Source organism: Leptinotarsa decemlineata, unplaced genomic scaffold (assembly GCF_025532065.1).
Source record: "Leptinotarsa decemlineata unplaced genomic scaffold, Ldec_3_MD MMD2_tig00026314_RagTag_RagTag, whole genome shotgun sequence".
Lineage (NCBI taxonomy): Eukaryota > Metazoa > Arthropoda > Insecta > Coleoptera > Chrysomelidae > Leptinotarsa > Leptinotarsa decemlineata.
In genome coordinates this window covers 10,284,180-10,409,432 of record NW_027412684.1, presented here as the reverse complement: position 1 = coordinate 10,409,432, position 125,253 = coordinate 10,284,180, and the positions used below count along the sequence as shown (strand labels likewise).

Genomic DNA, 125,253 nt, shown 5'->3' with positions numbered 1-125,253 from the left:
TCATTATATGATCGTTGCATAATATACTATTACTCACTACTCAAGTATGTCAATATCCTATAATGCTTATTATAGGATAAGAAGCATTATATGATAATAAGCATTATAGGATATTGACGTTTCTTAAAGTGATGTAGACCTGTTTGATGAATTTCAGTCATAACAGTTTGTTAAAGTTGTATAAATAAAAACCAAGTCGGTTATTATTCTTATTTGTTCTAGAAGCTATATTTTGTAGTGAGATCGGCTAATGGCAAGTGTTGCATAAGTCTTCGTTATTTTGAAGTGCAAAAACCTTACAAATCTGTTCTGAAGTCTTTCTAATCGTAATTTATCTGTATTATAATGTGGGCTCCATATGACACAACCGAAATTAAGTTTCTGTAAACAAATGCATAGTGAATAGATTGGATTGCTGCGTCGTTGTTGAAGTCTTTGCATATTCTGCAGAAGAATCCCAAGGTCTTGCTGCAGGAATTTATTAAATAATCCAGATGGGGATTGAAATTTGTTTGTGTATCAAAATAGACTCCAAGATTTTCAATTCGGTCTATCCTTCAGGTCAGATCAAGGGTTAAATTAGGGAATTTGCTTTCAGAGACTTCTTTCTTAGAACTGTTTGTAGATGCATCAGTGTGCTGTATAATATTTTGTGGTAAAAATAGTACATACTGAGTTTTGACTGTGTTTATCAGTAATCAATTTTTATTATTCCAGAGTTGGAATTGCAATACACATTCCCTGGGCGTTTCCACAGACAATTTTAAGTTATCCTCAGCTATCAGTTGATTTGTCATCCGCACGTTTGTCTGCAGAAGAACACTTGTAAATTATTAATATAATTCATGAAAATGAAGAATGAAGAACCTGAAATCGATGAAATGAACAGCTAATGAAATATTTTTTCGATGAAGGGTAGGTTAATAATTATCATAATTACATTAAACCATAATGCCTTTTATTTCTGACCGGGATATTATGACCTTATATCGTCATAGTTACGCTATCAATAAAGAGGGTCATAACTCCCTTGGGACATTATAGATTTTATAATTCCCTCTACCTTTCACAAGTGAAAATAAATAGAAATGAAAACTGAACCATATTTTATTTATTCACGTCATTACAAATAATAAATGTATAATTTTGAAAATGTTCCCTGAAAATTACTTCCGCTGGAAACAATTTCTTCTTTTGTATGGCTGGAGCTGATATCTTTAGGAGATAAAACAGCAGACTTTTTCGGCTTATAACTCTTACTCTTCCGTTTCAAAAAAGCCTGTAGTTCATTGAACTTGGTGATATCTCGTTTCTCATGTATAGTCACCATCGATTTTAGCATTGACCAATTAGTCCATAAAGAATTCGGACTATACGTTTCTGACTGAAACGAATAAACACAATTACTACCAAATCTACCGGAAAACATAGAAAATTCCTTACCAGTTCTTGAAAATATGCCAGAAATACAGTTTCAGTGACATCTTTTGGCATAACATTTTTCCGTGTCAGCCAGTCCAGATATATCTTGTATTCTTTTTGGTATACGGCTTCACTTTTCGATGGAATTAATGATTCTCTTGCTTGTTCAGCTTTTTTCAAAATATCCTCCATTATATTTGGGGTAGAAAACACGTTTTCACCGCAAACACAGCTTGATAACAAAGTTCTGTTTATAAACAAGTAACATAGCAACAACCTAGCAACAAGAAAACTCTACTATAATCAACGGTACCTGATTCAAATATACCGGGAAGGTAATGAATTGGTACATTTTTCCGTTTCAAAAATGAACAAAATTTTATTGAAATCGGTCAGAAATAAAATTATCTATGTACCACGGGAATTAATGAGCCTTAATAACCTCAGGCAATTGCTGTCCCTCGGGCCAGAGGCCCTCGGGACGCAAACTTTGCCATCGGTAATTAAGGCCCTCCTAATTCCCTTGATACATAAATAACTATTACACCATACAATTCAAATTAATATTAATCAATCAATCAATCAAAATATGCTTTATTACCCAAGATCTGAACATCTTATTGGCAAAGTCTAGTAAAGTAAAACATGTATATCGGACATTAAACATAAACTATAAAATAATGATTAGAAACGAGAGCAGAGTATAAGGACCGAACAATAATAAGCCCAGCTGGACATATACAAATATATAATAGATATATATATATATATATATATATATATATATATATATATATATATATATATATATATATATATATACACACAAAGCTACATGCCAATTACTCGATAGAGCCTCGGTAGAATTCGTCCACATTTTATATTCGCCTTAAATTAATAGGAAGTTTATTAAATAACTTCTTGCTATTGAAAATAATAGAATTTTGTATAAGGGCTACAGTAGGTGTTGGAAGGGAAATGAAGTAAGACTGACGTGTTCTATAAGTTGAGGTGGTATTGAATTTATTTTTATTATTTTTGTGGAGTTATCGCAAAATTAAAACCATCACTAGACAAAATAAATTCAAGCGGCTTCTTACACCACGTGATGGAGAGAGGTTGCAATTGCGTAAGTTTTGTTATGCGTGGTAAATCACTTTAAAAGTTGAGGTTGCATTTTTTGTTTTGTGTTGTATTCAAGTAGATAGAAAGCAATTTTGAAATTGAAATCAGTAGTTCTGAAACTTTTGTTGACAACAAGCTGATATATGATATGCCATAAAGGACTATAGGCATATATTCCCTACTATCCGTCCGCTACTAAAGATTAATATTTTTAATAAATACTCAAAGAATCGACCAATTTTATTGTTCTTCAACTAAAACACATTAAAAGAATCAGATATTTCAGCACGATATGTAGAAAGATTGCACTGCATTCAAAAAATTACTCATACGCAACTTCTTCAAGTGGCTCTTCTTCCGATAAAGTATTTCTAGAATTACTGTGCCGATTTTGTTCCATTGGATATTCTGAAACGGAAAATAATCAGGTTTATTACGATGAGAGAACCATGAAAGAATAGAATACTATACATATATCATTTTGTTTATAAAGAGACATTCTCTAAAATAACAAAAAGATATTCAACACTGGGTTTACATCAGAGGTACTTTCATACACTAATTGGACAGATTCATCTACCAAATAACATAGATGTCATGATTAAAAGGGTACGGTTAGGTAACATTTTTCCCTAGAAAACGATAAACCTTTGATACAGGGTTCGCTGAAGAATATGAGGATTGGAATTCAATGAGAATTAGAAAAAGAACGAATATTTGATATAATCATGCATTATACTTTAATTCCAAAATAGTAGGTACTAAATTCTCAGAAATGACTGACGTTTTAGCCTTAATCTATCTCTTGCAGTGGCGTACAGAAATTATACTGAATAGATGCGGAAAAATTATGATAAAATATATAGAATCACAACCTCGACAACAATGTTTTCGTTTAAATGCATTAATATTTCTGAGAATCTAGTGCCTACTATTATGGAATTATACTATACCTGAACTGAAATATTTTTCAAACGATTGATTGTAAGAATAGCTGTGCGGTTACAATTATTGGTTGTTTGGAAAGTTTTGTTCGTCTACTTCGAACTTTAATATCTCAGTGAATACGTATTCAATTCAATCGAAGTAAGCGCTATTTGCATTTTTGCTAACCTAACGAAAGTCGATTAATTCCGTCAGCATGAAAATTGTCTGCTCGTGATTCGATTAAGTTGACGAAAGCCGTTTTTGCTTGGTTCTGATTGGCGAAGGTACTACCGGTTGAAAGTTATCGAAGTGGTTGAAAAGATGGTAGTCAGTTGACGAGAGGTCTGGGAAGTATGGTGTGTGAAGCGTTAAACAGTGCATTCGTTATGACTGGTTAATTTTTTCGGGCTGTTTTGGCAGCACTTTGGTTCAATTTGAATTCTTAGAAAAAAATTGTCCGAAAATCGCACGACGACATTATATAGTAATGGACTGAAAAGAGGCAAAAAATTGAAATCTGGAAAAAAAAACGAATAGCAGAATTCTCTATCGATTGGTATACATCACGACACAGTAGAATAAATATTTCTTGAGATATGAAGCTTCAAAAATACATGAAATTATAACGGACAACATTTCTGAAACAACCTAAGCACTCGAGGCTCTTGTTTTGTGAATCCCCTTGGATTAATTCAGGATTTTCATCAGGCAAATCAAATTAATGGTTATCATATTAAACATATTAATATACTGATATCAAAGACAATATACATTAAATCTATTGGAATTCTTGTAGGAAATAATAAAATTCCATCAATGAATGGTTCTTTTTCCTTTGGGATTGTTTTTTTCAATTTCACCTTATTTTCTTTTCCTTGTTTCGCCTTCTCTAATTTTTGATTGATTATTTGTTTCATTTTTTTCTCTAATCTTATATTTCAGTCTTTGGAGCGGTTGAAGTGGCAAGGATCTATGTCTTCATTCACATTTATATTACATTTATATTACATACACAAATTACACACGTACAAACATATATGTAAATCTTCATCCAGATACACAACTGACTTTCAACCAACCATATATATTTTTCATAGTAACTTCACTAGTGTTAGATAGTTGAAGTTGATGAATTGTTTTATACCAGTTTAATATTTGTTAGATGAGAGGTTTTCTTTCAGATTGCGATTTAGTGTATTGTAAAATTCAGGCCAGAAATAGAAAATTGTTCGTTGTTTATGAATGTTTTTGAAAATGGGAATTACTACATTTAAATTTTCGATAGATATAGTATTTTTTATCATTTCGCTATAGTAAAGATGTTTATTATTATACATTCATATAAGACAGTGATAAATATAAATACATCTTATGTTATACAACTTGGTTTATTTATAGAGCTGTTCTGTTGAGAAGATTTTTTTTCCTAAGAATTATTCTGATTATAATATGTTCCATTCTCACTTGAACTCATTTATTTTGTATCACACTGTATGTATTAATATTGACACGAGTATTTTCGAGTATCGGGCGTGCGTGTGGTACCATGAAACGAGGGACTTACCGCCTCTCTGACCAGTGTCTAAAAATCTGCCGGCACATGTATACAGCGTGACTCACGGTCGATGGTAGGTTAAACGTTTCTGGAAAACGCAAAGCATGATTTTTCTGAAAATTTCACCTCTTACAATTCCTTACCTGTTCTATCGATCTAAAATATTTTCAGCATTGCGGCGTTGCCACTTCTATCAAAAAGTCCTAGCAATTATATTTTTTGAATGAAACACCCCGTATATTAATACATTTTTGGAATCGCTCGAGTATTTTAATACTTTTTTGTTGATACTGCCCTATACCTATCTCTATCTGTTTTCAAGATAAAAAATAAATTGTGCTAAATATGGTCCGAAACATAGCCTTAATTGAAATTAAGTACATCAGTACTCTTAATTCATGAAAAATTGATATTTTGGTGATAGTTTGAACAAACTCGAAATATTCAAATAACACCAAGAAATCGACTCCATATCATACAGAGCGTGCTGAAATTACTATTATTTCCATTGTGCATAAACGTAGTCAAAAGTTCATTTTTTCAAATGAAACCCCCTGTATATTACTCGGTGAATTGAAAGATGGTGAAAAATGCTTCAAGATGATATACATGTCTCTATGCCTAAATCGTCAAGTTTTCTTAATAAAGCCGTTCTTGTGGAAAAATAGTTATTCACGTTTTACCTACAAGTGTTGAAAGTGGCATTTTATTTTGTGAGTGGGGATTATTGCAAAACGAGCGTCAGCAAGTGGAGCAAAATAAAATTACTTTTAACAAATGTATTTGTATAACGTTACTGCTGATAATAAAAAAAATTATAGGGTCCATGGGATTTGAACACACAATCTTTGGATTACAAGGCATATGTTACAACTACATACGCCAACTCACGTTATTTTAAGGAGGATTATTGGTTAGTCATGAAGGAATTTCTACAGTTGGACTGAATACTACTTCGTCATCGTCAGTAACTTCACAGGGATTTAATATTACCAATAGCACGAACTGCATGTGTGAACTTTTTTAAATGATTTTTTGGTAGGTGTTCTGATTGAAGTATTTCTATCAAAGAGATTTTCAATAATAGTTGTACAAAAAATAATTTTTAAACAATTTGATTTCTAGGTAGCCGTGGAAATAACAAGCTTATGACAGTTTGGTGACTTTTATAAGTAATTGATAAATGGTTATTGACGGTGTTTCAAAAAATCGCCAAAAATGAATGCAAATATTGATTATTCAAACGAAGTTCTTATGAAATTATTTATTATACACGGACAGTGTGATCAAACCATTGCCAGAACTTGAAGAAAATTCAACCAAATGTATCCTGAATTAACACCAATGAACGAGAGGAAGTTTGAAAGATTACAAAATGATTTCCTTAACTATGGCTCCATGTTAAAAGCGTCTTCAACATTACCAAAACCTGTTACTTCAAATGAGGACAATACTGTTAAAGTTTTGGCATATTTTTATGCATATCCAGAAGCTTCCATTCGCAGTGCAGAAAAAGATTTAGGTGTATCACATGCTTCAGTACAACGAATTTTGAAAAATCACGAAATGCATCCGTATAAATTTACCAAAGTTCAAGCTCTAAAAGCAGAAGACTTCGAACATAGAATGCATTTTTGTGAATCCCTTTTGATTCATACACAGGAAGATTGGGAATTTTTGTCAAAAATAATTTGGAGCGACGAATCAAAATTTACGAGGGATGGTATTTTCAATAGAAGGAATAAACATTTTTGGGCTGATCATAATCCTCATGTCACAAAAGAAATGGGTTTTCAAAAAAAAATTGACTTTGAATGTTTTCTGTATTCTGAAGAACAATAAAATTAGCTTTTTTATTTATGAAGACACACTGAATGCAGAGAGATATCTCCAAATAGTGAGGACGACTGTGACCGATTTTCTTGAAAATGTGTTTCAACTGGACGAAGCGCCAGCTCATTACACCCAGGAAGTTTCCAGGAAACTTGACGAACTATTCGACGATCGTTGGTTTAGGCGTTTAGGGCCGTGGGATTGGCCACCGAGATCACCCGATCTCACGCCACTTGACTTTTTTATGGAGTGTTTTAAAAGAAAGGATATACACTACTCCAGTGCCTACCAAAGAAGAATTGCGACGGCGAATAGTGCGGAGTATTGAAGATCTAGATCCCCAGGAAATTGAAAAAGCAACCACAAGTCGCGTACAAAAAACATTTTGAAGTGTTTAGAATGTAATGGACAACATTTTCAGCATTTATTGTGAATATGTGATATTTTGTTTACAATTTTGTTATTTTGAATCATCCTATTCTGTTATTGTCTTTACTTTCACATGTTTTAGCCCACAAAATTTTACTTTTTACCCCGAAATGACTGATTTTTGGTACAGTTGTTCCCTGGAAACTTTGAGCCATAGTTAAGGAAATTATTTTGTAACCTTACAAACTTCCTCTCTTTCATTGGTGTTAATTCAGGATACATTTGGTTGAATTTTTTACACGTTCTGACAATGATTTGATCACTTTGTTCATGTGTATAATAAATAATTGCATAAGACCTTCGTTTGAATAATCGATATTTGCATTCATTTTGGAAGACGAAACACCGTCGATAACTCTTTGTAAATCACTCATAAAAGTAACCGAACTGCTATAAGCTTGGTAATTCCACTGCTACCTAAATCCAACTTCTAAAAAAAAATAATGTTTCTAAAAGAAGCGACTTTATTGAGAAAACTTGACAATAGGTATAGGGACATGATATATCATCTTGAAGCATTTTCACTATCTTTCAATTCACCGAGTAATATACAGGGGGTTTCATTTGAAAAAATGAACTTTTGACTACTTTTATGCACAATGGAAATAATAGTGATTTTAGCACGCCCTGTATGATATGGAGTCGATTTCTTGGTGTTATTTGAATATTTCGAGTTTGTCCAAACTATCACCAAAATATCAACTTTTCATGAATTGAGAGTACTGATGTACTTAATTTCAATTAAGGCTATGTTTTGGACCATATTTAGCACAATTAATTTTTATCTCGAAAACAGATAGAGATAGGTATAGGACATTATCAACAGAAAAGTATTAAAATACCAGAGCGATTCCAAAAATGTATTAATATACGGGGTGTTCCATTTAAAAAAATAAAGTTGCTAGGACTTTTTGATGGAAGTGGCAACGCCGCAATGCTGAAAATATTTTACATCGATAGAACAGGTGAGGAAATGTGAGAGATGAAATTTTCAGAAAAATCATGTTTTGCGTTTTTCAGAAACGTCTAACCTACCATCGACCGTGAGTCACGCTGTATAGCTCAACTCACTAAGGTATGTCATGGAAGTACAATACTGTGATATTATTTCTAATATACATATAAAGTCTCAGTAAACTCATTATATACAGTCTGTTAATATTCAAAAACACCATAGTATAGAAACTCTTGTTTCTTCCAACGATAAATCGAAAAAACACAATACCATCAGAAGAATTCACGAAAAATAATATAAAGCAAGCTATGCACTGTAGCAATGATCCATTTTTGTTAAACATACAGTGTGGTAATTTAAAAACTTGCATTGTTGCTATTTGTCACAAAAAATAAGGTTGTCAAAAATATCTCAAAACCGTTTCTAGCATAGGAAGGAGGAAATTATATGGCATCAGAAAGAACTCACCCCCATCAATTCCTTAGGCCTCACCTACCCCAACTAAAAAAAATGTGAATATCAAACCCCTACTTGTGACATATCGTTGAATAGCCTGTGAAAAATGCTACACAATGTTATGAATATTAAATAAATTTAATAAGAATTTGTTGGACTACAAATTTGTGGAAAACGTCAATCACGTAAATTTCCAAAGTGTGTTTCGTTGTTTTTTAAATAATAGTATTTTATTTTTTCAAATTCTGCACGAATTGGGCTAATGTTGTTCTGATAACAGCGCAACATGCTTGAGTAATTCTGTTGGTCCAAACTGAATTGGCTGGAACCTCAATCGCTTCAAAAGAAATAACCAGGAAAGGAATTTCTGGCAAAAACATAACAATCTGCACTGATAACAGACAAGCCCTATTAGCCTTGAACAGACAACGTATTACCTCAGGGCTAGTTCTAGAGTGCCACCAAGATTTAGCCAAAGCCTCGGTAGATAATAACATTATCCTGAGGGAGATTGAAGGGCACAACAGGAGTAAAGATGATCGCATTGCCAACTCTCTAGCCTAGGAACCGGTTGGACTAAGAATTTTAGGACCCAGTGGCACCAGCGGCTTGATGACTTCGACAATTGCGGAACCAGCCAAAAGTCACACCCATGCTTAATCCCTTAAGATATGGGATGAAATCAAAGGATGCAATCTTGCCAGGATCACCCTGGGCAACCCTAGGAAGCTGGCGCCGAAGAAATATCTGGCGATGACCAGCAAAAATCTACGGTTAGTAGGATTTCTGACTGGCCACCTTCAACTGAGGAAACACCTTCCCAATATGGGGCTAGTGGATACACCTCTATGCAGGATATGTGAATAGGAAGATGAAACTATCAAGCATGTCATATGCGAATGTCCGGAGTTATCGTCGATAAGAGAGTGTATGTTCGGCGAGTATTGGTCTTCACCTGACGATATAAAGGGACCTGTCCACCTTCCTGGAAAGGACAGGATGGACGATGACCTTGGGGGAATATGCAATGGGTCACATGTGGCCTGAGTGTTGTGGGCCTACACTCACCCTCCCTACTCTACAGATGCTTGAGTAATTCTTTCTCGTAAATTCCCATGTGACGTGTTATATAATATTCACGTTGTTTCACTGTTTGGTCAGTTCTCAGCTAGCCACTCGTGCTTTGCGAAGTCAGAAAGAAATTTCAAAAATCGACGGCCTTCAAAACCGTCATTTTATTTCCCTATTCCTATCCTAGAAACGGATTCTACTACAAACCATCTACTGCAATCCAAATCGGTGATCCTTCATTTCTCTGCAGGGTACGACCCAATCTTGGTCCAAACCACACCCCGTTGTTGGTGTCACTCCTTTTTTCAGTAACGTCGACTTCATCACTTTTTGTTCTCAAGAAAAGATCGGTCTTTGTAATAGCCGGTTTCAGATTCATTTGCTCTGAAAAACAAGTGAAATGGAATATTATTTACGCCATTATGTGAGTCACCGGTTCAAAATCAAAATGTTGGCTTATTGAGAGAGTGAGTACAAAATATTGATTTCAGAGAACAGCATAAAATCATATTGATGAACCAATATAATATGAAAAGAGGAGGCCGTATGTTGCTGTCGATTTAATTGTGCCAAAGAATTATGTTTATGATTATGACAAAGACAAATGCATGTTTATGTTTTATAATGGTTTTGGATAGCTTCTCATGTTTTACAAGTTTTTATTCAACTTGTAATGTTCATATGTATGTTAGTTCGGGTCAAAAAGTGCATCTAAATTTCAAAGCAGTTATTCTCAATCGATTGACCTGGAATTTTGCATTCACGTTTCGATGATAATACAATTTTAGCTGAGTGATATCTTCTACATTCAATAAGGTGGACTGTCCAAGATAGCAGACTAGTTCTGCTGAAAAAATATGTGAAATACGATATTGTGGACAAAAGAAAAAAAATTCAAGATATATCAATAGTTGAAAAATTTCTTACTATTTATTTTCAAAGAAAACACGGAAAAGATCAATGGTTATGAACTGGTAAATGGTCACAATTTAGTGATCATAGTTTGTTAACTGGTCATATTTAGACTTGTGACTCTTCTAAAGATTGATGGTCATATTCGAAGTAGCTGGCTTCATTATTATCTTTACAATTGCAAAAATTTTAAATTTACGAGATCTTCAAAATTCCATTTTCACATGATTAAACAATAAATTTTGCACGGACTGTTTATTAGTCATATTAGGAAACGCTAGTTGAAGTTCCAGAAATTCACATTCGTTTTTGCTACCTCTTGAACATTTACTAAAATGTAAACAGGTGAGGATTTTTCCAGCAAAAGATTTACAAACACAAGACGAGATAGATTGTATGATAGACTGTATGTATTCAACCCAGAGCGGTCAGGAGTATTGATTTTGCTATTTGTTTGCTCACCAAGAGTATTCAACAAGAACCCAAGAATTCGGAACATACCTCTTGTTGTCCTAACGAGTATCTAGTGGACTTCAAAGACTCCAGGAAATCGGAGCTAGAAACTCCGCAGAACGTTGTCCAATAGTTTTTGGTATATTCATATGATTTCTTTCTGTTCTAGTATCATAATTGAGTTCGATAAGTTTCAGTTGTATTTCATTATTTAAGATGCAACTCAATATATTTTGCCTACAAATCAAACAACTAACGAAAATTCAGAGGACTGTATTTGGGAAAGTAAACAATTTCCGTTCTCAAAACCTGAAAAATTATTGCTAGAAATTTCATTCTTTTTACGTTTTAATTCTAGCAATTTTCACCACAAATTACATAACAGGATTTAACTCGTGGAGTTTGGCAGATGAAATCATCACGAATAACGTCTTGAAATAGTTTCCATTTGAAGACTAGGGTAATGAGAATGAAATAAAAAAATACTTCGCCAAATTCTCAGCTTTAGGGCTGGAATTTGGTATAAATGTATTAATCAGTGCTCTCCACTCAGACAACAATGTACAGAAAATTTTTTTTTACGAAATATTGCTCAATATTCGATTTTTCGAAACTGATGAAAAAACTAATATATTGGTTAAATGCTAATACAATAGATGGATTGAAATATCTTAGATATTTACGAGTAAAATTATCCATTCATCTCCAGCCGTAAAACGAGTTCTATCTTTCATCATCTTGCTTTTTCCATATTCTAAAACACTGCTCAATATCCTTTCCCTGTTGAGAAACGCGTCTTAACTGAATTTTATAATGTGAAAACTCATATGATTACAATCATATATATCTTCTCCATCAATTCAATAATCAGTCCGTTTTACAAATTATACTACATTAAATTTATTTATTAGTGGAGCTTTTGTAAGGTTCAAAATATGAAATTTGCATTTCCATTTGTACAGCTTTTTCCAATATATCAATTGATTTTAATTGTGTATACACAGAAATGCTTTTTCAGTCCAATTTCTCTCACTACTCGTTTTCTCCAAGTTGACAGTGAGATCTCATCTTGTACAAAAAATTAATTTTTCAACCAATCAATATTTGTTTCCGTTTTTTGACATGGCCTACTTGTATTGGAATTCTCAATTGGTAAGTAAAGTAGAACATTGAAATCAAACAAAAATTTCCATAAAAAAAGGTTAAAATACATACACTATATGAAAACAGTTTTCAATTAAAAAGTTGTTCAAGTTATGTTTGAATGAAGACAAATGATTTATATATTTCAATTCTTCTGGGAGATTGTTAAATATTTTGAGGCCAAAATGATTAGGAGCAGATGAATAAATTGTTTCACTAAATTTTTACTTGAAAATGTTGCATTTTTCTTGTTCCATAACCACGAATATCCAAATTGCGAGTAAAAGTGTTCTTTTCGAAAATGAAAAGACATGTAAGCATCAAAATACGAAACGTTTTGAAAATAACTCTACACGATTAGAAACTCTAGCGGTACATCTCAAAATTCATGTTTGTGCAATGAAAATATCTTCTGCGCCTGATGCATTGCCCCATCACTTCTTTCACTTCTAGAACAGATCGTAAATAGATAAAAAGAAATTTCAAATAATTCAATTTGGAAGATAATTGCTGGCAATGGAATTTCCAAGAGAGATGTTCACCCAGAGATACTCCCAAAAACCTAACCTCTGCATGTGTATTCTGCATAGTAATTTCACCAATTTTAACTTCAATATCATCAATGTTTCTTTGGCGACAGTGAAATTTCATGAATTTTTTGAATGTTGAAAAATAGGTTCCTGCTATTGAAAAAAGATGAAACTTCATGAACTGTTTCAATGCATTTCGTTCGTTAGTATTCATTATCCGTAGAGTACCTACAGGAACAATAAAAAGTCGTCTGCATACACAGTATTATCAGCAGTACCAATGATCGCATGCATTACATTATAGGGAATTAGGGTATTTTCATGTCAATAAATCATTGAAAATGTGAATACATGTTAAAATTTCAAAAACTCAATTGAATTATTTGCTTTTTGACAAATATAAATTGATTTTCAAGGAAAGGGAAGTTGCCCACAAGGTGATCAAATGAACAAATACGTCACTATTATACCTGATTGAATATTCCTAGGAAGAATGCTACTACCATATCGTTTTCCAATTTCTAGTAGTCTGACCTCTCTTCTGTTGCTTAGTCCAAAAGAACCTGGAATGTATACATAGTTTGCAATGGATAAAATACTGTCGTATATAAAACAATCCTCCAGTATATGGACCTAATTAAAGTAGTATATTAAATGATTCCCTAGTATATTGATCTGATCAGAGTTTTGAATAAAATTTTTGATATCTTTTTTCAATGAGTATCATCTGATTTGTGAATTGATGTTTTTTTAAGAACAGAACACAAGCACTACAGAAAATCCTGCGGCCGGTGAAGATGTGCATCCGCAGCCTATGTCCTAGAATCCAAATGGAATGACGACAAGTGTGCTGTCGTCAGCAAAGCAATATATTGGATTCTTGTTTTTTTCCAATAAGTCGTTGATATACAATAAAAAAGGGGTTGGAGACAATATGGATCCCTGGAGAACACCAGCGTTGATGAGAGATATCCATCGACGGCCACTTGCAGGGAACGTTCTTTTAGGAAGCTGGAGAGCCATACACAAAAATGATCCGACCAGCCATAGTATTATAATAATAATAATAATTTATTTATTTCCTCAGATTAATTTGCACATCAGCATTGTGATAATGCAAATGAAAAAGCGAAAAACGTCAGTGAATTCAGGTAGACAAAATGTATATACATATGAAATAACTAGAATAATTAAATATCTCTGGATGTGTATAGGACATCCACGTCACAAACAATTACTAAAAATAATATGAAGTATAAATATAAAATATATTAGTTCCTAATTCTACGTTTGTATGAATAAAAAAGGTGTATATTAAATAAACCGTACACCTCACATGAAAATAATGTTACGATTAAAACTCCTCGACGGTGTAGCAGTTTTTTGACAATAAGAGTTGCCTAACTTTTCTCTTGAAAATATGGACATTTCCTGAAACTTCAATGTCGTCGGGAAGTTTGTTATACAGTTTGCATCCCTGATAGTCGAAGCTTTTTTGGTAGAGACCAGTTCGATGTAGGCTGGGTAGAAGTAAGTGGCCATTTCGTGTCAAATGGGTATGTGAGGGTCTGTTGTTAGCCAATTTATTTTTATTACAGTATACATATGTACATGCCTCAAGTATGCATATTCCTGCAACTGTTAATATATTCCAATTCTGAAATGTTCCCACAGGACTCCCAAAATCCTAACTTAGCAATGATCCTTACTGCATACTTCTGTATCATGAACACTCAATCCACAGAGGAGTTTGTGCCCCAGTTCAGTATCCCATACCTAAGGTGAGAATTGAAATTCGCATAATAAAGCTTAAGTAGAATCTCTTGACTGAGTGGAGAGATACCTGAGAGAATAACAAGAATTTCTGAGCTTTTTACACAAATTATCTACTTGTGACATCCATTGCAAGCTGGTATCAAAGGTAACTCCTAACAATTTAGTTGTTGTTGTGGGGTCCAATTGTAATTCGGTATTCTGGTATAGACTCACCTCATGGTGTTGTCGTCATACCGTGAATTGCAGCATACTAGTTTTTGTTTTATTTATTATCAAGTTGTTTCTTTCATAGCAAGTGATGACTCTACTTAAAGTGCATTCAGCTATATTTATAACAGTGTTTAGGTCATCTTCAATAACCAGTATATTCGTGTCATCAGCGTAACATATACAGTGAGTGGCAGAATTTCCATTTAGATACACTAATAGATCGTTTGCAAATTCTAAATACAGAAAAGGTCCCAAAATGGATCCCTGAGGCACATCAGCAATGTGTTTTTCAGAACTTATATTCTATATTATATTCTATTGGAGTTTATTTCGTTTATTCAGTTTGAAACCGTTACATTATGTATAGTTATGTTTGATGTTTTGTAAATTTTTGATAATATATATAAGTTAGCTGTGACGTTGTTAAAAAAAAAGATAAGAATTTGACAAACAAAAAATTTGGGTTTTAATTTGGTTCTTCGAGACTGGATATTTCCAATAAAACCTAATTTACAGGTGAAGTCAAAACATATGGTCCTTCGTTGCCTATGAAGAACCACAAATTGGTAATACAAAGGCAAAATTATGTTTGAATTGAGAACAAGTAAAATCGACTGGGATGATGACATTTCCAATAACTTGTACATGAAATGAACAGAATGGATTGACGATCTAAAAAATTTTCATCACTTCAAACTTCCACAACAATTTTGCATGAATTTTTAAGCTGAAAGCAGATGGATAAATGGTCCTGACTTTCTATGGAAAGATTTTGAATATTGGCCGAAAAAAGATGTTTGCAGAAAAGACTGTTCAATCAAGCAATGTTACGATCAAGCAGAATTAGAAATGAGGAAAAATGTTGTTTACGTACAGACTGTGCTCAGTGAAATGCAAACTCCACAAGTTGAACTTTTTTCAAAATGGCAAAAATTACTACGTTCAACCCCATGGATGTTCAGATTCGTAAATAATTGCAGAAAAAACAGAAAAGGTGGGGAACTTGATGTACTGGAATTGGACGGAGCAAAAATTCAACTATGGAAAAAGGTACAGTTTTAATCATACCCTGAAGAAATAATAATTCTCAAAAAAAAGGGAAAATTGACGCCGTCAAATAAATTGTACACATTTGATTGTTCATTTGATGAAACCGTAGGACTGATAAAATGTTATGGAAGATTTTTTTTAATTACATTTATTTAATGTCGCATCAACCTCGAGGGTTATTAGCGACAATTCAAATTTCATAGTACATTGATTTCTTACAATAAATTTTCATATACGGTGCAGCAGCTTTATACGTCTTAGAAAGGCAATTAGTTTTTCATAGTTACAATTTTGTCCTAACGCTGCTTCAATTGAAGGGGGGATGTCGTACTCGACTCTCTCGTTGGAGTAAGATGCGCACTCAGATAAAATATGTTTAACACTTATGGCACAGTCACAAACTTCACATGTAGGAGGGTTATTACCGTTGAGGATGTATTCATGAGTGAGGCGAGTATGCCCTAGTCGAATTATGGAAGAATTGATAAGGCATTTGTGAATGAAAACACCAAAAGGCCTGTCATATCGAATGCCAAACATGAAATCACAAAATTAATCATCAAATACCACCATGAACTCGTGAACCATCATGGTCAAGAAACAGTTGTCAATAATCTACTTCAAGAATATTGCATTCCCAAAATTCGTTGAGCAGTTCGAAGCTGTTGGGCAAATTGCCAAATTTGCCGAAACAGAAGAAGTACTCCAAAAATACCTCTAATGGGACAATTGTCAATTTGTCGACTCGAATCCACTGTGAGGCCGTTTATCAAAACCGGAATGGACTATTTTGGACCAATTGAAATAACTGTTAAAAGATCACACGAGAAACGATATGGTGTAATATTTACTTGTATGGTTACAAGAACTGTCCACTTAGAAATAGCCCAAGATATGACCACTAATGGATTCATTCATGTATCAGACAATTTGGTTGCAGGAGAGGTTTCCCAGAAGAAACATTTAGCGATAATGAAACCAACTTCACAGGAGCGGAAGCGGAACTGGCAGAAAATCTTCAGAATATGGACCAAGAGGAAATAAAAAAATATTGCACACTGAAAAATGCTAAATGGACATTCAACTCACCGTTAGCACCGCATATGGGTGGCGCATGGGAACGTTTGATACAATCCATCAAAAAAAATTTGAAAGAAATAAGGGAAAGATATCCCCAAGAATATGTCTTGAGGACAGCCTTCGCAGAAATAGAGAACATTTTGAACTCCCGACCACTGACGCACGTATCAACTGATCCAAATGATTCTGATGTACTGACTCCAAACCATTTTTTGATTGGGCCATTATATGCGGCATTACCTTGTTCAAAGATTGAAGAAACAAATTCACATCTCCTAAGAAAATGAAAGGCAGCTCAGAAGATTGCCGATATATTATGGCAACGTTGGTCACGTGAGTATGTGCCATCACTATTTAAAAGAGGCAAATGACACAATGAACAGAATCCTCTCAAAATAGATGATATTGTTCTCATCTGTGAACCTAACTCACCTCGAAACTGTTGGCTCAAAGAAAAAATAGTACATGTTTATCTAGCAAAGGATGGAAAAATACGTGTTGCCGACGTTATGACAGCCAAAAAAATATTTTTCCGAAAACCAGTCTCCAGATTATGTGTGTTGTCAGTACACGACCAGAACGAAAACATTAGTAATTGTTGAGTACTAAAGGGGAGAATATATTTGGTTTATTTAGTTTAAAATCGTTACATTCTGTATAATTATATTTGATGTTTTATAAATTTTTGATAATATGTATAAGTTAGCTGTGACGTTGTTGAAAAAAATAGATAAGAATTTGAGAGACAAAAAATTTGGATTTTAATTTGGTTCTTCGAGATTGGATATTTCCAATAACACCTAATTTACAGGTAAAGTTAAAACACATAGCATCATAGTTTGGCCAACAAACCCTCGGCCACACACGGTCAAAGGCCTTAGAAATAACACGCGCAACAGCGCATCAGCATTGGCTGAAAAAGGCATATAGAATAAAAGGCCAGTTATTTTAAACAGATAACATCAACAGGTCAAATAATGGACAAAATCACAGTTGAAAAACTTAATTGTTAAAGTTACTGATTACATACAGTTTGTTATATATGATATCAAATCACACTATAATTATAGTTTTCAGACGAAGCGGTGGAAATCAATCTCAATTATCACTTGAATATGAGTCAAAGTGAGTTTTTTTATAATTTGAGTAAGCTTTTTTCTTTGAAGTCGTTCCACTAATAATTTTATATTGATTACCCATGAAATCACTCGTATACATATAAGTATGGTCAAAGTCTTGAAATTCAATGGATTTTTCCATTGTCAAAAATGATAGGTGTATTTTCGGTTGTTTCATCAATCATTCGCAGAAATACATTTGGGTAGAATAAAATTTTCAAGGTGTGTTGGTTTTTTAATCATGGATTACGATTAGATGGAGATTTAATGAAATGGAATTCTCAATTTTTTTATTTTACCGGATATTGAGACCAAGTATTGAGAAGTACAATATATCTGAAGTTCATAATATTAATTTCAATATTAATAATGATAATTGCTTTTATTATTATAATTATCATAGAAATAATAAAAATAATATTGATAATAATCGACATAACGCGGCCCTAAGAGTGCTATATTACCATCTGCGGCATTCTTGAAGTGCCGAATTTATTGGAACTATTCGTTCCTCACCCTCGGACTCATGCAAGCTAATAAGCCTGATGTAGTCCTTTTCGACCACCAGAGTAAGACGATGTTTGTCGTGGAGTTTTCAGCTCCTGGCGAGACGAAAATCGTCAGAAAAGAAGAGGAAAAACGGATAAAATATCGATATTTTCTCTTCGAACTCCGCAGACTCTATCCAGATCACTCTGTCAAGATGGTTGTTCTGATTATTGGAGTCCTTGGTGGAATGATGTCCTCTCTACTCTCGAATCTTAAAATCATACCGGGTTGCCGTACTAAGGCAGAAATCTTAGCCGCACAGATGCAGAAGGCTGTCATTATTGGCTCACTGCCTTGGCTTATGGCACATGATTCTCGGACCCAATGATCCATTACCCCACGGTGTGGGGAATGGTTATTGGTTGATAATGCGCGCCCTCCCGAATGTATCGGGGCTGCGGGGGATAGGGCCTGACCAGCGCAGACTACGGTGAAAAAAATATTCATTACTTTCAAATGTCTGGGAAAACATTACCGCTCGATGGGCTTGCAGCGTTTCTTCTACCAGAAGTCCAACAATTTTGTTGGACTTCTGTATCACTGACAACGATGAAAGAGATGGGAATTTACTATAGGGTGAAGTAATTAGATATCCTGAGTGTAGGAAATACACTTATCTCAGTGTCTCTCACTCTACGGCAGAGTAAGAGACATGCTATTAGGTAGGTAGGTCTAACATGAGTGGATATATTTGACACGCCACAGCAACCCATGAGTGTTTATTGTGGCTCGCATCTATTAAAACTCAGCTAAATAAGTCTGATGCATTTGTGATTAATTGTTTCATCTCAGAAGTCGTACTGACAAATATTTTAGAAGTGAGTCTGAAAATTGGAACAACCTTTGAAATTTGATAAAAGTGAGAGAATTAGGATGATAACAGAGAATCAGGATGATAACAATGTACAGAGTGGGCCAAATAGGACATTTTTGAAATGAATCTCCTGTTTTCAAACTAGATAGATGAAAACTGATAGCCATATCTGAGAGTCAAATTATATGACAAACTTAATGGTGAAAACCGCATATCGATATCTTTCACCGTTTCTGAGTTTAAAAAAAAAATATTTTTCCGTTAATCAGCTGTCGCCCCCATACGAACGACAACTCTCAGAAGTTGAGAAACTTGTGTGAGCTAAGGACTAACGAGGTCTTACCTTTTAACGTGTGATTCCTAAGACGGTTGCAGAATCATAGAATCATCCCAGCTTCAACCAGATGAATTCTCTCGAGAAAAATATCTGGTCGAGGCAGGAATCGAACCCACGGTCTTCCGATCGTGAGTCGGGTGCACTACCACCGTGGCCAATTCCACAGCATGTTTTTCGAAAATGCGCATTTTCGAAATAATAATAATAATGAAGAACAAACAATGAAATATATTTCTTATGAGGAGGTGTTCAAAATGTTCAGTATTTTGCCCTAAAATTTATAAATAGGTACCTTCGAGATGTGAGAGTGCTATTATGAATGAACGAGCCGATAATTCTACCCCTGAAAAACACCTGTCCACACACTAAATCCAAATCTTCCTTGACTCCTTTGCTCCACAATAGAATGGGTATTTTGTTGTGTCTAAGTTTAAGAATTGTAGCACTCACATGAGCTTCGTATGTCCAAATCCTCCTAACGTTAGTTGTTGGGATTATTTTCAACAGCTCCTAAAACGACTATTTTTCTAAACTCCTTATCTCTATTTGATTCATATAATTTTGGCCTTTTCTTTTTTTAAAATGACCACTATCACTTAGGTTGTATCGCAATTTTGCGAAAATATCTCTGAAAGGTAGTCTTTTCTCTGGATACCTCTCGTGATACAAATTGCTGCTTGCCCCCTTAAAGGGGGTACATAAATTTTGTGTAACAATTTTTTTCACAAGTACTAAAAAAGTTACAATACTGAAATTAACCTGACGTTTTGTACTACCAAAAAGACACTCAGCCAGAAATTCATTTGGTTTACCCCATGGTTGTAAGGGGTGGAAAACGCAACCCCTAAAATTTATTTCCAATGTAACTTTTTGTTTTATTATTTGTTTACCATTTAAAAATTTATTTCCGATAGCCTGTTTCATTCTAAACAAAAAATGTTTTTTTTGCCCAAAATAAACCAGTTCGCAGCAAAAAATTATTTTAGGAACAACTACAGAGATACATCGTCATGAATGCGAAAATACGAAACTAATCTATCTAGTAGGTCGCTATTAGCGATAGTGACAATTAAAATGGTATGACGCTGTCAGTTTGTGCATTTTTGAATTTGAATTAATACTAATTGTGTGTTGTTGTTCTGTTCTTAATTTGTTACTTTAATAATTCACTTGTTATTGAAATGGCATACACAAATGAGGAAATGGCTGATATGCATTACGTTTACTGTCTGTCGCAGGGGAATGGGTTAGAAGCTTCTAGAAGATATGCTGAAATGTATTCTCAACGGCAGCATCCTTCACAGCATCCGTCGACTTCATCAACGATTACGAGAATATGGTTCATTCGACAAAAAAACGCAGGATTGTGGTCGCCATCGAGAAGTACGAACACCATTGAAGAAGCAGTACTTAATTTGATTGAAGAACAACCTACTACCAGTACTAGAAAGATTGCTTTCCAGCTAAATGTTGATCATATGACGGTATTTCGAATTTAAAAGGAACAACTCTTATACCATTACCATCTGCAACGAGTACAGGCACTGTTACCGCGAGACTTTCCGAACTGTCTTGAATTTTGCAATTGGATGCTGAAAATGATTAGAAGAAATTGTGAATTTCTGAAGACGATAGAATTCACAGACGAATGTAGTTTTTCTCGGGACAAGATTATTGATTTTCATAATTACCACATATGGGCTGATGAAAACCCTCACGCTATTGTCGAAATTAACCATCAAGAACAGTTTTCTCTCAACGTGGGGCTCGGAGTTATTGGGGATGATTTAATTGGGCCTCATTTTCTACCTCCTCGATTAAATGATGAGGCATATGTTCAATTTTTAAAAGAAGTGCATCCAGTACTGCTGGAGAAAGTCAGAAGGAATATGTTTTTTATGCATGATGGGGTTTCCGCTCAATTCAGTCAAGTAGCACGTCAGCATTCAACTGAAAAATATGCAAATCAGTGGCTAGGTAAAGGAGGACCACAGAACTGGCCCGCTTGATCCCCGGATCTCAATCCTCTCGATTTCTCTATTTGTGGCCATTTACAGCATTTGGTTTATCGTACTCCTGTTCGCGATGTAGAGGACTTAGGAAACCGCATCATCGATGCGTGTAGAGTAATCAGAGATACTCCAGGAATATTTAAGCGAATACGTGGCTCAATGCGCCGACGTCTAGACGCATGCGTAATGTCTGAATGTCTGAACATTTACTATGATTTCTACATGTTGTGTGTTTTGTTATCAATAAATTAGTTTTGTTTATTATCCATTAATCGTTTAATGCAGGTACTAACTACAAAATAACAATAAATCCAGTACGCATTTATGACGATGTATCTCTGTAGTTGTTCGTAAAATAATTTTTTGCTGCGAACTGCTTCATTTTGGGCAAAAACCCCACAAGACATTTTTTGTTTAGAATGAAACAGGCTATCGGAAATAAATTTTCAAATGGTGAACAGATAATAAGACAAAAAGTTACATTGGAAATACATTTTAGGGGTTTCGTTTTCCACCACTTACAACCATGGAGTAAACCAAATAAATTACTGGCTAAGTGTCTTTTTGGTAGGACAAAACGTCAGGTTAATTTCAATATTGTAACTTTTTCAGTGCTTGTGAAAAAAATTGTTATACAAATTTATGTACCCCTTTAATGGACTGTGTCTTAATAAGGGATGCTCCAATGAAGTTTCTTTATATGGAAGATCCTATCTTTTTTTCGATGAGGAATCACTTCCTTAAATGTTTTACACTTATTCAGTTACACCCTGTAATTCATCATTTACCTGTACCTGCATAGTAACCTATACCTTGTATAGTAAATCTGCTAGGATTTTGGGTTTTACTGAATCCACAGTGCCCATAAGGTGGTAAATTTTGACAGATTTCATCAACAACTTCAAAATTCTCATCTTATATGGATTTTATATCGTTTCATATTCAAGGAATTTGCCGGATGTTTTCGAAATAAAAGAAATATTCGATAAAACATTTTCATTTTGAACTCAGGCATCATATCTATTAAACTGGGGAATAAAGTTTCTCTATCTGAAAGCAAAAATTTCAAATCACCAATTTTCCAACACATGTTCACCCTCAATTCAAACTTATGAATACAAATGCGATTATTTTAATAACTTAATATAATAGTCCTCTAATTGATATTATCCAGTATTTATTGCAATCGCATTTGTATAATTTTGGCACCTTTTTCACTAGTGACAAAAGTCAGGGAAGTTAATTGAAAAGCTGTATTTCACAGGTTTTCTTTGTTGACACGATTTTTTTCAATATAAAGAATATGTCTTTTCGTTATTTTTCTTTTATTTCGTCAATAAAACCAATCTGGGCTTGAAGGGAGTGCAAATGAAATCCGTTAAATGCGAGTTGAACACAATAACGGTACAACTCACCAAAAATTCCGGAGCACAATAAAATAACCGAAACGAACACCAAAGTCGAAATTTTGACACAACCCATTTGAACTTTCATTACACCCACGATATCATGAATACACAAAGTTGCGAAGAACACTGAGGGTTGGAAAAATACAACGCTTTTATACCCTTTTTTAAACAGTTCGCGTACTGAATTGATAATTGAGATATCAATTAAGACTGATGGGTGTCATTTTTCAAAATGTAGGCGAGAGCGTGGAAAGACTTACTTCATTGATTCTTTTAAATCAAATGTTTACTCAACCATATGAACGGATTTGAAATATAGTACGGTAAAACTAAGACGTATATATTGATTTTTGTGCTAAAATCGTGAAAAAAATTGACACCAATCGACTTGAAAATGTCTTCCCCTTGAAATCTCAAAAAAGTTACAGCTATATTCTTGCACATCACAGATTTTTATCAAGTATTGACCAATTTCAAGATCTCTTTTGTTCAACAAAAATTTGTTTGGCTGGCAATGCACCAAACTATAGTACTTTGAAATTTTAACAGTATCATTGATGTTCGATTTCCTCCTGGATATTGCGATTGGATATTGAGTTTTATCTATATTCAGAAACAATTTTTTTGCTCTAACATATGCCTTTCTATTCGAAAGATCTACCCTGCCAATAGTTTCAGTTGTTCATTTCTCCTTTCAATAATTTGTGTCATCTGCGTAAGAGGAAAACATCTGCCACATCCACAAATAATATGAAAAGTAGAGAATCCATATCCATAAAATAATCAAATTTGCTGATGAGTCGACAGCATTATAAACCATATATTGTCATCTTTTTTTTGATTTTGATGTCAAAATACAGGCACTACCGGAAAATTCTTAAGGAGCTGTCAGAGCGGTGCCTGTGCGAAAGTAGCGATTCACATTGGATTTGAATCGTTGGGAGGTTAAATCCATTTGGAAAAACGTTCTCAGGAAGTTTATTCCACATAAACGCAGTTGTCCAGCTGAAAGAATACTTAAACAGTGAAGTTCGAGGTGTACTCAGTTGAACCTCAAAAAGATGAGCAGCCACACTTCGTCGCGGATTTTTGATATGTACCGCTCTTGGTGGAATGTGCCAAGTCGCTTGAACACCTTCCGTGAAAGTATCTATAGAAGAGAGATGAATTTCCAACCTTCTACAGTTCTTCGAATTATTTTGTGTCATGGCTGCAAGATTGAGCGTAAGAGAGAAAATTGAAATTGTACGCCTTTCGGGAGATGACGTTAGAAGTGCAAGAGAGGTTTGTAGAGTATTTAATCAAAGACATCCAGATCGTCCTCGTATTAGCTGCGGTACGGTAAATAAAATAAATAGAATATTCAATGAAACTGGTGCAGTATCAAAAATGACGTTGAAAAGTTATCCTGTACAAAGACGAAACAGGAATGTCAGGAACGATCAAATCATTTCAGATTATTTCGGAAATTATCCTAATGCCAGTATAAGGAATTCCACTTTAGATTTGAATATTCCACGAGAAACTATTCGGATATGTCTCAAGGCGAAGAATATTAAACCTTTCAAGCCAAAATTTTTACACACACTTCAAGAAGGCGATGAAGCAAGACGGCTGGAATATTGGTGTGGGATATTGAACGAACGAATTATTGGTCCTTTCTTTTTTGAGGAAAACACAGAGTTTTGGGATGCTATTCACGAGCTGCCAATCAATGAACGATCAAATTAAATTGTCCAGTTAGATGAGTATTCAGTTCATTATGCCAGAGCTGTGAGGCAATGGCTTAACGAACATTTTCCAAACCGATGAATAGGCCGTGGTAGTCCATTTATAGAGTGGCCACCCAGATCTCCAGACCTCACAGTTTAGGACTTTTTTCTCTGGGGACTTCTCACACAAAAGGTTTACAAAAACCACTCAAGAGATAGAAATGAACTTTGTGCAAGAATTCGACAGGTATGTGCAGATAGAACTGAGGAACGTAATCAGAAACATTCGTAAGCGCTACGACACATGTATCGAAATACGTGGTGGATTAGTAGAGGCTACTAGAATATGAGTTATAATTAATTGCTGCACTGAATCGAAACATTTCAATAATTAGTTATTAGTTACGTTTATTAAAATTTTCTGCTTCATTGTTAGTTGAATTGTGTGAATGTAATTCCGTTATTTTCATTAAAAATATTTACGCTATTTGTTTTTTTTTCTCATCTGGCGGCACTTTATTGTTGAAATCATAAAAAAATGATATATTGTGACTGTTAGCTGTGTGAGTTTTCGAATTTTTGAGTTATCATAACTTTGTTAATAATGAATATTTTTTCACGAAATTTTGGTCACACCTGTTTAGAGGCACTCTGAATCCAGTGGCGTAGGGATTTTTTCAATAAAAAATCGCTAATAAAAAATCCCGATTTTCGACTAAGAAAAAATATCGTAGTATGCCCTGAAACTTCAATAGACATTTCAACTTACTAGTACGGAGAAACAGAGATGAATGTGTGTTAAATGACTTTTGCATTCATGAGTATAGATTTTTACAATTTTCTAGCAGAATTTTGTGATAATTTATCGAAAGCTTTGGGGGCTTCACACAATATTTTGAATATCTCTTTTTTTGCCACGTCACGAACAGTATTACATGAGTAGAAGTTCTTAGAGCCCTAAGAAGCTGATGATTCTATTTTGACTACGGATTCTACAATCTTTGATGAAATTTCACTGATTAGGATAATTCCATTCAAAAAACACCTTATTATGAGATTTTTATGAAACATTTGAAAATCTCATGAAGTGTTTTGAATACGTTATGGATTTTCATTATATCGGACGGTACGGTACGTTAAATCGATATGAAAATGAAGGACGTCTTCGAATTCATATACAAATTTGGAATTTATCAAAAGTGCGAATTTTATTGCCTGAAGAATGTTTGTATGAAGGTAATATTTTCTTCTGATAAGAGTGAGATTACTGCAAAACATCTTGGACTGAATAATTAAAACTTCCGTTTTCAGAACTTCATTCATTTTATAACAGATTCTATAAATAACAAAATTGAACTACTCTAGATTTAGAGTAGAATGAAAATTCCTGATGCTGCCTCTGATAATTGGAGATTACACTGGTCTGGAATAAACTGGTGCCACTGATATTTTGCCATCATCCTGATCAGTGTTATTCGAACCATCTTCAGAACCATCTATAAAAAAGAACAATATATCATTTTCCACCGAAACCTTCTGTCTGTCAATTGAAGTATCAACAGAGTTCAATATATAACTTTTGGAACATATGAGCTTCAAGCCTGCAGGATATGATAATCATAAAATCTCAAAATTATTCATTCAACTTCATTTTACACATGAACTGTTTGGAAAAACTAGCCTAGAACAGAGCGGCTTTCAGTTATGACAATTATGAAAATAATGAAATAAGTAACAATAAACTACTTAGACAGAACAGGCAAACTATGCCAAACCTATTTTTTCGGTTTGTTTGCCGTATTTTTAAGATTAGACCGTTTCGTCTAAGACCTGCGGTACACATTTTCAAAGGGGATGAGAAAACAGACAAAGTGTTCTCGTTCTCAACGCAGAGACAAGTATGTGGCATGAGGGTTTGCTGTCCAAATTTCGACGCTATCTGATCATTCGGATCACTCTTGGGTATGGCTATCCAGCTTCACTGGCAGCAGGAGGTTGTATATCTTAATGAGGATCTAAAAGTGATTTCAAATTGAGGTAAAAGTAACCAGGTTCAATTCAATGCCACAAAAACCCAGGCATCGGTTTTCTCCACGAAGATAAATGTCTCCGAACTAGATATAATGATGTCGAGACAGACAATTCCGTGTTCTGCTTCGATAAGTTTGTTGGGGATTGAACACAATCATGTCGCTGGAATTGCAAAGGCTGCTTCTCAAAGGCTTGAAACACTGTTCCGAACCAGAAAACTGTGCACACCTCAGCAACTTTTGGTGCTTTATTAAGCTCAGATCAGACCTTTTTTTCTAGTATTGTTCTCATGTATGGAGCTTCGCCCCCAAGCATAACCTGAAGCTGCTGGATTCCATCCAGAAAAGAGCCATCAGCCTGATTGAAGACGCGAACGTCACTTGCAACCTTGATAGTCTGAAACATGGAAGAAAGGTTGAAGATTTGTGCAAGATCAGTATATATCGGAAATACGCGACGGACTGTGGCTGCTCATCGTTTTGAGGTTCAACTCAGTATACCTCCAACTTCACTGTTTAAGAACCTTTCCGAATGGAGAATGAATGTGGAATGAACTTTCTGAAAACCTTTTTCCAAATGGATCTAATCTCCAGCGATTCAAATCCAATGTGAATCGCTACTTTGCACAGGCACCGCTCTTAGAGCGTCTCAAGGATTTTTCTGCAGTGCTTGTGTTTTGTATTTAAAAAAAGAAGTCTATGGTTTCATTCCATTGATGATGGTCTGGGACCGTTCTTATTGGTTGAAATAAATAACCTGATTCCAAAGCAATCAAGTACAGGCAGCTCGATTTTGATAATGTTCATTTCCTCTTCCTACTGAAATTGTTTCTGTTTTTCTGGATTTTCATCGTCTCCCCATATAGTCTTAGGTCTCTTCAAAAGCAATGACTTGGGTAACGTCTTGAAGTGCATGTACAGTTACTGCTGATTTGTTGGTATGCCCCAGGCTACAATTCCTCTTCTGTAAAAAAGAGCCCCATACTTACGCTTCTCTTCGTGGTTCCAATATAAACCAATCCATGGCTGCAAGGGATCCAGCAAACCAGTGATATTGCAAAAGGCCCTCTGGGTTCCTCAGCTGACCATAGACTCTCTCTGATGATGATGGTTGATGCGAATATCGATTTCACGTTGTGTTCCTCCAGATCTACCCCGATCCGGTCCGTGAGCTTTTCCAAGCTTACTTGGAGTTGCCTTAGCTCTCTCTTTCATGGGACGTATTGCCGGCATGAAATCAGCCTATTGCTTTGGATAAATTTTGTCAAATGATCGAGTTCCTCGAGATAACTTTCAAGTTCAGAAATTAATTTCGTTCTCATTACTAATGTTTCCATTATCCTTCTTGTGTTGTGGCTGGTGGTATTGAATTCTTATTCAGATACTTGGTTGTGTGCGTTGGTTTCCTGTATTATCTATGACCCACACCAAATGGGTTTCTCGTTTCATTGTTATAGTAAGACTTTTGGGTTGAAGAATGTCAGATATAAAATAAATTTCAACTCAAAGCAAGAGGAAATTACCGTTAGTGAAATCTGACCACCTGCACCTAATTGCTCTCGTATCAGGAAATAAAAGTAAACCAATAGGATGGACGCCATCCTATTGTCTTCTATCCTATTGGTTTACTTTTACTCATTGGAAATGTGTTCATTTCCATGTATGAGTGCGTACCTGATATAGGTATCACATTCAATTTGAATATTTTAAAACAACTAATACTTAGAAAATTATGTACTTCAGTTGCCGCTTCGAAACGCTAATACTTGTCACTTGACCGCTATGACGCCACGTGACACAAACACTGATAAACTGATAAGACAATATTTATCTAATTTTCGTAATTCGTAATTTTTTTATGGAAACTGAGTTCTGAGTTTTGTGAATGTTGGAAGATAGCATATATTCAAACAACATATCTTTGAATTAGTACTACGTTATTTTAAAATGGAAATTATTGAAAAATTAATTCTATTTTGTGAATTCAGAACGTTGATTCCATTATTTACCATCATTTTCTAGAATACAGGGACAATTTGGTGGTATAATTCCATGTTTCAGGATCGCTTCTAGGTTATTGGTTTGTATTACGTCATTTAATGATGAATCCAGTGAACGACCTACTCTGAGAAATTTTGTCATTCTCACAGGTTTCATTCCCGAAATCATTCCGTTGTTACGCAAATACTGCTGAAAATCGTCTTCTGTCAAATGCGCTCTTCCTATTCTGGGAAACACGGACATTTCCATTGTTCTTTCCAAACTATTGCCATCGAATCCTGGATTTTGTTGATTATCAGAATATACTAAGGATTTTCCCACTCTTGGAAATACACTCAGCCTTCTTGATTCTGGAACATTGAATACAATACATTAGATAACTGGGAGTAATGCCAATACAGGGTAGGTCAGTAAAAACAAAACAAGACCGATATCACGATTTCAGGAGGAATCTATTTTTTCATCTTTAATCTACAACTTTTGAATTGAAACACGCGTGTTTCGTTTCTAAGCAATATAGCTGTCGTTTTAGCTACACTGAAACACTGAAAAAATATACAATACAACATTCATGATTGAATTCAAAATATCGATATAAAACGTAGTAACTCGATTGATTCAAAAATTCTGTGGCAAAATAAACTCCGGTTTGATGCCACTGTGGGGGGGAACTGGTTAAAGAAAGAAACAAGCGATACTTAGTTTGAAACGTCATGAAATTGTCTATTCAGTATTTTCTACTTTTAGAAATTTAGGATTTTTTTCACTCTCAAGACTAATTTTTCACTTTGTAGCTAGCGAGATTTTCATCAAAAATCGCTTTATGTCAAATTGATAACATTTCCCCTCACTAAGACGCCGCGCTGTACATGGATCGACATAAGACTCGATACACGAATATCAAAGAAAAACGAGGCTTCCCCAGGCGGTCCGTTGCAAAGCCAAGCTCTGACATCGACCGCCAAACACAACATCCAGCCTTGCAGTAAATATTGAAGTGACTTATCTCGCTCGGCAGTCGACATCGAAGATTGTCTATGCAACTGACCGCCTGGGGAAGCATCGTTTGTCTTCAATATTCGTGGATTGAGCCTGTCTGTCGATTCCATAGATGGCATTATTGTCTCTTACTCAGTACATTGAGTCTAGCAATGCATTTTTGATTCAGCCTTGCACCATTGCTGATGGCTTGGTGGGTCGAAACAACAAGGTCTGGTATTGCATAACGTATGCTTCGTTTTTGGGTTCTGACTTCATTCAATTTCCTTACAGTGAAACTCTGAGAAAAAGTATTCTTCGGTTGCCATTTGATGTCAAAGTATCGGACCGCCTTATAGGGCTTCGTTTATCTTTGATATTGTTCAACAGAGTTTTTTGCCTTTATCATAGAAGGTATTTTCGTGAGAAGAGATGTAATCGTCTTAACTCACTCAGGCATGTGCTTCAATGACAGTCGAGTCACGGTTCAGCCTTGCAACCTTGCAACACGAATGTTTTCGGATGTCAGATGGTTTTAATTGAAAATAACTAAAGTTTTTGCTAAATTCCATTGAAAGTGGAAGTGATGAATAATTTCATTCCATTCATCTACATTCAGTATCTCACAGTATTTTGATCGAGGCTAGCTGCCCATATTTCAATCGCTCATAATAGTTATTTCACTTCCTGAACTGGTATCGCTAAATGAACTTCGTAAACGCTATATGCGCAAATATTACAGCACAGTTTTTATTGGTCGAGTATACTTCAACTGTTCGTTAGTATTCGAATGATACATCTCCTGATAGTGCGGCCACTCCGGTGGAGTGGCCTGCAAGACCACCCGATTTGAGTTTGTCAGATTTTGTTTCGAGTGCAACTTACGAAAGTCAATCAGTATTTTTGAAGTGCTTGTTAACGTTTTTTTTTTTTCATTTCATTCCATTTTTGAGTCAAAACCTTTTGGTCTTAAAAAATGAATTTTGTAGCCATAAAATAATATAACAATAATTTTGGTTGAGAGTTGAAGTGAAGTGATTTCATTCATTTCGATTCATTTGACATGTTTTTCTTAATATTCATTGCATCGAATTTAAACAGTAGAGAGCATTGAAAAGAGAAATAGATGACGTGTCATTCGAGATATCCCTTGACTGCTAATCTTATTTGAATTACACCAGTCAACATTATGTCAAAAAAGTACCGGGAATCGGTCAATAAAACGCAAAATATGTCTTGTTCTTCCAAATGTATTATATCGCATTCAAAATGTCCGCTTTCCAAAATTATACTTACTCTTGGGATTGCTTTAAGATAAGATAAGATGTATACAAATAAGATACAAATAAGATAAGTCACATATACACAAATACATTATTACCCAAGAATGAATATTATACTGTTTCGCCGTTTATTTGTGTTTCCCTGGATAAGACAGCTATATACTCGTCAGTAGAATAAACACAATTTGAAATCAATAGATATTTCAAATACTTTTTGAACAAGTATTGATTAAACTTTTTGACATGCGGAGGTAGAATATTGTATAAGTTGACATCAATAGAATTTCTGCTTGAGTTTTCAGTCTGAATATACTGGCCCTCAACAAACCACAGCCTCTAGTCTCATAATCATAGAAATCACAATTTCTGTTTGATGTTGATCCATTTTTATGAATATCTATCAAAAATTGATACAAATAAATAGAAAGTACTGTCATTATTTTCATCGAAAGTACTATTTCCCGGAGAATTAATTGTTCCATATGATATGTGAGAATGGAAAAAAGCATAGTAAGCTGACAATATCACCTGTTGAGAGATTATATCTTTCAATTTCCGAAGAAGAAATGTATATTTCAAGAGTTTAATGCTAAGTTGTTCAATGTGCTCTAACCAGTTCAAATTATCATCTAGATATATGCCTAAGAGTTTAACACAGTGTCCTTCAACCCAAGAGACGTTTGATGTAAAAATGATGTGTGGAGTTTTATTTTCGTTTAGCATTAGAATATTTCTTTTGAGCCATATGACAGCATTCTTTTGAATTTGATTTATATCGCGCACCAAATTACCCTCAATTTTTCCAGATGTCGTAAGAGTAGTATCATCGGCGAAAGCAAAACAATTATTAGGTAACGTGAAGAAAAAGAGATCATTTATATAGATTATGAATAAAAGAGGCCCCAGAACCGAGCCTTGGAGAACTCCACATGTAACTGGTTTTGAGTCGGACACATTGTTCGAGTGAATTGACACATATTGTTATCTGTTTGTCAGATATGAAGAAAAAAGAGACAGTGGGTTGTTTCAAAAGTTTTTTCAATTTTTATGAATCTACTTAAAACTGTTATATCTTAGTGAGAACTTATTAAATTTGATCGTGACAAGTGTCATTTGAATCAGTGCACTTTTGCCAACGTAACACAAGTCGAATAATTTTTTCAGCTTCAAGAGTGTGTGCTTGGGATTCGATGAAGTCAACGAAGGCCGTTTTTATCTGGTCCTGATTGGCGAAGATTCTAAAGGTGACAAAGTTAACGAAGTGTTTGAAAAGATGGTAGTCGGTTGGCGAGAGGTTTGGCGAAATTTCGGCGGCGCTTTGGCTCTATTTAAATTCGTAGAGAAAAATTGGTTAAATGATATAGTTATGAACTGTATATAATGTTATCCACTAGCCCTGAGGCTAGTGTCTTACAGCGAAACATCTACCACCATCTACCAGTGAGGATGCCACTGTTCCATGTAAGTGAAATTCTTACCTTTCATTTAGTATATTGTGTAGATATGCTGTGAATGATATCTGATTCAATTTCATAACGAATGTTTGGAATAAAAACTGAGTAAAGAAAAGTATTTTTTGTATAATTCAGTGTTCATATAAAAGTATTCGTTTCGAAATAATTTTTCTTTCGTGTAATTCAATGTTTATAAGAAAGTAACTGTTTTAGGAGGGCTTTTTCTCCCAGTTTGTGTCTGAAAGTCACTTCTTTGCATGATCTACACATCTATGTATAGATTTACTTGTTTTAAAATTGATTGCTTCTTTCCTGTCTTGGGAAGATCCCCACATTTTTCTGGTATCAAGATGGGGTAGTGGAAACCCAAAAACTTTTTTTCCCAACTAATAACTTGTAATAAACTCTTTCATAAATTTCCGTAAAACTGAGAGCAGATTTATCAAAAGTTGATAATTGGAACAGAAACAGTAACTATCGGATTCTCTGAAGTCATATGGTTTCATTGTTAGAAATTGCAGAATTTTTCCAAGAGATTATTGCTTTATAAATCTACATACGTTTCAAACACAAGTATTTTCAGTCGTTTCTAGGATACTCATAAGTTAAGTATTGAAAAATAAAGACAATTTCTCCATTGCAAAATAGATGTTACTTATCCTGAGAGGGGCATTAGTAAAGATAATAACAATAATAATATAAGTTTCATGGGACAATTCATATAAAGGTAAAAGGTATGATAGAATGAAGGTATAGTTGAATAAAGCACAATTCAGGAATTTAAATAAATAGTTATCAGTAATATCTAATATATGCACATCATATTGTTCAAATAATATTAGGTGCTCTTAAAATACAAAAAGTCTCCTTATAAAAAAGAATACAGTGTTTTTTTTCAATTCTTTTAATTTGAAACGTCGAATACTAGAAAATATCGAATCTCACAATCAAATTGAAATCAGAGGTGATAATATTGTCATCGCTTTCAATTCGAACAGAAATAATGCATCGCTGATTTTAATTCAGATAACTAAGATGGATTGAGAACTACTTCACTTGTCTAGATAAAATAAATCAACTTCAATGTGATAATGAAATCCATACATTTATCCTTCTAACGATATCAGTTAGGAAAATTTATATTTTTTCAGATTTCATTATAAGATTTATTACTTAGAGAGAACTCACCAATAAGACTGACAAACATGAAAAATAGTACAACGATTCTCATGAGACTTGAAACTTTAACATCCATTTTGAATCTTGCTAGAATACTGATGAACCACTGGGAAAGAATATTAGACGCGCGAGCTTTATAAGAAAATAGGGATTTTCATTAATCTGGATGAATGCGAAAATAAACCCAATGGTGTCTGGTTCATCACCTTCAAATCGATAGTTAGGCTCTTAATTAGAACACGTTGTTGGGGAAAAATGATTATAAAGATATTGTAGATTCTAATGTTCATCAATTTGGGTCTAATGAATTCTTTAGACTCTTATTTTTGGCGTATCTTCCGTATCAAGGATGAAATGTGTTATTGATGTCAAACAATATGTGGTGAAACAGCAAACGGTTTATGGCGTTTTTATTTAGGTAAGAAAAGTGATTAGTAAAGTCATCAATTTGTCGTGTAACTCATTTGTAGTTGACCCGATTTGGAAATTAAAAAAAAGTGCAATATTCAACAAAAACAATCGTTCAGAGAGCATATATATTAATCTTGCAAGCAGGCTCTACAATTACCTACCTTGGATAAATTCATATGATTAATATTATTATTTTTTTCACCGTAGTCTGCGCTGGTCAGGCCCTATCCCCTGAAGCCCCGATATATTCAGAAGGGCGCGCCAGCATTATCAACCAATGACCACTCCCCACACCGTGGGGTAAGTGATCATTGGGTCCGAGAATCATGTCCCCTGAGCAAGCGCAATGAGCCAGTAGCTGAAAACTCCACGACAAATATCGTTTTGCTCTGGTGGTCGAGAAGGACCACACCAGGCTTATTAGCTTGTATGAGCCTGAGGGCGGGGAATGAATAGTTCCAATAAACTCGGCACTTCTCGTTCCCCACAACGGATTCAATATCCCCCGGAGCGTAGAGCAACACCGGTGTCTCGTCAATACCGTAAAACTGCCGTAGATGGTAATATAGCACTCTTAGGGCCGCGTTATGTCGATGGATATGGAGATAACGGGACCGCATATGCTGGACATGCTGATAGCATGTGCATTAGGGTCTCGGGCGCCTCGCGGCAGGCCCTGCACCTTGTGCCAGGAATCTCTATACCTATCGCGCGACTGCGGTAGACTAAGGTGTTGAAGACACCATCCTGGCAAGCCATGATGAAACCCTCAGTTTCCGACTTCAGCCCACTCGACCTGAGAAAAGCGAACGTCAGGTGCTTTAATAAGCCAAGGTCTCCAATGTTATTGAAGAAGACCCCATGCATTAGCTTATCCTTGTGTTTCCGCAGAAGTAAGGTGATCTCTGCGGCTTTTATCTGAGCTTTTCGCTGAACAGGTTCCAACTCGGTGACAGAGTTGTGGTCAACCCGTTCAGTGTCGAAAACTATACCAAGTTCATCAGCTGCTTGGGAAGCTGACCTAAAGAGAAATGCTCCAATTCCTGCTCTCTCATCCGAACTCCTGACGACTTTACAGGCTGTACCATTCTGTCATGTAGACACTACAAACTCAAAAGTCCACGGCCTCCCTGTTGTCGGGGGAAGTACAACCGTGGAACGGACGATTTGGGATGCAAACTCCTATTGAGATGCATCATTTTTCGGGTCTTTACGTCGAGTTGATACAGCTCCTCCCGAGTCCACTTCACTACTCCAAACGAGTAGAGTAAGATTGGAACGGCAAGCATATTTGTTGCAGCAACTTTGTTCTTCCCCGACAGTTCCGATGACCAGATCTGTCGAAGTTTGTGCTGATACTTGCCGCGGAGCATTGCACATTGGTCTATCCCGAATTTCATCCCGATAGCATGCGTGTACTCTTCCACCACCCTCAAGGACTGATGGAGATCCTTCTCTCCAGAGGCATAAAGTTTGAGATCATCCATATAAAACAAATGAGTGCCTCCGGTTTCCGGGAGTGCCACAGTTATACCCTCGAGTGTTTCTGGGCGCAACGGATAATGGCAATAGTGAGCTGCAGAAGAGAAGGGGACTGAGGGAATCACCCTGAAATACACCCCTTCTAAAAGTGACCCACCCTGTTTGGACTCTTGCTTGACCAGATGTTATGGTAAAGCGAGTTTGCCAAAGTGTACTCGATTGTATCGAGTCCTGCGTTACACATCTATCGATGAGCAGGTTCTCTTTACATCCAGCGACTCCTCTCTTCGACCCTCTCTGCTCATATATCCGTTTGAACACTCGGTCAACTGCGGTGAGTATTCGTGTGTATAAGATGCTTGTGAACAACTTATAACAGGAATTTAGGCATGTTATCGGTCTGTAATTCTTAGGATTCGACAAATCTCCGCTTTTGGAGATAAGAACGGTCCGCACCTCGACAAACCAATCCGGAATCGGCTGCTCTCCGTCCAGCCATGAGTTGAAAACTCTGACCAGATGGCGGTGGGTGCTTGGTAGTTTTTTCCACCAATAAGTGTTCAGCCCATCTGGGCCTGGAGCAGCAAAGCTCTTGGAACCCACAAGGGCTCTTCGAACGTCATCCGGGGTTATCTGGTTGCGCAGTTCATTGAGCTCAGGCTGTCGAAGCTCTCTGTTGAAAGTTTCGAACTACGCTAGGGCTGGAGTGTCTAAGATGAGTGGCTGTGGGTGTTCATAGATATCCTTCCAGAAGGATTCCACCTGATCAGTGGTCAGCGGAGTATCCACAACACGTAGAGGCTCTTATTATTATTATTATTATTATTATTATCATTATTATTATAATTATATCCGGTTCGAAAACATTTAAATCTTTGGAGAAAACCGATGCTTAGGTTTTTGTGGCATTTGTGGCATGGGCAATGAATTCTAATAACAAAAATTTATTCATTAATTATAACAGGAAATGCGTTGTGTTCAGTTAGCAACATAAAAGTGAATTATATTAGGAATACATTTAATGACACTCATTATTTAAAAAATGGTTTGTCCAGACGGGAATAAAAACATAGTAAAATTTGGTTAGCGAAATGTGCGTCCAGTTCTAGTGTGAAAAAAGTGAAGAAAGGAACATCTTTCACATGACGCGACGTGTGAAAGCTGTTGAACGAACGAATGCTAGTGCCGGAATCACACGAGTGTGAAATAGGTTATTTGTATGAGTAGCACACTATACTTTTTCTTGGATCGAATTGAAAATATATTCATTCAACTTCAACTACATATTATACAACTTAATAGCTAGCTAATCATGAATACAAAAATTTGACAGTTCCACAATTAATAATATTGACTGTAGATGCAACATCTTTAATTTTCACTAACTTCTTCCACTAGCAGATGTGATTATGTAAGCAACCATAATTTTGTCTTGAAGCATCGTAATATTTGCCATATAAAATGTGTGGTGGTGTTCTGGAATGTATATCGGTCTACTCATCAAACGGTCTCGGGTTCTGATTCGGGAAATATCAAGAATTTTAATTTTTTTCAGTTAGATATATGAGTGCGAAAATGTCAGTGGGGAATAATATTTTATACAGTTTCGTGCATGTGTACGGAATTTACAACTTCCTAATTTGAAAAGTAGTGCTAAATATGACATTTTCTGTGTTGATCGTAAAAAAACATGTTAATGTCCAAATAAGCGAATATTACTTAATAATGATTGGAGAGTTATTAACATCAATGTGGCCTGAAGATCACGGACGCTTCTCATAATTTTATGAGGAATTTGATGTTTGATAATTATATTTAAATTATTTTTTATTAGCGACGAAATAATCGGAATAATGATGGAAAACATAATGCAAATAGATACCTATAATTGTAAACCCTGTTCAAAATAATCACGTCACCAAACAAATCATACATTTTCATTGTAATTCAAATAATTATGATAAAATGGTCGTTGTGAAGTTGATTCATTAGCTCTGTTACAAGTTGTTATTATTTTGATTATAACTTGATTTTTCTTATCTTAACATGGATTTTTTTTCAGTAATTCTCAGCTTAGATTATAATTGTCTTCATTCCATTAAATAATTAAAAATAATGGCAATTAGATTCGTAGCATATTCATACAACTCAATTTTATATAATTTTTTCGCCAACTACGCTGGTCGGCAAAACTAACTCACCACTTAAAGAAGTGAATTTCTTTCACAAATTTTTGTATATTAAACAGCCTATTCGACATATGAGGTGAGATGACCACATAAACTATGTTGTAAAACGGCTCAGATTAAAAAAAAAGTCTAAGAATTGAGAAATATTCAGGAATACAAAAATTTGATCACCATATACCAGTATTTAGCAGAATCTGTAATAAGATACTATATTGCTGCCTGGGGTGGTACATTTAACAATTCTCTCAATACCCTCCAAATATCTCAAAATATAATCTTGAAAATATTATTCAAAAAACCTAAACTATACTCTACCGAATGTCTGTATAAGGAAACACAGTTACCTACTGAAAACGAGAGAATCTTTTATCCACCAATGTTTTTTTTACTTGGGTGTACACAAACAAACTTACACTTCAATCAACAAACAAAGAAAAACAAACAAGATTCGTTATTAGTCACTACTAAAGTCATACACAGAGATGTATTTTCTATCACGTGCCAAATACATTCAATCTTCTGCCAGTTAACATAAGAAACAATTCCAATCTCTATACATTCAAAAAATCAATCAAAACATTCATTATTATTCAATACCGAACTTCTCGACTTATTCGGCTAAACATAGACGATGTTCAGCAAGCTCTTCATCATTCCCAATGTTCATCAATTCTGTAAATTAATTAATCGAAATGTATGTATATAGATATAGATATAAGACAGTTAATGACATGAATGAATCTATTTCTATTTCTATAATTGAATACATATATATATATATATATATATATATATATATATATATATATATATATATATATATATATATATATAAACTGTAAAAATGATGACCTATAAATAAAATCTTGTAACATGGTATATTGGAGTTCGGTATTTATTTTTTTCTGAAGCATTAGTTTGTTATTGTTGCTTTTTCGATAAATACGATAAAATTTGACTGACCCAGGCAGGTTGATATCTCTGTTCTGGGTCTGCGACTGAAAACATCTGCCCTAGAACCGGAAGGTGTTTTTGATCCATCTGTGAACCAACAACTATCTGCGCCTGAAGTTATTTGAGGTCAAAGGTGACAAAAATCAGTTTTCGCAATTATCTCGGTTTTCATAGCTCTAATGATGTTAACATTTTGTGTTGAATTGTAGAGCATTAAATTTGCGACAAATTCGGTTTCAAATTGTTTTTCATGTGGTTGGTCCTAAGATTCACGGTTGACATTACAGAGAGTACGACTGAGAGCTGCGGGTTCTACGCCCTCTATCTCAAAAACGATCAAATTTGATGCCCTACAAGTTTTATAATTAGGTAATGTTAACATCATTGGAGCTATGGAAACCGAGATAATCGCGAAAAACTGATTTTTGTGACTTTTGACCTTGAATAACTTCCGGCGTAGAACAGAGATTTATGAAACTTTCGAAACAACTTTAAAAACTGTATGAAGGCTATTTTCCGGGTTTTCTGGCCGTGGGCTGCAGATTTTCATGCATACCATTGGCATAAACCTGAAGACCACGGCTGTGAAAGGAAATATTCTTCGAATAACTTTTAGAACATCAAAATGAAAATGTATACGAGTTTACCGGACTAGTTAGTCAAAATAGAGGTGAAGATTTTTTTTCTTCTCATATTCTGCTACAAACTTTAATTTTTAGTGAGAGGTTTCATCGATTAAACGGTGAATCTCATCAAGACTCCCATCATTTTTGTTAAGGGATTGTGGAGGAGCATTAGCAAAACCTTTAACAAGAATTTTTAATTCATGTCTGATATCTGGAACATTTCCAGATATTTGGAAAATTAGCTAAAGTACGTCCTGTATACAAAAGTGGTGAAAAATCATATATAGAGAATTACATACCCATATCTATTTTATGTATGTTTTCTAAAATTTTTGAGATTATTTTATATAATCGCATATATGTTTCTGTTCAACGGCAACTATCTCAACATCAACATGGATTTGTTACTAAGCGTTCTACTGTTAAAAATCTAGTCATTATTACTCAATTTATTACCGAAGCATTAGATAACAATGGCCAAGTTGATGTTATATACACGGATTTCTCTAAAGCATTTGATAAAATTGATCATGGTATCTTGCTCAATAAACTGATGAGTTTCGGTTTTTCGAGTACTGCCTGTCAGCTGATGCAATCCTATCTGACATGTAGAAAACAATTCGTGTCCTATAACGGTTATAAATCTAGAACATATATAGCTTCTTCTGGTGTGCCTCAGGGCTCCAACCTAGATCCTCTTTTGTTTTTATTGTTTATTGATGAATTATGTGAAAGTTTAGCTTGTGAGCGGTTATGCTTCGCGGATGACTTGAAATTATTTTCTATAATTAAGGAAGTAAATGATTTTGTAAACCCCCAATCTCAGTTAGAGTTTCTTGTTGCGTGGTGTAACAATAATAAATTGAAACTGTAATGAAATCAAAGACCTAGGGGTAATATTCGATCATAAATTAACATTTGGTAGACATATTTCACAAAAAGTTTCAGAATCTCTCAGAGCTTATGGTTTCATTATTAGAAATTGCAGAAACTTTCATAATATTAAAGCCATGAAGCTGTTGTATTTCACCTACGTACGTTCGAAGATAGAATATGCAAGCATCGGCTGGAGTCCATTCTATGAGATTCATAACATAGCCATTGAAAGAGTTCAAAGAAAGTTTTGTAAATTTCTAATTTTCAGAATAGATGGTTCTTACCCTGAGAGAGGTATCAGTAATGACGTCATATAAACGTTTTTAGTTTAGAGCATCGCAGAAAGTGTGCTTCGCTCATATTTTTATTCAAGTTAGTGAATGAGAGAGTTGACTGTCCTAAAATTCTTGAACAAATTAACTTCAATGTACCACGGCCAGTTTCACGATCTCAATCCATTTCTAGACCTCTCAGAGCAAGAACTAACATTATGCTCAATTCCCCAATATATGTTATGTGCACAAATCTCAATAGCATTTGTGCCCATGGTGATTTATTCATCATTAACCTTCATAACATTATTACAGTTGCTAATGTGTACTGGAAGTAGGTAATTAGAATTAGTTTTCCTTTTTGGTTCATTTTATTTTTCTTTTATGGTTAAGTATTGTGAATAAAATTTCATATTGTCCTGTAAATGAGTAACTGTTGGACAATAAAGCTATCTCTACTCAACTCTCTACGAATCAGTAGAGAGTTGTCTTGAAAATCTTGAGAAGAGTATGGGATAAGATAATTTAGGAAACACTTGCTAATGAATAGCATTTTACAAGTGTTGCTCATGACGAATAATTTCAAGAACGAGGTTTTAACGATGAACGAGAATGTTTCCTGCTTACTCACAAAATTCAAACACCTGTTCATGCAACTGCAGTTTCGTAAGAATCTATCATCTTTCCCACCAACCGGTTTCCTGGAGTCTTTGGAGTCCACTATATACTCGTTAGGACAACAAGACGATTGTTCCGACTCCTTGGGGTTCTTATTGAATACTTTTCGTAAGCAAAAAAATAGCAGAATCAATACTTCTGACCGCTCTGGATTGAATTATTCCGTACAATCTATCTCGTCTTGTGTTTGTGAATCTTTTGCTGGAAAAATCATCACTTATTCACTTTGTAGTAAATGTTCAAGAGGTAGCAAAAACGTATGTGAATTACTGGAACTTCAACTAGCGTTTCCGATTATGACTAATAAAGCTTATTGTTAAATCATCTGAAAATGGAAATTTCAACAGGTGATGATCGACTGTATTGCCAAATATGCGCCAAACTAACTGACTGTTATATAAGAAAACAAGTATAGCTGAGGCACCAGTCAATCTAATGATAACACTGATGATCTTCAAACATGACTCAACCTCTGACGGAAGCACCAAACTCTTACGAAGGTTCGAAATAGATGGACACTTCAATCTAGCAGACCACTATTATAATCTTTATGAAGGCATTGTTCACAGTGGTTCTGGTCATTATTACGTATTGCCAAACATGCGCCAAAATAACTGACTGTTATAGGACAACAAGTATATCTGACGCACCAGTCAATCTAATGGTAAAACTGATAATCTTCAAACATGACTCAACCTCTGACGGAAGCACCAAACTCTTACGAAGGTTCTAAATACACGGACACTTCAATCTAGCAGACCACTATTATAATTTTTATGAAGTCATTGTTCACAGTGGTTCTGGCGTTGAATCTGGTCATTATTACGTCTTGGTCAAAGACGAAATGTTTAAGTTTGACGATAGTCAAGTGTTCTGGCAATGTATTGAATTTATTGGAGCTTCTGGAGACACCCTACATTTTGTTTTATGAATGAGAGGACATTGGCAGATCAAAATCTTCAGATGATGTGGTATTGCAGGTTTTTCCGGGTTTTCCTACAGCTGAAAAAGCAAATGCGCCACTGGAATCAGTGAAGTCGCCCCGGAACGCCAAATAATTTTTGTTGTTTTATAATTCAATGACTAGTATTGAAACTTTATTTTATTATAATAATAAAGATTTATTGAAAAGTTATAATGTTTCGTTAATTTTGCTCTCTAATGTATACCGTGGGGTGGCGAAAATTGTATTACACACTATTGCTATCTCGGTAATCGTTTAAGATACGATGTTGTTTAAATTGGACAAAAACGAAACAAATAGAATTTGATATTTTTTCGTCCTGCCTGTATGCGTACTTCTCGACTGGAAGCCATACTACTGCCGGTACTCAAAATTCAATTTACGATGAACAAAAACATTTCAATTTGTTGCACATTAATTTAATGAACCACTCTGTATGCGCTACTGACCTATGATCAGCATTCTTGAAACGAATTCCGCGGCGCCCCCTTGGCAGTGACAAATCAATCAAAATACTATAAAAATATTATAAGGCCATCAACAGAAATTATGAAGTTTTATTACCTGAAAGAATAAATAAACAAAACGAATGATCGAACTGAATAAACAAATTACAACATACTTAATCTCAAGTATGTCTACGCCACTGCCGGAATGATTTTCACACAATTTCAGTGAAAGTATATTAACAATGGTTGCACGTCTCCCATCAGTCTGAGCTGTTGACTTGGACCAAACAATCGCTATCACTGTGCTTAGAACCTCTGTCTGTTTCGAAGATAAATAGTGTGTGGCCGTGTTGAAAACATTTCGTGTTGTTCGCAAAGTAGTGGGAAATAAATATAGGTTAGGGTTGTTTTGATTCTTTGTTCAAATCTACCAACCATGGATCGGAATCGAGAGGGTAAAGTCGGGATGGTATGTGAAATGGTGAACTTGAATCAAAAGCCGCTGAAACATTTGAATAGAATTGCTAAAAAACCGCCAGTCGATATAGAGTTTCAAGATCTCTGTTATTCAGTAGCAGATTCAAAAGTCAAAGGGGGTAAGTGTGTAAACAATTTAGCGGGATTTATGCTCATGAAGTTTCTGTATGTAAAAAGTTGTTAAAACTACCGTGTTAGGAATCACACGTTAAAAGGTAAGACCTCGTTAGTCCTTAGCTCGCACAAGTTTCAACTTCTGAGGGTTGTCGTTCGTAGGGGTGCGACAGCTGGTTAACGGAAAAACAGATTTTTTTAAACTATAGGTATCTGACACTAAAAATCTAAAAATAAATTCAAAATTTGTTGTCATCAGTTTTCTCTGCAAGACATTTTTCTCTCAATTATAGTGAAAATTTATTATATTTTGTCACATAGGTATATCAGTTTCTCAAATTTCAATTTAAAAAAAATATTTTTTTAACGAATTTTCAAATCAATAAACAATTGAATTGCTATAAGGAAAAACTGAAACTTCTGGCATGAAAAATCCAAAACAAGCACTGTTCCCAAACGCCTGAAATGCAACACTATTCTCGACGCGCCTTCCACCAATCAATTATTCCGAAGACGAAGATAACTACTTCATATCCAGAAGAAGCCAACGTGAAACTCGCGTTGAGAAGAGTGTTGTAATTGTAATTCCACTTCAGAGTTTTTTACTTAAAATAATTGTTATTAATAAGCTATTGATTCGAATTTTCGATTTTATTTGTTCTTGCAGGGACTTCAGATCATATTATATCATATAAGACAATGGAAGTCCGAATAAATGAAATTCACCATGAAACATTGTTAACCACCTTCAAACAGAAAGTCATTTTCTGCATACTGGTAACCCATGAAACAATGATATACAGTGCGGTCCATATGTATGGAATCAATTCATTTTTAGCGTTATTATGTACTAGGTATGTGAAAAAACCTGAAACAGGTCGATTTTTATTCTTAAATTGACAATTTACAGTATGAATATATTATCCCCCTCCAGCACCCCTTCTGAATTATAAGCAACCCCTCGAAAAATTTTGATAGCGAAGGATGTCGTGTGGCACCTTGTTGGAAAGGGATTTCAGTCCTCTGTTCAGCAATATAAAGTGTTTTCAGTTTGGTGCAATCATAACTGAGGAAATTAATTTTTACAATTAAATTAAATGTTTAAAATGACCACCATTATTCACTTCTTGACAATAACCTGATCTATTAAACAGACCAACCCTGTAACACGCTCCTTACTAACCTTGAATCCTGGAAAAATCTTTGAAGATACTAAAATATTAAAGAGAAAGCCAAATAAACAATTGATATGAATCTAGTAGGCTGCTGTCATTTAGGTATTGAAAGTTACTAAAAGACGTCAGTATAATATTTGTGAGCGTATTAAATTTAATGATGGCTCATTTGTCCGAGACTCAAAGAATAGACATTTTAATTATGATTGGTTGTGGTAATAAAACAAGAACTCAAAAAGAGGTTTGTGAAATTTTTAATAATATATACCCTGGTCAATACGTGTCGCAGTCTACAGTTAACAAAATTGAAAAAAAGTTTCGTGAAACTGGACATGTAAAAAATATTGGAAAATCAGGTAGAAATGTTCAATTTACTGAGGAGAGAAGTTAGATGTACTTCTAGAGATTGAGGAAAATCCGCATAAGACAACTCGAGAACTTGCCGCCGACAATGATGTAAGTAAATCATCTATTTTGAGAGTTTTGCATAAAGAAAAATACCACCCTTACAAAGTTCAGTTGGTTCAGGAGTTAAATGAAGATGATTCTGATAGAAGGCAAGAATTCTGTGAATTGATGATGGACAGAATGAACGCAGATTTGCAGTTCATAAACAAATTAGTGTTTTTGAAGAAGCGACGTTTCATTTAAACGGAACAGTTAACAGACAGAACTGTAGATATTGGAGCAGAGAAAATCCTCACTGGATGTGTGCGACTCACACTCAATATCCTAAAAAGTTGACGTTTGGGCTGGTATCGTTAACAATAAAATTATTGGCCCTTATTTTTTTGAGAGCACTGTTAATGGTGAGGTTTATCTAGATTTTTTGATTAACTTTTTAGTGCCTATATTACAAATACATTTTCCTGATGGTAATCATCCAAATGAGATAGATCGAACTATTTACTACCAACAAGACGGAGCTCCACCGCATTTTGCACGTACAGTTATAAATTATTTAAAGGAGGTTTTTCCCAATAGGTGGATTGGAAGACGTGGAATGATCGAATGGCCGGCTAGATCCCCCGATTTGACTCCTCTCGATTACTTCTTATGGGGTTATTTAAAATCTGAAGTATATTTTGATAGACCAAACAATATTGCTGATTTAAAAGTTAGGATAACGGAAGAAGTTGAAAAAATAATCCCAGAGATCATACAGAATGTTGTGAGAGAATTCCAAAATCGCCTCGGTTATTGTCAAGAAGGTAATGGTGGTCATTTTGAACATTCAATTTAATTGTAAAGTACATTGAAAAATACATTCTAAATATTATGTGGCATTATTATCTTCATTCTACGTAAAGTTTTGTGATACCTAGAGACATTATAAAAATTTCACATCCTGAAAATCAATTTTCTTAGTTATGATTGCACCAAACTTAAAAAACTTTATATTGCTGAACAGAGGACTACAATCCCTTTCCAACAAGGTGCCACACCAAGATGCCGACCTTTTCAAGGTTTTTTTCACATAGTACATAATAACGCTAAAAATGAATTTATTCCATATATATGGACCGAACTGTATATATATTTCACGATAATGACAAGAAAGCTAAAATTGAAGCTGACGTAAAAACTCCATCGCATCTTATCTAAATCTTTCGAGTTTATGCAAAAAATACTCGTATTGTGTTTCGATGTGTTGAAACTGATCGTTTGTCAGATAAATGGATAAATTAAAATAGACAGAAATATCTCACTGGTGGTGAGATTATTGTTCGTGAAATGGAAAACTAGTAGCGAACACTAAATTTCCATCTGTATTTCAATAGAAGTCACATTTACCGTAAAATAGTTTAGGGGTTAAACACTATCTCTTTAATTAACTTGGCAAAATCTTGTCGGATTTATCAATGTAGGGCAATATTCAAAATGAGGTTGAATGATAGTCTTATACACAGTTATTCTGGAATTCAGAAATTTTGGGACACTCTAGAAAAGAAATACAATTTTTTCAAGTTTTATTTTTGATATATTCAAAGTGGCTACTAAATAATAAATGATTTATCCAACATAAATCCCAAATATTTAAATTCCTTTACAATTTCAATGTATAAGGTGTAGTAATTATCATTGCCTTACTTTTACTTACATTTAACTTTAATTCATTCATTTTCAAATATTTATCCATATTTTTCAGCACTTCATTTATTTTGATCACTGATCTATGGATATTCCCATCGCTTACTGAAATCAGAGTATCATCTGCGAATATATGAATAGATACATAGATGGATAGGTATACATTTTGATAGATATTTATTCTAAAAAAAAAAAATACATTTGGTAAATGTTTGAATAATGATACAACAGAAATATTTATGTAATTACATTAATATTGTAGATTATTTTTTAACTAAACAACATATACACACAAAGCATTAAGCTTGACTGCAGATACATTTGTTTTCTTTTCCTATTTTGCCTATTCTACTCCCACTGTTTTAAGATGTTTATCTTATTTTTCCTTTCAGATCCTGCGGGATATTATTATATACTTTCTGACCCACTTATAAGAAGTTACGTTGACCTATAGTTTTTTGGATTTTGGGTAGTACAATATTTTTATATGTTTTGAACCGCGTCTGGTAGGTGTGCATAATTTCATTTTGCATAAGGTTTTATGAAAGATGTTTCTTATATTGAGATATCGAAATTGTTTGAATAAATTTTCGAAAGAAAAGCGAATATTTTTTTGGTAAATTATTTTTATTATTTGTTTATGTGTTATCTCAAGAGATTTCAAGGTGTTTTCATATACTCCCCCCCAACGTACTATGCCGTAACATAATAGTGATTGGACAAAGGCGTAGTATATTTTTCTCATAGTCTGTCTGCAGGTGATTCTGGAAATTTGTCTAAACATCTACATCAAAGATCTTATTTTTTTTGTTAGGAGTTGGATGTGATAGTCTCATCTCAAATGACTGACTATCGTTATTCCTAGATAATTAGTGTGGTCAGTGATTTGAAGAGTCCATATATCTTTTCGAAAAGGAAGATTTATATGAATTGTTTGGTTTTCTGACAGCCCAGTTTTATAGTTTGAGAAGGGGACATATGTAGTTTTTTCCAAATTTATAGTTAGTAAATTTGTATCAAACCAATCTACCATGAATTGTAGATATCTGGTTTTTTTTGTTCCTCTTTTTCATGTATATGTATGTAGTCACATTCAACATATTTTTATTATATTTTCAACATATACATTAAAACAATAGAGGGCCCAAAATACTACCCTGAGGAACTCCATGATTTACTGTAATAGCTGACGACATTGAATCACAAATTTTGTTGTCTGTTTTCTATCTGTAAGGTATCCTCTAATCCAATTGACTACTTTACCCTCTATACCATATTCATTTACTGTTTGGTAGTTTGGTGTGCTAATACCTGTATCTGGATTAGGTAAATCAATAATATTCGTCCACCCTTTCTTACCTGCCGTCATGCTGTTTGCTATGCTTCAACTTCTTAGAATGGGATTCCATATTCGGTTAAGGTTCACAGCTTCTAGTTCTCTGTTGAAATTACCCGCGTGTTTGTAGATCTCTTATGCCTTCCGTATCCTGTGGTTTTTTTCACTGAGTGCGTGTTCTGCCACAGCCGACTTGTCCGTTCGGCCTAGCCTGCTGTATCTTTCATGCTCCTTCAGTCTTTCTCCCATGGAACTTTTGGTGGTTCCGATGTATACCTTCCAAGAAGTGCACGATATGCGATACGCCCTACTGCTGATAAAATGGGTCTCTCTTGTCTTCAGCCGACCTGGGACTTTGTTGAATCTTCTTAATAGGTTTGAAACTCGTTTTGATGTTGTGTGGAACTGTAGAACTGGAACTTCAAGTGACCTTGAGATCGAATGAATACAGTGTACCCGAGATCAACAAGGCCATGAGACTGAAGAGTTCCGCGGCTCAATACCGGAAAGAGGCTCAGATAGTTGCACGTGCATATCTATCATATATCTCTAGGGACAGAATTAAAAAACTTTTGGAGAAACACAACGTTAAAACAGTTTTAAAATCCACCAAGAAGATACAAGAAAGTCTCAGGAAGGCTAAAGATAAGAGAGACCCACTATCAGCAGCAGGGGTATACAGTGCTTTTCTTTAATGTCCCCCCATTTTATTTTTTGAGCGGGTCAACTCAACAAATTGAAATTTGGGATGATGAAATGAATCTGTTTTAAAAAAAATCTGTTTAAAATCTGTTTTTCCGTTAACCAGCTGTCGCACCCCTACGAACGACAACCCTCAGAAGTCGAAACTTGTGCGAGCCAAGGATTAACGAGGTCTTACCTTTTAACGTGTGATTCCTAACACGGGTTGTCGGTAGCAAGTGAAGATCGATCGTTCAGACTAGGGCTTGAACCACCGACCAGCACGGCAGTCAATTCGAGTGAGTGAACAAAGCACCCACACCGAACCGGTTGGCTACCGACTGACCCGAATGCATGAATACTTTGTTTTGAAGTGAAATTGACAGATGAAACATTCAAGATGGCGACTGGGCGGCATCTAAAAAAAATGAATGGAAGGGGGATCTTGCGACACATCTTTTTGAATCTCCTGACAAATACTTTACAACTCTAGAATATAATGTCAATATCTTCAACTACTACAATATGGCGGAACGTTAAATAATTGCCTGAATACATTGACATTCAACTACATAGTATGAGGTAATAAGCTTGAGGTCAGTTCATATGGTGCTCGAAATAGTTGCCTTGAACTTCTTGACATACCTGTCTGTTAAAAATCTGTTTTTCCGTTAATCAGCTGTCGTCCCCATACGAACGACAACTCTAAGAAGTTGAGAAACTTGTGCGAGCTAAGGACTAACGAGGTGTTACCTTTTAACCTGTGATTCCTAACACGGTGAACAGTCTATCCGATATTTCAGGCCGATCATTTTCGATCACAGTAACGTCAATATCTCTACAAATATTTATTAATTATTCTCTGCCGTATATCCAATACTGAAGGAGGTTCAGTTTCGTACACCTTTTGCTTCAAATAGCCCAATGAAAAAAGTCCAAAGGTGTCGAATCTGGCGAGAGGGCTGGCCATTCTGTAGGACCTCGACGGCCAATCCAACGACCGGGAAAAGTAGTATCCAAATAGTTTCTTACTTGTCTGGAATAATGTGGTGGTGCTCCATCTTGTTAGAATACAATATCCATATCGAATTCATTAGGATTCGCTTCGACGATTTCAGTGATGAGAGGGTCAACAGTAGTTTCCAGCATATTGAAATACAGTTCAACTGTTGAATTTTGATCGATAAATAGAGATCCTACAATATGATTCTCCAATATTCCTGTCCGAACGTTATTTTTTTCTGGATATTGGGTATGTGTTTCCCGGAAAACGTGAGGGTTGGTGTCACTCCAATAACGGCAATTTTTTCTGTCAACATTGCCGTTGAAAAAAATGTACATTCGTCACTAAAACAATTATTGTGGAGATAAGTAGGATGTCTTGCAATGGTTTCCGTCATGATTTCGTAGAATTCTGTTCTTCGATCAGGGTCATCTTCAGTTAATTGGTGTATCATTTTAATTTTGTATGGATGACACCTATTCCTCTTCAAAAGTCTCCACACAGTGGAAGGAGACACTTCACAAACATTCGCGAAGGAATAAGTAGACTGTTCAGGATTTACTACCATCTCACCAATTATTTGTACTTGCTGTTCTTCCGGAATTGGCGGATGACCTGGGCGGTTTGTGTTATGTACACTACCGGTAGTTGTGAATTTGGATACAAGTTTCCTCAAATATTTTCTACGGATAGGACGATTCGGAAAACGTTCATTGAAAATCCTTTCGGCCCCGTGAAAGGTACACGTCGCACCTTAAATAAAAATCTCTTCAATTTTTCTTCCAATGGACGAGAATTGACCATTATAGAGATTGTTGATGTGGTACCTTTCTACTAGTAACACCGAAAACAAAATGAGAATATTCTAACTGAACAATCATGTTCGTTGTCGTACTGATATTTTTTGTCATTTTTATAAACAAAAAATAACTTAACAAACCTTATCGGGTTGTTGGTATTGCTATATGGCAGATAAAAACGAATATGTCTGGAAATATCGATATTGATTTGTTTGTCTTCAGGAAACTATTAAAAGTTCCGCCATTTTGTAGTAGGTGAAAATATTGACTTCATACTCTAGGATTGTGAAGTATTCGTCAGAAGCCTCAAAATGATGTGTCGCAAGACCCTCCCCCCCTTTCCAGTCAACTTTTTTCCCAGATGGCGCCTAATCGCCATCTTGAAAGTTCCATCTGTCAATTCCACTTCAAAATGAAGTATTCATGCAATAATTTCGTTATCCCAAATTTCAATTTTTTGAGTTGACTCGTTCAAAAAATAAAAGGGGAGGGAACATTAAAGAAAGGCACTGATAAAAATGCTAGGACAGGCCAAATTTCATTATTGAATTGTCATCTATCATTTCCACTGTACTATCCACACTCTTATACTATTCAGTTATATATCAGAAAAAAATGTCTACCTTGAAAATATTTCCTACACGTGATGATAGATACTCATTGTACAAAAAACCTTAAAGAAATGATATTTTCTGGAGTTTAATAGGTATATATTTAATCAAACTCAATAAAAATACCCACGTGTAGCCTTGTAGTTTCTCTTGACTTTTGTTACCCATTCTGTTTCATAACAGAAATATATGTTATTATTATGGAGTTTATTTATTACTTTATCATTCATCAATAATTTCAATGATTAAAATTTCATTTCACTCATATCAGTTCATGTATGTCACATAATACATTTGAAATTATTAAGTTTTATCACGTGGGGTGAAAAATATGCTCAAGTTCAAGTCAGGACATAAAATAGCATTCTCAACACTATATTTAGAAAATGTTCTATTCCTCATTCATTAGATGAGAAGTGAGAATCCAAAAAGATATTGAACAGTCATTCAGCTACTTTTATCATATAAAATTCCAAGGGTGCCACTCACTCTTCTCAGGAGATTAAAGTGGAAATTTTTAAATTATATTCACTAAGTGTATCCCATGCAAAAAACTGAATTGCGTCGTATCTGAAACACTTTATCAATCAAATGATCAAGTAGTATTTTAGGAGGGTAGTTTGAAAAATTTTCCGACCCCAACATGAAGATAGCAGCTAGTGAATTTCGTTGTTCATCTGTTGGCAGTTACTCACCAAAGTTTCAGACATTTTGGACGCACAGTTGTTATGTAATAGTTGTTAGATGCCGCGTAAGACCAAAAACGTTTTCGAATGAACATTTCCAATGTTCTGTTGGCGCAGTTTAGGCCCAATAAATTCGAGTTTTGACGCCGAATAATTACTGTAGATGCAACTGGGATACACCATTATACGGCCGAAACAAGAATACAGTCCAAACAGTGGACTGCAAAGGGAGAACCGGCTCAAAAACTGTTTTTTAGCTGCGAAATTGATGGCGACTCTTTTTTGGAATAGTCATGGAGTTATTTCAATCGATCATCTTCAAAAAGGAAAAACCATTACAAGAGCATACTATGCATCATTATTTGACAAGCTGAAGGCAGAACTTGCCGAAATGCGGCCACATTTGCAGAAAAATAATTCTGTTTCACCAAGACAACTAACCTTGTCACACTTCAGCGGTGAATTGAGTTTTGAAATGCTTGAACATACGCCTTCCTCACCAGATCTAGTCCCAATCGACTTCTTTGTGTTCCCTCATCTGAAAATTGCGGTCGAAGTTTTTCGTCAAGTGAAAAGACAATCGACCGATATAGTCCATAACTCAAGGTGGAGTATAAAGATTTAAAAGGAAGTTTTCTCCACATGAAAAAGAAGAATATATTTAGTTATTTTATCGGAAAAACATACATGTTTCGATCAGAGCTGTGATAATCTTCAGTGTAACAAAAGCCAGAAAATAAGGAAAACAATGCAAAACGGATTATTTGATAATAAAAGTTATAAACTTACATGAACAAATTATAGATCAGTAAAGACGAATGGAATCAAAGGCATCGTCTTATTTAGAACTAAGTACATTTTTAAATTTTGGAGAGATGCCCCACAGTACAAAGAATAATAACATCGTCAAAACAAGTAGGTTGTGAACATCAATTTGTATTGACCCATAATTTGTTCATGTAAGTTTATAACTTTTATTGTCAAATAATCCGTTTTGCATTGTTCTCCTTATTTTCAGGCCTTCATTACACTGAAGATGATCACAGCTGTGATCGAAACATGTATGTTTTTCCGATTGAATGAGCCAAAATTAAATCCCCTATATTACTTTTGCTTTTCTCCGTATTTTGCTGATGTAGCAGCAGCTACTGCTTTAGAAGTTTTCTAAGGCACATTTTCGAACTCACTATGTCACCAAATAGCTATCAGTCGTTATTTCGCTGCTATGGTAATGCTCAACTGCATTTACCAAAACCTAACGAGGTCTTACCTTTTAACATGTGATTCCTACCACTGACAACAACGATGTGATTCGTCCCGGCCTAGTCCGGAAAGTACGTAGTTCCCGGACTACTTTATCAAAGAAAAAGCGTCCGGGGTTCTTCCCACGAGAATGCCGAAAATAATAATTCAGTATTCATCATATGCATTCATGACATATTGATTAGATACTATATATTCTTGATCAATAAATAATAGCTTGGATATATTAAAAAAAATCAGTATACTTTAACTGCCATTGTAAACAAAATTCATTATCATAAATTAACACCATATACTACCTATAGCAGAAATGATTAGTAGTTTGTTGTTATTTTTTTTATTAATTTACATTTGAAATTAAAATGAGATTCATCTTCATTGAATTCATAATTTAAAAATCACTTTAATGGGTACCGCCATATATTCTTTGAAAGGCATTTTTTGTGGAAGAGTCAATGTCTTTTGCTGTTTTTTTGATGATCATTTTTCACAATCTGACAAATTAATCAGTAGAGAATATGCCGAAGTAAATAAAAAGAAAACTTAATAGTTCACCTCGAGAAGATATTGCAAAACCACGAGGTTTTGATCCTGAAATTAAAAGCACATTTGATTTCTTTCACTGCTATCTATCCAACAGAATAGAGTTCGTACAGTTTAACAACGTATCTTTCTTAAAATTCACCGCTACTTCGGGAGTTCCGCAGGGCTCGATTTTGGGACCTCTCCTTTTCGTGTTATTTGTTAATGACATTTCTCGGTATACCGGGCATTCTCAATTTCTCCTATATGCCGATGATCTCAAGCTGTTTAGAAGAATTGAAAGCGAAAACGATTCTGATATGCTTCAAGATGATCTCAATAATCTATCTACTTACTTTTCAGTATCTGACCTATCTCTCAACGAAGCTAAATGCAAAATAATGAGTTTCATACGAAAGAAGTCACCCACTATCAAGGACTATTTCATTATTCATACCAATTTACAGAGAATAAATGAGATGAAAGATCTCGGGATCATTTTTACTGGTGTGTTCAGTTTCTCTGGGCACATTGAATACTTAGTATCTGAATGTTATAGAAAAATGAGCTTTATCTTAAGATCCAGCAGTGAATTCAATCACGATACTTGCTTGTTAGTCTTTAACTCCATTGTTCGTTCTAAGCTGGAATGTGGTTGTGTCATTTGGAATCCAAAGACCTTTTTATATTCTGAAACTATAGAAAAAGTCCAGAAACGATTATTAAGAACACCCTTTTTCAGAAAACACAATGTTTGGCCTTTATTTATATCATATTCTAGCCAATTACAACAATTCAACATGCAACCATTGAAAGACCGCCGTGAGTCCTCGGAAGTAATTTTTGTTTTTAACATTCTCAGAAAACTGAAAGTACCTGAAATTCTATATAATATTGATTTTATTGTACCTGACGAAAGACTGACAAGAAGAGACAATCTATTTCGTATCTCAAACAATTTGTCTCGCCTTCAACTATGTCTCGAAACAGTTAACAAAATGGCGAGGAACTGTAAACTGGATATATTCAGTATTACAGAGGGACAACTCCTCCGAATGCTCAAATGTGTCTGAATATTTTTACGGCCATTTTATTATTTACTGTTTTATATTGTAATATTTTGTATATATTTTAACTGTATCAATGGTATTCAATGAATAATACTATATGTAAGGAACTTTCGATAAAACTGTACATCATGTAAGTGGAAACCATTCTGTTTGTTGTTCAGTATGAATAAATGTCTATTTTATTCTATTTTATTCTATTCTATTCTATAATACATGCCTTTTCTTTCAACATGTGGTAACATTGCTATATTCTAAACCGTAACAGAAACGAAGACGATTAAATGGGAAAAAAGGTAACTGTCATCGGAAAAAATACAATGGTCGAAGAAAATTCACGGGGACTTACGCCTTTCTCGAATTATACAGGGAAAACAAAAAATGCTGTTTTTCGTTTTTTTTAATGGAATTGTTATTTTGGAAAAAATCAAAAAAAATTTAAAAAAATTTATTGTATTCGAAGTGTACTATGACGATGTAATGATAAATATTCGATAGAACGTTTCGTGTCAACATGACCACCATCAACTTTTTTTTTTAATACGGACCTGTCTTTTTTATCACAGATATTGATAAATCGATAAATTCACAATCCAAGGGTATATCATATTTGATATTTTTGTAGCGTTTTATTTGAAATAACCACCATCGTTAGTGATTACAACCAAACAAAAAATCAATTTATTTTATCATGAACTTTGGGGAAGAATGAAGCCAATACGGAGAATCAAAGCTACACGGCAATCTACAATAAATGCTCGAATTGATGACCTCTTTGTTGAATGCACATACGTTGTCGGTCCAGGCAATTTCTGTGGCAATTTTCTAGCCTAATAGGTGTAACACTAATACATGCATCTTTAATTTTTTGTTTGAGATGGTCGATATCTGTACTTGGTGTTGAGAAAACTTTATCCTTTATGTATCACCACGGCGTAAGATCTGGGGATCGAGCTGGCCAGTTAATCTGTCCATTGTTTCCAATCCATTTTCTTCGGAATATTGCATCTAAATGTTTCCTTATTATTGCTGTATTATGGGGAGGAGCGCCGTCCTGTTGAAAATATTGAATTTCATAGCGGATATTCAGTGGCAATTCATCTAAGTAGCCATCGAATTCATTGAATAGAAAATGAAGATACATTTCCCCTATTAAAATGATCATTGTAAAAGAAAGGGCCAACGATGTTTGTTTCCACAATTCCCAACCAAACTTTTATTCCAAACCTTTTTTAGAAATTGGTTTCCTTATGTAAATGTGCATTTGTATTATTCCACCTATAATGGATATTTCTGTTAAAACAACCATTATTGGTGAATTTTGATTGGGGCAATTTCTCTCAGCATAATTTTTGTAACTGGCAAATCCTATTAAAAAAAAAGATATTATCACTGTGTAAATTTTTATGTGGTAATTGCTTACCCATAACATTTATTTGATTCCCCACACTTCCAATAACCACACATTTTCTTGTTTTCTTTCTGACAAATGCACCATTGTCCCTCAATTTTTTTTTAATCGTCTAAACATTTGGATGTTCGGAATACGACGATTCGGGTATAGCTCAACATACATATTCCTTGCCAAAAGAAGATTTTCATTTGATTTTGCATAACTAAATGACATATCAGTCCTTTCATCATTTAAATACATCTTTGATATGTTCATAAACGTCTGACAGTTCTCAATAGATATCAACAATGCATTCATTTTTCCTGCCATGCAAACTAAGCAAAGCCTACGCGTTTAAGATGGTGAATGAATTAAGATGCTATTTAATGGTACCAAATTATACAACAATCGAATTTTGACCAAAAACAGATATTTTAGTCACTTCCAGGATTGATAATTATGAAAATATTACTAATTATAATTGATTTGGGAGTAATAAGCCTTGAAAGAAAGATTATGGCAATACAAAAATTTTTAAAACGAAAAAGTACGAATTTTCATTGTTTTAAGGTACTTACCTACCTTTCAAATTTATTGTGTTGTCTGAATTATATTTTGAAGAAATCGAAACAATTTACAAAAGAAGTAACGACAGAACCGTAATTTAAAATTGTTGTCACTGATGATTTGATATTCTCCGAAATAACAATTCCATTCGAAAAAAAACGATAAACAGTCATTTTGGTTTTCCCTGTATAACTCGAGAAGGGCGAGAGTCCCAGTAAATTGTCTTTACCCATTGTATTGTTACCCCTGTACAAGCTACTGAAAAGTCCAATCGAAGAGAATCCACAAATGTATTTGTTCATTTTTTAGATTCTGGAAGGTTCAACACCCGAAAAACAATATGAAAATATCGTTATACCCACTATTGACTTCTGATACAAGTATGATAATGATAATAATATTTTTTTCAAATGAATGATATCTTCTCTATTATCTCCTACTCGTTCTCAGGGTGTATCTATAAACAATTCAACATCTAAGTTCAGGTTTGTTGGACTGGAGTACCTCAAAGCTCCGTATTGAGTCTACTTTTGTTCACCATTAACGATATCAACTATTTTATAGAGGCATTCAAATATGTTTCATTTACGATTCTCCTCCATGCAGTGTCGATAAAGATTGATTTTTATTAAATGTTCTCACATTAAACCAAAAATTATTATTTTCTCAATAGTAATGTTAAGTTAGAGGCAGCATAATTCATGTGAAACATTTTTCATATCAAGCCAAATCAAAAAAATCACTAGTTTCGATATTACTATTTTATTCTCGCTCTCATTACCACTTCAATTATGATACAAACCATCAAACTTATTCTTTAATGTAGGGTACAAGGACCACTACCGACTTATTCTATTTTCAAACAAATTAACATTAATTTTCGTAACGCGTTTTGATTGAAATACGTCAAAAGTCAAATTCACTAACTAAAAAAAAGTACAAAATTCGGAATATGATCTTTGAATTTTATTGAGTTACGACATTGAAATCTAAACTTAGTGAATTTCATTTTTGTAAAAAATTGTAGTCCTTTAGCCCCGTAGAAATTAGCTTTGGCTTGGAGTATGCAAAAAAATGTTTCCATCGAAATTATAAATGGATCAAGTTTGTCACAACTTGTAAATTCATCGAAAAAATATCTTCTGAAGAATTGTTTCCACCCTGTCAGTAAACTTGTACATTGTACTATTTACAGCGTGACTCACGGTCGATGGTAGGTTAGACGTTTCTGGAAAACGCAAAGCATGTTTTTTTTGGAAATTTCACCTCTCACATTTCCTTACCTGTTCTATCGATTTAAAATATTTTCAGCATTGCGGCGTTGCCGCTTCCATAAAAAAGTCCTAGCAACTTTATTTTTTTAAATGGAACACTCCGTATATTAATACATTTTTGGAATCGCTTTAGTATTTTAATACTTTTTTGTTACTAATGTCCTATACCTATCTCTATCTGTTTTCAAGGTAAAAAATAAATTGTGCTAAATATGGTCCGAAACATAGCCTTAATTGAAAATGAGTACATCAGTAATCTCAATTCATGAAAAGTTGATATTTTGATGATAGTTTGGACAAACTCGAAATGTTCAAATAACACTAAGAAATCGACTCCATATCATAGAGGGCGTGCTAAAATTATTATTATTTCCATTGTGCATAAAAGTAGTCGAAAGTTCATTTTTTCAAATGAAACCCCCTGTATATTACTCGATAAATTGAAAGATGGTGAAAAATGCTTCAAGATGATATATCATGTCCCTATACCTAAATCGTCAAGTTTTCTCAATAAAGTCGCTTCTTCTAGAAACATTTTTTTTTAGAATTTGGATATAGATAGCAGTGGAATTATCAAGCTTATAGCAGTTCGGTTACTTTTATGAGGTATCGACGATTATTCAAACGAAGTTCTTATGAAATTATTTATTATACACATGAACAAAGTGATCAAATCATTGTTAGAACGTGTAGAAAATTCAACCAAATGTATCCTGAATCAACACCAATGAACGAGAGGAGGTTACAAAATAATTTCCTTAACTATGGCTCCATGTAAAAAGCGCCTTCAACATTACCAAAATCTGTTACTTCAAATGAGGACAATACTGTTAACGTTTTGGCATATTTTTATGCATATTCAGAAGCTTTCATTAGCAGTGCAGAAAAAGATTTAGGTGTATCACATGCTTCAGTACAACGAATTTTGAAAAATCACGGAATACATCCGTATAAATTTACCAAGCCCTAAAAGCAGAAGACTTCGAACGTAGAATGCATTTTTGTGAATCCCTTTTGATTCATACACAGGAAGATCGGGAATTTTCGTCAAAAATAATTTGGAGCGACGAATCAAAATTTACGAGGGATGGTATTTTCAATAGAAGGAATAAACATTTTTGGGCTGATCATAATCCTCATGTTACAAAAGAAATGGGTTTTCAAGAAAAATTTGAATGTTTTCTGTATTCTGAAGAACAATAAAATTAGCTTTTTTATTTATGAAGACACACTGAATGCAGAGAGATATCTCCAAATATTAAGGACGACTGAAAAAGCAACCACAAGTCGGGTACAAAAAAAAATTTTGAAGTGTTTAGAATGTAATGGACAACATTTTTAGCATTTATTGTGAAAATGTGATATTTTGTTTACAATTTTGTTATTTTGAATCATCCTGTTCTGTTATTGTCTGTACTTTCACATGTTTTAGCCCACAAAATCTTACTTTTTACCTAGAAATGACTGATTTTTGGTACAGTTGTTCCCTGGAAACTTTGAGCTATAGTTAAGGAAATTATTTTGTAACCTTACAAACTTCCTCTCGTTCATTGGTGTTAATTCAGGATACATTTGGTTGAATTTTTTACATGTTCTGACAATGATTTGATCACTTTGTTCATGTGTATAATAAATAATTTCATAAGAACTTCGTTTGAATAATCGATATTTGCATTCATTTTGGAAGATGATTCGAAACACCATCGATAACTCTTTGTAAATTACTTATAAAAGTAACCGCTATAAGCTTGATAATTCCACTGCTACCTAAATCCAAATTCTAAAAAAAAAATTTTCTAGAAGAAGCGACTTTATTGAGAAAATTTGACGATTTAGGTATAGGGACATGATATATCATCTTGAAGCATTTTTCACCATCTTTCAATTTACCGAGTATTATACAGGGGGTTTCACTTGAAAAAATGAACCTTTGACTACTTTTATGCACAATGGAAATAATAGTAATTTTAACACGCCCTGTATGATATGGAGTCGATTTCTTGGTGTTATTTGAATATTTCGAGTTTGTCCAAACTATCATCAAAATATCAACTTTTCATGAATTGAGAGTACTGATGTACTTAATTTCAATTAAGGCTATGTTTTGGACCATATTTAGCACAATTTATTTTTTATCTTGAAAACAGATAGAGATAGGTAGATTAACAAAAAAGTATCAAAATACCAGAGCGATTCTGAAAATGTATTAATATACGGGTGTTCTATTTAAAAAAATAAAGTTGCTAGGACTTTTTGAGAAGTAGCCACGCCGCAATGCTGAAAGTATTTCAGATCGATAGAACAGGTAAGGAAATGTCAGAGGTGAAATTTTCAGAAAAATCATGCTTTGCATTTTCCAGAAACGTCTAACCTACCATCGACCGTGAGTCACGCTGTATAGTAATGTTTCTGCCACATTTACACACTATCATTCACAGCCACAGTAAGTCGCGTATTTCTGATATACCGTTCTTGGCGGAATCAAATGTGCCAAGTCACTTGAACACTATAAAAAAAGACAAATTTCCAACTTTTCTTCGATGTTCCAAACTATCTAGGTTGCAAGTGATGTTCGCGTCTCCAATCAGACGGATGGCTCTTTCCTAGGTGGTATCCAGCAGTTCCAGGGTATTCTTAGGGGCGGAGTTCCATACATGAGAACAATACTCCAAAGAAGGTCTGATCTGATTTTCATAAAGAACCAAAAGTTACTGAGGTGAGTACAGTTTTCTGGTTCGGAACAGTGTTAGAAACTTTTGAGAGGCAGCCTTTGCAATTCCAGCGATTTTGCAATTCCTTTGCAATTCCAGAAAATCCCTAGTTTTCGTATCAACTAACTGATGAGAAACAAGATTTAATAAAGAGGAAGTGCTCAATTCTAGTTGGTCATTCAATAAAATTTGAGAATTCTTGAATCTATTGTTTTCTAGTCTTCTATAAAAAAAATTGAATTTCATATGTACACGTCACAGTCATGATTGAGCTCATGACCCTCTGCCAAAGATGCTTTGCAAATGTCGAGTGGGTCAAAAAATTACGTCTATGCTCTTTTCTTTCTGCACAAAAACCACAAGTCACCTTATATATTCCTGATCTATCCGACACTGAAGTTTTGGGTATATATTCTGATTCGTAATTGGTAAAAAACAATAAGCACTTACCCTGTGTTGATTAGGATTAACTGAAGAAAAGAAAATCTTATTGAAAAAAATTGATTTCACCTTTCAAAAACCAAACTGGTATCGTGATAAGATGCATTTTCAATTACTTCTGGAAAAAAGACGTTGAAGCTATATTGGTTGACAATTCAAGCACATACTCCATATAATATTACATGGTATTTCATCTGGGTCACTATACTAGACTAGATTATAACTGTCTATTCAAAAAATATTCATTTATACATCAATTTCTTCCTTCGAAGTAGTCCCCTTTCAATATAATACACTTATGTCAGCGTTTTCACAATCCTCGAAGCGGTTGTTATATGCACTTCTTGGTATGTCCTTGAACTCTCTCAGCGAGTCAATTTTTATCTCTTCATTCGTCGTAAAACACCGTCCTTTCATTGGTCTTGTCAATGTTGGAAACAGACAAAGTCACAGGAGGCCAAATCTGGTGAATACACTGGCTGAAGCATGCTTACGGTGTTGTTTTTGGCCAAAAAATCTTGAAAAAGCAATGACGAGTGAGCAGGTGAATTATCGTGAAGCCATGAATTGTTTTCCCACAATACCGGACGTTTTTTTCGTATTGCTTCTCGCCAGCGCCCCCTTCCGGGTTGAGTGCCCTGAGTTGAAATCTTCCCCACAAGGTTACTGTGTGCATAACAACCCATCAAGTCCATCCACCCCCGCTCCGCCGGAGGGGTCCTCAACTTACTGATTGACATCTGACCTCTTTCAGTCGAAGGTCAGCCTTTAGGTGTTTTTATTTTCTAATCTAATGTTTTTTATCGTGACTTTCCTAACTGAATTTTTGCATGGTCCCCAAAAACCAACCAATCTTCTTGTCGCAAGCAAGTGTTGTTTCCATGTGAATCTGAAAATGAAGTGCATTTGAAATCTACTTAAGAAGTTTTCATACTTATCGGAGCCGCCTGACAGCGACTCTCGGGGATGGTCTTTGATTCTTCTTCATTTGCCTCCTGTGTTTGTCCCTCTCTCGGAATCTGGGGTCATCCCTGTTTAGTGCATTGTGAAGATCGCTCAGCGCTAGATTATCGTGCGCTCGAATTCTGTCAAACGTATCTTCTGCGTGTTGTCTCATATATGCGTCTATGTAGTGTTCAGGTCTAGATCCCGGAATATGTACCTATTCGGTACATATCTTGGAGCGTTTACGGCGGCCCTTACGCACACGTTCATAAAATACTGGATCTGTCTTCTGTGTGTTGCTGCGCACTGGCCCCAGGCAGTGCAGGCAACAGGATTATTGGTAGTATTATGGTCTTCATCATCAGCAGCTTCACTATCAATCCCATGTTGCTTCTTCAACCTATTATTGGTTATAGGTTTTGTCGGGCGGATCTCGCCATTCCTATTCTCTGTCGTACGTGAAACCTGAACGTTGATCTTTTGTCTAGGTTGACTCCCAGGTATCTAGCTTCGTTGCTCCACGGAATCTTTTGTCCGTTGAGGGGGATGTTTCCTCCGGGTGTGCTCGCCTCTGGCTGAACAGTATCGCCTGACTCTTGTCAGGGTTTATACTGATCTTCCACAGGTTGACCCATTCCTCTGATCTACCTGCCTGGTGCTGCAAGTATTTAGTGAGTCGCGCTTGGCTTGTTGATCTCACCAGCAGAGCTGTGTCGTCCACGTAGAGCACCAACTTGTTAAAGTTGTTCTCCGGCTTGGACACATCTGCTATGTATACCGAGAAGAGGTGTGGCGAAAGGACTGAACCTTGTGGGAACCTATTTCCAGTAATTGTATACTTCTCGTCAGCGGCGCAAAATCAAGATAATATTCGTTATTGACAGTACGACTATGTGGCATGAACTCCTGATGCATTACGCCACGTTAATTAAAGAAAACAGTGAACTAAACCTTGACTGTTGATCGAACTTGGTGTGCTTCTTTTGGTCTTGTCTCTCCTGGGCTCTTCCATTTGGGACGATTGGAGTTTGGTTTCGATATCATAACCATATACCTATGATTCGTCACCAGTTATGATCTTTTCAAGCAAATCTAGATCGCAAATCTAGATCGCCAATTTCTGAGCGATGCTCATCCGACGGTTTCTTGGTCAAAATTTTGCAATTTTGGAACTAACTTCGCTGCCACAAACTTCATTACCAAAATAATCGAAAAAATTGCATGGCGTGAGCCAACCGACATGCCACATTCTCAGTGATTCGATGAGTCTCCATAACAATTTTCTTCACTTTAATTTTTATGACTCAGAGTTGGTACAGAAGTATTTTTGAGCAGTCAATTCCATTTTTTACACGAAATTTGATGCAAATTCTTTGATCCATTTTCTTTGATAGCAGAAAATCACCAAACACGCAAAACACTCTAACTTTTATGCTTCTCACAAATGTTCGAGACATTAAACTCAGTTTTTGAACAGTCAGTCCACTCTATTGGACATCTCTGGTCTGCATGATAGAATCGAAGCTAAATATTTTCGATATTTCATCCAACTCACCAGATCAATTGCAAAGGCCAACAAAAGATGTTGAAAGAACTACGGTAACAGTAATATTACATTGGTTATGTAGACATAACCCTAAAAGAAAATCCTTCTTTGACTAATTTTCTCGTTCTAATTTTTGACACTCCTGCATCAATATATTATTACAATTCCATGTATCTGTGCTCTTTCACACTGTATTCATTTTAATTCTATATGTTGGCAAATTTCCTTGTTTCTTTATCAGCAATTATTTTTTCATAACATGTTTCTCCACCAATTTGAGACTTTTTTGTCAGGTCACTAATATGAAAATAGGTTGTTCATCAAAAATATTTATCATATTCATTCTCAAGTGTGTCTGACCTACTTGGACTTCCGAGAAGCAAGAGTGGATAAATGTTTCACGATGTTTGTAAAATTGGAGTCAATATTAAATGAAAGATTGCAAATAAAATTTTAAAATTTATTATTTTTTGTTGCACGCGAATCATGATAAGTGTATTTACTGATACTACTTCGTGAGAATCAGAGCATGTCTGTGGAATGGGTCAGATTATTTGTTTACATCTAGATAAATTGTTTTTGTTATCGAAAATGCCCTGCTGATAATTCTCTCATCTAACTTTAATAAAATATTATGGTTGAGATAATTGATTTTTGTGGATGGACATGATGCACAAGTATATTAGTAGCAAGTTTTTTCAAAATCACGATATTAATTAAAATTGTAAATTTAATGAGTACCAGACAGTAATAATAATAATATTTATTGATTCCAAGAAACAAGAAACCTTGGGTTGGTGGTGACTGACCAGTTGAAGAAAGAACTTCGAAACCATTATGTGATTTTTGTTTGTGAGTTTGCAGTCAATTTTGAGGATGCCAGGGAGTGAGTGGTATTACATCAAGCTTTCGGAAATGTTTATTTCCTTCTTCAGGACTTAATTTGTTTACAATTTCGTAGTGTTATTTGTTTTAAGTAATATTTTTGATTAAATATACATACGCGCGCCACTGCAGGTAATAAAACGATCCGAAAGCCAATTTGTTTGCGACCTGTTTGTCTTACGAAAATAAAGTTGGCCCGATAAAGTATTATAAAACCCTCTATATCAGCTGTGGTAAATCATAACCAAATTGCAAAATTTTGTTTGGACACTTTTTAGCGTTTTGTATTCATAATGAGCATTCATTACTTTTCACAATTAGAAAATAAAGTATAGATTGATGATGTTTACGCCCATTCATCTGTAGAATTGGTAACTCGAAGGCCACTTCAGCATCTGCTTACAAACTACTTTTAATGCGAATAATGTGGGGGATTATTAACAATCTTTGTTAAACGTTGTAAGGTCAATCAGTAAATGGAGAATAGGATCAATAAATTCTTCTAATGGAGACATTCGTATGCTGAATCGTAACTACAATATCAATTCATACTAAGGCTGAATTACCACTGCTTCATCATCTGATGTCCGAATCGTCATTCGAATCATCGGACAAAAATCTATGATTCGCACAAGCACAAACGTTCATCGAATACGATTTTATTCTATTTTATTTTTTAAGGACGGAACTCAAACACTACAGGAAAATCCTTAAAGGGCTCTCAGAGCGGTGCCTGTGCGAAAGTAGCGATTCACATTGGAGTTGAACCTCAAAACGATGAGCAGCCACAGTACGTTGCGTATTTCTGATAAGTAACGCTCTTGGTGAAATCAAATGTGCCAAGTCACTTGAACATCTCCCGTGAAAGTATCTATAGGAGAGAGACAAATCTCCAGCCTTTCTTCGATGTTCCAGGATATCAAGGTTGCACGTGATGTTCGCGTCTCCAATCAGGCAGATGGCTCTATTCTGGATGGAATCCAGCAACTTTGGGGTATATTTGGGGGGCAGAATACCATACATGAGAACAATACTCCAAAGAAGGTATGACCTGAGCTTTTTAAAGCATCACAAGTTGCTGAGGTGTGTGTAGTTTCCTGGTTCGGAATAGTGTTCCAAGGTTTTGAGAAGCAGCCTTTGCAAGTCCAGCGTCATGATTGTGCCAAGACATATTGGTGTCCATTTTAACCCCCAACAAACTTGTCGAAGTAGAATTGTCAGATCTGACATTTATCTTCTTGGAGAACCTCGATGCCTGGGTTTTTGTGGTATTGAATCATTTCGAAATCACTTCTCATTGAGATATGCAACCTCCTGCTGCCGGTGAAGATGTGCCTCTTTAGCCGATGTCCTGGAATCCAAATGGAATGACGAAACAAGTGTGCTGTCGTCAGCAAAGCAATATATTGGATTCTTGATTTTTCTTCAATAAGTCGTTGATATACAATAAAAAGAGGGTTAGAGACAATATGGATCCCTGGGGAACCCCAACGTTGATGGTAAAAGTATTCGAGAGATATCCATCGACGGCCACTTGCAGGGAACGTTTTTTCAGAAAGCTGGATGTGTAGTGTAGTTACTATGTTTACACGACTGAAAGCGGATTATTGTAGTGGATGCATGCAGTACAGTGCCGTCGTGTGTAGTACATTCATACTTTTTCAGTAAGATTTTACACTAATCTGCTACGCTGATACAATTTATAGATATTTGAATTATCCAAAGGAACAATTCGTTCAGGCCAGTCTTCCCTTACCTACATAGTAGATTTATGGGATGACACCTATCAGAGAACAACTACTCCCCTGGATAATACCACGAGGAGCATTTGATTATATCCAACAAGTGTCAGTGCAGAATTATTCATATAAATAATTCCTGCATATACTGTCGGCGATACAACCGCCGGAATCGATTTTTAATTATTGGAACACACTCGCAGACCGGATTCGGATTATTTGGCCACTCATCAGTGCAAAGTAGTGTCCATAATCAACATAAAGTCGATGATTTCCGATAATTGAATAATGATTATCGCCAGAAGAAAACGCAATAAAACACTAATCAAAATATTGCGATGTACGAATCAATTCATAGTGAACTTATTACAGTTTAGAGTTCAATGAAAACTATAAACCAAAAAACTCAAGAAATTGAGGAAAATGAGTTCAATAGTGTTATTATAATCGATGATTCGATTGAATGTGTGAAAAATATTTCATTTGAGAACAGAATATTTTATTTAATATATAGATTCCTTTCAAGAATTGTAACTGCCTGATAAAGTGCAATTTGTTACATAGATTGGCCATTTATCAACCATATTCATGAAACATGCTTTTTTCTATAAAGAAATCCTTCATTCATTGTTGTTTTCGTTTAAACTCCATTTAGAATTGTGTTTCAATTTTTGTCTAGTATATGTAATCGTTCCTTAGAATCCATTCATTTAATTTCATAATGGAATATTTCAATAATTGATTTCAAGCTGGTCATTTCATTGTTGTGGGTTTATTGATAATCATTCAATTGGGGGACACTTTCAAAAGTTCTCTTTAAACACTATACAGTAAATTCCTTCCCAATTCATCTTAGTTGAATATTCTGAAAGTTGAAACTGGGGCTCACATTGACCACCAAGCGATATACAATATAGGGCTCTGTTATTCCCTTCACTTACAAACACCTTTGACTTTCTGCGAATCAATCACCCCAGTGCCGAAATTCCCATATTCGGTGACTTCAATGTCTACAATAGTGAATGGCTCAAATTTTCAAATATTAACGACGAACAAAGTCGCGAAACTGAGGCTTTTGCAATGAGCAGCGGACTTACTCAGATTATAAATGAGCCAACTAGAAATTCTGACCGCAATGTAGAAAATGCAAGTTGTCTGGATCTATACCTAACAACCAATCTCGAAATTTACACAAACTCATTTTCAGTTATAAGTGAATTACCAATAAATGTTGGGGAACAATCTAAGCTGCGCAAAGTTTGGCATTACAGATCTGCTGAGTGGGAGGATCTTCAAGACCATTTCCGAAATTTCCCTTGGCTAGATGTTTGTTTTAGCTCTAATGATCCATCAACTAGTGCTTCTGAAGTCACGGAAGTTATCCTATCATCCATGGATGCATATATTCTTTTTTCAATGAAACATACTTCTAACGGCAAACCTTGGTTCAACAAAAACTGCGACCTCGACCTCATCCTAACTGTATTGTTGAAAAGAGTTTGCCGGCAAAATATTTCATATAAATATACTATTTGGTTGCCTAGTGATATTATTCATTAAGTCAGAAGTCAAAAACTATCATCTGAGGATGTATCAGAAACACAGCTATCTGGTTCACCAAAAACGTTTGGAAAAACTTCGTTAAGAAATTAAGAGAATAAAATTTTGTTTAAATCTCAACAGAAGACCATTATTCTCAGTAACAACAATTTCTTAAATTCAAAATTGGGTAGTATTTTCAAGAGTGAATTGGTAAAAAAGAAATAGTATGAAAGTCATTCAAAATGAGATTTTTCAATAAAATTTTTATAACCATTCAATTTGTAAAGAATATGGATCATGTAAACAGAATAATGAGATCAATCAAATACATATGAAATGACTAGCTGTTGCCCGCGTATAATTTGGTTTGTTACAGACCATTTTAAACAAATAATTGTAATATTTTTCATTCACCCAAAACTTCAGGTTTCCAACATCAAAACTGATGAAATTCCTGATTCATTTTCTTGATGCATATTTACGCTATAGATAGATAGATAATCTAAATCGGCATAATTGAAGTAGTTAAATAATCCTGAGTACTATAAAAACAGTTTTCCAGGAGAATAGTTCTGACTCTGTTTTTGAAGGAGCTTTGTTTGAGCACTTTGAACGAATTAGGAAGATGATTGTAGAGATTGATATTCAATGAATTTTTAATAGATCTGCATTTCTTGTAGCATGATGATGAATATCCTGATGCTAGATTGGTTTATTTTTATGGATTTCAAGTAATTGACTGTATATGAATACCGATCGTAGTGATAGTATACCCATTTTTTTGAAAAGCGGCTCACAGTGATCTCTATAATTGGCATTCATCAATATTCTGACTGCTTTTTCTGACGTCTGAAGATTTTAATGGAGAGAGAGGAATTACCCCACAAAACTATGCCATAATTCATATGTGAGTGGAACCAAGCAAAATATAAACTACTCAGGGCGTCAAGAGATAATACTATATTTAGCTGTCGAAAAGCAAATATACTCTTACACAGCTTCTTACTCAGTTCATCAATGTGTGCATACCATGATAAATTTCGGTCAAGAGTGAGTCCTAGTAGTTTGGCAGTATCATCGCCATTTTCAGTGGTTCCAGTTTTTGAGGTCGTAAACAAGACCTTCTGGGTCTTGCTTTCATTTAATTTCAACTGATTTTTTGTGAACCACAAAAACGCCTGTCTCAGAGTATCATCAGTAATTGATGGTAATTCGACTATGTTTTTCTGAGACGTTATTAGAGTTGCGTCATCTGCGAAAAGAATACATTTACCTGGTGACATAAAATGACTGAAGTCATTGAAATATATCAAGAATAGCAATGGTCCCAGAACGGATCCTTGCGGTACACCATTCTTGATAGTTTTATTGTCAGTCATATTTCCATTCACACATACAGATTGGGTTCTGTTACATAAGTACGACTGAAATAAACTGAGTGGTAGCCCCATCACTCCATAAAACTCCAACTTTTTGAACAGAACATCGTGCGATACGCAGTCGAATGCTTTAGAGAGATCACACATGGTTAATATCACATGTTCACCTCTCTCAAGACCCTCGATAACCAGACTCATAGTTTTTCGAATTGCATCTGTTGTTGATCTACTTGTCCAAAAACGGGAATGATTGATATTGGTCTATAATTACCAACCAGAGACCTGTCTCCTTTTTTAAAAAGAGGCAATACCTTTGTACATTTAAACATGTCTGGAAAACACCCTTTTTGTATACACGAGTTGAATAAATGTCAGAGGATCTATAATTACTTCAATTATACCTTGATCATTGCACTGTTCATACCGTAAATATCTAAGCAAGAAGCATTTTTCAAGGATATCACTGCATCAATTATTTCTGATGGCGTTACAGGTTCAAGAAAGAATGAAGTACATGATGATTTAGCACCATTAAGTAAATCATCCGAAGTGAATTGGACTTTGGGTAGTCCTGAAATAACATTTTCTACTATATTAATGCTATATAAAGAACCTTCTAGGTTCAATAGCTTCGGCTGTAAGTTAATACAAGAGTGTCCGTGAATCAATAGGTACCCACTCATACAATATTGACTAGCATCAGCAAAAAATGAAAGGATTTGAATGAAATACATTGATAATCCTACTAATCCTACTCCTACTAATATTATAAATGTGTAGTTTGTAAGGATGGATGAATGTAATATATGTATTTACGTTTTTTACTTTTTCACGCCTAGACAGCTCAACAGATTCAAATGTAAGTTGGTATATTGATATACCACGACCTGGAATCACACATAGGGCAGTTTCCCACGGTAACGCGGGTAAAACAGCGGAAAATTATTAACAATGCATAAGTGGATACCTATTGATTGACTGACGCTCTTATATAAACGTACAGCCGAAGCTACTGAACCTAGAATCTTAAAATATGCAAGTAGGTTCTTTGTATAGCTTAAATAAGCATCAAGGAAGGGCATAAGGAATTTCTACCCCCAAGGGGATGAATAAGAGTTCAAAGATAAATATGTAACTATATGTTTAAAATGTCCTGTCATGGAACTAAATGTGACAAACCAAATTCAATGCGGGCGAAGCAGCGGGCAACAGCCAGTAATTTATATTTTTACTCTGAGAATACAGTAACTAAAAAAAATATGCCAACTGCAGTTAGTAATGAATAGCTTCGAGAATCCAATTATGTTACCTATAAAGAAATTTTGCAAAACTAATACAACTATCAACGACGTCTGCCCTCACGCATCTGCTCGCTCACAGGTGGCGTTCTCGGCGATAGCGCTTCATTGCTCAGACCGTCCCTCTACACCCGCACCTCGTCCACCGTCATCTTACAGTAAACGCGATGCATAATGGCTTACTGCATTGTGTTGAGTTATTCTTATCGCGATAACTTTTAAACGATTCCTCCAAATAACTCAGTGTATGCGACAAAGTGTCTCTATATTGATGCTTGAAACGACACTTGTATCAATTTTTATAAGAATTTGACAGATATTCTGAAATGTGCATTGCAGAAAAAGTATCCAATTCAATTGTATTCATCGCTCAGTATTTTGCATATAGTAGCTAACACATAAGAAGTAGATATATGCTATCGCGGACTTTCATTTGGAACTATTTATGATAAACAATCTTGCGATACATTATATGCTTGTAACTCCAACGGTATAGGCAGCGCACGCCCAGGTAGCTCTCAGGTAGCAAGATTTTTCCGACTTACTTGATACTTATCGTTATATTTTGACCAAAATTACACAAAACCATTGTAAATTGTAGCCTATATGTTATTTATTTATTCATTCATTCATTTATTTATTTGTTCTTTTATTTATTATTCAAACAGGCCTACAAGGCCTTATTACATGAATAAAAAAATGTTTGAAATATAAATTTAAATAGATACATTTATATGGCTTACATTCTAATACTTAATATATGCTTAATTGAAGTTAATTATGAACTGTGTAACGAGTTTTTTGAAAGCGCTGAATGAAACTGGCCAATCTATATCCATCAGTAAGTTGAATGTATCGGCTAGTCGCAACATGATTATGAGCGGTGACCTACCAGTAGTACAAACTAGGGGTAAATTGAACATAAAAGAATTTCTCGTTCTTCTTGCAGGCACATTGAATCTTATCCGGAGTTCAGGAGAGTTGACTCCATGATTCAGTATTTTGAATAGCAATATCAATATATTTTGGTTTCTTCTATTGTCCAGAGACAATATTCTGAATTCATTTCTCAATTGTGCTGTTCTAACTATTCTGTAGACAGGATAGATACGATCTTTTTTGTAGTACAAAAATCTTAAAAATTTGTTTTGAATTTTTTCTACTTCGAAAAGTGTATTTGATATTCTCCTAAACAAATTTCTGATACGAATTCAAGTTTCGATCCGACTAATGTGTAGTACACAATCTTTATAGCTTCTATATTGGAAAAATATGATTTTTGTGAAGCCTAACATACGGATTGCTGATTCAATTACATTTTTTACATGGTTTGAAAAGGATAGTTTATCATCATATGTAAAATACCCAGATCTCTCATTTCCATAACGCTCTTTAACCCCTCTCCTTGCATCATGTAATCAAATATTATCGGATCTCTCAACCTTTTTATTCTCATAACACTGCATTTTTTTAGATTGAAAAATAATTTATTTTTACAACTCCACTCGCAAACATATTGCAAGTCTTTCTGCAACATAACACTGTCTCTGACAGTTTCATTTTTTTTTAAATTTTGAGATCATCTGCAAATAACGAACAGCTTGAGTACCTGAGAACTGAGGGCAAGTCATTAATAAACATAACAAAGAGCAAGGGTCCTAAATTGGATCCTTGTGGTACTCCAGAATTAGCTTCATATTTCCCCGAGGTATTTCCATTATGCTTAACCACTGAAAATCTATTTTCAAGGTAACTTCCGAACATTTTGAGTGTGCTATCAGAGAGTCCAAACTCATTCAACTTTGTTAATAGTACATCGTGATCAATTTTGTCAAAAGCCTGTTATTCATCTATTATTCAGATGTAAAAACTGTTATTTATGTAAAGTTTCATCTAAATCCGTTTAGTCGTTTGGGCGTGAAAGAGCCACAAACATACATACATACATACATTTATCCAATTTCACAAACTTTCACATTAATGTATTAGTATAGATTTAACAGAAAAATGTTTGTTACAGGATGGAGGCAATTACTGAAGTCAATTAGTGGAAAGTTTCAATCCGGAGAACTCACTGCCATAATGGGTCCATCTGGAGCTGGAAAGTCAACCTTATTGAACATTTTGGCAGCATACGTGTAAGCTTAATTATAAGTTTCGGGATTAATCTCTTCCAAAGTCCCTACATGAGGAATTTTTTTGAAAGATCTGAGGCACTTTGGATCATGCAGTACGGAATAACCAAAAAAAAGATTCAATATCTGTAAAAAAATTGTGCAAATTCATAAAATAATCCATCCAAAAACATTCTCAGACTATGAACTGACATTTTGCAAATTTCACTTCTAGATTCAACCTTCAAGTGACACAACTCCTAAATTTGTGCTCTACAAAAATACTATGGTTTTCAAATTTATAGCGAAACTTGCCGTTGACTCTAGAAATCAATCCAATTGAATGAATTCACTTCAAAACAATATTAGAATTATACTATATTCGTCCAACAAACAAAGTGACTCAAACAAGGATAGATGCATGATCAAAGCATGATCACCATGCACATCTATTGGGTAAAATGAACAAGCTTCCTTATGCTAGCCAATCAGATTTAATTGCAATCGGCCATTGGAATTCATTGTTACAGTGTCGGAGTTTTCCTATACCCAGCCGTATATTTGAAAAAAAAATTGGTCGTTCCTTAGTGCAACTCTCTACAAGCAGACTTGTCTGGGAGCTCACTTTCGATATGCATGATACTGTTTTGGAACACTCTGTTGCTTAGATAGACAGAGTATAGTAGCTGAAAAATGTTCATTCACTATAAAGTAAAAAAAAATGTGAGTCGTCACGGGACGCCTGGCAGATGTGAAACATCAATGGTAATATTTTGTGATTCATGTGATGATTGTTGGGTACTGAATTATTTATAAAAAATATGTAATTAAAATATACATGAAAAAAATTTTAAGTGGCTTTAGTATTCTAGTAAACTTAAGAATCTTAGCTAGTTATTGCAGTACATTACTCAAATTATTAATAATAATAATAATAGATGTTTCAATATAAATTCCATCATCAATGGAAAATTAATTAATTGATTATTTTTTTGATGTTCATGTTAACAAATAAGAAAAACATTCATGCGCTACTCGCAAGTGAGTTGGTTGGAAAGACCCACAGCCTAAATTGGTACGACCCATTAGCCTTAAATCCTTCCTGTTGAAAGGACTTGAGAGGATACTGGACGGACATATCAGGAAGGTGGCATTATATGCATCCCCCTGAATAACCACCAATATGCTTATCAAACCGGCAAATCGATAGATTTAGCAAACAACCTTGTAGAGAAAATTTCCCAATCCCTTGACAACAAGGAGATTGCATTTGACAATGCACTACCTGAATCTATAGGAGTATATCTTGCTAGGAAACGTATAGAATCGACCATAACTGGCTGGATCTATGCCATGCTTGTAAACAGAACTGCAAGTACGACTCTTCAAGGCGAGGCCATTAAGTTCAGAATCACCAGAGGCTGGTCTCAAGGTGGGGTACTATCTCCCCTTCTGTGGTCGCTACTGATGGATAGTCCGTTTGATGCCATCGACAGAAAAAAAGTAGATCTGCAAGCTCATGCAGATGACCTTGTCATCTTGACAAGGTCCACGTCCTCCAAAGCAAGATGGTGGTTGTTTACGTGCCTGAGGGAGCAGGTATCTGCTCCCAGCAGATCTGTGACAATCCCCTTCACTGGGAGAAGAAAATTGGACGGCTTAACGCCACTTTCCCGCAATGGTGAGGTCATTCAATTTGGAACGGAGGTAAAATATTTTGGCATAAAAAGCTCATGCAGATGACCTTGTCATTTTGACAAGGTCCACGTCCTCCAAAGCAAGATGGACGTTGTTCACGTGCCTGAGGGAGCAGATATCTGCTCCCAGCAAAACTGTGACAATCCCTTCACTGGGAGAAGAAAATTGGACGGTTTAACGCCACTTTCCCTCAATGGTGAGGTCATTCAATTTGGAACGGAGGTAAAATATCTTTGCATAAAAACTCTGGAAACCTCACTTGGAAAAAGTTTTACACAAAGCTAGACTGTCCCTATGGACATATCAAAGGATTTGTGGTAAAACTTGGGGATGAGGTCCCAAACAAATCAATTGGATTTATGTGATGATTGTCCGACCAATGATTCAATTGCCTGGTGACCAAAGGCTTTACAGAAAACGACCCAGGAGAACCTGAAGGCATCAGTGATGCCTTCAGGTTCTGATGCAGGTGTATTCAGTTGTATATCCAGGACCTGCCTAGGAACCTATGCGATTATGTATTTCGAGCGGAAATTTACGCTATTGAATTGTGTGCGGAGAGATTGGAAAAATCCAACCTCATACACAACACAAGTCAATAGAAATATTTTCGGACAGTCAAGCGGCGTTGCAAGCTCTTGGCTCCTAACGATCAACGTCTAAATTGGCAGCAAATTGCCAAAATCGACTCTCCTCGATAGGAAGACTTAACAGATTGTCTCTGGTCTGGATTCCTGGCCATACTGGCCTGGAAGGCAATGAAGCTGCTGACTGCCTTGCAAAGGAGGGTGCTGCAAGCAGCTTCATCGGACCAGAACCTATCATTGGCATCGCTTTAGGCTTTTCCAAACAAATATTGAACACCTGGATGGCAAGAAGATTTATGAACTTTTGGCAGAATCTTCCAGAATTGGCTCACTCCAACAGTTGTTGGACTATAGTAGGGATGAACTACGATGTCTAACAGGCCTTCTCACTGTCATTTGAATCATCATAGAGACTCGGACTGTGGGAAGACAGTGTGTTTGGAAAATGATGAAACAGTAGAGCACATACTTTGTACCTGCCCTGCTGGGGACAGAATCAGGTTTTTAGACTTTGCCAGAGCCGTACTCTTACCATCTGACCTGTAAGACCACTCACCATACAAATTTATCGGCTTCGTTAAGAAGCTACATCCATTTGGTCGAGTATGAATAGGTGTGAGCCACAATAAACCCTTGCAGGTTGCGGTGGATGGTCGAATAGACCCACTCGCTTTGGACCTAACCTAACCTACTTGCAAGTGTTTCACTGCATTATTTTTCATAAGAATGAAATTGAAATTAATTGATAATTAATTCAAACATAGTATATTCTATGAACTTTCTTATCTAGACCAAGCTCTACGAGGCAAAGGGCCTAAAGCACAAGGAATCGAACATGCCCTACATTCTAGTAAAAATAATCCATCTTCTACCAATATTCAGCCTCCATGTTTTTCTGGAATAGAAATTTATTCAAATTATTATTCCATAGTTTGATGAGGGCTTCAAAGCTAAATATTCACCAAAGATAATTGGCAACTCTTAATCTGACAAGTCCAAATACCCTAAAATTATTTAATGGGAAGGTCCTGATATGAAATTGATGATGAATCAATTGATTCATCCAATAAATCTTCCACATGATAAATATTTCCACATCAACTTTAGATTTTAATGATTACACAGGAAATCATCGAACATAATTAAAAATAATAGAGACCTTGGCTTTATTTACGACTGAAAACTGATTTTTCATTTACACGTTGAGTCTATTTCAAATTATGTCCCAAGGATGCTGAGTAATGTACCTTGAAGATTTTCCATAAATATCAATTTACTGATATTAGTTATATTTTGTAAGATGAACTTCGTTTCTATAGGCTGATATTTATTGAGGGAGCCACTATTAGGATATCGACAACCATGAAAATTGGAATGTCATCACATGAGGTGTTTTCACAAAATTTCATTGTCGATTTTTGTTTCCTTGCTTTGGAACTTTTATTTTTCAACATTCACAAATGTAAAAGATGGCTTTTTCATGTATATGCACTTCAATTTGGCTATATAATATTTTTGAGAAAGGTCGTTTCGTCCAATAACGGGCTCCTTCAGCTTTTTTCCTTATGATCTTTCCTATCCTGCACTCGGTCACGTATCACACTTGTATTTTCAACGATTTCGGTCCGAAACGGGAATCTTACATTGAAGTGTGTTTCTTGAATCACAAGAAATATTAACAAAAGTTGTAACAGTTCAATGTGCCATGAAATGTGTATAATGAAACGTCATTTGTTATGATTTTACCACGTTGAGTTTGTTTTTCATGTGTGTCTGATCTTACTTCATTAGTCTTGGACATTAGATTTTTGAGTTTCATTCAAATTTCTACACATGGCATTTATAGAGCTGTACACTTAGAACTTGCTTCGAACTTATCAACAGAGTTTTTCACAAGGGTTCAGAAAATTCATTAGCAGACAAGGAAGACCTTCGGTAGTGTACAATGACAACGACAAGAAAGGACAAAACACAAACACTACAGGAAAATCTTTAAGGGGGTCTTAGAGCGGTGCCTGTGCAAAAGTAGTGATTCACATTGGATTTGAATCGCTGGAGATTAAATCCATTCGGAAAAACATTCTCAGGAAGTTTATTTCACATAAACGCCGTTCTCCAGATGTTGGAGCTTTCCAAATATTTGAGGATATTGTGATTACGGCTTTCTCCATGATTTTTGATATCACTGATAGCAAAGCGACTGGTCTATACTTATTTGAAAGATTTTTCTTTCCCTTTTTGGTAATAGGCTGAATGCAAGCAATCTTCCAACAAGAAGAAAAACCCCGTTCCTTGTAAGACAAGTTGAAAAGTCTACAAAATACTGGTGCCAGTTCATTTGTGCCCTTTTCAAGTACGATGACGGGCAAATGCCTTGAGCTGTTTCAAAATTCTCTGATTAGACTTTGCCGAATAGTAATTTCCGGCATTGTGGATTCCAATGTGGGATTAATGGGTGGTGCCCTTTCCAGAAAATCGACTGTGGAGTGGAAAGCAAATTTTTCAGCTGGAAGATTTGCTTTTTCCATGATTGTTGTTGGAATTGAACCATCCGCTTGTATTAATGGTGGAATTGTGGATTGATTAACAACTTTAGCTACTGACCAGAAGAATCTAGAACCGTTGGGATTGGCAAACAGTACATCCCTTATTCTCTGATTGTGAAGTTCTTTGCTTTCATTTATTCTTAGTTTGCAGCTGTTGCGAGCATCAACAAACTTTAGTATATTATGATTATCATTATTATTACCTTTATCCAATGACCAGCAACGGGTTTACTTTTTTAACTTCAGATATAGATACTGGCACACCAATCAACACAGTTAATTTCCCGTCTTGAAAATTTTGTTTTTTTTCCGGTCAATTTTTCTGCATTCTATCAGCACAGTACACGCCATTGGAATCGAATATAAAAAGTGTGTGTGTTGAAGGTGATGGACGAACATTTCCTACGCAATTTCTAATTGCCATGTCTCGCAAACCAGTTACTCGGTAGCATTGAAAGAAAGTTAGGAAATATTTACTACTAATTAACAGAAAATATTCGCATTTAGAAAGATCAAATTTGCTAACATGAAATGTTATGTCATCATTTTGCAATGTGGAAAAGAAAGCATGTCGAAAGAAGACGTTTCCGTTTTGTTGTAGGTCGAGAAGACATTACGGATTATTTGCAAATTTTCATGTTCCGTTTCACGGCTAATCTATTTTTTGTTGAACCAATCGAAATTGTTAACTCAGTAGCACACGGGTAGCAGAGCATAAATGCCTTCATTTTCTCGTAATAGTGTCACATCATCTTGAATATTACTGGAGTTTTATCCCAACCGTTATTTTTAACACCTCGACAGGTGTTTCGATCACCAAGTGATCATCTTCAAGAGGAAGATTGAACTGAATCAATCTTCTTCTTGAAGATTATAACTTGGTGATTGAAACACATGTCAAGGTGTTAAAAATAACGGTTCGGTGTTGGAATAAATATCCAGTAATATTCATTACTATACAAAAGGTTCCAAACAGTGCATTACAAGTCACATCATCGTGTCCATGTTGTCCATGTATAAGGTTCCCGTGCTTGCAGGGCGTACTTTCGACGCTTGAGGTTTTGCTTTCTAGAAAGGTCCAGAACACTCCAGCATATTCGAGGTTGTTCGAGAGTTCCAAACAGTGCATTACAAGTCACATCATCTTGTCCATGTTGCCCATGAAAAAGGTTCCCGTGCTTGTAGGGCGTGCTTTCGACGCTGGAGGTTTTGCTTTCTAGAAAGGTCTAGAACACTCCAGCATATTTGAAAGTGTGCGAGCAATGAACATTGCAAAATATCCTACAACCTTTTGGAATGTTCAGAAGTAGTCAAGAATATTCGGAACGATCCTGGAACAATACATATTATTATGGAATGATCAAGGGATTCGTATGATTTGATAGCACTCTGTCCCCCATCTGAGGAAAGTTTCCGTTGTTACTTGAAAAGAGAAATGAAGGCTGGAAGTTTCTGTTGTACTTGAAAGGAGCACTTTCGAAGAAATGAGGGCTGGAAGTTTCACTTTCTTAAACAGTCCAGATTATTTAATAGTCACAACATTCCACAACAGTCCACAACATTCCGGAACATTTTTTTAATGTTTCCAGAACATCCTGGAATGTAGTGAAATGTTCGAGAATAATCTGGAACGTTCTGGGAACGTTCTGGTAGAATGAGCAAGGGTGGCATATATTGTGGTAGCCCTCTATCTTCAATCCATGATAGAGGTTAGCTGAAAGGCGTAACTGGAAATTTCAGTCCAGCTTCAATAACATCTATGCTATCTTGCCCAGTTGTATTTTTAGCTGTGCATTTCTAAGCAAGGGTACTTCAGATGCAGATGAATAATTCCTTTTTTTCAATAACAATTTTGAATTGAATTATCTGTGCAGGTTAATCAAGTTTTTTTACAGTTCTAACTGAATGTATGGCATACTGCTGCTGTTCATCCTTTCCTCTGATATTTGAACTGACAGACTGAGAATCAAGTTGCTCCTTTGCAGTCGAGTTAGTTCATCAACTTCTTCAATTTGGTAGCTGTTCTACTATACAGTGATGTAACTATCTAGGCCTCGTAGATCAGAGCAAAAGGACAAGGTTTTGATTTTTCACTGGCATGATAATCGACAGTTTGAGAAAAACTTTCATTAAAATTAGGTTCATAATTTTCCTGGACTCTTTTTTGTTCACAATCATTATGCAAAAGCATGTGATGATTTTTCAAACAACCGTTTTCTGTGTGAAGAAAACATTAAAACAAGTGAAACATTATCGTAAAGTTATTGAAGAAATCACTTAGATAGCAAATAAACTTTGCACTACATGTGACCGAATTTGGGTAGCTCTATTTGACTTCGTTAGAAAAACGTAAATTTGATAAGACGCTCCTTTGAAAAAAAATGTATCCAAAACTAATAAGTTTTATATATGTTGTATAAATACTTTTTCAAATTGCAATTTACAAAAGATGAGTATAAAATCAAAATCATCTTATGCAGCTGAAATTTCACCTATGAGCTCAAAATTGCACTCAGAAAAACTTTCACAATAATTTTTTCCGATATTTTGAGAAATACCCCCACTTTTTGAATTGTGTTGGACAAGTTTTGACTGACAATAGACCATTCTGTATTCACAATTTTCAATGCCAACGTTTCGGCAATTATTCTTCTTCCTTCAGGGCTGCAATAAATATAATATCTTGAATATAAGTACATCATCATTCAAAATTCAAGTAGGTGTGTTATGGTAAGTGAGTCGAATTGTATTAGTACTAAGTAGTCTGCTTCAAAAAACATTCGTTAATAGTTTTGAATTCATTTCTACTTTTTTGAGAGATTCCTAACTTTACAGTGTTGTCAGCAAAATTGTCAGTGTCTTCTTTCGTGTCTGATGCAGAAATATATTTCCGGTAAATATTGAATTATATCGGTCCTAGTACGGTTCCCTGGAGAACTCCATACTCAGTTGTGTGAAAATATTGTTTTCGGTCGTTCGAATAACTGCATAATAATTTGTAAGGACTCCCTCTGAAATCTATACTTTCGTACATTTTCAGAAGATTATTGATGCTAACCGTGTGGAATGCTTTCTTTTAAATCTACGAATATGAATTCACAGACTCTGTCACAGACTCGAGACAATCATAACAACAATAAAAACAAACGATAGTTTGTTAGGAACATGTCAGGAATCACACGTTAAAAGGTAAGACCTCGAGAGTTGTCGTTCGTATGGGGGCAACAGCTGATTAACTGAAAAACAGATTTTAAACAGACTTAAACAGATATATTCAAAACAAAGATTCTTGTTTTGATGACCAATTATTGATTTGTGAAACTCCAAACAAACAACAAATGAATATTGTTGATCACTTTGACAAGATACCTATTCGATTTATGTAAGATACCACAATAACAGTTTCACAATCATGAAAGAACCACTAAACCTAATTTTTTTTCAAATTGATTTGGAATTGTAGAAATTGCTTGTTATTATCAAACGTACCAAGTGAAGTGAATATATTTCAAAATAGGTAGCAGGAAACAATCATTTCTAAGAGATAAACGAGTGTTTACCACAAATTCATTGATTATTCTTTTGTTGTTGAGTTTAAAATAAGCTTATGACTGTTTTAAATTATCACTGGACATTTTGAACGTGCCTGGAATTATATAAAATGTTTCCTTGTTCAATACTATGAATCGAGTAGACGTAAATAAAATCATACATGATCAGTCCAAACATGCTCTGCCGTTTCTGATTTGCTGGTTTGTCCTCGCTGGTTTCTCCTTCTAAACTAAATTTCGAAACACTCATCTCTTTCAACTACCTACACCGTAGGTTCTCGTAAATGCCTGCCGGAAAACAACTAATTTCCCGACTAATACTACGTTGGATATTGAATTTATGCAAGATACCTCACAGAAGTTAGTCTCGCAGATATTGTCCGTTTATCTAACAGTAGAACTTCGCTGAAATGATGATAATAAACGTCTTTATTACTACAATCACAATTTTGTTTCACAGTATTAGGTTTTAATCACATATATAAAGTTATAGCAAAAGGCAAACTTCAGTTTTTGCAGCTATACAAATAACTGCTAAACTGCTCTTCCACTTAACCTAAAAAACTCTGCATGGGAAATAAAGTAGCACAGCATTAACATAAGTATATAAGTAAATGGATAGAGATCAGTTACTGGCAATGAAGCTAAAAAATAGGAGGTATTAAAGAGCCTCCGAACCTGATGTTAATATTAAGAACATCGGTTCGAAACATCACTTCTCTAAGTAGGTACGAACTGACTTCAGTTGCAGTTTTCTCCTATTCTCTGTATTCAGCCATCCAACTTCCTTGAACTTGTGCGATATTCTGTTTCTTATTTGGAGTTTCTGAATCTTTCGTTTATAATGACTTGTTAGATCGGCCCATAAAGAGTATCTGCAAAATTCAATTATTCTAGCACTAAGCTCTCACATAACATTTTTTTTCAATTCTATTGATAATACCTATTACCATATATGAGTTTGGAGAAGGCATAGGCTTGTTGAATGAGTTATTTGGAGTGTTTTCCAAACCTCATATGAAAATCAAATAACACGCCAAGTTTCCTGGCTTCATCAACAACATCAAGTGTATCTGCATTTAAATGAATTTCAACCGAATTCATGATTTTACTTCTATTGGTTTTTGACCCCGAAATGATAACTTTTAATTTTTTTGTGTTAATGAAAAGCGAGTGTGAAGTTGCTAGTTTTATAAAGTGACTAATATCCGAGACTATGATTCTGCAGGCTTCTTTGTCATCTTCTGGATGAAAACTGTGATAAAATTGAGTGCCATCCGCATAAAGATGCACATTACAGGTTTCAAGTTTTCTTAGCAAGGTTGATGATTATATAGTAGAGACCAATAGACCTCCTGAAGGCAGGAGTACTTTGTAGTACTCCTGCCTTCAGTTTCAGATTATTCGACACTTGAGAATCCAACCAAACATATTTCTTTCTTCCTTTCAGATAATTGACCATAAGTTTGCTCGCGTTATCAGATGACACCATATAATGTAGTATATGAAACATATGTAGATCACCTACGGACCGGTTTCGAAGTATAACTTCTCATCAGTGCAACAAGAAACATCTGCAACACTAACCTTTGTGAGGTTTCTTGCATAAATGTATGTGGGATATAATTCAATATCCAACGTGGTATTAGCTGGGAAAGTAGTTGTTCAATGTCAGACAGGTAGTTGGGGGAAGATGATTGTTTCTTGTACAGATTGGGCCAATGTGCATTTTCAAAAAGTTGCTGTAACTTTTTTCCTGTCAAAAATTTTTTGAAACTTTTCGAAAATGCACATTTTCGAAGAACATGCTGTAACTTAGGAACAATGATAGATATCCCTTAAACACAGATCTCAGTTTTCATCTATCTAGTTTGAAAACAGAAGTTTCACTTTGAAAGTGTCCAATTAGGCACACTATATACGTGTATATCTCTCCTCGATCTAGTTATAATGATTTTGATATATCATTATCTGTAAACTTGCTTTCCATTTTGTCAATAAAAGAATTGCTTATGGATAGGTCTGGATACATATGATAAACCGAGAGAGATTAGTCCAAAATTTTGCAGCTTTTTCATTTTCACAAAAATGTTTTCACTCAAGAAGCTGAATTTTGCATTTCAAATTTTGGCAATTTCTACTCTTATTAATGCTTCTGCTGAAATTTTCTGAAATGTTATGCATTTTGACAGATAGAAGTTAACAAAACTTCGAATAGTGGTATATATTTTTCAAAAAAACAGAGCAGCTCCAAGGAATATATTGAATCTCTTTTCTATTGGCTTCCTTTCATGAAATCCCAAATATTGAACACAGACGTTCGTGAAAAATTTTATGGTATAATTTACAAAAAGTTGTAACAAAAGAAATGAATTGAACGATCAACCCGTTGCCGTTTCTGACAAACTATTTAACGGATCAACCTGAAAATTTCACAGTATGCATAAATCAATATGACCTACACGCCTAAAATATTTCAGACGAAGGGCCGTTATCGCTTCTACTATAAAGTAGCGGCTTCTTTGATTTTTCAAATGGAACACCCCGTATATAATATCATTTTATGATTCTTTATCACTTTGTCAACAAATTCATATACTATTTCCCTATACCTATCTATTACCGTTTAGAAGATATAAATTAATTTCCATATTTTTTTTTCCAAACATGAACTTTTATAAATGCTGATAATCTTGAACTCTCTTGCACTGAAACGATCAAATTTGAAATGAAGTGGAGTAATACTATGAGGATCTTCACTCCGAGTCATATTTTCATTTGCCTCATACAGGGTCTTCAAAAAATGCAGATACTTTGATTTCATGAAAAAATGAGTGGAACTAAATTTTTTCAAATGGAACACCCTGTATATTTCAACATTTTTGAGCTCTACATCCAATTTTAGATTAACTTTGTACAGATAATACTATTTCTATTTTGAACCGTTTTTGAGATAAACTGTTTCAAACGGAAACTGACGTGGTTTTCTTGTTCGTTTTTTTGAATTCATCACTTATTTTGTATATTCAACATATTTTTTATACTTAGTAATATTTCTTTTTGATCCAGTTTTTTAACTGTCTCAGATCAGTCAATTCGAAGTTGGTATGTACCTACCTTAGAAAAAGTTACAATTTGTATACATTGAGGTATTGGTCTCTAACGTACAACAGAACACATTAATATTTTTTAATAGTGTGCTTTGGAAAAATAGATAAACCAATCATTTAACGTCAGACTTTTGTTGGTGGTTTTAACTGATTGTGATAGCTACCAATTATAATAGAATAATGTCAAGATTAGGTTACAGTAATGAAGATTTCTTTGATTTATTATTAATTTATGGTGAGTGCAATAGAAATTGCAAGTAGAACATGCCGAGTATTTCATGAAAGATATCCACAACTTCCGAAGACGAATAATAATGTGATAAATCGACTACTAAAAAACTGTAGGTTGAATGGAACCTTCCGTCCAAAAATCATTCGTAAGAAGACTAAAGTGGATGATGATGACAATGGTATAACAGTTTAGGGATACTTTTATGCATTTCCAAATGTTTCTCTACACGAGGCTGAAAGGGAGATAAGCATAAATGGCATCCCTATAAGTTCTACTGTGTCCAACATTTGAAAGAGACTGATTTACCTCTTCTTTGAATGGTTACTTGTCAAGACTCAAGAGGATGAACATTTCCTTGACAATATCATATGGACAGATGAGGCCAAGTTCACAAAAAATGGAGTTTTCAATAGACACAACAGTCATTATTGGGCGCCAGAAAATCCCCATGTTGTCCGCCAAAGGGGTTTTCAAGAAAGATGGTAATTCAATGTATTTTGTGCCATAAAGAATGAGTCAATTTTTTTATATCGAGTTTTATGATGATAATTTGAATGCATCAAAATATGAAGATTTACTGAGGAATGGAATTCAAATGATTTTAAATAATAGACCAGGAAGAGAACGTGTATGGTACCAAATGGATGGTGCTCCACCCCATAATTCTCATTCAGTCAGCGAAGCTTTAACCGAAATCTTCGAAGACAGATGGATGGGTAGTAATGGACCTTTTCGTTGGCCTCCTAGAACACCAGATGGCAATCCATTAGATTATTTCGTGTGGGTTTTCATTAAAAATATGGTTTACTCTACTCCAATAACAACAATGGAAGATATGAAATCGAGAGTTACAACTGCTTTCAATAGTTTGACTCCAGACTTGATCAGAAGCGCTACACATGACAATCTTTTGAAGAGATTACATGTTTGTTTAAGTAGAGGTGGAGATGTGTTTGAACATATTCTGAAATACACTGACGATTAAATTAACTCATTAATTTATGGTTTATTATTTTCAGTTCGTGTTTCAGCGTTAATAAAACTATTGTTTGAAGAGAAGTTTCATTCGATGGTTGAGGAGTATTTTAATAATCATCTTTGCATTGTATTATCTGTGACTAATTGAGAAACATCAAACGAAATCTGTTTTACAAAAATGAGTGATGAACAAGGAAATCATGTCAATTTCCGTTTGAAACAGTTAACTCGAAAACGGTTCAAAATAGAAATAGTATTATCTGAACAAAGTTAATCTAAAATTGGATGTAGAGCTCAAAAATGTTGAAATATACAGGATGTTCCATTTGAAAAAATTGAGTTCCACTCATTTTTTCATGAGATCAAAGTATCTGCATTTTTTGAAGACCCTGTATGAGGCTAATGAAAATATGACTCAAGTGAAGATCCTCATAGTATCACTCCACTCCATTTCAATTTAATTTTGATCGTTTTAGTGCAAGAGAGTTCAAGATTATCAGCATTTATAAAAGTTCATGTTTGGTAAAAAAAATATCGAAATTAATTTATATCTTCTAAACGGTAATAGATAGGTATAGGGAAATAGTATATGAATTTGTTAACAAAGTGATGATGAATCATAATATAATATTATATACGGAGTATTCCATTTGAAAAATCAAAGAAGCCGCTACTTTATAGTAGAAGCGACAACGCCGCTTCGTCTAAAATTTTAGGCGTGTAGGTCATATTGACTTATGCATACTGTGGAATTTTCAGGTTGATCCGTTGAATAGGTTGCCAGAAACGGCTAATTAACGCTCATCATGAAAAGCCCTGTATAACACCCGGCAAAATGCCAATGTACCTCTGCCAAAGCCAACTTCAACATTAACAAAAAATTACATGATATTTGAGAGTCGGAAGATATTCAATCATCTACCATTTGAAATGAAAAAGAAAACACTTGAAATTAAACAATTTTTATTTATTAAGAAATACATTCAAAAACATCCCGAAAACGTGTGCTTACTCACGAAAGCATATTATAGCTTGGAAGAATATCTTGAAGACAGATTTTGAGTACCTGAACCCTTGAGGTCGAACCAACTGATTTAGTTATTTTATCCATACATGTAAATCAATGCTTAACTGCTTTGTAGAATCTTATGTCCTGTCTACATGTAGCATTAGAATCTATATTGTTCAATTGTTACTGTGAATTGACTGTTTTTTTATTTTAATCAAGCTTTGTTAATAAGAATTTTTTTCTATGATAATAAAGTACATTTTTGATTGATTGCTATTCGACATTGAATTTAAACTAGACGAAACTTTTTTATTTGAAACATGTACACACCTCAGCAACTTTTGATGCTTTATAAACCTTGGATCAGACCTTCTCTGGAGTATTATTCTCATGCATTAAGCTCCTCCCCTAAGCATACCCTAAAGCTGTTGGGATTCCATCCAGAAAAAAGCCAGCCGCCTGATTGGAGTCACGAACATCACTTGCAACCTTGATAGTCTGGAACATCAAAAAAAGGTTGGAGATATGTCTCTCTGTTCAAGTGACTTGGCATATTTGATTCCACCAAGAGCGGTATATATCAGAAATACGCGACGCACGTTTGAGGTTCATCTCAGTACACCTCGAACCTCACTGTTTAAGAAGTCTTTCATTCAGATAACTGCGTTTGTGTGAAATAAACTTCCTGAGATCGTTTTTCCGAATGGATTTGATCTTCAACGATTCAAATCCAATATGAATCGCTACTTTCGCATAGGTACCGCTCTTAGAGCTTCTCATTGTCCTATTTTGTCCTTAAAAATGGAATCAAATAATAATTCTGTAATGTGTGAGTATCAAAACTATAGTATGCCGTTCAAATGTTCATTCCTCGATTATCCACTTTACAATTTATTCGTTTCAATTTAATTGATTCATGCATTCATTGGTCACATTAGAAACGTTTGTCCATATAATTTGTTCTATTTCAGATGATAGTTGATTTTTAATGTTACATGAATTAGGTTGTAATTTGAATATTAAAATAACTCGAAGAAGCTTTTATTGTTTCCAAAGAAAAACATCGTTTCACAGTATTGCAAAGTGGAACAGTAATATCACTACTGTTATTGTGTTGGAAGATAATCAAAATACATGAAGTTCAACTCAATGATGAACAAACATTTTTATTCAACAGTCAATGGAATATATATTTTTCGACCTTTGAATATGTTGGTTGTTTATGTGACTGTTGAATTTTAATGAAACTTCAAATTCAAATTCTGAAAATTATTCCGGAACTATAATTTTTAAAATTATATTTAAAGGATTTTCAAAGTTTTTCCATGAAACATTCTTGGTTTACTTTGTAATAAATTTTCAAGAGGTAGCAAAAACGTATGTGAATTTCTGGAACTTCAACTAGCGTTTCCTAATATGACTGATGCCGACGATGATGATGACTATGTCCGTGCAAAGCTTATTGTTGATTATAAATGGAACTTTCAACAGGTGAAGATCGTTTGCATTGCCAAACATGCGCAAAACTAACTGACTGTTATAAGAAAACAATAACTTCTTTCGAGATCAATTGCCCTAACACCAAACTGATATTTTTACACTCGACGCGCGTTTCGCCAACAAAGTTAGCATCCTCAGGAGAAGAAAATTGATACCTAGTCTAGTCTGGTTAATCCTTATATACTAAAATTTGTTACCTGAGGTTGTATACCTGAAGTCCAATATGGAATTTCTCGGTAATTAACTACCTGCAAGTTCTTAGTAGTTATTCTCTTCCTAACAGAAGATTTAAAAGCGGGCTAAACGGGATGGGTCCCTTATCGCCATTCATGTTGTTTTTACATTTTGCTATTTCTAGACTCTCACATGCATCGAGTAGCCTGGTGTCATGCACATTCTTAATCAGTTTCAGATTGTTTCCACCAATTGTGTGGTCCTTGTCTAGAGCATGTTGGGCGAGACTGGATTTTTCCATCCTTCCGTATTTCATGTGTGCACAATGCTCCTTGAAGCGGGTTTTATTCGCTCGTCGGCTCTGGCCGATGTATTTGCTGTTGCAATCTTGACAACTGATTTCGTAAATCCCCGACCTTTCTGTGTTTTCTAGTCTATTTTATAGATTACCAAGAAGCTGTTGCAATTCATAAGAAGTTTTATATGCAACTTTCATATTTACTTTATCGAATATCTGTTGAAGCCCTCTCGTGTATTGGGGTTCATATGGGATTAGTATAAACTTGTTATTACTCTCCTCTTTTTGAAAAGTCGAAGATTTTCGAAGTGCTTCCCTAAACTTGCATTTTCTAATTATCTTGTCAACTATATTTGGATTAAAACCGTTTGCTTCAGCTACATACCGAATCACTCTCTTTTCATTGTCGTACTTATCTTTCTTTAAAGGAAAAGTTATTAACCTGTGTACCAGAAATTGCAGTGCCGCCATTTTGTGTTGTGGACAATGATTCGAGTCATTGGGAATGTATCTGAAAGTGCCCGTGTCTTTCCTGTAAATGTCAAATTATATTTCCTGTTCGTTCCTTATGACCAATACATCTAAAAACGGCAACTTTCGTTCTTTTTCTACTCCATATGTGAATTTTATACTCTTACACCTGTTGTTTAGTGCTGAAAGGACATTCTCAATTCTGGTTATCCTTGTATCTACTACAGCGAATCTGTCATCAACATACCTGATCCAGACTCTAGGGAAGTAACTGAGTTCTTTCCCAGCTTCCGTCTCAAACCTACCCATGAATAGGTTCGCTATAAATGGAGACAATGGGTTACCCATAACCGTTCCTTCACGCTGTTCATAATATGAGCCATTATATTGAAAACAATTTTGATCCATGCAAAGCTTGGTGAGTTGAGTGTATTCTTCAACAGCTTCATTTGCTAAGTAGCATTTGCAAAAGATGGACTAGAAAACACAGAAAGAAAGGTCGGGGATTTACGAAATCAGTTGTCAAGATTGCAACAGCAAATACATCGGCCAGAGCCGACGAGCGATTAAAACCCGCTTCAAGGAGAATTGTGCACAAATGAAATACGGAAGGATAGAAAAATCCAGTGTCGCTCAACATGCTCTAGACAAGGACCACATAATTGGTGAGAACAAGCTGAAACTGATTAAGCATCGCATGACACCAGGCTACTCGATGCATGTGAGAGTATAGAAATAGCAAAATGTAAGAACAGCATGAATGGCGATAAGGAACCCATCCCGTTCAGCCCGCTTTTAAATCTTCTGTTAGGAAGAGAATAATTACTAAGAACTTGCAAGTAGTTAATTACCGAGACATTCCATATTGGACTTCAGGTATACAACCTCAGGTAACAAATTTTAGTATATAAGGATTAACCAGACTAGACTAGGTATCAATTTTCTTCTCCTGAGGATGCTAACTTTGTTGGCGAAACGCGTGTCGAGTGCAAAAATATCAGTTTGGCAATTGATCTCAAAAAAAGTTATTCAACTTTCACACCAAAGGTTCCAATCTCATCGTTATTAGAAAACAAGTAAAGCTGAGGCACCAATCAATTCAATAATAACACTAATGATCTTCAAACATGACTCAACCTCTGACTGAAGCACCAAACACTTACGAAGGTTCGAAATAGATGAACACTTCAATCTAGCTGACTACTATTATAATCTTCATGCAGTCATTGTTCACTGTGTTCTGGCGTTGAATCTGGTCATTATTACGCCTTGGTCAAAGATGAAACGGACTGGTTTAAGTTTGAAGATAGTCGTGTCACTAAGTTTTCTGGCGATGTCTTGAATTAATTGGAGCCTCTGGAGACACCCTACATTTTGTTTTATGAGAGAGAGGACATTGGCAGATCAAGATATTCAGATGTTGTGGTGCTGCAGGTTTTTCCGAGTTTTCCTGCAGCTGAAAAAGCAAATGCGCCACTGGTATCAATGAAGTCGCCCCGGAGCGCCAATTAATTTTTGTTGTTGTTTTATAATTTCATGATTTGTATTTTGGAAGTGTTGTTACTGAAAAGTATACAATAATTTTCAAAACCTAAATATTTTTTTCTATGAATTATTAAGATTGTTATATTTCGATATTATTGAAAGTGTTGAATATTTTCAACATTCACTTTTATGTATTTCATTCAAAATTTGGTTACGATTTTTATGCAAGTCTCATAGAAATATCACTTCATTACATTATTCATTTTGAGAAGCAAATATCTGAGAAAATTTCAAATGAATTTTTTCATTCATTTTTTTCAATTTTTTCTCCATTTAACGAACGAATAATTAGAGAGTTCAGTAAAACCAAAAGAAGAATATTTTTGTTTCTTCAATTTTTTTTTCATTTTTGACCCCCGACGAAATAGAGAAGCCAGTCTCAACTTACCTACACTGTAGTGGGTTATTGGACTGACACCTATCAGAAAACAACTACTCCCCTGGCTAATACCACGAAGTGACTTGGATTTAATCCGACAGGTGTCAGTGCAGGATACTTCACTGAAGTTATTCCTGCATATGGAGTAATTTCAGCATACTTAAAGACTGGCTAGACAGAGGAGTAGTTGTTTTATGATAGGTGTCAGTCCATCAACCTACAGAGTAGGTAAAATGAGGCTTGCCTGAACGAATTGTTCTTTTAGGAAATTTGATTAGCAGCCGGTCTTCATGTATGCTCAGTCACTTTTTGTACAAAACGAAACAGTGAGTTTATTGTATTCGTTTGAAAAAATGTCCTCATAGAACGAAACTGCAGTAACGTTAGTTACAAATACAACTGGTATAAAAGTTGTATTTCTGAATGTTCATGTTAACGTATGCATCTGTTATGTGTGTCTGTCTGTGGTACTATAGTTTTTCATTCAATAGCTAATTTAGTCGAAATTATTCTCAGATAAGTTTCACAGAAATTAATCCAGCTGTTTGGAAGTAATCAGCTTGTTTTCAAGATTATGAAAAGGAATTATGCATTTAATCATGGTTAACAATAACCACTTGACTGATCGAAATGAAAATTCGATATTTTCTTCAGCAGGCAACCAGTGATGCAATTGAACCCAGGTTTGTGTTTAATAAACCCTACAGAATACAAATAACACAGAACACAGAGTCATATGCTACGAATACAATACGCATATATAAAAACCACTCAAAAACCAAAGAAGGCTCAGGATGTGGAGTGTATTCCAGATCACTAAGGAATAAGTGGGGTATGGGGAAAATACCAGCGTGGTCCAAACAGAACTGGCTGGTATCTCAATCGCCACAAAAGAAATAACCAGGAAACAATCTACACTGACAGCAGACAAGCTCTATTAGCCTTGAACAGACAACGTGTAACTTTAGGGCTAGTACTAGAGTGTCACCACGATCTATCCAAAGCCTCGGTAGATAATATTATCCTAGGGTGGGTTGAAGGGCACGACAGGAGTAAAGGTAATCGCATTGCCGACTCTTTAGTCCCAGTGGCACCTACGGCCTGATGACTTCGACAATTGCGGAACTAGCCAAATGTTACACACATGCCCAATCCCTGAAGAGATGGGATGGAATCAAAGGATGCTATCTTGCCAGGATCACCTTGGGCGACCCTGGGAAGCTGGCGCCGAATAAATATCTGGCGATGACCAGGAAAAATCTACGCTTAACAGTAGGATTTCTGACTGACCACGGTCAATTAAGGAAACATTTCCATAATATAGAGCTAATGGACACACCTCTATGCAGGATGTGTGAACAGGAAGATGAGACTGTCAGACATGTCCTATGCGAGTGCCCGGAGTTATCGTCGATAAGAGAATGTGTGTTCGGCGAGTCTTGGCCTACACCTGCCGATATAAAGGAGATGTCTCAATGTTACCTGTCCACCTTCCTGTAAAGGACAAGATGGGCGATGCTCTGGGAAGACAAATCCTCGAAAGGATGTACAATGAGTCACATGTGGCCTAAGTACTGTGGGCTCACACTTCCCCTCCCTACTCTACAGATACATATACAGAGTGTGTACAATAACATATTTACTTTTACATGATGCTGCAACCAGAACAGTCTGCAAAGGACCAACTCTTCAGCATCACAGCAGACATGACGTGTTTAGGCTCATTTTAAAGGTCCCAATGAGTAAATAGCTTCGGTATCAGTGGATTTTACTGGTGAAGTATTTTTATTTCTCTTCATTCTTTTTTTTTTTTCGATTTTCAATTTTGTTGTTTGATGTTCGAAAAAAGTACATGAAGTAAAAATTTCAGTGATTGTTTCTTGATGAATGAAAATTGTTTAATTTCAAGTGTTTTTTTTTTCATAAACCCTTCTTCTTGCACCATCAGAGGGCTTTACGAAATGTACCTTGCCCACATTAAATGTATGTCTTGCACGTCCACATATCATACCAAAATTCTTGTTAATCGTCTCGAAACTCTCTAGTAATTGATAAAAAAAGAGCTTCAATTAAACTTTAGTATCCTGTTTCTCGAAAAACAAGGGTATTAGAAGTCATTCTGAATACAGAGTGGTAACATTCCATACTCTGACAAAACCTTTACTTTCCAATCTGCTTCACGATCATTATTAATGATTATAAGTGATCTCATCGTACAGCGTCATCTGAAGAACTCTTTGTTCAAATTGAGCCTCACCTTTTGATTTGACGCATACTTCACAAAAAAGAAGCGAGGAACAGTGCTTGCATATACAGGCTGTTTATTAAACATGCGGCCAAAATTCAAGGGATTATTTCTAAGGATATTTTGTCATTTGATGAGTTTTGATAGCGCGCTTTGTTTCCAAGATTCGAAGCGAGAAAGAATTTCGACAATAACAATTTATTACCAAAAATTACATGCAATGTTTCTTAATCTACAAGAATTGTTGAAAATAACTACCCCCCGCCCGTGGGTTGAGCTATCTATTGGGCACGTCCCCAGGTGGCGGATAGGGGAACCGCCAGGGGACTGGAGGCCCTGTCCGGGAACCCAATGTGACCTGACAGACGGGGTCGCCGGACTCCTGGTCAGTGGCAGAAATAAGTAGGATGAGGGGAACTAAAACTCCCCAAAAGCCTCTGCAGAACCTGCCACCGTGTACCAACCTACCCAAGCTAAGGTGTAAGGAATCGTGCCGACAGCTGAATGGCCGCAGGGTGATATGCGGTTACAAACGATCCCCTTGGAACTAGGCGAAACTTCATTGTGATCAGCCTACCTCTGGTAATGCGGGGCTCTGCCAGAGGTGACCAACTCTTCCCTTGCTACTCGTGGGTACACACATGAATGAAACAAACACAAAAAGAGAAACAACAGAAACAGAAACAAATCCCGAGGCTGGACAGAAGTGCCATCTCAATCTGGTGGCTGAGAATTAACATAAATGTCCACTCCAATCTACCGCTTGGAATGAGGCTGGACATAACAGATCACCTCATGATGTAATACAAAGGCCAAGGCGTAAGCGCATTTGCGGCGACGAGGCCAAAAGGAGAAAGAGAACAAAGGAGGCAGGAGTGGCAGCAACTACAAATGCACCCTCTTCCTCCCCCTCTCCACCTCCTACACCAAGGGCACCTCCTGCGGCGGGCGCCAAGAGCTCCGCCTTGAATAAAGGCAAGGAACCGGCTGCCCTTGCGGGAAAGCTCCCTCACTTGTGCACCTCCACAGAGGGAACCCCAAGAAGGTTGAAGAAGCCGCGCAACGACAGTAATGTCGCTGCACCTTCCGAAACCTTCGCGAAGGCCACCGTGATAGACCTCAAGGTTGCCAAAGAGGGTGTGTGTTCGGCGAGACTTGGCCTACACCTGCCAATATAAAGGAGGTGTCTCCTAGTGACATGTCCGTCTTCCTGGAAAGGACATGATGGACGATGATCTTGGAGGACAACTCCTCGGTAGGATGTACATGAATAATGCCGTCGCCTTCCACTGGCCTGGCTCGAAAGCCTTACAACTAGGCATCTCCCCTTTATTTAACACCACCACTGTCAAGGGGCCTCCGAACTCATTCCCCCCCCCCATCGTGCGGTCGACGCATAACGCTGGCCACACGAAGGGACGAAACCAGCGGGGTAGAAGACCCATTTATCTTTATTTCCCAACAACAAAATTACATAAAATTCATAAAAAAAATTATCAAAAAAAACATTCTATTTATATACTACATTTACATTATCTGGAGTTCAAAAGCTAACAACAATTTAGATTCACACACCAAGTCCATATCAGGACCGGGACGCTAACCTTTCACCACCTTTCCCTCAGTAGTTCGTCTTAGATATATAATTCACTCAATTACAATTTATTCACGCTTTACCTCAACAATCTCTGCTTCGCAAACCCGTCCGCTCTCTTCGAAGTCTGGAAAGGACATGATGAACGATGACCTAGGAGGACACCTCCTCAGGAGGATGTACAATGGGTTACATGTGGCCTAAGTGCTGTGGGTCTACACTCACCCTCCCTACTCTACAGATACAGAGATACAGAACTACCCCCCCGCTTGGATACAAGAAAGTATTTTTCTCCTCATCGACTCCCGAACTCTTCCTAAAACACCAGGAGTGTTTCCGATTCCGTTACACCCAGCAAATTGAATGTCTGCAGCCGTTTGTAGTAATCGGAATTTTGTTGATAGTTACCAAAGGAATTGTTAGATTGTTCATTACTTGGTAGGTCCAGTAGTACTTTCATTTAGGCTACGTTAGAAATTTGAAAATTACGAAAAATTGTTATTGTCGAAATTTTTTTTCGCCTAGTATCTTCGAAACAAAGCGCCCTATCAAAAATCATCAAAAGACAAAATATAGTTAGAATAGTCCAAAGAATAGTCTCACAATTTTTTGCCGCGTGTATACAACAGATTTTCTACTCAAACTGGGAACGAGATAAAAAAAATCTAATCATTTTGAAAATATCATATCTCAGGTAGTTGAATTTTTATGTGAAATTTTGTCAATGAATTATGTGAAAAATTGAAATTGAATTCCAAATAAAATGAAGCGATGAAGATAAACGTGATCACTCTATTCCTTTTATTTTATTATTGAATAAGTTACGGAAATATCGTTGATACAATTGTCGTGGAGTAAACAAAAATGATGAATCATTTAATTGTTAATATTCGTTCAAGATGCTTCTTTATTTTTACCAAGAACAGTTACTGACCTCAATATAATCTGCGAAGCATAATGCAAAGTAAATTATCGATTACAATTATCTAGAGAACAAACATTGATGAAAAACAATAGCCAGATAAGTAATTACATTTTTGTGATAACTTTCACGTACCCGATTCTGTAAACAGTTACATAATCTAGTTCAACTGAAGGCAGTGTCGTAACAATAGAATTGATTCGTGCAATAAACGAATAATATAACAATAAACATTTTTTTAATCATTATATTATATTAATAATCTTCATATGAGAGAAGTTGTTTCAAAAGTAATTTTCTTTCGTGTCATTCAATGTTTGTGTGAAAGTAATTGTTTTGGGAAGGCTTTTGCTTTCAGTTTGTATCGGAAAGAAACTCATATGCACGATCATACATATCTTTGTAAAGAGTTTACTCCTCAATTTAATTGTTTCCTTCCTTCCCTTTAAAGATTCCCAAGATTTTTGTATAAATTCATTGCTATTATGATATTTCTCTAAGTAATATGGTACATTATTTCAGAAGATGATTTGCAGTTGTGGAATTGGTCTTCGCAATCAAGAAACTACGGCTATGCTCTTTTATTCTTTGGGAGAATATTCTTAGCATTTGATCAATATAATTTTGAAAGTAGTCCCCTCAGTTCTGAATGCACTTTTCAATACGTCATTGGTTGCGGGGAGCAAATCTGGTGAATACGGTGGCTGAAGAATGATAACGGTGTCTTTGGTCAACGAACAAGCGGCCTATAATTTCAAGATTATACTCATTATTGACCGTACGGCCATGTGACAGGAACTCCTGGTGCACTACATCAAAGTAATCGAAGAAAACAGTGAGCCAAACCTAAACATTTGATAGGCGTGCTTTTCTTAGTTTTGACTCTCCTGGGCTATTCCATTGGGATGATTGGTTTCGATGTCATAACTAAATACTCATGATTTGTCACCAGTTATGGCCCTTTAAAGAATATCTGGATCGCCATTGACCTTGTTTAACAATTCCTGAGCGATGCTCATGCGGTTTTTTATTCAAAATTCGCCGATTTTGGAACGAAATTTGCTGCCACACGCTTCATGTCGACTTCCTGGGAAAAGCTTGTACCACTTGTAAACATTTTTCTGACTCAGAGTACAATCACCGTATGCCACTGTCAATATTTCAAGTGTTTTCTCACCAACAAACTGAACATGCTTAATAGCTGAATGGGTCAACTCAAAAAATTGAAGTTTGGGTTAATGAAATTAATGCATGAATACTTTATTTTCAAGTGAAATTGACAGATGAAACTTTCAAAATGGCGACTGAGCGCCATCTGGTAAAAAATTGAATAAAAAAGGGGATCTTGTGACACATCTTTTTGAAACTCCTGACAAATGCTTCACAACCCTAGAATATAATGTCAATATCTTCAACTACTACAAAATGGCGGAACTTTTAATAATTGCCTGAATACATTGACATTCAACTACATAATATGAGGTAATAAGCTTGAGGTCAGTTCATAAGGTGCTCGAAATGATTGCCTTGAACTTCTTGACATATGAACAGCCTATACGATATTTCACGTCGATCATTTTCGAACACAGTAACGTTAATATCTCTACAAATATTTATTATTCTCTACCGTATATCCAATATTGAAGCAGGTTCAGTTTTGTACACCTTTTGCTTCAAATAGCCACATAAAAAAGTCCAAAGGTGTCAAATCTGTCGAGCGGGCTGGCCATTCTGTAGGATCTCGACGGCCAATCCAACGATCGGGAAATGTAGTATCCAAATAGTTTCTTACTTGTCTTGAGTAATGTGGTGTTGCTCATCTTGTTGGAATACAATATCCATGTCGAATTCATTAGGATTCGCTTCGACGATTTCAGTAATGGGAGGATCAACAGTAGTGTCCAGCATATTCAAATACAGTTCCCCTGTTAAATTTTGATCAATAAATAGAGGTCCTACAATATGATTCTCCAATATTCCTGCCCAAACGTTGATTTTTTCTGGATATAAGGTATGTGTTTCTTGGTACTTAAGAGATGGAGTACTTGTTCACAACCCACTTCATCCAAATCAGCATGCATATACTCCGGGAAGGTCTACTGATTCGGCCCTTCACCATGTGGTTGGCAGAATCGAGAGATCATTGGACAACAAAGAATCCACCCTGGGTATATTCATAGATATCGAGGGAGCGTTTGATAAAACAACTTTTCCAACAATTACCCAGCAACTACACTCCAGAAATGTACCCCTGGTAGTAGGAGAATGGATACTCGAAATGGTCTCTAGTAGAGCAATAAGTATTAATTTAGAAGACATCACAGTGAAAGGTCTGGTCATGAGGGGATGTCCACAGGGAGAGATCTCATCACCCCTTCTCTGGAACATCGTTCTGGATACCCTAATTAATCACCTTAACAAAAATGGATTCTACACAATTGCATACGCAGATGACATAGTTATCTTGCAGACCGGCAAATTTGTAAACACACTGTGCGATAGAGCGCAGGATGGGCTCAAATTAATAGAAACATGGTGTAAGGAACACTCACTGTCGATCAATCCCAAGAAGACTGAGATGGTCCTTTTCACCAGGAAAAGAAGTTTAACGGGCTTAAAACCTCCAGAAATCTTCAAAAGCAAACTAAACATTTCTGAAGAGGTGAAATACCTTGGTACAAGGTATTTCACCTCTTTCAGCACCTATTTCACCACAAGAAGCTAACATAGAACTCTCATCTACAGAGTAGAGCAAAAAAAGAATACGTGGCTCATGAGCAATGTCGGAGGACATTGGGACGCGCATGGGTCTTTCACCCCGTGTGGTCACCTGGATCTACACTGCAATAATAAGACCTATTTTAACGTTTGGAGCCATTGCAAGGGTAACGAAAGTTCTACAAGTAACTGCCATCCAAAAATTATATCAACTACAGCGACTGACTTGTTTAAACATCACAGGAGCCATGAGCACAACACCAACCGCGGCAATGGAATTAATCACGGGTCTGACCCCTCTGGATCTGTACGTTAAGGGGGTTGCCTTAATGATCATGGTACGATTGCGCACGGCTGGTGTAAACCTCGAAGTAGGAATGGGTCAATTGAGGCTGGGCCTATGGCGGGAAGCGCTTACTGCGCAACCTCTGCTGCAGGCAACAAGTGATGCAATTGAACCCAGGTTTGTGTTTAATAAAACCTACAAAATACAAATTACGCAGAACACGAGTCAGATGCTACAAATGCAATACGGATTTATACAGACGGCTCAAAAACCAAAGAAGGCTGAGGATGTGGAGTGTACTCTAGATCACTAAGCCTAAGGATTGAGTGGGGAATGGAAAGAAATACCAGCGTGGTCCAAACAGAACTGGCTGGTATTTCAATCGCCACAAAAGAAATAACCAAGAAAGGGCTAGCACTATTAGCCTTGAACAGACAGCGTGTTACCTCAGGGCTAGTACTAGAGTGCCACCAAGATTTAGCCAAAGCCTCGGTAGATAATAACATTATCCTAAGGTGGGTTAAAGGGCACGACAAGAGTAAAGGTAATCGCATTGTCAACTCTTTAGCCAAGGAAGCGCCTGGACTAAGAATTTTAGGACCCAGTGGCACCCATGGCCTGATGACTTCGACAATTGCGGAACTAGTCAAATGTTACACCCATGCTCAATCCTTAAAGAGATCAAAGGATGTAATCTTGCCAGGATCACCTTGGGCGACCCTGGAAAGCTGGCACAGAAGAAATATTTGGCGATGACCAGGAAAAATCTACGCCTCACAGTAGGATTTCTGACGCCACTGTCAACTAAGGAAACACCTCCATAATGTGGGGCTAGTGGGCACACCTCTATGCAGGATGTGTGAACAGGAAGATGAGACTGTCAGGCATGTCCTGTGCGAGTGCCCGGAGTTATCGTCAATAAGAAAGTGTGTGTTCGGCGATATAAAGGAGATGTCTCCCAGCGACCTGTCCACCTTCCTGGAAAGGACAGGAGAGATGTCTCCCAGTTTTGTACACCTTTTGCTCCAAATAGCCCCATAAAAAAGTCCAACGGTGTCAAATCTGTCGAGTGGGCTGGCCATTCTGTAGGATCTCGACGGCCAATCCAATGACCAGGAAAAGTAGTATCCAAATAGTTTCTTATTCGTCTGGAGTAATGTGGTGTTGCTCATCTTGTTGGAATACAATATCCATGTCAAATTCATTAGGATTCGCTTCGACGATTTCAGTGATGGGAGGATCAACAGTAGTTTCCAGCATATTCAAATACAGTTCCCCTGTTAAATTTTGATCAATAAATAGAGGTCCTACAATATGATTCTCCAATATTCCTACCCAAACGTTAATTTTTTCTGGATATGTGTTTCCCGGAAAACGTGAGGGTTGATGTCACTCCAATAACGGCAATGTGGTCTGTGAGAGATAGGTAGGATGCCTTGCAATGGTTTCCGTCATGATTTCGCAGAAGTCTGTTCTTCGATCAGGGTATTCTGCAGTTAATTGGTGTACCATTTTAATTTTGTATAGATGATACCTATCCCTCTTCAAAAGTCTCCACACAGTAGAAGGAGACACCCCACAAACATTAGCGAAAGAATAAGTAGACTGTTCAGGATTTACTACCATCTCACTAATTATTTGCACTTGCTGTTCTTCCGGATTGGACGGATGACCTGAGGGCGTTTTGTTATGTACACTACCGGTAGTTGTGAATTTTGATACAAGTTCCCTCAAATATTTTCTACAGATAGGACGATTCGGAAAACGTTCATTGAAAATCCTTTCGGTCTCGTAGAAGTTACGCGTCGCACCGTAAATAAAAATCGCTTCAATTTTCTCTTCCAATGGACGAGAATTAACAATTTCAGAGATTGTTGACGTGGTACCTTTCTACTAAGTAAAACCAAAAACCAAATGAGAATATTCTAAATGAACAATGATGTTTATTGTCGTACTGACATTTTTTGTCGTTTTTATAAACAAAAAATAACTCAACAAACCTTATCAGGTTGTTGGAATTGCCATATGGCAGATAAAAAGGAATATTTCTAGAAACATCGATATTAATGTGTTTGTCTTCAGGAAATTATTAAATGTTCCGCCATTTTGTAGTAGGTGAAGATATTGACTTCATATTCTAGGGTTGTGAAGCATTCGTCAGGAGCTTCAAAAACATGTATCACAAGATCCCTCTTTCCATTTAATTTTCCCCAGATGGCGCCCAGTCGCCATCTTGAAAGTTTCATCTGTCAATTTTACTTTAAAATAAATCATTCAAGCATTAATTTCATTATTCCTAATTTCAATTTCTTGAGTTGACCCGTTCAAAACATCAAAAGGGGGTGGACATTAAAGAAATGCATTGTATGTTCGAGACGAGTGTAGCAACAAAAAAAATCGCTAATCGAATGTATGTAGCCCGCGAAATTTAAATATTTGTATTTTTATGTTATATAAAGCATCAATCGGCAGAATTTGGTAAGTATTCGCCTGAGGAAGTTGAATAGTGAAACACGTGTTGTGGTTTTGTGAACTGTTGAGTGGAACTTTCACAATGAAGTGTTAGTGAAATAATAATGTTGACTTCAAATTCAAATAATCCATACTACAGCTTCACATTTTGTAGTTTCATGAATAATTTTATCATAGGCTGACTTTTCGTCATTATGTGCGGGCAGGTCATTGAGTACACTAATACGTGTTAAGTTATAAGACAAAGACATGAACCAGTGTAAAAAATAATCTAAAAATAAGATTCATCGTTTATCCCATCCGATGTACCTAATTCTAATGTTTTTCCCCAATAATTAACATACTTACGTTTCCTGTACTACGAAATCATCAACATTGACGTAAGATATTCCTGAGAATTGTTTACAGTTTACACTATTAAAATATGTAACGAAACCGCAGCTTGAGGGAAATTTTTCATGATTGAGCGTGCATCAATAATTACAAGCAAACAAAATCTATTGATTATTATGCGTGCTATCTGAGTAATTGGAAATGAATCACTTCATCGAATTGCAAAGATAAAAACAAGTTCAAATTTCTCTCATCAATGCAATAACAAAACTTTCCGGGATATTTTGTAATAGTCTCTAACGCCAATATCATTCTTAGTATTTTCTTTGTGTATTTACACTTCAACAGCAATCTGAAAAACACAATAATAATAATAATAATAATAATACCGGCTTGCCGCACTGAGGCAGAAATTTTAGCCGCACAGATGCAGAAGGCTGTCATTCTTGGCTCACTGCGCACATGATTCTCGGACCCAATGATCACTTACCCCACGGTGTGGACAGTGGTCATTGGTTAATAATGCTGGCGCGCCCTCCGGAATGTATCGGGGCTTCGTGGGATAGGGCCTAACCAGAGCACACTACGGTGGAAAAAAAATGTTTATTCATGAAAGCTCAAAAACTTTACAATAATTGAAGTAAATGTATTGTAAGTGACTAAACAGAAAAAAATCACGAAGCTTTAGTATAAAACTATCGCTTGTATATGATATTAAACTTAAAACTAAGAAGTATAATACTATAGTATACGATGACAAAAAAGTGGTATAAATGTTTTGGAGCACATAAGTACATAATCTTGATGAAAGAAATTACAAGTGAATATAATCTTCACGAAGTCAATTCGCACAGCTAAATAAAAGACTAATGTTCGGGCCTGATGAATTTACTAGTTAATCTACTATATAAAAATGGATGTTTGTTGGTTGGTTGGTAAGTGATAAACTCCTACATCGCTCAACCAATCATGATGAAATTTGACATGTATAAGTAATTTTTCATAGAGAAGGTTTTTAGGCTATCAATTTCTCTGTAACTCACCACTAGATAGCGCTGTAGAACAATTTTTCAAAGCACTGATCCATAACGATGCGCAAGCCCAAGTTCGTTGATTCTGATTCTGTCAAAACATTGAAACAGCAGCGATACAGCAGCATAGTACTAGTACTACTACTATCAGGTGAAAGCCTGATAGAAATACATACATAGTTTTCTTTGAGATTATTTTCAAACTCTGATAAAAATATGTCTACGGTACAATATGAATTAGTAGATACTGCCAAAAGTTCAAACAAACCCAAATAATCAAATGATTATCTATTAAAACTCAACAGTTTTCGTCTTCATTTCAAAATGTACCTATAGATACGAATCCAAATATGAATTTATCAACAAATGAAATTCAGGTTGAGCTTGTAGCAACAATTATATTCTCAGAAAGAAATAACATTTTAAATTTGCATAAAGTCAAATACACTGAAGAAATGTGAAAAATTTTCAAATATGACCAGATATTTGATACAATAGAAATACTCGTACGGATTTTTTTCTATACATACAAAGCCTTATAAATACGTTTTATATTTCATAGAGTAATAGATACATTTAAAAACATGTGATAAAATTTCACATGGTGATTTCATTGGTAAGACTCAGTAAATAGTCATTTAATATTCACCTTCCTTATATTTTTTTTTTATATACTTTATTATAACGCATTATGTTCCCGAGAATGTCTCGTATCATATAAAACCTCCCACATAATAAATATAGTTGGAAAAACTGAAAACACGCTTTTAAAAACCATCGAACTAAAAAGTTAAAAATAATTTTTTCAAAAATAAACTTAAAACGATAACGAACGAAAAATACTAGCATTGTTGTGAAAAAAGTGACGGGCGCTTGATATACAAAAAATATGGCACAAAACGCCCACGATTTTTTCACAATAATACTAGTATTTTTTGTTCATTATTGTTTTGAACTCATTTTAAACAAAATATTTTCAACTTTTCAGTTGGATGTTCTTCAAAAGCGCGTTCTTTAGTTTCTTAAACTACATTTATTTTTCATTTTTCAGTTTCGTATGCTATAAATGCGCGTTTTTTAGTCTCTTAGAACTATATTTATTTTATCTGAACTTTGGGATCAATCAACCGTATATTGTTTAGAAAAATGACCATCGATATTTTCCGATTCCGGAGAGGGAGCCTGAAAATCATCTACCAAGTCCAAAGAAGGCAGCAGGCGCGCATATTGATAACAAAAATATTTTTTTCAAAAGAAGAAATACATGTATAGTGAGTTCGAATTATATCAAGGAAGTTACGTACAGCACCATCTGCTCGCGAATAGATCAAGCAATAATGTCGATAATTCTGTCAAATACAGATCCCAAGCAATCAAATGGAAAAGAAGAGTTACAAACGAACAAACAAACATACATACATACAGGTGAAGCTAATAAAAGCGTGTTAAAAAATAGTAATTAGACCTCGTATGAATACCACCCATGCCCCTGCCATACAATGAAACTGCCGACGTTCGGTAACTATTTAGTTTTTATGCCTTTCGAATTGACTTCGCGTATACTGTAGCACTTCACTTCACTCATAAAATTACGACTTTTTGCGAATTAATGTCATTACATACTATCATCGATGACATGAGTAGATTCGACTCATTCGTAACATAAAGTCGTAATTTTATTAATGAATTATGTGCTTCGTCTTGTAATGTTATCTATATCGATGCTGAAGAGGCAATAAGGCAAGTGTCTTACGGCAAAACATCGGGTGTCTACCAGTGAGGATGATAGTGTTTCATGCCAGTAAAATTTTACCTCTTTCATATACTATGTTGTGGAGCAATCCTGTGAATGATATCTGATTCAATTCCATAACTAATCTTTGGGGTACAACTAAATGAAAAGTATTGTTTGAAGGTGGTTGACAATGTTTCGTGGTGTATTTCATCAGTTCGGACTTCCATTGTCTAATATAATGTAAATTGATTTGAAATTCCTGAAAAAAATGAAAAATAAATCGAAAATAACAATTACTAGGATGCTGTGTACGAAACTGCTACTTCCGAGTGAAGGACGAATTTTTTGCGCAAGATGAGAGACTGCCAATGGGATCGCCACTTTCACCGATTATAGCTAATATATATATGGAGTGGTTTGAAACTCTGGCCATTGAAGAAGCCCACAAGAAGCCCCGAGTCTGGTTGAGATACGTAGAAGACCCTTTCATAATAGGGAACCATGGGAATGCAGAACTAGATATTTTCCTGAACAACAACGTAAGTTCTTCCATCACTTTCACAATGGAGAAGGATGTCCCCAACGAATTGCCTTTCTTAGACGTATTGGTGAAGAGGACTGACATTAAATGGGAAACATCTGTATATCGAAAACCCACTCACACAGAACAGTATTTGAACCAGAAATCCAACCACCATCAATCGACTAAGAGAGGAATCATCAAGACCCTACTAGACTGTGTTGTCGAGCTCTGTAATACAAAGGAAGGCCTCGAAAAAGAAATAGGCATCATCAAAAAGACCTTCAACGGAATGGTTACTCCAGAGTGATGGTAGAACAGGCTTTAGCTAGAAGACAGCAAGAACTCCACAAGGAAGAGAAGCCGCCACAACCAGTACTTGCACTCCCCTACATCAGAGGATTATCGGAAAGGATAAGAAGGATTAGGTCCAAGTATAACATCAGGACCTGCTTCAGATCTGGAAACACTATCCGTAGCAGCCTCACAAAAACCAGGCCACCAAACGCGGACTGCGATTCCAAGAATTGCATTTACCGGATACCCTGCGAGTGCGGAGAATCATACATCGGTGAAACTAAGAGGCCATTGAAAGTTCGCATTGCTGAGCACAAGAAACACACACAGCGAGGAGAAACCAACAAATCTGGAATAGGAGAGCATGTTTGGACTCATCAACAAAATATCAAGTGGGCTCAAGCTGAAATCATTCACAAAGAGGAACACTGGTTCAGAAGAAAATTCAAGGAAACCGCGTATATGTTGTCCAACAACGCATTTAGTCAAGCTAGCGTAGAGATACATAATATATGGAAACCCCTTATCAAGCGAAAAACGACCAATTCCCGCCAAACGGTCATCTCCCGCTAAAACCAATGAAGCGGAAAGAGGAAAGAGGGGATAGGTGAAAGGTGAAAGCACCCGAATACTTGGAATGGCCTATAAATAGTCAGATCTCGGAGGAATAAGTCCAGTTATCACCCGAAGACGATTATTTATTTATTTATTTATTCATTTATTCTCATACAGGTGTAACCTAATTACATGAGAAAATCGTTATATATGTATCGTACATTCATAGCCAGTATACAATAAAAGAAACTAAAGCTATACATATGTAATAAGAAAAAAATAAAAAAGTAACTAATCCAAAAATATGACAAAGAAGCTATTGGTTGACACTTAATATATAATTTTTCAACTCAGTAAAAAATTATGGATACTAACACTCGAAACGTCGTGACGTAACTTGGTTTGGAATCTTTTAATTTTTATTTTTATTTTCATCTTTTTTGTTAATAATATTTTTTAATTTTTTAATTTTCAGATCTTATTATTATTTCAATTTTTTATTTTCTGGTTGTAGCTTGTATGTTATTTCCTTGTAATTTCAGTTTTTTGTTTTCATAAAATTGTTATTTTTCTTCAATTTTTTATTTTTTTCAGGGATTTCAAATCAATTTATATTACATTAGACAATGGAAGTCCGAACTGATGAAAAGAAGTGTATTTGGTATAATTCAATGTTTAAGTGGAGTAGTTGTTTCAAATTTTTTTTCTTAATATTTATATGAAAGTAGTTGGTTCGAGAGGGTTTCTTCCAGTTTGTCTGAAAGTATGCCTCTTTCAATTATTTGTTCTCTTTCTAATTCTTGAGACGGAGGCAAATTTTGACTTGCGAAATATCAAAAATAAGTATCTGTTCAATTTCTAAAATATTTTTGGCCAAAATATCAACTTCTTATACCCATAATTTCGAGTCTACACAAAGAATTTCTATTTCAACCGAAGAATTATGATTTCAAAATGAAAATTCGTCTCCATTCTATGAATTATGATTTACTCGAATTTCAATCGTTAACCTGGAATTTTCATTGAACTCAGAATACCTGTTTGAACCTTAGGATTGGTACTTCAATTTTCAACTTCAGATGTAGAATTTTGTTTTTAATAACATAATTTCAACTTTATACTTGAAATTTATACTTAACACTCAAAGTGCCGACTCAAAATTCGAAATAACAACTTCACACTCCGAAATGTTTATCTAATAATCGGAATTTCGACTTTCAACTCAGAACTCCGAGTTCAACCACGGAATTCGGACTTCAAACTTGGGATATTGACTCCAATTCAAACAACGGAATTCTACCTATTACTTGGTGCTCTGACTTCGAAACTCTGAATTCATACTTGAAACTGAGAAATATGACTTCCAATTCTGAAATTTTGACTTCAACACAGAATTCCGACTTTCAATTCAAAATTCTGACAAAATTCCAGAATTTTGAACACAGCCAATCACGATATATAACCAATCAGACATGATTTGGAAAACAAAGTCAGAATTCTGAATTAAAGGTTGATATTCTTAAATCAAAGTATAACTTTTTCTCAATAGCAAATGAGCTTCAAATGGTTTCCTTAAAAATTAATCAAATCATCGTACTTGGTTCAAAATAACACCACATAGGAAAATTATATTCTTACTTACTATCGTGGATTGGACTTCCTGTCGGGCGCGTCCCCAGGTGGCGGATAGGGGGACGGCCAGGGGACAGGACGCCATGTCCTGGAAGCCAATGTGGCCTTACGGACGGCGTCGCCGGCTCCTGGTCAGTGGTAGGGGAACTACCACTGAGGGGAACTAAAACTCCCCAAAAGCCTTTGGAAAACATGCCACCGTGGACCAGCCGCAGGGTGATATGCGGTAACGAACGATCTCCTTGGGGAACTGGGCGAAACCTCATTGTAATCAGCCTACCTCTGGTAATGCGGGGCTCTGCCAGAGGTGACCAACTCTTCTCTTGCTACTCGTGGGAAAACACATGAATGAAACAAACACAAAAAAAGAAACAACAAAAACAAAAAACCAATCCCGAGGCTAGACAGAAGTGCTCACCTCAATCTAAGGCGGTGGCTGGGGATGAACAGAAATGTCCACCCTAATCTACCGCTTGGAATGGGGCTGGACATAGCAGATTACCTCGTGATGTAATACAGAGGCCAAGGCGTAATAGCGCATTTGCGGCGCCGATGCCAAAGGGAGAAAGAGAGTGAAGAAGGCAGGAGTGGCAGCAACTATAAGCAAGGGCACTTTCTGCAGCGGTCACCAAGAGCTCCGCCTTGAATAAAGACGAGGAACCGGCTGCTCCAGCAGAAAAGCTCCCTCACTTGTGCACCTCCACGGAGGGAACCCCAAGAAGGTTAAAGAAGCCGTGCAACAACAGTAATGTCGCTGCACTTTCCAAAACCTTACCGGAGGCCACCGTGAGACACCTCAAGGTTGCCAAACACACCTCTATGCAGGATGTATGAACAGGAAGATGAGGCTGTCAGATATGGCCTATGCGAGTGCCCGAAGTTATCGTTAATAAGAGAGTGTGTGTTCGGCGAGTCTTGGCCTACACCTGCCAATATAAAGGAGATGTTTCCTAGTGACCTGTCCACCTTTCTAGAAAGGAAAGGATGGACGATGGCCTAGGAAGACAACTCCTCGGGAAGATGTACAATGGGTAACACGTGGCCTAAGTGCTGTGGGTCTATAGTCACCCTCCCTACTCTACAGATACAGATACAGATGTCTTGAGCGCAGAGTATTTTTGGGATATCGTTCTTGAGATATTTGTTCAATAGTTTGTTTGACAGCTCTCCCTCTCATTGATACTATTAGGTTATTTCGAAAGTTTTGTCCATTTCTGTGAGTCTACTTTGAACTGTAATATCCCAGTAATTACTCGTTCAATTTATTCGAAACAAACCCATTATTGCCAAAGTAACGCAAATGGAATGATTCCGTCAGCATTCGATGAAGTAGACGAAGGTCGTTTCTGCCTGGTCCTGATTGGCGAAGGTTCTACCGGTGAGAAAGTTATCCAAGTGCTTGAAAAGATGATAATCGGTTGGCGAAAGGTCTGGGGAGTACGGTGGGTGACGCAGAACTTCAATTTTGGAATTGTGATTTGTGAAACATACGTTGTCGTGGGGCAGAGTCGGGCCACTTTTGTTGTTCAGTGTCGACTGCTACTGACGCAATTTCTTGGTATATTTCGTCCATTTCCTCATAATAGGACTTTATTCTGATGGTTTGGCCCAGTTGCAGAAAGTTATATTGAATCACACCATGGTCTTTTTTTAGTGGATTTTCGTCTTCAGAGAGTGCCTGGGTGGCTCATCGGTGTTCAACCACTGACCTGAATGTCTTCTGTTGTCATGAAGGATTCACTTTTTATCACCCGTGACGATCCAATCCGAAAAAGGATCGTTTGGTTGTACGAATGCATAGAAGAACAGACTTCGAAACATGACGATATTTGTCGATCCTTCAAATCGTGAGGCACCCACTTTTCGAGCTTTTTGACTTTTTCAATACGTTTGAAACCACCAAAAACCGCATGGGAGCTGACGCCCAGTTCTTCTGCCATCCCACGCACCGTTTGTGCGTGGAATGTGCGTAGGGTTCTCAAATCGTCGTCTTCGATTACTGTAGGTCGACCACTTCCTACCTTATCTTGGAGGCTGAATTTCGCAAACAGTGCGTTTATTGACATTATCATGGCCAAATGCCTGATCAATTTTTTGGCAGCGCTTTGGTTCAAAAGAGGCAAAATATTGAAATTTGCAGAAAAAAATAGCAGCATCAATATATAGAGTACAAAATTTTCTATTAATCGGTCTATACCACGACACGCTATGAATATTAATTGAAATATGGAGCTACAAAAACACATGACATTGAAACGGGCTAATTTTTTGGAACGATTTAATGGAATTCAATCAAATAAATCAATAAAACATTCAAAATTGGTTGCTGTGAACCTAATACTCGGTAAATGTAATTACTAAGTCCAGTGATGACGTATCTCACAATTAGAGGTTCTTCGAAGATAATTACGATTAAATCCACCGTATAAGTTGAACCGTACACCATTATTTGTAGGGTATTTTTACCTACTGTCACAAATGATAACTTCCAGACCTTTTTCATTGTTTCCTATCTTTGCTATTAGGTACATATGTGCCCTTCTCGAAGATTTTTTTTGTTTCAGAACTGCAGGTGTGAAAGGGAGTATCAAAATCAACGGCAAACCGAGACAAATGAAACTTTTCAACAAATTGTCCTCTTATATAATGCAAGAAGATTTAGTTCAACCTAGATTGAGTGTGAGGGAGTCTATGGTGATAGCAGCGGAGCTAAAGTTGGGATCTACAATAGGACATCAAGAGAAACTTGCTGTGGTAAGCCAAATGATCAGAGTGTTCTTTCTATTAGTATTTTATATTTCATTCATGTTGAGTTGCAATTCTCCTGACATAATATTTGGGATGTTGGCTATATTGTCCTTAGATAATTATTATTGATATTTCATACTTGTCAAGCAAAATAGAAAAATTGAAAGCCGCCCCACTTTATTCATAATTCAAATTAAATTCAATTACACGTCAAACAAGTATTAGTTTTTGGGTTAGTAATGAAAACATTTCGAATCATCCTGATTGTTCCATCGCCACAATCAGGTATTTATTTCTTGTTTAAAATAAAGACGTATCAACTGGAACGTCAAGAAGAGTACTTAGACCACACTACTGAAGATGATTGCCGCAGTTGCAGTTGAAACGTTTGGAGACTGTAACCAAAGAAAACCACGGCAAAACCCGAAAACTATCCAAAGCAAAATAACTATTTTCTCAAAGTATATTCCAGAACGATACCTCGACACTATTCACAAGACATTGTGACCTAAGTCTCGACCTAAGTAGTTGGTCTATACTGGTTCCGCTACGTGAATGGTCGGAGCCAAGCTGCAAAGCTCTTTGGGGTGATCCGATGTCCTCGTTGGTGACCTGGTCTCGATGGTCATCAAGCTCATACCGGAAGTAAATGACGTGGAACCGGTATAGACTACCTACTGACCTACGGTACTCTTGATTAAAAAATCCAATGAATTTCAGCATTCCATGCGGAGAGGTGCTGATTGCTCGTACACCAAGTGACTATGCTTGACAAAGTCAAGTTGAAGATGAATCAGAATTTAAGTCTTGCACCACTTTCATCAAATGCACAAATTAGGGTTAATCTCATTGATCGCATCAAGAGCTTATGACAAAAGACAAGTAAATCAGAGATAACACCAGAGTTTCTATGCATCTTGGTCCATTATTATCACCTTTTGAAGTTATCTGGATCACTTCGATGCTGAGCTATTCTTCCGGTCGATTATTACGAAGTTCAAGCACACTTTTTTTATTTTATCTCCAATCTTTCAAGGCTAATGATCAGCACAATAAATAATATTTCATTCGGCTCTTTTGGTTCATTGTAGTGAGAAAGTTTGTACTTTTGCTTCCTTCGTCATAATCCTCTTCCACAGAAATACAATGCATATCTACTTCGTTGTTATCCCTTCCATTGAAGTTGTTATTTCTCAACTTTTATCTTTTCACAAAAACCTATTTTCTGCATAATCATTTCTGCATCATTAGATTCAGATCTCGATCTTTTAATCGTAGAAATTAATTCCATCTTATTGGCTGAGAACTGTTTAGAAGTTGAACTGTGAATGTAAAGCCTCTCTATTGACCATTGTCTCTTTTGTTTTACTTATTCGATGACACTCTCTTTGGTTTTGCCTTCAAACCAACATTTGCTGGAGTTCCGAACAGTGCCCTCTGGCCAGTAATTTCTCCCAATCTCATTATTTTGAGGGTTCAGTTCAACTTTTGGGAGGGCTCTTATCAAACTTGCAGCTGCCTATTTTTGTGGCTTATATCACAGATGGTGTCTCTGTTTGGGTCAACGATGGGTCGCATCATGAACAAGAACAATTACTGTAACAACTGAGGTATCATCCAAAGTTTTCTCTGCTAAAGAAAGCAACTCTGAAAGTCCGAGTTGAGTCCAACAGGTTTGATCTGGATTGATAGAAAATCAAACATGAATTCAGGAATGGCTGGGTATTGAGATACATTACCAGAAATTCTCACTCACCTATCGAGTGCACAAGAGAATTGTTACATAAAGATCATGAAATCATCAGAGCACTTTCCTAGATAAAATTGATATAAATTCTGTATTTTATCAAAACTGTTAGTTTCAGCAATTCGGAAAGTTTATTTTTTTTTTCAGGTGGACGAAGTTATTGAAATACTTGGCCTAGAAAAATGTTATGACACTAGAACAGAACATTTATCTGGAGGTCAAAGGAGAAGACTCGCAGTTGCCTTGGAGCTAGTCAATAATCCTCCGGTAATTTTTCTGGATGAACCTACCACGTAAGTAATTTTTTTCGGAAAACTATTCTCAAAGAACAACTTCATTGAATAAACTCTATTTCGGAAAACAAGACCAAATAATAAAAGATCCTTTCACTATAAAGTCTACGTCTATTCTAACAAAACGTTCGAAACGCCAAACTGATGGTTCTCGACCTAATGGTATCAGTTTCTTGCAATACTGGCAAGCCAGAGTCTGCTAAATGTATCTACATATACGAGGTGTTTCCAACTACGCTAGGAAACTTCAAAGGTTGATGTGTGATGGAATTTGACGTTCCATAACTTATTTAAGTATTCATTGATAAATTTTCACTGAAAAGTTTACAAAACCGCAGCATGTGCTTCGATATATAATGTGTTTCATACTGGAAATGAAAATGCTTAAGGAAGTTATTGCATAGCGAAACACATGTTGCCGTTTTGTAAACTTTCCAGTTAAAATCTCACATATAGTTGTACTTGAATCTGTTGAGCCGTTTTGAGGAAAAAGTCCGGAATTGATTCGTTTCTGAGATACAAAGTGTTGAAGTTAAAAAGAACGGTCATAAATATCCTCAAACCGATTTGATTGAAATTTGATATAGTCATTTTTTTTAATAGATTAGAATAGTTTATCAACTACACATTTTCATATTTGTAGGAAGTCAGGTGTATAGGCTTTCTTAAATAAATATATAAAACAAAGAAGTAAATTGTAAAAATGTAAAAATATTAACGGGTTGCCTACGTACATAAATAAACATATAAATATTCACCTATGATAATAGGGTACCACAGTACAATCTATACCGGTATGTTTTATCTCGAGTAGACATAGCTGACTTGAACTGTCCTAAAATGATCGTAGTATTCTGAGACTGAGTAAAAGCATTGGTTGAGTATCATTTCCTTGATGGATCTTTTGAATTTGGTGATAATGAAAAAATTGTAATCAACATAATTCATTTTTGCTCTGGTCAACCGATAACGGCATGTTCTTACCTTGTCCGCATTTCTCGTGAAGTGTTGGTGTATATAAGACTGCTTCTCTAGCAACTCAGCATTTTTTCTGATTTCCAGTAGCGTCTGATAAATATATAATGTTGGCAATGGCATGATACGTAATTTTTTGAATAATGGTCTACAGTGCTTCCGGAAACCTGCACTTGCCAGTATTCTTACAGTTTTTTTCTGTAGTTTGAAAATTCTCATCGAACCAGGAGAGCTCCCCCAAAGCTGATGTGCGAGAGGAAAAATGCAAAATACATCATTTGTAGAATCTCACTGCTTGTGATGTTTTTCAGTTGACAAAGGGTATATATCGCACTAGATAGTTTATTTGCGAGAAGTTCTATATGTTCATGCCAAGATAAAGAAGTACTGTCGAAAGTAATGTCAAGTAATTTTACACTTTTGTTGGCTTAACCTACAGTGGTGAACTCAAGATTTTGAGTTTTGTCACTATTCAACTTCAATTTATTTGCTAGAAACCAAGTGTTGTCAACTTCTTCCATTACTTGTGGAATGTTAGATGATGATTGATCGCTATATATTAAAGTTGTGTCGTCTGCATAGAGAATGGACTTATAGGAAAACATAAAATTAACATTAATAACAAAGAACAGGGGCCCAAGTATTGGATCTTGTGGAACACCGTGCTCAACAGGTTCAAAATTTGATGTAACACCATTACACGAAACTGCTTGATACCTATTTGAAAGGTATGATTCTATGAGTGACAGAGATACCCCTTAACTCCATAATAATTCAATTTTTTAAGAAATATACGTGTGATACAAAATCAAAAGCCTTAGACAAATCAAAAAGCGTTATGGCAGTGTGCACACCCTTCTCGACTTATTTAACAATAGATCCAACAATATCAAAGACAGCTAGAATAATAGAACGATATTTGCGAAACCCATATTGACCCTGAAAAAAGAAGTTGTAACTCTCGAAGTAATCATACAGACGCTTTTTCATTATTATTTCAACAACTTTGGAAAAAATAGAGATGATAGAAATGGACCTGTAATTGTCCAGGGAACATGGGTCCCCTTCTTGAAAACTGAAATTACTTTCGCATATTTGAAAACATCAGGAAAAACAGTTCTGTTGACCAGTCCTGTAAAAGGCGAAATTATGATATGTAGGGTTTCCCTAATGATACGAGCGTTCAAATTTGAACTTGTAAGGCAATTATTCAGCCTAATTAGATAGAGATTATTAGCAGTCAATAACATTGAGAAAAAAAATACGCCTCTATTTTTTTTTTGTACTTTAAATTTTTTTTAGCTATTTTTCTAACTTCGTTTCCAAAAAAAATTGAAGCCATTCTTTACATATTGTAGACATGTAAAAAAATAGATTTTTTGTTCAAACTAAACAAAGTTAACTACTTACAAATTCGACACAGCCATAACAACAACAAACATTGATGGTAGGTAGTCCTAGTCATGACACATATACTCGTATGTCACTGAAATTCAAAACAAATATTCCTGTTTAAATGGTATTTATCGATTTTTAATGGATGATACCTTTTCAACTCTGAAATGAAATCAATGTTATGATTTCGAAACTAACGACAAACAAATATGGTTGATTGTTTTGACTAGGCGACTTTCCAGTTTTTGGAAAATATTCAAACTTCGAGCCTTCACGTATAGTTGTTGAAGCCCCTTCCGATTGTTTCATTGACCGGATCTGTCAGAGTTTGTACTGATACTTGCCGTGGAGAAAGTTCCCACTGACCTCAAGTTCTGATGAAGATACTTTCCTTTTGAGACATCAAGTTTAAGATCATCTGAATGAAATAACTGGGTGGCCTTATGCCTCCGGTAGGAATCACAAGGAAGCTGAAGAAATCACTCTGAAACAAAATGAAGGTCAATCATTGACCCGTTTAGACTTTTCCTTGACCATATCAGTGTTCAATGCCTCTCACAATTTTGTCGGACTACGCAAGGCATCTGAACAAATGCGAAATCAGTAAATATGGAGTCGAGTCAAATGACTTGCAACAGTCACTCCGGATCATAGAGAGGTAACGCTAATATTGCACCGAGTCTTACGTTACACATTTCAAGAGCATTCTTACGTTGTTGAGTCGCTTGAAATAATTGAGAAAGTCTCGCGGTGTTTGGTGTGTAAAGTGATACCTCTCGCTCGCCTCGCAAATGACTTTTTTGCGAAAGTAGTGCTGCTGCTTGGTGGTTAGCGATACTCCTGACCAGGGCCGGATTTAGGGGAGGGCAGGGTTTACGGTCCGGGGCCCTCCACAGGAGAGGGACCCCATAATTAAAATATCCAGATTTTGACGGGTCACTAACTTTTACGTTACAATTTTTTTTGCATTTCTACTAAGATTACTTGCACAAACACGATAATATTCTTATCAATATATGAGAAAGCTTGGATTGCAAGTTTCCATTTACAATCAATTTTTTATTCGATCGAGCATTTCAGTGGCAATCGTTTTTTGATGTGTAATTTGTGATTTGTGCCCATGAGTTAAAGAGAAATGAAATATTATCAGTTCGGACTTCCATTGTCTAATATTATTTAAAAGGATTTGAAATCTCAAAAAGAACCAATACAAATGAAAAATTTAAAATAATAGCTGAAAATAACCATTATATTAAGCAAAACTCCTAAAATAAAATTACCTTGAAATAAAATACAAGAAGAAATAGAACAATTAAACAAAAAATTAAAATATTAAGACATCAGAACCTGCTTCAGATCCGGAAACACTATCCGTGGCAGCCTCACGAAAACCAGGTCACCAAACGCGGACTGCGATTCCAAGAATTGCATTTACCGGATACCCTGTGAGTACGGAAAATCCTATATCGGTGAAACTAAGAGGCATTGAAAATTCGCATTGCCGAGCACAAGAAACACACACAGCGAGAGAAATCCAGCAAATCAGGAATAGCAGAGCTTGTTTGGACACATCAACATAACATCGAGTGGTCCCAAGCTGAGATCATACACAGGGAGGAACACTGGTTCAGGAAGAAATTCAAAGAAGCCGCATACATATTGTCCAACAATGTATTCAGCCAAGCTAGCGTAGAAATACACAACATATGGAAACCCATAATCGAGCAAAAAATTTCCAACTCCAGCCAAACTACAGATATTGTGGAATATTCTTCTTCAGCTTTGGTTGAATGAGCAATAGGCAAAGACCTAAGTTTATTGCCATTAGGTAAAAGTACACATTTGAGACTGCGTTTTGACGAGTCTATAAGCAAACGCCAATTATTAGGGTCGTATTTTTCTAATTCCATTTCAGCCACTAATCCCAGAATATTATTGCAAAAAACGAAATCGTTCTCCTTAGAAAACAAAGGAAGTGATTCCTTTTCCCTGAGGCATTCGTTTCTTTGGTTACTAAATTTCTTTCTTTAAATCGAAAAGCTAGAAGTCCTGATGAAGCTTTAGATAATCCGAAATCTCTTATTAAAATCATTTAGATCCTCTTGGTTGATTGGTCTTGGTCTTTCGACGTCTTCAAATTCGCTACCACTATCTTCGCAGCTTGTGTCACTTTCTTCCATTCGTTGAACAATTTCGTGCGTAGGTACCTGAGATGTACTTGGTTGGAGTTCTAATGTATCAGTTGAACGCAGAACCAGTCTAGTAACTGACGGCACAGTAGGAATGATTTTGGCGGTTAGTTCCGGTTATGTTTACGACGCGACGCCAAAATAACAGTCGTCGTGGTGTTTCGACGGTCCACGCCAAATCATAGGACTAATGAGGTTCAAAGAATCTCTCTTGTCATTTTTCCATAATCGTTAACGACTCAACACACGTTTAGGCACTATATTCATTATCCAGGGCTTGTTGTTTGTTACCAATGGCGTTGAAAATACTCCATGTAGGCATTTTTCACGAAGTGCGACACATTAAAACAGAATATTGTGGATGTATATTTGCCACAAATGTAACAAAATCTATTTGGATTGTTTACATAGGTCCTTCTCGACGAAGCCATTGCATAAAAAGAAACAGAAACTAGTAAGACATTCGCGATAGCGATATCAACAGTCAAATAGAGAGTACATTTTAAGGGAGTACATGTATCTCCTAATCTAGAGCTGCTAGAAAAAATCTGAGAGTAGATTTAAAATAAGCGAGCCTAAATAAGTAAACAAAAATTAAAAAATCTCATGCCACAAAAAAATTCGATTTTGTTGTGAGTGTTATGAGCGGTATGGGCATATACAAGGAGAGGTGGATGCGACTCACCTGTCAAAATCTGTCTGTCTGTGTTCCGTTTGACGGAATCCTTTTCAATTTTTACTAAAAAAAATGCCGAACATTTCGGTTCGGTAATTTTTAGTACATATCAATAATTTCAACATTTCATTCATTTTCATTTGATCAGTTCTTTCATAGATTTCAAATCTTTAACAGTCATATAACATCTGTAACATTCATATATCCATAGTATGTTGAATTTTTTGAAAGTACGTTTCGAACGTACGTACGTATAGAAAGTAATATATAACATTTCATTTGGAAAAAAACCACTTTGATACGAGGGAGTATCGACCCTTCATACTGAAGAATATTTCAGAAAAGCCGTATGTATTTTTATGAAACATTTTTTGACAACTACACTCCTTTTGATAAAAACTCGATGTGACAAACACTGCGACAATCAAGAGAAAACTTTTTTTTTGTCAATATGATGCATCGATTATGCTTTATTTTTCAGGGGTTTGGATAATGTGGCGATCAAGCAGTGCATTGGATTTTTACATAAAATAACCAAGCTGGGTAGAACGGTAATATGCACAATTCATCAACCACCATCTTCGTTATTCCAGAATTTTGATCAGGTATGGTATATTAGATACGAATGCATTTGTCGGGAGATGTTAATTCAACCATTGTATAAATCGTATAGAATTTTCCATGAACAATGTCAAAACTATCAAGTAGAACTGAAGCCTTCAGATGATAAATTCAACAGATAATTGCTAGCTCAATATTCATACAAATCTCATAGAATGTTTACTGAACAATGTTAGCATCAATCATCAGGTAGAAATAAAGGCTTTGTAATGAGGAATTTAACAAATACTTTTTACAACTACCAAAAGTCAACCAAGTTTGTCTCATTCGGGGGTTACTTCAATATGAAATGATTTCCACAGTAACTAATTGAATTTCTAACAAATTTTGAAAGCCTCTTTGATATGACCAACGTACTCTTCACAATAATTCAGGTTTGAAATAATCCCGTTGTTCTCAATTTTGTCTATTCTCTATGTGACATATTTGTTCTCATTTAAGCGTATGAAATTTATGAGAGTAACAAATTTCAGGTTTATGTAATGGCAGATGGTTATTGTGTTTTCAACGGATCTCCATCCAAATTAGTACCATTCATGTCATCTGCCAACTTCATTTGCCCGCCCACATCTACACCTGCAGACTACAGTAAGTAGGTACCAAAAAGTTTAAGATTTTTGTTCTGTGATCGAAATGACAGCATTTGAAATTCATATAAAATGATAGTTTTTCAGTTCGAATTTTTGTGTGACATATCAGTGAGATTGTCGCCAAAAAGGGCTAACACATACAGGGTGATTCTTTTCTTCGGTCCATATAAAAAATTAAAATTGGTGATGGTTTCTTGGAGACAACTTGTGCAGCTTGAAGAGTGGTAATAGAAATAAGAATATTGTGAATTTGAAAACACCATGCAAATAATCTGTAGAACGAGTAACTTTTTCCTAATTCAATAGACATTGTATTATTCCCATGCTGGCCTTTCTTGTTTTGGACATAGTTTATAAATGAAAAGAAAAATTTGAACTGCTGGCGTAGAATAAATCCAAAACAAACACTTTCTCCAATCACCAGAAATGCAATATTTTTCCTGAGACACGTTTCACCAACCAAGTTGGCGTCTTCAGGAGATAAATTTGTATAGTTTTGAAACCATTTGAGAAAGCCATTCATAATATCTCTGCTCTATATTCTGCACGTAAATTCAATAACAGAAAGGAAAACTTAAAAGAATCTAAAATTCTGGTGGAATTAGAATCTGTGAAAGTATTTTTGTAATCGAAATTTGACTTGAATGTAACGTTAATCTATTCATTTAACTGTTTTCGAATAATTTTTTTCTTGTTTTCAGTAATAGAACTGGTTCAATCGAATTCTGAAAATGTAACTGTACTCCAAAATCGAATCCAAAATGGAAAATCTAATGTGAAAGACGATATCGAGAAAACATTTATCGATACAAACTGTTATGACATATCCGAAATATACCAAGACACAACGGAAGCAAGTAAGGAATTTATATCTGTATAATTTTTAAAACAGAATATTTATTACACCTTTACTTCACAAAATTTAATTTGTATTAACATGACAGTGGTCTCACAGTACAATTTCTATAAAACTACAAAACTGTCATAGCAGCAGAAAAGACTAGAAAACGGCCCACCAGTTAAAGCGAAGGAAACTTGGTATACGGGCGGCCCAAGAACCCAAGATGGAGTAGGTGCCGGCATTTATGGAGGCAGAGCGAAGACGAGAATCAAACTCTGCCTCGGACAGAACGCAATATCAGGCAGAAGTTGTCGCTATCCAATACAGCATAGGAGATAGAAGGGTAAAAAAAGCATAGCCATTAGGGAGCTGTCTTAGCGCATTAAATGAGCTAGGTTCTTACAATAGATTTACCCTAGCCTGGATACCCGGACACAAGGGCAATGAAGAGACCGATGTTTAGCACGTAAAGGTGCATCCAAGGCAAATGATGAAATATAAAAATATATATTTTTTGTGGGCACTTGGCCTTGTTATATGTAATACCAGTATCAAGAAGTTTATTAGTGGATTTTGGGCAAATAAAAGGCGGATATTAAAATACCGTATGGTTGTTTTTCGGCCTTCCGAATGTTGGACAACACAATTGACGACAAGGATGGTATAGGTCCAAAACCTTCTGTGGGCTGGTGAAGAGAAGAATAAAGACATCTTTCAATCATGGATGTAAGCCAAATCGCTAAAAAGGTAGGAAAAGCATCCAGGAATGAAGCAGGCAAAAAAGTTCGTGAAGGAACCCTCTTCTAAATTCACGGAAGTCTTGCTAAACCACAACCGTACAGTTGAGAGGTTAGTGGTAGGTCTACTAACTGGGCATTGTCGGCTCATAAAACATATGAGCATTGTGGGCCAGGCAGAAAAAACTCCAAGCAGGCTCTGTCAGGAGAAAGAAGAAACAGCCCTTTACATGTTATGTGAATGCAAAGCGTATGCAAGGCTGTGGGGCATGGGAGATGCGGGAATGAGGAACCGGAGGCTACTGAGTAAATGTGAATCAGATTTGATTTTCCATACTTCAGAGTGACATCAAGGTGGCGCGTATCACTGACCATCATCCTCAGCCGTTAGCAGTCTCTTGGGATTCCTTCTACAGAAGTTTCTTTCAGAAGTATTTCTTGCCACGATTCTTATTATTTCGAGCCTTCACCTGGATACTGATAAAATTAAAGGTCTCAGTAGACGGCCAAAAAGAAATGAATTATTTACTTCGATGTATATGCTCTAGACAATTGTATAATTACCAAATAATCTTGTTTAGTTAACACTCAATTATATTTTGTAATTTCATTCACTTGACTCACAATTTACTTGATTGACCTTATGGTACTATTTTTTTGTAGAAACATCCAGTGATAACGTAGAGTTTCCTACGTCATTTTGGACTCAATTTCAAATTCTGCTCTACAGAATGTTCACCCAACAGAGGAGGAACAAAACAATGCTCTACATTCAATTCTTTCACCACCTTGTCTCCGGGATATTGCTGGGAGGAATTTTCATTGGTACAGGAAACAAGGCTAGTCAAACGATGTCTGTGTTCAAATACATCCTTAGTACTAACGTATTTTATATGTACACCTATGTTATGTCGCCAGTATTATTATGTGAGTATTCAACCTTTCTTATTCTCAGGAACTTCTTATACTTGACAAATGTTTCGCACTTTAGGTTCCTCTGAACTATAATTCTACGTAAAGAAACACTTATAATTCTATATAAGGAAACGCTTACAAACGCCAACTTCACGTCATTTCCCCGAACAGTCTTCTGTCTCGCTCATTTTATTTTGTATGCAGGTGTTCAATTTTCGTTTGGCAAAGCCTGAAGCGATGCCAATGACAGGTTCTGGTCTGATGAAGCTGCTTGTAGCACCCTCCTTTGCAAGAGAATCAGCAGTTTCATTGTCATCCAGACCAGAGACTCTGTTAAGTCTTCCTATCGAGAAGAGTCGTTTTTGGCAATTCGCTACCAATTTAGACGTTGCTCGGTAGGAGCCAAGAGATTCCAACGCCACTTGACTATCCGAGAATATGTTTATTGACTTGTGAATGAGGTCAGATTCTTTCAATCTCTCCGCACATAGTTCAGTAAGGTAAATTTCCGCTTGAAATACAGTCGCATAGGTTCCTAGACAGGTTGATATCTCTGTCCTGGGTCTGCGACTGAAAACAGATGCACCAGAACTGGAAGGCGTTTTTGATCCATCTGTGAACCAACAACTATCTGCTCGTAACAGTACTTTACAAGGCAGTTCGTAGTTGACAGTTGGAAGCATAAAGTCAAAGGTCATTTTCAGAATGATGTGACTTCCAATGTCAACCAACAGTCTGTTGCACTCTGCATTAAATTGATTTGTGCAATTGGTAATGTGCACAAGTCTGTATGCAGTCGATCTAGCCTCTCTCTCCAGAAAACTCTGGAGAGGGGGTAGATCTAGAAGGATCTCTGGCATCGCCTGTCAACGTTCTTGAATTTGAAATACGAGTAACTGTGATATTACGACCGTACAATACGTGATGATATGAATAGTAGGTGTTCGAATTTTCATTGTCTAAAAAGTTTTAACAGATTCATAAGCCAACAGGATATGAGTGAAGATACATGCTGAGTTTTAAATATTCAAATGAGTTACACTTAGGACTATGAAGGAATAAACATGCATTGTCAATGAAATATACGATAAAACACATAGGAAAGAAAACTTTAGGCTTTCTACTCTTTCATCTTGCTTGGCTTGCCTTTGAGGTTGTGGTTCAGGGTAGTACCACTGATGAGACCTATGGCGGGTCTGAACAGCGCTATCTAGTGTTGAATCATACATCTCTTGTATTTGGACTTTGTGTTTGGGCTCCGCTTTTTAACATCTTGCCTTGCAGTAAAAGTTGCAATGAAAGACAGTTTTTTGACTTTGCAACTAACCACTTTGGGGAGCGTCTTCGTGAGAGGAGATGCCATCGCCTTTCTTCACTGACCGTATTAAGAAAAGAATAGAATACCTCATCGACTCATAAACTTTCTACATGTATATGAAATATAAATGAAAATAATAACTATTATAATATCTCTGATGTTAGTAAAAATATCACAACTTATTTATTCTCCACAAATCGCAATGAGATGCGTTCATAACTGGCATTAAAATTAGTGTTACCAAAAAATCGTCCTGTTGGGTTGCTGGACTGAACCAAAATGCAAATTTTCATTCTTCAAATGAACACATATACTCATTTGGAATGCAACACCTATCTGTATGTTTGTGAACAATAAAATAAATGCAATAACTTTTTCAGTTCCTTTAGAAGTCAGTTTGCTAAAACGAGAGTATTTCAATAGATGGTTTGGTCTCAAGGCATATTTTTGTGCAGTCACCTTGGTTAATATTCCAATATTGGTAAGATCTTTCTCACCTCCCATTATTTCATTCCATTATATCATCGAATTTTTTATTTTACAGATAGTCAATGTTTTGCTATTCAACAGTATATCATATTTAATGGCGGACCATCCATGGGAACTTCAAAGATTTATGTGGTTCAATTTGTTAGCGTTGGCAATAGCTCTGTGTTCCCAAGGACTTGGGTATGCCATTGGTGGTGCTTTTGAAATATTGGTAAGTAGTTAGTGGAAAGTAGTAGGGTCACTCATATAACTGCAATATCTAAAGTTCTAGAGTTCTTGGAATATATACTAGGTATATATTCGTCAAGTTTTCACTTTTTGAAATATATTTTCGTATTGTCTCTAACATGCATGGTGGAATCTACTAAACTATAATAATAATGAAAATAAAGATTTGAAGAAATGAAATTTTGCTGCAGCTGTGTAGTTCGGAAAAAAATTGTAACATTTTCATCAACTTCACAATCAATTTCTGCTTTGAACTCTTTTTTCTTAATAATTTCATACCTATTTTCCGTTTGTCTTTAATTCTTCTGACCAAAAAAAAGTGAAAAAGAATGCATCTCATATTATCAATCAAAGTTTTTTAAGTCAATGCAGGCACACACTAATAAAATTACAGAGACGAAGGTTTCAGAAAAACAAAAATTATAACACAATTCAGTGAATCAAATCCAGACTTCTAAACCCGAATTTCCATATCTTAACAATTGAGTCTTAATTTTTCTGTTATTTTTTTTTCCAGTCAGGATCAGTAGTAGCCCCCCACATCTTGGCCGTGCTCCTCGCACTGTCAGTTTATGGAATGGGCTACAAGGATGATGTAGAGTACTTTATGAAAGTTCTCATGTCCATGAGTTACCTGAGATACGGAGTTGTAGGCATCACAGCGTCCTTCTTCAACGAACGGGAGCCTCTAGAGTGCGACGAGCTTTACTGTCACTATCGAGATCCTAAAATACTGATGGCTGACATGGGTATGGCGAATTCGAAAGTAGAGAACCAGCTTTTCTTCACCCTCATTATGATGATTATATTCAGGGTGATTGCTTATGTGGCGCTCAAATACAGGATGACGTCGGAACTAAGAAACAGAATCGTTCACATTGCTGTCAAAGTTATCAAGCAGAACGAAACTTGATGTGTTGTGTGTAATGAGTATTGTATACGGGTAAAATGGCAAACAAAGACCGCTAGGTCTACGCTGAGTTAGCTAAATTTTTGCACTCGGAATTGCCAGAAAACAGTTGCTAGAACATATTAAAATCTGCTCATTCGAAGACATTCTGTTTATATAAATGGTGCTACATAGGCACGGTGTTAAATTATCAAAATAAACCTATTTATTACTTGTTTTTTTATTCATCATTCCTAATCGATTAGAAGAGCATATGAGAGTTGAAAAACATTATATCTAGAATATCAACAATTTCTTAGAAGTATAATTGCGAAATTAACAAAAAATATGTCAAAATGAAAGAGTTAACTCGAAACTTAATTCATTTTGTTTTTGTTTTGTGGAGAAACCTAGACAGCTCAAAGTCAAACTCAAGTATTTAAATGTTGCTACTCACATGAAGATATAGAAAATTAAGGTTCAATAAATGTAGAGCACCAACAAAGAAAGCGGACTAACTTTTGAGTTGAAGTACATAATAAGTAAGACCACCCTGTAGCATATGGCATTTCAGTCACACTCCAAAATGCATAATAAATAACAAAATATCATTTGGAACAAAATTTCAAAACTGTTGACTATTTTTTTTTTATTCATTCAAGCTTTTTGAAAGCGATGAATTTAACATTATCTGTCATATCGTCAAGAAAGCCATGAAAAGTCTCAAATAAAAGTGAGTCTCCACATAATTTTGTTCAAATGGTTTTTTTCCAAATTGTAATTTATTGAAATATACAAATGTTCATTTTGTTTCACTGACAGTTACTCTTGGTGATATAAAAAAAATTAATTGAATACAGTTAACAAGCATATCTGTTCTGCACCATGAATATTCTGCTAACACCTCAATTATTAAAGAGTCTTATTTGGAAAATCATGGTAACAAAAGTAACATTCATCATCAAAGAAACAAGAAATAAGGAAGGCTTTTCAGCCTTCGATATACATCGATATTTTTAAATATCGATATTTGGGAGTGCCAATATCGATATTTCAGTATGGATACTGAAGACTGATATTATCGACACCGATATCTCCATTTTCCTAATATCGAAATTTCGATATCGAAGTCAAATATTATGCAACCAACATAACAAAAATTGCTCCGCCACTCTTGTGGACACTAACACAACTATTAAAAACATCCACACCATCTATCACATAGACGATGTACATGGCACGGGGGTGGTACCGCTATTTCAAGGGGATGTAAAGTGTTTTAACCAATCCTTTGTTGTGTTGGAAGGCACATAGAAAAATATACCCTAAACTTGTAAATATTGCTGTAAAATATTTAGCAATCGTGGCAACGTCAGTACCTACAGAAAGACTATTTTCGAAGGCAGGACAAACATTGACAGCAAGAAGGGACGGACTGAGTGGTCAAAAACTCAAATATTATTTTTACGCAACGCAGCGTAGATAAAGACACTTGGAATTTGGTTTAGAATTTCAGCAGTGTTAATGAAAATTAAGCTTTCATTAATTCCTTGAATGATTTTTTCTTTTCCAGTTGAATAGGAATTTGTGTTCTGGTTTCAAAATTGCATGAAAAGTGAATTTCACTTATTTTCAGGACTCCTTTGTAAATTATCTGAAATTACCTTATAATTATTATAACTTTCAAAAACTTTGTTTGAATTATTCTCAATATCGAAATTCGATATTAATAAATATCGATATTATTCTTTTGATATATCGGTAATATCGATAATGGTTAACGATATTAATATCGATATCGAATATTGGCATTTGTTTTC

At 35.6% G+C, this 125,253-nt stretch overlaps 4 protein-coding genes across 4 annotated transcripts; 1 reads left to right on the top strand and 3 right to left on the bottom strand.

Annotated features, from left to right (window-relative positions):
* Nucleotides 1-1,123: 1,123 nt before the first annotated feature.
* Nucleotides 1,124-1,966, bottom strand: LOC141485290 (uncharacterized). The gene is made up of 2 exons (XM_074181689.1): nucleotides 1,444-1,966; nucleotides 1,124-1,384 (listed from the first exon to the last, which is right to left on the bottom strand). Exons 1-2 carry the CDS (start codon nucleotides 1,612-1,614, stop codon nucleotides 1,124-1,126), a joined length of 432 nt encoding a protein of 143 aa, XP_074037790.1. The 5' UTR covers nucleotides 1,615-1,966.
* An 826-nt stretch (nucleotides 1,967-2,792) lies between these two features.
* Nucleotides 2,793-23,303, bottom strand: LOC141485269 (uncharacterized). Its single transcript, XM_074181650.1, has 4 exons — nucleotides 23,173-23,303; nucleotides 13,282-13,374; nucleotides 9,981-10,157; nucleotides 2,793-2,955 (listed from the first exon to the last, which is right to left on the bottom strand). The coding sequence occupies exons 1-4, from the start codon at nucleotides 23,249-23,251 to the stop codon at nucleotides 2,870-2,872; spliced, it is 435 nt and encodes a 144-aa protein (XP_074037751.1). The 5' UTR covers nucleotides 23,252-23,303; the 3' UTR covers nucleotides 2,793-2,869.
* A 2,894-nt stretch (nucleotides 23,304-26,197) lies between these two features.
* On the bottom strand, nucleotides 26,198-33,921 carry LOC141485251 (uncharacterized). The gene is made up of 3 exons (XM_074181591.1): nucleotides 33,813-33,921; nucleotides 28,918-29,259; nucleotides 26,198-26,374 (listed from the first exon to the last, which is right to left on the bottom strand). Exons 1-3 carry the CDS (start codon nucleotides 33,877-33,879, stop codon nucleotides 26,292-26,294), a joined length of 492 nt encoding a protein of 163 aa, XP_074037692.1. The 5' UTR covers nucleotides 33,880-33,921; the 3' UTR covers nucleotides 26,198-26,291.
* A 9,008-nt stretch (nucleotides 33,922-42,929) lies between these two features.
* Nucleotides 42,930-123,665, top strand: LOC111508040 (ATP-binding cassette subfamily G member 4). The gene is made up of 11 exons (XM_023163459.2): nucleotides 42,930-43,300; nucleotides 72,271-72,388; nucleotides 109,347-109,536; nucleotides 111,425-111,570; nucleotides 117,287-117,410; nucleotides 117,900-118,014; nucleotides 118,718-118,873; nucleotides 120,258-120,521; nucleotides 122,208-122,308; nucleotides 122,372-122,527; nucleotides 123,062-123,665. The coding sequence occupies exons 1-11, from the start codon at nucleotides 43,141-43,143 to the stop codon at nucleotides 123,455-123,457; spliced, it is 1,926 nt and encodes a 641-aa protein (XP_023019227.1). The 5' UTR covers nucleotides 42,930-43,140; the 3' UTR covers nucleotides 123,458-123,665.
* The last annotated feature ends 1,588 nt before the right edge of the window (nucleotides 123,666-125,253 follow it).

Coding starts and splice junctions, on each gene's coding strand:
- LOC111508040 (XM_023163459.2), top strand. CDS start 43,141: ATGGATCGGAATCGAGAGGGTAAAGTCGGGATGGTATGTGAAATGGTG. Junction 120,522..122,207: donor TATGTCGCCAGTATTATTAT/GTGAGTATTCAA, acceptor TAACTTTTTCAG/TTCCTTTAGAAGTCAGTTTG. Junction 122,309..122,371: donor TGGTTAATATTCCAATATTG/GTAAGATCTTTC, acceptor TTTATTTTACAG/ATAGTCAATGTTTTGCTATT.
- LOC141485269 (XM_074181650.1), bottom strand. CDS start 23,251: ATGAAAGTTCAAATGGGTTGTGTCAAAATTTCGACTTTGGTGTTCGTT. Junction 10,158..13,281: donor TCCTAGGAATATTCAATCAG/GTATAATAGTGA, acceptor CTTGTTTTTCAG/AGCAAATGAATCTGAAACCG. Junction 2,956..9,980: donor GATTTGGATTGCAGTAGATG/GTTTGTAGTAGA, acceptor TTTCCGTTTCAG/AATATCCAATGGAACAAAAT.
- LOC141485251 (XM_074181591.1), bottom strand. CDS start 33,879: ATGGATGTTAAAGTTTCAAGTCTCATGAGAATCGTTGTACTATTTTTC. Junction 29,260..33,812: donor CATGTTTGTCAGTCTTATTG/GTGAGTTCTCTC, acceptor TCAATGTTCCAG/AATCAAGAAGGCTGAGTGTA. Junction 26,375..28,917: donor CTGTATTCTAGAAAATGATG/GTAAATAATGGA, acceptor TCTTTTTTATAG/ATGGTTCTGAAGATGGTTCG.
- LOC141485290 (XM_074181689.1), bottom strand. CDS start 1,614: ATGGAGGATATTTTGAAAAAAGCTGAACAAGCAAGAGAATCATTAATT. Junction 1,385..1,443: donor TGGCATATTTTCAAGAACTG/GTAAGGAATTTT, acceptor TATTCGTTTCAG/TCAGAAACGTATAGTCCGAA.